We start from the raw sequence: 132,080 nt of genomic DNA on the forward strand, positions 1-132,080 counted from the left end.
AAATGTTCATTAGAAAGGAAGGGAAGAGGGTGTTTTTGTTTTTGCTTTTTTCTCTTTTCATGAGAGAAATACCATTCTCATTCTTTCAGCAGTGTAGAATTTTACAAGAAAAAAATCCAAGAAGCAGGAAGTAAGTGTAAATACTGTCAGGTGTACATCGGGGTGCATGTTTTTTTTCTCATGGTTGAGAAATGCACCTCAGACTTCTAAGGTGCACTTGATCACAAGCTAGCAATGCCATGATGCTGATGAGAGCCTTTCTTTATTGCTGTCTCTTTGCCAAAGGGAAAGTGCTGTTGTACAGGAGCACAGCCCAAATAGCTTTGCTTTTGCTGTCAGTCTAGAAGCTGAAGGAAGAACAGCAGAATGCTGAACATCATAGAAATAGGAGTGAAAAGGAACAAATAGACGTAAAGATAAGGAAAAAAAAAAGGTTTAAAGAGAGAGAAGTGGCATTAGGAATCAATGTGAAGTCCAACAAAACACTATTTTTAAAACCTTCATCTACTCCAATGCTTAGGCACTGGCATTGCGTCTACTTATAAAAAACTGTTGCTCAGTGTTAGTGTTATTCCTGCTTCCATTCCCTTTTTAATGTTTAGGACTTGTAGCAAGATATTCTGATAAGATATGTAATTGTGGGAAACAGCTCATGGAGCACAGAATAATAGATAAGCATTTGTATCTTAGAAGAGTATCATTGCATTAGTAATGAACTATATAATTTGATGCTGTCTTGATAGTAACAAAAGAGAATCATGGTAGCCCTAAGTTATTGCTGTTCTATTAAATCTTTGGACTGAAGATCCTCAAAGTTTCAAGGGCCCGAGGTGGGATTTTTCTCTCTCTCCCTTTCCTACTGTCCAACTAATCTGATCTCAGTGGTCTAGGATCATGGGTCAACTGTACCATATGGTGAAGGCTGCAGTTAGCAATGTTAGCATGCTGTGATGCCACATTCCTCCTACACTCTTTTCCTGCAATGTGGGCCCCTAAATGCCTTTTATCCACTGCCTTCTTAGGTTTTAGGACACCAGCTCACAGCTATTGTCTGCTTCAGCATTTGTGAGGGACATGGGGGAATACTGCAGGCTGAGGGAAATGGTATCTTTCAGGCATTTTACACCCTCACTTTGGGGAACTACAGAGGTAGAATCAACTCAGCTTTCAGAAGGAATAGCATTAGGAGGTCAAGGGACTGGAGGCAGATGAACAGTGCAAGACCAGGACATGCTATACAGAACAAAGAACAATATTCATGTTGTGTTTACTGTAATACTACAGTAGTAGCAGTGCCTAATAATTCTGTGCAATTCAGTATTGAGTCCTTTTAAAATTTCAGTGGTATCAGTTGTGTAGTGTGGTGGTACATGGTGATATTTTATCTACATTGATAAGGATATTGCTTTTTTGAGTAGCAAGGAAGAGAGAACTCCTTTTAGGTCATACATTCTCATTTACATTTACTTGCAGCTAGATGCAGCTAGATGCAGCATCATTCAGAGCCTGTGCTTTATTTTCAGATCTGAAATCCTTCAAAGCTGGCAAAAGCTGTTAATACCAAGCTGTTAATACTGACACTTGGTGACTCTGGAGTGGACTATATGAAATGTATTTCATGGCCGCCATTCTAGCTTCTATATTTGTCACAAATTGTCAGTGATATTGGTTAAAAACTATGTGTACTCAAAGACAAAATTATTCACATGTCTGCAGAACTGATGCTTCCAAAAATGGTTTGAAGAATGCTGGCAGAACTGTGGGGAAGTTTGCAATGGGAACTGATATGCTTATCCAGTAATGGAATGTGAGCTTGAAAGAATGAACAAGATGACCAAAAATGGTTTGAAAAAATATATAGGCAGTTGGAATCAGTTATAAGAGAGAAAAACTGAGCTAACTGTGAACATGAACAAAAAAAGAATATATAATAATGAACAGATTAAAAAATACTAAGAAAAAATTACAAGGAACAATTCACAGGAAAATGAATAATGAATGAGATCAAAAGGTGGAAAATCTCAAAATTACTAGATAATTAATTAATTTCTATTTACATTCCTGAGAGAAGGTCATTTTTAACTTTATTTTTCTCTAAGCTAGTTATTGACCGATCCTGTATATCTAAATGTCTTTTTTGCAATTCTATTGTTAAATAGCAAAATACATTTCAAATATATTTTAGCTGTTAAAAGGTGGTGTGTTTTTTTTCACTTTCTACTTATTATATAACAATCAAAAATGTATCTTTTCATGTAAACAAAAGCTAGTCTGCATATTTTTGAATCTAGTAATAGGGCAAAACAGATCCTACTATGGGACATTACTTTTTCCTTTATTAAAGATAGATGAAGTTTCATATTAAAAACAATTTTACATGTACTTAAACACACAAAATCAACAACGGTTTACTTACTTAGGGTAGGTTCAGTAAGATGACTTTTTGTGGTTTTATATACTAATTTTTCCAAGTTTCAATTTTTCCAGGTTTTTTCCTTCTCTCATTAGAAATTATTTTACAAAGTTTGTATCTCTTGAAAAGTGCCTTTAAGAACAATTGCATAATATTCTGGACAGGTACTGACACATCATGGGATTTTGCCATGGTGAATATTGAGATATCTATTGAATAAAATTCCTAACATTACAATCAAACACCACTGATTCCTTCATTCTTTTCCCCTTAGCTTGTAATATTTTCCAATTATTTCTAAACAGATTTCAAAATAATGTTAAACAGCAGGTGGGAACATTGGTGATTAACTGTGCAAGGCATATGAATAGGTCACAGTGAATAGACAGGCAATCATGATGGCTAATGTCTTTGGAACGTATGGAACACCATCAGAACCTTCATGCATAAAGAAGAGAATGGAGGTGAGTCCAGCCATTACTTCTACAGGATATTTTTCTGAAGTGCCTTCAGCTGGTGGGATAAGGCTATTTTTTGGACACGTCAGAACACAGAAGGCTATCTGCCTGGAAATCTAAATGGCACTAGCTTGGGCTCTAATCGTGTCGTCTTAGATGTGAAATGTATATATCCTTTACCATCTAGCAACCCTCCTTCTTTGCAGTCAGCCATTTTAATGTTGGTAAAACAGCCATGGGGGTATTTTAATAAGGACGGGTACTCTGATAAGTCAAAACAAGTCTGCATCATCCATAAAACCTGGAGTAAAGAAGACGAATTACAGTTTTTTGTCCCTATGTTATATAGTCATACATAGCTAATATTTGCCCTCTCTGCACTGGGCAAAAGACAACTACAAGTTCTCGTTGATTAGTTATGATCAATCCATTAACATTAATAAGTATCTGAAAAGGTCCATTGTACCATGACATTTTGAAGTTTCACCCTGCTCCACACAATGAAAAATGAAACTGTTCCCTGAGATAGATGATAATAGTGGTATAATTCCAGACCATATTCAAAAAGATCCACCTTATCTCATGCTTCCTTCTTTCACAAAAATTTTTGCTGTTTATACGGTGAAGGAAGGTGCTTCTACCCAAATTACAGAGTAATATTTATTTCATATGGTAGATATTTGTGGTGTTTGCACATCAGAAAGATGCTTACGCAGAGGTGATGGTTGGTGACCAGATATGGAGAGGCTTTCTAAATTCTCTCAGCAGACTGCAAAGCTGTTTCTTCATATGTCCTCTTAGATGTAAGGATCATGACCAAGTAAACACTGTGCTTTGTTTGGAAAGCAGATTTTGGTTGTGCATGTGTAATGTTGTGTATGAAATTATTGCAGACCAAGGTATCTACTTCGATTTTGTTAGTAAAATACGTTATTAGAGAGCTATGCAACTTAATGGCATTTTTCAGTTAAATGCAATTCTAAAGAGCAATAAAGCTTTATAGTTTTCATAGAATCATAGAATATCCCAAGTTGGAACGGACCCAGAAGGATCATCGAGTCCAACTCCTGGCACCACAGAAGTCTACCCAAAAATTCAGTCCATATGACTAAGAGCATAGTCCAAACACTTCTTAAACTCTTACAGGCTTGGTGCCACGACTACATCCCTAAGCTTTGATATATAACAACATAGAAACTGGAAAACAGAAGTAATGTGGGAATAGTCAATGTGCAGGATGGATGAATATTTGTACAACTGTGAACTACTACAATTTTTAGAGGGATTATAGGCATTCTTGTTGTGATTCATAGCATGAAGAGGATCTGTCTAGAGCAACTAGAAGAATTAAATTACTTTCAGTGGTCTGTGTTCTCAGGTGTTTTCAGGACAGGGTCAGATAGGCTGATACACTTTGATACACTTAACTATTGTCAATCAAAGTTCTTCACTGAGCTCACTTCTGCATCATATCCAGTATCCATCCCTGAATACAACTTTTCCTGTCTAGTCTTCATTTTCTTGACTATTTCTGGCATTTTGTTAGTTCTTGTCCCTTATTCTTCTCTTTTAATATGTCTTCTGTTGCTGTTCAGCTGCTGACTTGGAGGCGTAGCTGGGCTTGGTTAAAGCAACACAGTTCTCCTGCATCATTCACTTTCTCATCCCTTACAGATGTAACAAAATATTAACTACTGGTACCACTTTTTTCCCTTCATCTTGCGCAGTGCTTCGTGCTAAGAAATGGACATTTTGCATTCCTTTTCTTATGGTGTATTCTCCAGAAAGAAGAGTAGGATTTTAGGATTTAATTTTGTTTTGTTTTTCATTCTAGTATGCTTTCCCTACAGCGCAGTGTAACAATAGTCTTTCAGTGACTACAACACATCTTACTAAGTGGAGGCAAAGGATTCAAAAGCAGTAGGACTAGTAACTTCATTTCAACCCATCTAAGACAGGATGCTGTTACACTGAAGATAGTACCTGGCAGCAGACCTTCAGAATTAAAATGTACTCTGAATGAAAAAGGGAACACTGGAAAGATGTGCTGCAGTTGTACTGTTTAAGTGTTCTCTGCACATAGTGATCATGGGATGCACCATCAGAAAAACATTCTGTTAGTTCCTTTGTATCTTTTTCTAATTCTTCCTTCAAAGATCCTCGTTGTTCTTAGAACAAAGATTTAGTAAAGGCATAAAACCTGAGAGTTACCAATGAATGTTATACAGCATTTTCCTGCTTTTTGCAGGCAAGGATAATAACATAGGAGAGCAAGTCAGCAGGGACCAATGCATATGCGTGAATAGGCTCAAACAGATCTAGTTCACTGAGATATATTCAACCTTTTCCTCAGCCCAGGACTGCCAAAGATAAGCTGCCATTATCAGATTCTTCTGAACAGGAGGAAAAATACATTACACTAGAGAAATGCTCTTTCCTTTTATACAACACATAATTAAGATATAACTTGCAGTATTACTAATTGATTCTCTATGAACAAGATAACAGATATGTGAAGTTTCTTCATTTCTCCATCAGTATTCTGCCAGTGATACCAGATGTAGTTCATAAACAGGATAAGAAAATTTATCACCCAGTCCTTCTTATTATACAGGGGATAAAGGATTTAAATGGTCCTTGAAAACCCACTCTCTCTGAGATGCAGAATGATTAATTCCAGGAAGATATCATGGGAGCTAAATGTTTAAACTAGACCCCGACCAACATCTTGATCCCATGTGAGTATCAGTACAATGCATTTCTGCATATTTACTGTACTTAAAGTGTCTAGACAAATTTCTATCTACTGTTGTAATATCACTAATCAGCTGAAGTACATTATATCCCCACAGACAAATTTGCCTTTGCACATGATATAGTTTAAAAATGTATGAAAGGTCTTGTTAATTTGTACTCACCAGTAAAAGATGAAGTTCTGTCGTGGGAACTTAATTGGGCCAGGATATAGCCTGGATCCATTTGAAAACTTTGTGGATTATCTTTTATTTCATTTATGTATTTTTCAACAGCTTTTGTAAGACTCATTTTTTCTAGAGGTTAGAGGAATTTGCTAGCAATAGTTGCAGCTGCTCTTTTTTGAAATGTTGACCTTCTCTAGGATCTTTTTGATAAGGTGGGCTCTGACTATCATATTAGTCTTATGAATTGATTTACCATTTATCATTCTAAGCCTTCCTGTTCATAAATGAGACTATAAATACACATTTCATATTAATTAACAGTTAATTCACAATTTGAATAAGAAGTTTCAAGAGCAGCCTAAGTTTGCATTTCTTGGAATTGGTTTATCTCTTATCTTTATTACAACTACGGAAAGATATTTCTCAGACATTGTCCAGATGGATTAGTCAGGATGGAGAAGAGGGATATAGGGCAATATCACTTGTTCTTCTCTGAGAATTTGGGCTGAATTGATGACAACAGCAGTGGACATATAGTTAGCATGTCTCTGACATGTTCCAGTCCTTGAAGGATCTCTATTAATACTTTACAAAATAGTATTAATTAGATCTGGCTTCCAGGTCAGCTGCTCAGTTTGGCAGAACAGTATTTCAATACCCTTTCAACTATGATTCAAATATACTGTGACTGGCAGAGGACACCTGAAGAAGAAATGGATGTTACATATTCATATACCTTCAGGTTCCACTCACCTTATCTTTTTGAGGTGGAAGGTAGAGGGATCCTGGCCAGAATGTTAACAAGATCAAAAGGTTCTTGAAGTTGATAGAAAAGGGCTGAGACATTGGAAATACCATGACCTGCCTTTAGTGGCACTGCTTTCAAGTTAGGTGTAAATTCAGAGGGAAGGGCTGATAGGAGCACACAAAGCTTCTAATGGGAAATCTAGACAACAGCAGTTCTCTGGGGTATGAAGCTTCAACTACTCTCTTAACTCTGATATAATACTAGAGAAGAAACATCCTTTTTTTGCAAGATGGCGATGAACTAAGGGAAAGACTACCTACATAGCATATAACGAAGGCTCTAGATCTCTTTCTGTGAACTTTTCCTTTATACCACCATTTCCAAAGCAAAGCAAAATAGTAATATCTGTAGTAATTGTTTATTTATCATGAAGTGTATCCTGTCACAAATTTATGTGTTATTTACAAATGAATATTCATTGAAAAAAATTTTGTAGTCCTTGCTACGACAATATCTTACAGCATTTATGTGATTTTTAAAATAAACTTTTAAATTAACAGAATTTAACCTCAAGTGTGTAGTTTAATTTTATGTACAAGAAAATCTTATTATCTCTACAAGTTATGGGCAACAACACCAAATTTGTGACCTTATGTTAATTTTATACTGGTATATTTCTTGGACTATTCTTTTTTTCATTTAAAATATAGCCATGGTAGGTTCAAAGGCATTAATATTTATTTCTGAATGTTGTTACATTGCCAAGTAAAAAAATGAAGATCAGAGCAAATCAGAAAAGGAGGGAGAAGTAGTATATTTTAATTTACAGATCGGGGATTAAAATATGTAGTGGGGAAAAAAATGTTGCCACTTTTACTGCTCTGTTTTCATACTTGAGTAATACTGTGAATGGGCTACAGCATTAGAAAAAAAAACCCAAGGAGCTGTAGGATTTAAGGACATTGGGGTCCTGGATTATTTATCTTCTGTTCTGTCGTTATTTACAAAACATGGAGGTAGACCAGAAGAAAAGTTTTCAAATCCTTTTCAACAAGCAGTAATGGGAGACCTAGTTATTTTAAAGCACTTTGTACCAACAGGATTAGAGACTTTCCGCAGTACTGTCAATTGACTTTCTTATAGACTATCAAATGTTCATACTCTTAGTGGGTAGATAACAGGATGAAGACAGCCAAATGCAGACATTTCACTTGGTTGGACTCTGGTCACTTAAATGGTGTCAAAGGAATGTATGATTTATTGCAGGTCAAACCCAAAATACTCAATACTCATTGTGCTTCTGTGGTGACTGCCAGGTGAAAATCTGGTCCAGTGCAGTGCATGTGCAAATAGCCTGGTGCACTGAGAAAGGGTATTTTGTCTTTGATATTCTGTAGTTCTCCATGAGTTCTTTGACAAGGCCCCATAGGAATTTTTTGTTTGCTGTAATGTGCTAGAAAATACATAACACAAAGTAAATTACATGCCTCTTCTGCAAAGCGTGAAACAACAGCATCTTTTCATGGCTGTTGAGAAGCACGGGACTTATGCATTTAGCAGATTCACAGTTGATGACCTTGTCACAAGCTGGAATTACAAGCTGCCAATTTTGGATATATCTACATTTAAAAAGATGGGACTATGACTTAGGATGAAGGGGATCATAAAGCAGAAGAGAGCACACAGTTCCCTAAGCAAAGGAGACCAGATGTAGAGCAATGCAGTTTGGAATAATGGTAACAAGGACTATTTGAATTGATAATTAAAATAGTTACAACAACATAAATCATTATGAAATAAACCAATGCAGGACAGAATTTGACATAGGACAAAAATGATTGGTTTGTTCTATGAAAATCTTCAATGTATAGACAAAACCTGCATTTTGATAAAAGACTCCATTTGCTGAAATGTTTACTATTAACTTTGCAGAAAAAAATAACCCTCTAAGATTTTCACATAATCACATATATACGTATACATTTTGTGCGTAACAAACATTCAGTTTTCAATAAAACTTAACGTTTCAGTATAGTGATTCAATAGAAGCCAGCAGAAGCACTTCAACAACAACTTCAAAATGCTTTCTTAAATATGAAGAAACTAGCTATCAAAGAAGGTCAGCCAAAGCACTAACATAATTTTGTCAGTTCAAATCATAATCTAAATAGAAAATAATGTTTTACTTTAGAGCACTTTAAAATAGTTCTTTCTTCCTCACACTGCATATACTGTCTGATTAGTAGAAAACGTTAACAATACAGTTCTTTATTCCAGTAGTTAATCAAATAACATGAAAATTTTCAGCAATAAGTATCACTGTTGTTTGTTGTTTTTGTTGGTGTTACTGTTGTTGTTGTTGTTGTGGTTGCTTTTTTCTTTTTTAATAACTCAATATGGGCATCATCCAAAGCCCATGGCAACAGGAAGAAAAAGTAATGATATCTTCCTGAAACCCATCAGCTCATTATGCAATTAGTTTCCTTGGAGATGACATCTGAACCCCTCTCTACTGAAAGTTTTCTATTGCAAGCATGAAGTGAGGGTGATAATAAATATAGCTGTTAAAGAAATGTATCTGCTTTATCAAATGCAAGTTTGTTTATTTTTAATTAAAAAAGTTTTTCTGAAGAAAAAAAAAGTCTGTTTATTCTTTGTGCATCATCCAGTTTTTGTAATTTCTTAACTAACTCTTGTCATGCTAGCAGCTAAATGTTTAATTTCTAAGATTTTTTTCTCACTGCTGAAATTTCTGCAGGAAGGCATAGTAGCATATATTTTATTATGAAAGTTTGCCATGCCCAGACCTTGAGCTAACAGCAGAAACTACTGAAGTCCTTTTCAGTGACAATTTGCCCAGTACGTGCCTTGGAAAGCTTTTCAGAATTAGAAAAAGACCCACTGAAATATTATTGTTATTGTAAATCCATAGAATATACACAGTTCTTATTTTAAAATGGTTATTTAAATATTTAAATAACCATTCAATAATATATTTAAACATATTATTTAAAAATCTTCCAATTATGAACTGAACTAACAGTCAAATAAACAAGAATTCTTCTGCCTGTTTTAATAACTTTTCTTTTCTTCTTATTTTTTAGGTTATTGTTTTCCTGCTTCAGGACAGTTCTCCCCTACCCTTAATGTGCCAGAACTGCAGGGCTTAGTCATCCCTTCCCCTTCCTCTCCTCCTCCAGTGACAGAACTTTTCACTTACGCTTTCATTATTTCTAAAAGCTAAAGCAATATTCGTGTTCTGTTCATGATTTATCCCCTGAAGTTCAAGGAAAACTTGATCACAGTATTTTACAGAATATATGGGTAATAAAATGTGCCTCAGAAGAGCTCCTCAGGTTCCCAATTTAAAATTCTTGCTTTGCTCTTTCTGAAACTGCTGTTGTGGACAAGATCCTAAATAACATTTTAATGTTGATCACTGACTCCTGGTCTAGGAAAACAGGATTCTATTGGGAGCCCATTAACACTAAGTAGTTTCCCCGAAGAGTTACTACTGGGCAACATGGACACTTCTTCACCTGTAGGGATAAGCATTTGGCATCTGCATGCCCTTTCATCTTTAAATTGAGAAGCCTGAGAATGACATTGGTGCTAAGCCTTCATCGTGATAAGGCAAAGAAAATAATTAGTTTTAAACAGATTATTTTGGGGTTATGGGACCAACTTTTTTTTTCTTTTTCTTTTTCTTTTCTTTTTCTTTTTCTTTTTCTTTTTCTTTTTCTTTTTCTTTTTCTTTTTCTTTTTCTTTTTCTTTTTCTTTTTCTTTTTCTTTTTCTTTTTTTCTTTTTTCTTTTAAATGGCACGGGCATGGATGCAGGTAAAAGCAAATCACATAGTAGCTTGGAGATTATTATTTTTTTATTGAAAAATGTTACCAAACTAAAACTATTGACCCTATATTCTAGAATGCTGTTGCTCAGTTTAAGCATTGTTCTTGTGATGTCCAATCCAGATATGAACAGATGTCATTAAAACATAATGAATTAGAATTCACCAACCACCCTTTTAAAAACAGTAGATTGGTTTAACTAAGCTGCTTAGAATATTGTCAGAAAGGGAGGAATTTGGGATCTATGGTGTCTTCATTGGTATTGATGGAGGGGGATTGGAATTTGTATTATGGTCTGACAGGAAGTGGGTGCCTTAGGTATTTAAATCACTATTTTCCCACAAAATATAGCTGTTTTCCTTTGACAGTTACGTAATAATAAACATTCCTGTAGTACAAAGAGAGAATGTGGCAGAAATTCAGAACCTAGCTACAACAAAAAATAAATGCTCAAAACCAGACTGATTCCAACTAAGTACGCAGCGTATCACTGTTGACAGTGCAGATGTATTCTGTGGGGATGATGACCCGTGCTTCACATTGTCAGAGTCTTGCCTGGGCACTCAACAATTTCAGTTCTGCGACGTGCTCAGCAATTTTTGAAGTGCTTGTGGTTTTTGCTGACTTGCTTTGGGTCACCACATTCAGAGGAATAAACCCAGAGGGAGATACTGCACCCCTGCTAAAACTGGGACTGTGAAAGACAGATAATAAGAAAAAGTGATTGCTAAATAGGCTGTGGACAGGAACTGACAATGCTGTCTACTGTAGGAAATTATCTGGTTTACTTGGCATGTTTTATATTTAGTATGCATCCTGGTGTTTTTACTGCTTCCCTTTTATGGGTTGTATTCAGTTTGTAAGAGCATTGTTTACTCTTTTTGTATTTGGAAGCATATATGCCAGATGTTTCCAGATATGTGGAGGCTATAATTGATTAATATATTCTTTGGAGGATCAAATAATAATACATTGAATGTAGGAGTTTACAAAATATAGGCATTGTGGCACGCTATTGGATGCATCAGAAATAACTTCTAATGTTTTAAATTTGCATTTCACATATCTTGTCAGTTTGTGTTACTGGATGCATTGATTTTTCACAGCTTGATTTTGAAGTTATTTATGCTCATTGGCATATGTTAGTATATATTCTGCACAGTTCTTCTTTTCCAGAACTTTAACTTTGTTTCAAAAAACATTGTAGCTGGGTAGAAAAAAAAAAGTAATATATAAAACAAGAAAAATTATGCAGCAAGTCTACCTATGTTTGCAAAGTGAAGTTAAAAAAAGTTCTTAATTTTAAGCTTTGAGAATTATGAGTAACAGTTTACCTCTGCATTTAAGTACTAAACGTCTATCAGACAAAAAAAGGGAAACGAAGGAGTACAATCTGAAGGTTGCAAATAGTATCCTGAACAGCAGCTCACTGTTGGTACAGGTATTTGGATTTAGGAATTATTTCTGCTTTTTACTGTCACTCAGAAGAATGAAGTAAAGATGAGCAAACCATCTCACTCACACTGGGGAAAAGACAGACAAGTGTTATTTAACATAGAAGAGAGAACACAGATGCTCATAATTTAAGAATACCTTCTTCTGAAAGCATCAAGTTACTTTGGCTCCTCATGGATAAAGACTAGAAGAGTTGAGGTATTTTCCCCAAATTTCTTTGCTGATGCGAAAGTATTTTGAATTACACATGCTGGTGAAATTATCCCAGTAAATATGATGTGAAATCTATACATTAATGAAATGAGAAAAAATAAATAAAGTGAGTTATCTATTCAGATAGGAGCATTTGGCCTTTAATAATTTATTCTGACATATCCAGGACTTGGATAAAGGTCATTGGCAAAGGCAAAACCCTTGGATTTGTGGTGTTTGTTGTGCTGTGTGGAATAAGGCAAGTTTTCATTCTGTGATGGACCTGGACATGGCTCCTGCTATGCGGGCATGAATCTTTATGGCGTACCTGCCATAATACCTTAGGCCAACTAATACATACAAAGGATGAAGTGTGTTGATTAAAATGTGCTTTAGCCATTCTCAGAGTGATTTATAGTGAATGAAAACATTTTAAATGACTTAAATTAATTTCTGATAATTATCATGCAATAACAATTTAATGTGGCAAATATTTTGTCATTTGACTAGGGTAGTTGTTATTGCACAGTAGTTTGCTTGAGTTTTTGTATAACTTATCTTAGGCAACCTGCCAAGTATCCACATAGAAATTAGAATAATAAAATAAACTTATTGTTTATTTCTAACATCTTCAGTCAGTTTTGGCCTACCAAAGCAGTCAGTTTTCACAGGTGGTTTGTGTAACTGCATGCCTATATGACCCCACTACAGCAGGGATACATACAGCACAACAAATGGGATATTGGAAGGAGTTCTGTTCTAAAGAAAAGTAACATTTTTTTGCTTCAATCTCTCTAATGACTTTAATGAAGGCTTAATGAAAATTTTGTTCTTGTGCTTTTACTTCTCCTACTATCTTAATAATTCTGTCAATAAAGAATTAAGTTTTCAGTGGTCCTGCAAAAACCCAAGATACTGTCTCTTACAACTCCCTCACAAGTGGGAAATTTCCCTTACAATTTCCTCACCACCTCCAGGCTGAGTGGTGCAGTTGGTACACTAGAGGGAATGGATACCATCAAGATGGACATTCAGAGGCTTGAGGAGCAGGCCCACATGAACTTCATGAAGTTCAACCAGGCCATATGCAAGGTCCTGCATCTGGGTTGGGTCAGTCTCCGGTATTAGTACAGACTGGGTGGTGAACTGATTGAGAGCAGCCCTGCAGAGAAGGACCTGGGGATACTGGTTGATGAAAAAATGGTTATGAGCCAGCAGTAAATGCTTAAAAAAAAAAAAAACAACATGGCTAATGGTTAAGAGGAGTGAGTCTCCCAATCTGTCATGCTCTGGTGAGAGCCCACCGGGAGTACTACACCCATATCTGTGGTCCCCAGCACAAGCAAGACATGGACCTGTTAAATAGAGGGCTGGAATGCTTCACCTATTTAGCAAACTGGGGTTGTTCATCCTAGAGAGGAGGAGGCTCCAAGGAAACCTTATTGCAGCTTTTCAAAAGGGCGCTCATAAGAAAGATGAAGACTTTTTACCAGGACCTGTAGTGACAGGACAAGGGGCAATGGTTTTAAATTGAAAGATAGATTTAGATTGGGCATAAGAAAATGTTCAAGTTAAGGATGTTTAGATACTGGAACAGGTTGCCCAGTGTACTTGTGGATGCCCCATCATCGGAAATGTTCAGACCTGGGCTGGATGCGGCTTTGAGAAACTTGATCTAGTCAAAAGATGTCCCTGCTCATGGCAGGGGAGTTAATGACCTTTAAGGGCTCCTTCCAACCCAAACCTCATAGAATCTTATGATACTAAGATTCTATGAACTCTGGATTGTGACTTTTTCGTTAACTACTTCCAGCACTTGAACTTTGGTTCATGTTCAGTATAGGAAACCCCCAAGTGTTTTCTTCAGTATTACAGGTGAATACTATTCCTTCTTCACTTCTGTAGATAGCATGGAAAGTGTAGTGACTTACTTGGATTACCTTCTAAGAAGACCTGCCAAAAGTGGCTGCTCCATTTTGGGGTGTCAAGGAACAAATCTCTGCCAAAAGCAGCAGCATGATTCCTCCCTGTTCAGGCAGGAAGTAAGCTGGGAGTGGTAATTAAGCACCACAAAGTAGCAAATTGCTGGGTTTGCTCTTCCTTCCTCATTTACTTTTCCTCAACTGTCCACTATGTGTCAAAAATAACTGTCACTTTCAGACTAGTCTGTTATACCTCATTATTATTATTATCCAAACTGGCTAATTTGTGCCAATTTTCTTCCTTGCCTTCTTTTTCAGAACACTGAAAACATTCTATTTAATAATGACATAAATTTTCTGTCTTGCCCTTTTTGTGGCCAGAGGTTACCCTGGGCAAAGAGCATCTCTGGTGTTCTAAAGAAAATGTTTCTTTAGATCCTAGGGATGGGGAAGGAAAACAAGGAAGAGGACAGGGAAGGGGACACATAAATGAATTTGGGACTTTGAGGAGAACTGCCATGACAGAGTTCAGCTTTCTGCATTCAGAAAACCCTCAACAAATAGTCAGTCTGCAATACGATTTTATTTAAATGTCTGCTTTTCCTGCTGTAGAAATTAGTAGTGGCAAATGATATGATCGCAGTATGTATAGCACACTTATTAGGGATTCTTGTCTGCTTTCTTTCTGTCTTTCTGCTATAGATCTAGCACACCTGTTTGCATTGGAAGCATTTGGTCATGCTCACTTTGTAGTTTGTCTTCTACCATAGGTCTTCTGTAATTTCTTCAGTAGTAGTTCTCAGTGGTTCTAGTGGTTGGCTAAATGTTAGATTTTATCTTTTGTTCCTTAGGTGGTTGTATTTATTGGTGAATCTGATAAAACAGTGGTTTCACTCAGCTTTATAAATGTGCTTTAGCTATAGCAAATTGAAAATTTTATTAGAGGCTAGGAAGGCAGCTGTCTTACTTTGAATCATCTCTGTAGAAATATGGTGCAAAAATAATATAAGGTTTTATTATGAAAACAATATTTTCAGGGAAATAACAGCAACAAAAAATAGAGTGAAGTAAATAAACCTTCAGCTTGAGAGACAAAATACAAAAATTATAAAGCAGAAAATAGATCTTGCTTGACTTAAGGGTGCAGATTCGGGGAATATTTGTATAACTTTTCATACATGAATAGGAACATAATAGTCTAAAAATGACTAAAATGTGAAAGAAGGAGAAGGATTGGATTTTGTTCACAAATGCATATGTGGCTGCAAAGACATAAGATTAGTAAAAGAAGAACAGAGTTAAGTATCAATGAGGTCTTAGAGATACAGTGTGTAAGACTTCTGGAAGTGGCTGAAAATTCCCCATTTGGGGTCCTTTTAATTTAGGCTGGACAAAACTAAAAAAATATAGGTAATAGCCTTGTATTAACGCAGAGTTAATTGGACATTAACATTTTTTACTTTCAACATTAAATTGATTTATAGAAGTTAGAGATGGAGAAAATAATAATATTAAAGACAAAATAACAAAAGAGAATATGGTTCAAATGTCCATGGACAATGAGCACACACAAACAAAAGTGAAGTTGATATTAGATAGAAATGTAAAACCATTATTGCAATATCTTGTGGGGGTTAGGAAAATAAACATACTACATGGATATGTCAGCCGAGAAGAGCAAAAATCAGGAAAAAAACTACCACAAAAAGACAGTAAGACCAGTAAAACAACCTAAAGTACTCTGGTTGGCCAGCAGCACACCACTATAGAGAGTAAAGAAATTAGGCTTGTAAACATGAGCAAGCACATCTTGAGGATATATTGTTACATTGATGTTCCTTAGCAGATAATCCCTTTTTTTTTTCTCTAAAAATTTTTTTTGTACTAAAAACTACAAGTATGTATAATTTCAGCATGTGAAACTTGTCACTTAAATGTCTTAATTTTCAAGTCAAGCCTCCATATGGGACATTGATTTTGTGGACCTCAGACGTCTGCTGTTTGGGCTTCCATGACCTTCAACTTTTTAGGGTGCCTACCGTGAAATTTAGGACAGAAATTGATTGTATCTTTCAATTCATCTTGGATGCCAGACATCTTCACTGTTAACAAAATTCTCATTCTATCATTTCCAATTTTTACCAGATCTTGAGATACTATTCCAAAAATGTTTCTTTAACTCTTGGTCACATTTACTGATTGCTTTTTTGTGCCATCTGCCTTTTTTTAATGCTTTATTTTGTAATACAATCTGTCATTCTTATTTCAGATGTTAAAAGGGTGTGTTTTATTGTAATTTTTACTATATTATATCATGTTTTTAATAACATCCAGAATCTCTACATTTATCAGGGGAGTTCTCATTTGGCAGTTAAATTATTTTTATCATAAAGTGGATGTTATCAGATGCTTTGAGAGGAAGCATGAGACTGAAATAATGGGACAGAGATCAAAGCCAGTAGCTACACAAAGTTTCTTGAGAGCAATCCCTGACTGGAAAAGAGAAGCTGGCTGATGGCATTTTTTTCAACAACTAATGAAAATTTCCCAAGTGGTTAAACCCTCTAATAGTTTGGAAGAAGTAATAAAAAGTCATTTCAGACTAGCACAGAGTTCCCAGCAACTGTTTACATGTATTCAGTTTGCCCTTTGCTGCTGGTACTTTTTCACCACCTTAAGCTTTTCTCCTGAAAACATGTGCAGGATCAGTCCTGTTTATTTCAGTGATTATTCAAAGAGTAACTGTAAAATAGGGTCACACTGCTGATGATTTTTCTCTATCCATTGTATTAAGATGTTCTGATCTTTGCATCAGTATTTTTGTGTTTTATCAGTACTGAAATTTAATCTCAAACCCTTTGATAAACTTGATAGAATAACTACCTGTGAGTATACATATTGCTTTACCAAAATTCCTCTAGATAAATGTAATAATTTAAATTCTAGTAAATCAATAGAAGTGGTAAAATATCAGTACATTTTCGCCAAACTCCTTGATATCTCATTAGGAACTTTAATAAATTCTGACTTGTAATTAAGACCAAGTGTTTCATTCAATTATCTGAATTATACTCATTTAATATCTATTTTAACATTACTGCCTTTTCTATTATTTAAAATGGATTTTTTTTAAAGTCTTGAATGCAGATCATGGAATGCAAGAAGCAGAAAACAGTTGTGCAAGACAGACAGAAAAAGAATTGAAGATAACAGGAAAAAATGATAATGATAAAAGGGTTATTAATGTATCAAATGAAAAAGTATGAGAATTACACAATTTAGGTAATTTATTGAACATAGTGAGTCAAATTATCCAAAATATGACTCAGTAAGAAAAATTAATCTGCTTTCTGAGAAACTTAAAAAAAAAAATCCCCTTACAACAGCAACTAATTAGGTATAATGTTTATACAATGTGGTCTGTGGTTTGTTTGCTAATTTGTTATTTACTCACAAGGAAGAGCATCGTTCATTAAATCACTAGAAACATTTTGTGCAGTGTTATGGGTTTTCCTTACAGGACATCCATCAAAATAAAGAGGACTGCAATTATTAAGATCTGACAACTACACAATCCAAGTGATAAATTTAAAACCTGTTTAACTACCATTCTAACAGACTGTAACCTGCAATAATCTCTAAAAATATAAAGCACTTAAACATGTCCTGAATAGTCTGTTTTGAGTGCTTTTGGTTTTCAAAAATTGGTAGAGGCTTATCAGGAAAGTAAATATTACCCTGAAATCATATGATATGTTCCTGTTTCCTGTTTTTGTCAGGGCTCGGTGAGGGCTGGCTGCTCTGTAATGGAGGGGATAAAATGGGAAGAAATATAGCATCAAAAAATGGATTTTTCATTGTGATCAGTGAGATTTCCTCATGCATGCTGCAGCAGCGTGTAGACTTCAACACACCCAGTACTCTTTTCCCTCATTTACAGTAGAAAAGATCCTCTAAAAACTGACACGGTGCTGAAAATGTCTATTGCCTATCAGGTAGCATTAGCTGTTTTCTAACTAGTTTGACACCGGTGGTTTTGGTGATTTTTTTTATTATTATTGTTATTTTATCTTTTGTCAGTAAAGGTGTGCTCCATAGCCCTAAAAAATATGTGACCATGACCTCAGATTAAGTCACCATTTCCAGGACCAACCTTGTTCACTCATAAGCCAAGTGAAGTTTTCAGCACAGACAGACAGAAATGTTGAACAGCTAGCTGGATTGTAAGAAAACGATGTCAATTAACACTCATTTAGAGGTGCTGAGGAGTTCATTGTCATGTAAGACACACAAAATGTCTTACAGTAGCATTTCAGCTATCTTAGTTATCCAGTCTTTCCACCAGAATCAGGAACATCCTTTTCAAGGAGAGTTCTTACTGGAAGCTCCTTCTTGAAGGAAGATTCTCTTGTTTTCTTATCTCAAAACTGGGCTTTACTGGAGAACCATAATAGCAATTAATTAACTGATCTGAAACATTTGTTACTCATCAGGTTTGTCTGGAGAATAACATTAAATATTCTCTGTGATTGCCTCTGTTTACCCAAACCTGATAAGGCAAAGTATTTCCATGAAAGAGAATCATCCAGTTTCCCTCTCTAACTGAATTAGTTGCTTCCTGGAAAGGCAATCTTTTACTTCATGAAGACCACCCTCACCCCAGCCTGGACTGATTTGCTCTTGGTAATTCTCTGCTCTGATCTTAGAGTCAGGCAATGTGATTAGCCTTTGCTGTTGCTGTCATTGCTTAAGAGCTAATTTAAAGTATCCTTTGACCGGCCACGCGTTTTTAAGACAGAATGCTATCCTGGTGCTGTCATGCTTTTCTTTCCTTTATTTCTTTTTTATCCAAGACATTAGAAAAATATATAACTGTGAGTATACGTGGAGTGTTACTGAAATCCATCAGGATACTTAATTTATTACAGGTTTGGGTTTTTGTTTGTTTGTTGTTGTTAGCTTGTTTGGCAATGGGCCTAGCTAGACAAATATGTGAAGTGCTCCACTAGACAGTACTATAGTGCAGGTAACAAAGAACACAGGGAAAGACAGAAAGGGAACTTAATTTTTGTCCTGAAATATGAAAAATACGGAGCAGCAAATCGTTTTTTCAAGGCTGAAAGATTACTGTGTTTTTACTCTGGTAAAAGAGGTAAGGAAATATAGTTTATATGTCTAAAATAGCATCAAAAGTTAGTTTTTCATGTGAGAACTGTAATTCTAGAACTCAGCTATTATCATTGGGCCCAAGCATATAGGTGGCAGAAGTTAGTATAAGTTTTCCCCCAGTAATACGTGTGATACCATTAATCACTATTTCAGCTACTGCTGACATAGGAGAGACAAAATGCAGAGATGCTGATTTAGTCACTGTTGATAACGCAACATCAGATAACAACAAAAAAAAAAAAATACAGATAACACGACACTTTGTGGTTTTATAAAATCATGTATAAAAGTAGTAAAGCTGAATTAATTTCTACATAAATCTCAATAACTTTTAAAGAAAAGCTAAGAAGAAAAGTAGTTTTGCAGGAACAAGCTTTCTTCACCTTAATTGTCTACTAAAAACCGGTTGAGCATCTTTACTGAACTATTAGCATATTTTCCCTGCTATTTTTGTCTGAGAAGGCTCTGTTCTTCTCTAGGCTCAGATTTTAAGGAAAGTGTTTTGCTTTTGAATAATTTTGTAGTTGTGGTGGGTTGCTCCAGTGGCACGACCCACTTACTTAAATCACTATACTACTCTCCAGATTGGTAAAGAGTAATTTTATTCTGGTCTGTGATTCCATTATTCTTTCTTTGCTGAGATCTGTGCCGTGCATGTGGCAAAAATGGAGGGTATAATGAAGGAAAAAAAAAGACAAACTCCATTCAAATTTTCAAAGTATTACATTGTTTATGTCTCAGAAATGTCATTACAATTTTCTATTTGAGCTCAATATGGTTATTTAAGGTTGTCTTCTTTTCTTCAGGTTATTTTAGCAGAAGTAAATATATTGTTAAGATTGATTCTATGTTATAGTTGGCTTTAGTGCTTTGGCCTCTAAAAGATGTCATTTATTTGATAAGACATAGTGCTTTACATAAGTGAATATGAGTTGATATATCCATTATTTAAATACTGAAAAAGGTTATACACATTATATTTATTTATCAACAACAAAGCTGCCTGTATCAATGGCAAACAGAAGCAGTTTGATTTCATGCTCCAGATTGGAAAAACAACTTCAAAATGCTGATTATCCCAGAGCTACCTTTTCTGACACCCTGAAAGCAATTGTGTTGTTATCACCACCTGCCACTGCTGTTATAGATTTGTAGGTGAAGATGAAAACTGTTACCAGTAAATCTTGCCATATTCTAATGGAAAAAATAACTATCAAAATTATGCACTCCTGGAAAAAAAAAAAAAAAAAGAGGGAGAAAATGAAGGAGGTTTCTTTCTGGAGTGTGCCCAGATTTTGCTGGGTACAAAAAAAAAAAAAACAGTATCCATTAGGGAAGAGGTGAGACGTGCAAGCTTCCGGGGATTTTGCCCCATTTCTGCCTGAAACAACACAAAAGAAAGAGAATGGCTGAGAAAAACTTTTACAAAAGAAACACAAACCCCATTGACTGCTGTAGGTGAGACTGTATTGGACTGGAAAGTTGTGGGTAGACTTCAAGCTACTGGACCAAAAATCTTTCAAACTGCCCAGAAGGACTAATTTCCAAAGAGTTGCATTTTTGTCTGCTTATACTTGGATTGGCAGTTTGTTATGTACTAGTGTCTTTACTAAAGATGCTGGTACCACTCAAAGGCTGGCACAAAACAGGTGAACAAAACTAAGTCAGGCAGCCAGCTAAACTCTATTTTCTTTTTTTTTTAATTGTGGGGAAGATGCTTTTTCATCTGGTAGAATTTCAGTAACGAAAATCTGGGTTGTCCTGGCTGCCGTGCTTATATTTCCTTCCAGGCCGTCAAATACATTTTCTAAAAAGCCCATTCCCTGATACATGCATTCACCCCACTACGAATGGACATCTTTATCTCCTAACAGATTTTTTGTCTTTGAGGGCCTTTCCTCATTCCTACTGCCGTGCTCACTGTGGAGTGCCGATGTAATGCTGGAACCATATGCATAAGAACTATCAGACCTTCAGATTTAATTAACAGCTAATTAACAGCCCTTCTGGCCCTTGTAGTTAATACTGTGCTGAATTCAAGAAATAATTTGGATAGGTAATTATGAATGCTATCTGAAAATAATGAATTGAAGCATCTACAAGATTTTACCTTGCCAAAAAAAAAAAAAAGTGATTGCTAAAATTGTCACTGACTAATATGCATTTGGGAAGAGCAGGCAGCATTTCAAAAGAAAAAATACATTCCCATTGTCTACAAAAGCTCATTAGAAGTGAGAAAGAATTTCATAAGATCTCCAAAGAAAATGAAAGTGCAATAGATTAAAAAATAAAATAATAAAAAAGTAATTTCTTAGAAATCTTTTTGAATGGATGAAAATATGCAACATACAGTGCCAGTCACCAGGGACTGGGCTTTGCAACATGCTGGGTGTGATTATCTCACTGCAATTCATATTACAAGACTGGAGACCAAGTAGTCACTGTCATGCGCAATTCAATTTTTTAGCGTTTTTAATTCCATCTTTACAGCGTTGCAAAAGTTGTTATTTACAAAATCAAATTTATTCTTTGATAATATGGCTTTTCAGCCTGCTTTTCATTCACTTGTGCCCATAACTCACCATTTTCTCTTTATATTATAAGGTTACATGGAAGTCCTTAATGTAACAGTATTTGAAGCAAAACATTTATGAAAATAAATGGTTTCTATATATAATAGTAAACGTCTAAAGCACCTAGAGGGTGGTTTAAATACAGTCTAATTGCATACAATGCAAAGGGGTAAATCAGTCTCCTATTTTTGTTGCCTTTTAGGGAAAGCCTTAGGTTAGGGTAGCCACAGGGTTGTGTGGACTTTAGATGACCTCTAGTGGGTCTCCTGATGCTTTCTCTTCTAAAGCATGAGGTTTAGTTGTTTCCCCAAGAAATAAGACTTCTTGAATGGTTTCTCAGTTTAAGCTAGTGATGGCACGAATATTTGTTCAGATATTATACAACCTTTCCCAATGTTTAACCTAAATTTTCCCTTCTATGTGTTAAATGAGTTCCTCAGTTGTCTTTAATTAATCCAGAAAAATGGCCTACTTTATGAAATGCCTTTAATTACTTGTAGACAGTTCCTGTTATGTCATTTTCCTCGAGTTGGAATTTGCTTAACTCTTTAATCCCATGTAGATCTTGTTTCCCGAATATCTGAATTCCTTGGCTAGAGTGCATCTCTTTTAAACACTGTGTCCCTAGTCAGTGCTTTGTTCTTTTAATCAGTGTCGAGTACTGCATAACCATCTTGCTCAGTACTTGGGTTCAGTTTTTTCAGAGGGTATGAAAAATAATATCTGAGCCTAAAGAGGACACAACAAACAAGGAGAAGGGAAAGGACAATTTGAAGGCAAAGGAGTGATGTTAAGACAGACAGCAGCTGAGAGAGTTCTGAAATTCTCCTGGTTTACTGGTGGAAGTCAGGTGTAACTATGGACAAGAAAGAGATGATGTACTGATTAGCCCAGGAGTATGTACATTATCACCTTTCTTCTATACCAGTGTTCCTATGATCAGCTTAAATAATCCCTTTTGCCATAAATTCTTATGTATGAAATGCCAATATCTTAATACAGCAAAATAACAATTTTATCTCTTCTGCAGCAGTATGAACTATTAATGTAGCATCAATTTATATTGGATCCTGGGAAGAGAATTAAAGCTCATTGTACCTTTGCTTTGCATTTAATATATAGCAATCCCTCCTGCTCTAACAGATAGGTATTTTCTGAATCATTACTGTGGTTTTGTATTTTTATAACATATCTTGGTCTTTCATTATTTTCTAAAATTGTATTAAATTTTCATCTTAAACTGATTAAATAATGTAATCTTCATCCTGTGAATATTCCATAATTTAAATATTCTTTTAACTCTGAATCATAGTGAGCAACTGAAACAATACAAATATTTAATGGAGAAAATATTCTGAAACAGTTTAATTTGGACATAGCCAAATATTTGTTTTGAAATTTCAATCAAAACAAAATTGTAGCAATGTAGTTTAGAAGCCTGCTGTATTCATTTTCTTGTGGGATCACTCTCCACAGACATATTTCATAATAGTCTGTAGTCTATTGAGTTCTCTGATTGACCGTGATATTTGTTCAGAAGGAATCTCATGCTGTAGTGGAAATCAGACCTTGAGGGACTCTACCCTTCTGGGAAAATAAAGAAATCTTAATTATTGATCCCATGAGAAAGTCACTGGTTTGGAAAGTTACTCAGTTTTTGTATTTTATTGACTTGAAAAAGTTGACTTGAAAAAGAAAAAGTGATTTAAATGGAGTATTTTGCTTTGTTTTACTTATTCAAAATACATCCTCCCAGGACAAAATGCTTCAACTAGATTTTCCAACTGTAAATTCAGGATTTTTTTAGTGGAACATGTTAATTGAGAAGCAACCACGTCTATCAGTAACTTAGGATATCCAAATAGGCTGTTTATTAATGTTTCTGCTTATGTTTTGATCCTCTTCTGACTCTTTCTGATCACTCTACTTTATAAATCATCTATGAATCTGCTAATAGTATATCGAACAATTTTACACTGCAGTCTCAGAAATAGACCATTTGCATCTAATATTTGTATATTGCCAACATATTATGGCCACCATTATAATGCAGTAATTATTATGCAGCATGGCATTTGACACCAATACAAATATTCAGTATTAAACTTTTTTTAAACAAACGCATATCCATCTTACAGTACCATTAAAAAATATATATATAGTGTTCCATTATCTTCTCTATGCATTTCCAAAGTCAAATGAAATTTTCTTACTTTACTGAGCTGATCGTCTCATGGTATTTTCAGATTATCTCAGACTACTTTCAATCCAGCTCAAAAGTCATATTTTTCAACTAGCTGTCTAACTCAATTATTCGTTCTGCTGTGAATGACAGGTTTTGAAAACAATATATTTACAGGAAAACAATAGAACAAAGCAACTTTTATTTCATGCTTTCTTCTTCTACACAAAGATAGTCAATCCAATAAACCAGGTGTCTCCTTACTTCTGTTCAAGACCATATAACTGCTTCTGTTCTCCTCCAGAAAACATATACACTAACATTCATGTACATTCATTTCATGGTTCCCTGTTTGATTATCTGATAATAAGGAAGCAAAGATTCTATTCTACAGTCCTGAGGTAATATTCCAGTTTATGAATTTCTTCGTCAGGATTTTAACTCTATTTCGTTGCTTTGCCTTCTGATCACTCATTAAATTATATCTATTCATTCATCTTTGTTTTCTTTTTTAGTTAGTCAAAGTTAGAAAAACCATCATGGTCACAAAAATAAAATGTCTCTATGTACTTTTCCAAAATTTCTGTTTCTTTTAACAATTTCAAGAATCATTTACCTACCATAAATCAGATTATACTTTATAGTCATATGGATACTCCATACAGAAACTTTAAAGAGGCTTCAAACTAGATTGTATATGGGCAGTTTACAAATAGTTTCTTTCAGAAAACTGTATTTTCTTTCAGAAAACTATTTGTAGAAACCTAAAAAAAGTTACTTTTAGAAACTATTTTTGTATCAATTTGGGTTGCAGTCTCCTGACTTCTGGACTGTTTTAGTGAAATAAGCAAAATGGAAAGGCCTAAAACTTGTACTGTCTCAAGAACTCCCTTGTGCTGTCTTCTGCTTACAGATAAACTGTATTCACAAGTATTTCATGTTACAGGCTTGGGGCTGAGTGGCTGGAAAGCTGTGCAGAGGGAAAGGATCAGGAGTGTTGGTTAATGCTTGACTGAACATGAGCCAGCAGTGTGCCCAGGTGGCCAAGAAGGCCAACGGCATCCTGACTTGTATCAGGAACAGTGTAGCCAGCAGGACCACGGAGGTGATCATCCCCCTGTACTCTGCTCTGGTGAGGCCGCACCTCGAGTACTGTGTTCAGTTTTGGGCCCCTCACTACAAGAAGGACATCAAGGCCCTGGAGCATGCCCAGAGAAGGGCTATGAAGCTGGTGAAGGGCCTGGAACAACAGGTCCTGTGGGGAGAGGCCAAGGGAACTGGGATTGTTTAGACTGGAGAAAAGGAGGCTCGGGGGAGACCGTATTGCTCTCTGCAACTACCTGAAAGGAAGTTGTGGGGAGCTGGGGGGTCAGCCTCTTCTCCCAGATAACTAGCATTAGGACAAGAGGGAATGGCCTCAAGTTGTGCCAGGGGAGGTTTAGGTTGGAAATTAGGAGACATTTCTTCTCAGAAAGAGTGGTTAGGCATTGGAACAGGTTTCCTAGGGAAACCACTGTCATCGACCCTGGGGGTGTTTAAGAAAAGGTTGGATCTGGTGCTTAGGGACATGGTTTAGTGAGTAACATTGGTGGTTGGGGGACGGTTGGACCAGATGACCTTGGAGGTCTTTTCCAACCTTTATGATTCTATGATTCTATAACCACCATTGTCCCCAGGAATTGTTCAGCTCATTTCTTGACACCTTATCTAAAGGCAGGTTAAAGTGGTTTGTATTTATTCCTTCCTTTGGCACTCGGGTACTAATTAGTTCTCAGACTGTGAGAACCGGATGTGTCAACCTGTATGAACCAGACATCTCCATTCACGCATTCAAGTCTTATTCAGATCTTAGATGTCTTTGACTAATGCTTTTTCTTTTTTTTTTTTTTTTTTAATAGACCCATAAGAACATCCGGGGGGGGGGGGGGGGGGGGATTTTTATTTTTTTTAAAGATGTGTAGTCTGTTTGACAGTGAAATTCCTTCCCAAACCCCAGCAGCCTGCAGCATGAGCTCCTGCAGAGTTTCCAGCAGTTTCAGAAGATAGCCCCAGTTATCTCTTCGAGTATGGATCCTGCGGTAACTCCATGTACACACAACTTTACAACTTTGGATTTGCTATTTCCAAATAGACTGTATAGCCCAAATTGATCAGCTTCTTCGGACTTCTCTTCAACTCTGTACAAGTTTAAGAAAAAAAAATCAAAATGAAGATTTATTCTGAAAGATAGGATCTTGAGCTTCTAATTATGAGACTGGAAGTAAACGAAATATATAAAGACTATTCTGTTGTTAGTATAATAGCTAGATTTCTTTCCAGTTCTTAAGTTTTCTCCTCAAAGAAAGCAATCAGAAGGGTTTGTCCTATACAGCAAGATCCCATCCTCTGAGTGCTGACCCAGAGCTGAAAATAAAACCAGCTTGCAGGACTGGCAATAAATTCCCCAGGAGACTTTCCTGCTTAAAACAGCATTCTGTGAATTTGTGTCTTTGTGTTCAAAAGATGACAACTTCCTTTCTCTTCCTCACTTTAAACTTAAGTCCTTGCTTCTTACCCAAGCTAATACAGCTTCTTCATCTCTTTTCAGTTAGTACATTCCTTTTGCCCTGATCTATTACAGCACTATTAGAAGTTACAGTCTCTGTCAACTGTTAGGTACATATATTTTTCCAAGTGCAGTCTTTCTTGCAAGTTTAATTTTCTTTAAGGACCATGTGTCATACATAAGTCCAATAACAGACTTTTGCAACTCTTGCTTGCAGAAATCCCTCTCCCCTGCTTCCTTTCTCAACTGTATACTCAACCTTAGTTACAGGGTCTATTGGCATCTTATTTTGAAAGTATAACTTGCTACTAAAAATTTCTGATGATATTTTCTTATCTACTGGTTTCACAATATGATTTTCTTGCTCAGTAAACATACCTATGCAATTATTTACTTCAATATCTGAATATTATTATGCTCATGTGTACTTACAGTAAACTATGGTATGGAGTCAATCTGTTGGGTCCCTATTCAGGGAATTCAAAATCAATTAATGTGAATCTGAGAAAGGATTGTAAAAACAGTTCTCTTACATACTTTAAAATAATTTTATCTTGCTTTTTATTGAAGATCTCTTTCCTACTTACAAACAAGAATTAATTTTATCTTGTATCAGCAAAGCAGTTTAAATTAGCAAATACTTATATCTAGCAAAGAGTCAAGTTATAAGGCAGAACTTTTCAGAAAAAAAAAGTAGCACAAACTTTCAGAGAAATTATTTGAACAATCAGAATATAATATTGTTAAATTTTGCTTAAAAGAAGCTGCTTCGACTTAATTTCATGGAATAAACTTTATTACTAGAGGATAATTTTCTATGACTAAAAATTTTCAGTATGAATTTAACTAGATGTTTTTAACAATGAATTTTAAGTAGCAAACAAATTTCATCACTTTGTTCTAACAGATTTCATTTTCCCTGAAGATGTGTGTAACATTGTTTGTCAGTAGGAAAAGTAACAGCTAGAGGCCATTTTGCTGCAAATCTAAGTGTTTTTACTTATTCATTGAAGAGCAGTGTGGTGATACTGTTGGCTTGAGCCTGGGAAATATGGCATGTGAACAACTCTGTGGATGCGATAACTGTTTTCTTTATTTAATGTGGTCTTTTTTGCTATAGATGAATGATGATCCTTTTCCAGAAATAATCTAATATAATCTGATGACCCTAACACTCCAACTTCTGATATTACATTTGTATTAGGTGTTTCCGTTACTTTCATGTAGAGGTTACTTGGGTATAGATTCCATGGTCATCGATGTTTTTGCCTACAAGTGGTTTCCATAATGATTTCAAGGTGCGTATAGCTACAAAAACAAGCATAGGAAAGCAGATCTAGTTTTAGCCAGGAGTGGAGACTTCCTCAGTGCGCTACCCTGCTGGTCAGATATTTTTTGATTCATACAAATGTCACAATGGTAGGCTTCTCCCATGAGGCTAGTTAACAACTAGCCCTGGTCATCTTAAAATTCCTGAACACCCTCTTTTTTTTTCTTTCTTTTTTTTTTTTTTAACACACTCTAGTAGAGTCACTGCTGCTTATCCTAAAATGCTGCCAGGTTAGGAGGATAACAGGATAACATGGTACCCACCTTTCTCCATCTTTTAGGACCTACGAGTTTCCCTGCAGCATCACAACAGCTAAGAGAACCAGGCCCACAAATTGCCCACTGCAGAGGAAGCTTGCATTTAAATAATTCTAAAGCCATTCATAAAAAAGAACAGGTAATCTGACAGGATTGTCCCAGTGCTGTAAAAGAGAAAGCAAGCTGCTTAGCTCCCTACAGGAAAAATCACGGCCACCAGAGCAGCTCCTCATAGTAATCTACAGAGTGCATAAACAAAGTGTTGAAACATGTGCATGAAACAGTGCATGACCGTGATCAGCACATCAGCATACGTTGCTGATCATTTCAATGAAAAGCACAGTGAATTCATAAGAGGAGAAAAATATTTTTCTGATCTGATCAGATTCAACCATACTGTCACAGAGTTTGGCCTTTACATACATATCTAGGATTTTGGAGCTTTGAAAAGTGTTTGCCAGAACTCTTTAAATGGATCCCTACCCCTTCCACCGAGATCCCCAGTACTAAAATAGGTTATTAATCTGCCTTCAGGAAAAGACATTCACTGCACTTGTTGAAACACACAGTGGCCCAAGTAGCCCTCAAGCCGAAACTGCAGCCTCTCAACCCCATTTCTGCCCAACCTGTAATGTTCACAAGAAGGTTAACTGAAGAAATGGCCTGTTCATGGCAATGAGGGAGGCAACATTTTTCCCTATATAGTAACAGATCTCTGACAGAACAGACTGTGAAGTATCCTACCATACGTTCCTGACATGACAGAGGTAAATGGTCCAGCACTTCATTTATTTTTATCTTCACTTATTTGGACCTGTCAGCATCCGTGGTAGCCAAACTTCTCTTCAATTCCAAAACAAGAGCAGGGTGAGAGCACGAGGTATGTCTGTCTTTGGCTGGTGGCAGCACGCAGGTGCAGATATGTCTCACTCACCACTGACACAGCCATGACACCTACTCAGCTACAGGCAGCCAGACCTCAGAGAAAGAGCTGTCAGCTCAAAAGGAATCCAGGCACCATGAAGGTGAGAGTGGCAAAATGGGAGACGTACCTCATTCTGAAATTGTGCAGATCTTTCTTCTCAACATAGTCCAACAATCTGGGTTCATGTTTGCCTCCTCACCAAACTTCTACATTTCTAAAAATGCCCTTTATTTCACCATCTTGCCAGAAACCTTCATCCTTTCCTAGGATTTGCTGGTTGTTACACACTTCTTTCCTTCATGCAGAGCTGTTGTAGTCTGCAATATGTTACAATCAATGGAGGTAATGAAGTTTATGGCAGGTATAGAAAACGGCTGGCACTTCTACCACGCTCTGCCATCATCACATCGGGCTCACGCTGACATCCTTAACTTCTTCCTCCTCTGGCTCAGATTCCATTAAGGGATTGCTCCTAATTCAGAAAGCTGTTAATGGATCACATCCCATTTATAGTGAAAATCTGATTTCAATTTACAAACGCAGATCACACAATCCAGGACAAAGAGAGATGGAACTGTGCAGAAAGCCTTCTTAGCTGGAGAGCTAGAGAAGTGGTTCCAAGGTACCAGAAAAATTTAGACAAACTTGTAACCATCATTAGACATTTTAAGGAAATACTGCCAAGCTTTAAAAAGGCCTTGATGTCAGAACAAAAAATGGTGCCATTTAGACATGGTACTTTATCCTGCATTAACATGTTTTTAAACAATGGAAAAGAAATGTTTTGAAATGGTCATTTTCATACCTACGATCTAAATCTTTGGAATTCTACTCAGGAAACATTTCAAAATGTTTATGTTTTCTCCTGATTCAGGATGAAACTAAACTTTTGTATTCTGTTCAGTCTGTCTCCGTATGAACTATATCAAATCTACATAAACACCACACTGCATCTATAAGGTTTTATTGAAAAACGAGCTGTGAGAAAAAGCAGAGTCTCCAGTTAAAATCAAAATAACTTTCCAAACCTCTTCCTGCGATGCACTTTTGAGTTAACACTGAAGGTTCCCCGACATTAATTTGTCAGGGCTGGTTAACTAAACTCAGTTACGATATCGAAGCTTGCATTACTGCTTTAAGCAAACCTTTCAACTTTTAAATAGTCAACAGTTGCTATTAGTGATTTGTAGAAAAACCTACTCTGCTGTCTTTGCTCACACACGTAGTGCTGTGTTCGATGTCAGCTCCACGTTGCACCTCAGCGAGCCCAGCTGCCCTGCTATGAGCTGGTGAACTGGGTGGCTACGTGCCCACCTCCAAGGGGCTTTTTGTTGAGAGAGCGAGGCTGGGCTGCATGACCAATGCTGTTTATAACAAAGTGAGCCATTTATGAGTATGATCGTTTACTTTGTGAAAGGTTTGCTTTTGACAATTTCAGCCTAGCGGTGGTTTAAGACCTAATGAAAGCTCTGAGGGACAAACACGGGAAAGAGCCTCAGAGAGGGTTATTTTGGCGCACAAAGCTACCCATGCTTGAAGTTTTCTATAAACGCATGCAGTTGGGCGTGCAGAATGAAAGGGTGAGTGGATTACGTTGCCACATTCAGTCAATGCGATGTCTTGGAGAAATGTAGACAGTGGACTTGCCCTGCACGTGCGCTTCGAAAGCGCACCTTGGCAGCATACAAGGTCAGCAGCTTCCACATCGGTCGGCCGCGTGCTTCCTCTTGCACTGTACATTTCAGCACAGTGACTTTGCTGCGTACAGCTGTGCCTGGACAGTGACACTCTTAATTTTTCTCCGACTTTCTAATTAAGCTTTGTATTTCACAGGCTATGGCAAAGCCATCTCTCCTTGAGGCTTGGTGTCTCCAAAGCCAGGGGAGTCACCTCACCTGCTGGCAGCTCCAATAGCTCTGCTGGGAGCAGAGCTAAGGCAGGTTCCACCTGCCTTAGGAACCGTAGCCACCGGATCACTTTGCCTGCCGGGACGGAGTCAAATTTTTTGACTTGGCAAAACGTTTCATCTGGCCCCAACGGGCTGAACTTGCCTGATAATGTGCTCAGCCACCAAGTGTCTCGCTTCCTCGGGGAAGCAGAGTGAGAGATAAGAGCCACCATGGGCGACCAAAAGTGCGGCTCCGTCCTCTGACATTTCCCGAAGTTAAATTGGAGGGGCGTTCTCTTCTGCGCTCCGTGCCCTTTATTAGGCAGCGCGGCGGCTGCTTAATGGGATGCACTTACTCAAGTAAACAGTCCTGTGGGATGCTTATTTGTTCCTATTACCGCACGAATCCCAGCCCTGCTAAGATTTATTTAGATGCTGGTGTTAAAAAAAAAAAAAAAAAAAAAAAAGACCAAAAAAAAGCGTTTTGCCGGGGGAGCAGCGGGAGGTGCCCGCGGGCCGGCGGCGGGGACGGAGCTCCGCGGCGGCTCCCCCGGTCCCCGGGGGGATGAAGGCGGGGGGCGAGCTCCGGGTCCGCCCGCGCGGGTGGGCGCGGAGCATCCGCCGGCTCCGCATATCCATAGTAACGGCGGGGGCCGGGGGGAGGCGCCGCAGCAGCTCCCCGCCCGCCGCAGCCCTGCGCGGCGCCGGGACCGCACCGAGCCGCGGTGAGCGCGCGCGCGCCCCCGCCCCCGCGCCCGCGCAAGGTTGGGAGCGGGGGGGAGCGGCGGGGGCGCGCGCGGCGGCGGCGGCTGCTGCTGGACGGGGAGGGCGGCGGGGGCTCCGGTGTGCGCGGCTCCGCGGCGCTCTCCCTGCCTGACTCACCGCGGGGCGCGGGGAGGATGCTGAGCGCCGAGGGGTAGCGGCTGCGAGCACACGCCGGGGCCCCCCCTCGCCCCCCTCTCCCCTCCCTCCATCCCTCCCCGCCCCCGCCGGGCTCGGCAGCTGAGCCCCGCCGCCGCCGCCGCCGTTCCTAGGTGAGACCGGGGGGCAGGGGAGGGCCGGGCGAGCCCCGGGCGCGCACAACGGGGGGGGGCGGCCACGGGGCCACCGGGCGCCGCCCCCGCCCCGCCGTGCGGCCCGGAGGGACGGGGACGGGGACGCGGCGCCTATCCCCCCTCTCCCCGGGGGGCGGCGGAGCGCCGGCAGCGGACCCCCGGGTGTGGGGGCGGGAGGCTGCGGCTGCCGGTTTCGCAGGATTATGTCAGCCCCGGCCTCGCCGGTGCCCCCTCCGCCGGCGCCGGGGCGGGCGGCGGCGGTGGCGGCTCCCGGCCGGCGGCGCTGCGGGGCTCCGCGCTCCCGGGGCGGGCGGCGGGGCCGGCGGAGTTTCGGCCTCCCGCTGGTGCTCGGGGCCGGGGACGGAGGCAGCCCCGGTGGGCTCCCTCCTCCCGAGCCGCGCTCAGCGCCGGTGGGCGGCGGGGGGGGGGCCGGAGGGCGGCGAGGGGGGTCCGGGGAGTGGGGTGAAGGGGGCAGGGGGGCGCGTCGGGACCGCCCGGTGCTCCGGGGCTCTGCAACTCGCCCGCGCCCCGCCGTCCGAAACTTGTCCCGGGCGAGGTGTGGGCTTCACAGCACCGCGGCCGGTCCTGCGGGCTGGCTGAGGGGCCGGAGCGGAGCGGAGTGCTGCGGTCGGCCAACATAAAATACAAATAAAAGGAGAATAAGTGGGGGATGCAAAGCAGAAGTGTGCGGGGTCGTGGTTCGCGCGGCGGTGTCTCGGGAGGCTCGCGTTGGAGCAGCGCATCTTTGCGGACAGTTGTTGGACCGTATGGCGAGAAGGCGCCGCCGGTATTAGGAGAGGCAGAAGCGGTACCTGACAGTTTCGTTTGGCACGCAATTTACCGCACACGTGCAGGAAGGCTTTTCGACAGGCTTTTTAACATGTGGGCTAAGGCGTGTTGCCATGTGCCTTGCAAAATGCCTCCCGCTCTCGCTGGGATCAGTGGCGGTGTGTGCCCACATGCACGAAATCAAGGTGTGCTCTAGGCCGTCCTCGGCAGCACCGGCGGTAATGAGGAAAACTCCGGTGTCCGTCTGCAGCGGGATCACTGGCGTGGTGTATCGCAGCGATTCCTTAGAGAGCATCTTAACTTCTTCCCCTAGTGAGCCACAGAGTAGTGGTGAAGCAGACCCCGACGTGAAGGATAGTAACTTGTTCAAATAGGCATTAAGAATCAAGCTGTCATCTTCTGTACATGCCAAAATGTAAAATATAATAACCTGCTTAAAAAAAAAAAAAAGAAAGAAAAAGTCAATGGAATAAGATCCAATTGCATGATAATAGGGGCTTTATCATAAATAAGTACGAATACAGGTTATAAGTATTCATGTAAAGTTGATACTTGTTTGCCAGGTAGGAAATCTTGATCCTGCAGCTTGGTAATTACTGTGATGGGCTAAAACTCCGTTCCGATAGCATCCTAAAAATCTCCATAATACAATGAAAACCATGGAGAGTAAGGGATTTTAACTGATGAATTTTGGTCTAGCAACACTTGTTCGCTAAGAGCTCTGTTCTTTTATTAATATGTGTATATAAGTAATAGCAGCTGTGCTCATGTGGTCACTCAGAGACCCTTCTGACCTTGCACACCTGAGAAGTTCTATTTCAAGGATTTGTGCAAGTGGTTGACAGGTTAAAATTGCAAGAATTCGCTGATATATTCAAAGTAAACTCTGCTTTTTGTAGTAAAGGTGAACTTCTTTATTTTATTCTTCAGAGAAAGATGTGAGAGGTGGGTAGGGAGAAATGTATCTAGTAAGAAGGCAAATTAAAATACACTATGCTTATTCATTCTATTTAGAAGGCTTTTAAACGCAGTACCCTGAAATAAATTTACAAAGCTAAGGGCTCGATGCTTTTTCTTTTAGAACATTTTTCTGCAGAGGGGAAAACAACATATCTATGTGGAATTGGGCACATGGAGTTAAAAAAGGAGGGTAGAAGATGGGAAAATTAGGAACAGAGCTGTCAATGAAGATACTGTCTGTGAAGGCTGCAGCGAACTTAGCAGAAACTAAGGCAGATTGACTCTCGGTAAGAGTTTCACTACTGAGGAACTTGAAGGAGCCGTGACCCAGGTCAGACGTTATTTGCCTTGCGTTTTGAGAATAAGTTATATTTTAAAGTAGAAGTGGTCAGAATTCCATGTTGGCAATGCTTATTCTAATTTATTTCCAATAACTGGGAGGATACAGATTTACAGATTTTGCTTTCTTGTTGAATGAACGTCTGGTGTTTTGGTAAGGATCTTTGTATTTATTCATTAAGTGTTAGTGATGAGCATAATGAACAATAGGAGACTTTCTCCTTGCATTGAGTAGACTGAGAAACTGCCAAGCGTTGGATTTAAGATTTCTTGGCCCTTGGTCCTGAGTTTTTACTCTACATGCAGACTGGAAGTTAAAACAGAAATGAGTGAATGTCATAATTCTTGGTCCAGTCTGTATTTGTTTGTCAGATGCTAAGCAAGACAATGTTACGTTCATAGGACTGGACCTTTTTCCTGGCGATCCTATTATCACAATGCTTTGCTTGCTGAATGTTGAAAATTTATATTAGTCTTCCAAATCAGCAATGGTCTTGATGAACTGGCCAATTTTTACGCAGAGAGGTATGATTTGCAATTGTTTGCACATTTGGGAAAATGTTGGTTTACGCTAGTTCACATTTTCAATGTTATTTTCACAGTTATATGAGCTACAAGCTTATTTTTAAGAAATCACAGTCAAATTCTAGAGAATAACACCTTCAGAAAATTGTACCAGCCTGGCACTCTTTACAATCCAATGTATGTTTTTTTTCCTTTTGTGCAGGCAATAGCAGAGGGCTGCTTGTGTTTGATCTTTTAGTCTATGTGCCAACTATGCCAGCTTGTCTCCAAGACAGTAGTCTTGGTTCCTAGTATGAAAGGGTCATGATCTAGATAAACCTGGCTTTGACAAGGTAATCAAGCTAGGAAAAACATTTCTGTCATAGTTTGACTGCAGTCTCTATCCGTAGACTTTCAGTATATTTTTTTCCTTCGAGGAGAGAAGCTAGGAAATGTGATAATATCTGTAGCGTTTGAGCATGTTAACAAGTATCGTGAACACTGAGATTCAAAAATCTTCATGTATTCAAAATCTTCACATACCTTATTCTCAACAGTTTATTTGTATAAACTATGCATCTGCTCCTTTATTTGAACCTTGACCTCTCGGAGGTCATTTTGGTTTATGGATTACATGCAGAGATTATGCAGAGTTGCTGGGGGAATTTCAGTGGTCATGTTGCTTTTGCATAGGGCCAGATATTTCTCTGGGAGAAGATGAGGAGATACCTGTTTTTTTTCCTGCCATTCTGTTTACATACTCTGGAGCAATGCATTTTTTCTGAAGGTCCTTCAACTAGGAAATGTTTTTTCCTCTCCAAAGATTTTTTTTTTTTCAAAAAAAAAAAAAATACAATAATTTGTGTTTGATTCATTCTCATCAGCTTGAGCATAGTGTAAAAGAAAGGAAACAATCTCATTGACATTCATCACCCCCCACGAGCTTCTCTAAAGTGAAGTGTCTTGCAATATTGCAGTGGGTATGTGTGCCCAAATTCATGTTAGCTGCAGATAACAATTATTGTGCCTAGCGTAAGGGAATGATGATGCTAGTGTTAACCAATAATTAGCCAAAAGTAAAGTGCTTGAGAGCTAGCCTCTCTTCCTTGGAAAAAGAACAGTGATTCTGAGATGAGAAGTTCTCTCAGACCTCATGGACCAGGGAGTGGAAGCTGTTCTTATTGTCAGAATTGGAAGTATTCTAAGCACAAAGGGAAAAACCAGGACCACCTCTGGTGTTCCTCCATTCCTTAGTTACCACCGTCAGCCTCCTAGTAGTGGGTTATTTCTAACTCAGTTGACTGAGGAGCATCTTGAAGAGCTCTGCAATGTCATTCTTAAAGTCAACCAATGTCTTCATAGTCCTTGTCTGCCCCATTCCTGTGGGTTTTCACAATGGACTGTCTTTGTGATACCTCTAGAGAAATTGCTGGAACATTCAGGCTGCTGTGTTACAGTGAAATGATACCTGGGCCTTTGTCTCCTTTTCAGTAGGACTCAGATGCCAATATATGAGAACTGAGATCAAGTTAAAGTCAAATGGCTGAAACACAGCTTGATTCAGGAAAGAGGTAATGAGCAAGGACAGTAGCTCTGAAGATCTTCTAAAGTCTCTGGCTTGTCTGTTGCTTGATGGCTCTTGTTCAATATTATAAATTGGTGTTGAACGCTGGGGCATTTTCACTTCATAGATGGTTCAGATTTGGAGTTTTTTCCCCATGTAGACATTTGACTCATTTTCAAGGCTTGTGTGTTCCCTTGCTAAACTACCAAAACATGCGGTTTTCCTTTGGGAAAACCAATTTCAGCTAGTTGAGAACTAAGTACTTACAACCATCCTGGTTCTTCTAAATGTACTACACATGCTATGTGATTACGACCAATGCCAGAAATATGCATCTGGTGGGCAAAGAAGGCCTTACAAAGCTTGAGGGGGAAATTTTCTCCTAGACCTTTACCTTTGGAGTTTGCTCTTATTAGAAACATATGAAAACATGAACTGGGACATGTTAAGATATGATGTACCTCTTTGCTTATGTTCTTACAGCTTTTTGGTGTAGGAAATCCAAGATGATATGTATGAGGTTTGTTACATGTAATTGGTTTGTTCTTCTTTCTGTCCCTAGTTCCTGCAGTCAGCAAAGATCCAAATAGGTTTTATTGTTGTTTAGAACACTTTAAGTTTTGCTAATGTAAAAAGGGTAAATTTAATGGTAGCTGCAGTAATAACAAATGAAGTCAGCAGGGAGTTTTACCTTTTTGACAGCAGATTTTAGCCCATTGTTTAATTTCTGAAGTACTTTTTCCGGAAAGTGCTTCTCTGCAGCAGGGAATAAGCATTTAGTTGTTTAGTACATTTAAATGTAGTAAAATTTGAAGGTGATAAATACTTTTTCTGCTTGTCTGACTGTGGATGATCATGGAACGTCTTCATTTAGTTGACTGGTCTTCTTGACTGCACTGTGGAGTCAGACCTTCAATGCTGGTAGGTGTTTGCATGTATGCCTTACCCACATATGAGGTTCCTTATACATTGAAGGCAATGTGTAATTGCCAAAAATCTTTGGCAAAGATTTCAGTGAGAATATATGGCTTTTGTACAAGGCTATACTGAAACTCATTTATTTCTTTATCATGTATCTGTGCAGTGAAGAACACCATATTACACTTAATACCTTTTTATTTTTGAGTATCGTGAATGACTCTAAAACCACTGGTAAATTGGTAAGCCACAAAAATGGTTGGATGTAATTATTCCTGATATAGGAAAATGCAAAGTCAATTCCAGTGTTCATCAAGATTTATTATATAACACTAAAATGTATGTGGATATAAGGAATAACTATAAATATACACATCTTACGGCTATAATGTATGTTCATCTGACTGTTTTTAGGCTTTGTCTTGCCCAAATGAAATTGGTATGAAAGCTCTCACTTTAAATAGATTCATAAAAAGTGCTTGTAGAAATAATATAGCAATTTCATACTGTTATATAAAGTTTTAGATAATGTCACTTATTGCATAAATAAATATATTGGGTATTTGTCAGTTTGCAAATTGTTGATGTACTTAAAATTCAAGGTAACTGAAGACTGTCCAAGTATCTACTTGAAGATCCCATAATCAGAGAGCTGTTATACTATTGTCATGCTTTGTAATGCTTTTATTTGTCAGGTATGATATATATATGATATAACTCTAAAATCTGGAAAAAGTGTTACTTTGTTAATCATGCAGTCACCTGGCAAACTCATTATTAGTGAGTACCCAATTGGTTTGTGAAACACCTGCATTATTATTATATGATAAAAATACATAGAACTAAAACATTCTGTACTAATATTTATAAACCACCACTGAGGTAAGTGGGTATTGGAGCGAATTGTCACACAGAAAAATACTGTATCAAAACCTAGGGGATGTATTGCATGACTCATTTGTATTTTTACTGAAGCCGTTACAAAACTGAATGCAAGTTATTATTTTTATTTAAAAACTGAACATGGTGTCGTTCCTGCTCTTAGCACTAGCAAGAAACAAGATATCAAGGTTTTTCATAGACCTTTGCAAGTACGTCTCAGTCCTAATCTGTGTTATGCTCAGCTCAGGTATCTTGGAAGCAAAGATTGGCTCTACAGAAGACACATTATAAAGAGACTTCTGAACCTTATCTTTTTTTTTTTTTTTTAAACCTCACAGTTAAAATACTAAGTGTAACAGGTACTCACAGGTTTGAAAATATGTGGTGCTCACATTTTTCTAGGGGTTTACCCAATGTTTATTAATTTAATTAATTGACTGTCCATATGAGTTTTACATTCCCACGCAAAATGGCAATAAATCTTTGATATTGTCTAAATACCGCAGCATTGCACTTTAAGCATGAAAGCATAGAAAGAGTACTAAATATGACAACTATAATTTTCCACCTGGATTCTGCTGATAATATTTTTGGGTTGTTTTTTTTGAGTACTTCTAAACTGTTGTCTGCAGCCAACCATCTCAGCACCAAACAGCTCCACACTTGTCCATCAAATACTTTGCACATGCATTAGTCGCAGTCACAACACAGTACTTGTGTGGTGGTGTCCGCATCATGTTCATTTCGTAAGCATTACTTACCACCACCACCCTCCAGCTGCCACAGGATGCCATTTTGGGTTGACCTGAATTAAATACACCCATTCCAGCTCTAGCGTTTGCTGTGCCCATTCCTGCTCCCTCTCTAAGGCTTGCTGTAGCCATTTTTATTCTTTACAGAGCTGTCCGGGACTAAGTGGTAGTTGTGCAGTGATGATATGTACAAGGGTACATAGGGCAGGAGAGGAAAGCATCATCTACCCCAAAGAGTTGCACTCAGAGTTTACAAACAAGGTTCTCAGCAGACGTAAAGTGTCATAGCGCTGTTGATTTCATTGAGTATGCAGGCTGAAGACTGTATCCCATGTACTTTGTCAGGAGTAATCCTCCTGAATACTGGGAAGAAGGACAAGCAATAACATTTTTAAAAAGAGTAGGTTTGGTTACCACTGCAGTAAAGCAGTGTTTGGGGAGCTCCTGAAATGCTGCTCTGAAAGTAGTGAGCATCCCCCTATTGCTATCTCTAGTATGGGAGCACTAACACTGATAGAAGCCCTATAGATTCTTTCTAGAGATGCCTCTTTTGGTGTGATTGTATTTAGTTCTTGATTCATTTGCATTGTCCAGTTAATTGGCTAGAGTTTCTGAGAAGATGAAATGTTGAACAGGAAAGCTCAAGACCAGTATTTTTAATCTTTGTTGCCTAAAAATTAGGCTTTAAACTTCATAATTCAATATGTGATTTTCAAAGGGAGAGATGCTTTTAGAGAAAGCATTATTATAGTTGATATTCATCTCTGTAAATGCTGGTTGTAGAAATAGGAAACTGAATTTACGCAATCCTAATTTGGAAAGCTGGGCTGTAGAGTGTTGATTTTCCCTTTTGAACTATCTTTCATTAAATATGCCTTGTTCTACTATATCTACAAGCAAGTGACCTTCCTAGGTTGAAAATTTTGTTGAAATCCTTTGGTCTTGATATTTAAGGATAGTACTGCAGGACAATGCTTCTGCAATCAGAATATTGGTAACATTCATTAAAAAATAAAGACAATTTAAAGCATAAGGTAAAGAGCAAGTCATAGCCCCCCAAATAATCATTTTTCCCATTTAAATAATACTTGACTGAATTTAGGTGATATTTTCTTTGTTATTGTATATACCAAAGACTGCTCTAGTTGACAGAAAATTGTGAAGCTTCTGTATTTCTAATGAAATAGTTTCCTAATTATTCTCATAAGTAAGGAAAAGCTACCCTTTCTGCTGACTCTTGATGTGGTGCAGCATCATACATGTGTTGTACCCTAGGGCTTGCTAATGCCTTGTTGGAGTCAACCCACAGTAGCTGAGGGTAGTGGCTTGTTTGACCAAGAAGAGATTCCCCAGCCTGCTGCTTTTTGGTGTCTGAGGCTGGTTAATCTGTGCTGGGATTTTGCAAAATAACAGCCCCTTTTTATCTGCAGAGCATAGCACAGAATATTTTTAGAAAATGTCTTTCTTACTGTATGGTATAAGAACTTTGTGTAAGAAAAATTATTTTGCTAAAGGTAGTTAGAACAGAATTACTGTAAAAGAAACAATCTGAATTAAAGTAGTCAATATATACAAAACAGCAGTCATCTTTCCATTTTCCTGCATTGACATGCATCCTATTTTGAGTTATGTAACACAAGTAATGGGATTGTTATTTGACCTTCATAATCTCATTATTGCTCTGGAGGTACAATCCTTACTTTTAGTTATCTATATATGATGCTGATTTTATAGTTTAATGCAAAACTGTTGATTCATGGAAGTAATCCTGTGTTCATGCATTATACAGAAGCTATATCTGCTGTTTCTCCTATTGCTAGGGGGCTGATGCGTCACATTTATAAAAATCTTTTCTTTAGAGTATCTTACTTCAGCCACCACAACCAGTTCTGGTTAAAACCCTGTTATGTTGATCCTAATACTGTGATGACGTAACCAAGAGGGTGAGGGAGCCAGTTAAAAACTAGTAATATTCTTGAAGCATTACTTGCATTTATTAGGAATGTAGTAGTCCTTACAAGTCAGATTCTCTGGGAGAGGTGATAATAGCAAGTAAACATGTCTGCCATTTCCAAAGACTGAGTCCTAAGCTTTTGCCATGGTGCCTTTGCACTTCTCTGTGGGTGAAGGAGAGGTGGAGCTACCTTACTGGAGTGTGCGAAGAGTATCCCTGCAGCTGATGATCTCCAAGGCAGATCTCACCATCCAGCTTCCTGTTGTTCCTCCCATTCCTTCTCTCCCCATCTCAGCATAGGACCCTTCTGAAGAGGATGAGACAATGGTCTGGATCTCCATGCTTGTGGGAGGGAGTGGGTGGTTGAAGCTTAGCTCAGCCCTGAGGCATCTCCACGTCCTACAGACTCGAACTGAGGATTAGGGGATCATAACTATGAAGAAGTGACTTCAGATCGCTTTTTGTCACACATTACTGCAGTGATCAGAGGATCTCGTCCAGCAGTATGAGAACTGGCATAGCCAAGTTCACGCTAAAGGTTTCCATGTTGCTGCGTTCACACATAGAGCAGTCTGAGTTTGGCTCACAAACTTAAATGATATTTGTGAATCTGTGTAATCAAATTTGGAGGTATTTACATAATTACTGAATTATCAGAAGTATTAAGAGAGCTGTCATGCATTATTATGCTATAAAACCTGATATCTTTTGTAGACTATGACACATGGAGTGTTTTTGTTTATGCTTTTGACACATAACAAAAGATTGTGTGATGCATTCAGAAATTACATTGACACCATAGCAATCTCTGTCTCCCTTCTCTACACAGCAGTTCCTCAAAAAGAAAAATGTCAATTGTGGTTTTCTGTAATCTGAAAAGCGATAAAAGTTGAGGTAGTTCATCAAAATAAAATAATAAAATGTTTGTACAGGTTTTTCTACTTCTTGAAGCTCTGAAAAAGTGGACTCCCTTCTAACTTGTCAGTACATTTTCAGGCAGTGAAACTTGGACGCTAGGGACAGAAAGCTCATTAAATTGCAGACATAAGTAGTTGAAAAGAGGCAGTTTTATTGTTGTCTGTTTGAATTCTGGAAAAACTAGTGATGGCAGAAGGGAATAGAAACTTCAGGCCTGCAGGAGAGATTCTAGATATTCCAGTAATTGGACTGTAATCAAGGTTTAAAATGATTACAATATTTATTTGAGTTCTGGTATCTTCTTCCACAGACAAGAATCCAGTAGGCATATGTTAGTTTAGATTTTAGTAAGGCTGCTCTGAAACATCATATTACCTGTTAATACTGCGATGGGGTTGTTTTACTTCTTGGGAAACAAGACTCACAGAGCTCCACTTGTGAGCATTCTGCAAAGATATTGTTTTCTGTTATGCTGAAGGTTTGGGCTGGGGAACTTATCTGGATTGCTTTACAGTCCAAGGACTCTGAATGGAGGTGTAGTCCACCTGCTGTAATGCATCTGGAAGGTATATTTATACCTATGTGTGTTCAAGATGAATATGTAAGATGCATCTACTTAACAGAAAGTATGCGTGTCAGAGCAAAGGGTGAATTAGTTTTGTCAGAAAGCATCCTTCCTGTCTGACATCAATTTGAAATGGAATATTCTTATTCTTTAACTGATTATCCAAAACATTTCTGGAGCTTCTATGTTTTGTACTGCATACACACCTGTAGCACTACAGCACTTAGTTGATGAGAACATTCTGGTAGATGGCATTTTGTAGAAGACTTTAACCCAAATGGCACAAAGTTTGAGTGGCTGAAGACAAGTAACAAACATAGCCCATCACTAGTCCTGCGCTGCCACAAAAGACATTGCAAAGCCCTACCTGTCTTTTTAATGGTAGGGAGTGAGAGAGCAGGGTCTCTGAGATGTCTGTTCAACTAAAGCAAATGCTCCTGTGTAAGGTCACTCCATTTGTTCTTATTCCCAGGTTTCTACAGAAGATTAGAAAAGATTATGCTAGTCTGCTACAAATAGCCACAGTATCAGTCCATGAGTTTTGATTTTCTTGTAGTAGTGATTCAAATACTTCTGCTCGCTGTAGTGAATCATCCATCTGAGGCAAGGATGTTTTCTACCAACCAAACCAAGACTCCATCAGTGATAGGTTTGATTGCTCCTTCAAAGTATAACAAATCCTACTGGAAAGCAAGAATACTTTTACCAGGAATGCTTGGTCCATGATGAAAGTGGAAATGATTTTCTGGATGAAGTAGATAAGAAATTGATTGAGGCTAATTTCAAACACTTTCATCCTAAACTATTGACCTCTTTTTAAGTAGTCTTGAATTTCTGTCAGCTCAGTAAAAGCCCGGGACTTTCATCTGTCTGTTTAGGATAATACTATGTGTGTGATTATTCTACAGTTAAGAAGTTTTTGAGGGATTTATTCCCTGTGTTTGCTCTGCTGCCTGAACCATACCTATCCTAGGAGTTGATTGCAGTATTTATCAAAGCTATGGAGCCCCGTTTGAGCCATCTGTAGGTAGTGGTTGTGCCATCTGTCACTGAAGACTGCGTTCCAGAGAGAGAGAGAATATGCACAGACTTCACCATACAAAGCCTGTAGGGTATGATGTTTGCTTTATCCTTGTAGGATGTATAGGTTGTAGTGTTTTCCTAACTTCTAAAATTTTTATTGAAAGAAGCTTTTGAATGCCACGTTAACCAATAAATCATCCTCACCCATGTGTATGTATTTTGCTCTTTACTGAAACCCACTCATTGCTATATGTTCCATATTCGTTAAAAGGCTGTAAGAATGTTCAAAAATGGGCAAAACCAAGCTGCAGAAGACTTTGAACTAGTATTTAACACTTGGAGATAATGGTAAGGGCCACACAAAATGAGGAGCCTTTGGGTGCAAGCATATTATCATTTTCTGTATATTCTTGGTATGAATTAGCAAGGATTACAGCAGCAGCAGATGTTCAAGACAGCATGATATAGGTAGTGTATAGTTTTGTCTTATGATTAACTAATCCAATATCCTTGTGTTGTAAGAGATAGGTGACTTTAAAAAGTTTCAAGAGGACTTTAACAACATTCTTTCAGGAACACTTTTACTACATAAGCTGCTAGCAGGAGCAGCATTCAAAGCTTTGCATGGTATCACTATTTGTGTTTAATGTAATTTGATGTAATGATCGACAATGATGTAATTTTTCATTACCTGTAATAACGTGTGATTGGCTCCTACCTCTGAAGTGAAATTTAGGAAAACCGTCCTGCATTGTCTTCAGATGTATTTTGCATTGGATTTGTAGGCAGTGTAATGACTTAGACAGTATTGAATGCAAAAACAGTTACCTTCTAATGAAACTGTGGGCCTTCAGGACAGCAATTTTCATGGCTTCATATTCTCCCTACTTCACAAGCTTATTGGCAGTCCTTGTTGTAGTGAAGGGTATGTCTTCATACTGTGTGGTCATGGGGCCATGAATCCTTCTGCATTTTTCAGCTCAGGGTAGAGCGTGGGCCAGACACACACAGAGGGTTCAGAGGCTGCTGCAGAATCTGCATGTTGCCCAGAACAAGTAGCTCATCCACACAAGTAGGACTCCTGAGCTCTCATTTTTCATTTTTGACCAAGGTAGTGTTGGCGATCTGTCAGAAACTGACGTGAAATATAAAGCAATGAAGTGATGAGGTTTGTAGTACGTATGGTTGCGTGCTTTTCTTTTTGTATGAAACACAAGGACAAATTTGTACAAATGACAGAATCCTAAAAAGAGACATTGCATCAGTCAAAGGTAATACTGTGCATTGCTGTGTTAAACAGGAAAGGAACTGATTTAGCATAAGCAAGCAGACTTTAAAGAAAGCCCTGTGATAGCTGTTCCTCTTCTAATACAGATCAGATGTAGCATAAAGTGTATGCCATGACTTATATATGTAATGTCTGTGTACATATATATGCACTAATAAAATATTCCAAGAAATGCATAGCAAGAACATTGTATTGTCAGTGATATGTAATGCATGTTTAATCTAGACCCAGCACCCAGCTTCTGAGGATACTTAGGGAATGCAGAGGATCAAATATTTTATTTAAATATTGAATTTCAGGGCATTTAAGTGGATTATTCTTTGTTCTTTATGAATGTTCTCTCAACGTGAAACCAAGAGGATATATAAATACATATATTTCTTTTTTTTTTTCCCTTTTTTTTTTTTTTGCAGTGTAGCAGCGACTTGCTCAGTTGCTAGGTAACAAGGTATCGCTTTATTTGCAGGAGCAGTAGCAGAGTTGATAGTAGAGGCAATGATTTATACAAAATGTATTAATATATACTGTAGCAGTAATAATGGTTATTGAAATTGCCAATTTTTATGTGCTCTGTGCCATGGAAAAATATAGTCGATACATTAGAATATTTCCTTCTGCTCTGTGTAGAAAAGCTGCTTAATTACTGAGAATGTCCAGTTATTTAGTGAAGCATCAGAATCAGCACTATTTATTTAGTAGTCTTAAAATGAGTTATTTTAACAATTAAAAAAAAAAAAAAAGAGGAAGTAAAGTGTTAATGAAAAAGGGGGATTTATAAGGAGAAGTTATTTCCCTAAATTGTCCATTCATACTTTTTTTTGGCCTTTCACAGACGGGCTTACTTTTCCAGCAACAATACGTTTTCCTCCAGGGATCAAGACCAAACCTGTCAGTCACCAGGGCAGAAGTTGGCTCAGTCCCAGTGGCAGGCTGCCATCTCGCTTCTGCCTCCAAGAAGACCAGCAGGTGGTCTGCAGGCCACTCTACCTCCTCCTTCCTCACACAAGTCTGGAAATTCAGAATGGTCAGAGTTGCCTTCAGGGCAAATGCTAATGCCACCTGCTTCCACTTCTGGCACAGTGACTGGCTAGGTGGTGCTGGATGCTTTGTCATCCGTGGCCAAAGATGTCACTGCAGTTCATTTTTTTCCAGTTTTGCTGGTGTTTGGGAGAGGGAAGCATATACAGTCCAGGTGGATTCCTCATCATCTTGATGCACCTCTTCGGTCAGGTTATTCTTACTCAGTCCAGCCAGGTAATACCTTCACCCTGCTCTTCAAACCTCCTGTCTTTTACATAAGATGCATTAACCAGGTCTTGCTGCAGTTCGTGGATCCTGGAAGACTGTGCTTGAATGCAGGGAGCAGGATTTCTGCAGTTCATTAAAGAGGAACAGTTGTTCTTTCCAGATGATGGGAGCCAGTGACTTAAGAGAAGAAAGTTTTCTTTGGCATTAGCCAAGTTACTGCATACAGAATAACTGAGCATAGTTTTAGTTTTAGATTTGTTCAAATCTATCTTGCCTGAATATTTGCCCCAACTTTCCTCCTCACAAAGACTTGATATTTAATAATACATCACATGTATAGTTCTGCTATTTTTAGAGCAAACATTGACCTTTTCCCCACATTGATCGTTTTTAACCCGTAAGCTCACCTGTTGGGGTATGAACTTGTTTCTCAGACATTCACACAGAGCTCCAAAAGGCTACAGTTCACCTCCTCTAAGGGGTTATTCCTCATGCTGATTTTCTTATCCTGGCGGATTTACTTTTCAAAAGTCTATTATGTGTAGTCCTGATCATTCAGGTTTGGTGGTGCTTTTGTTGTGTTTTTTTGTTTGTTTGTTTTTGTTTTTGTTTTTGTTTTTGTTTTTTTTTCCAAAGCAAGATCCATCTTTATTTAAACAGAATTTAAGTGGTGTTTATCAACGTGTGATGGAGAGAAAGGTTAGCCTAGAAGCCATGGGTGATAGGCAGACAAAAACAGGGCAGTGCATATGGCAAAGTTGATCTCTGTGGTGCCTCAACACCTGTGCTAACAGGGATTTGCAGCTGTGGATAGTGTATTACACTGCTGCTTGAAAACCAGCAGTTATTTCCAGTTTTTATATTATAACCTACATGACATTTTCCCTTAGACCTCTAATGACTTCTAACACAGTCATTCATATAATCAGTTCATAAGTAAATAGCTGCAGGCTTGGGCAGTATCTTAACTAAAGTATTCCTGCTCCCTTGGTTTTCATTTCAGTGGAATAAATGGGCAGATTAAATAAAAGGAGGCAAAAAGACACTTTCACAGTGTTTGGATTCCTGAAAAGTCACAGAAAAGAAAGAAGAGCGACAGCACAAGAGAGTTAAAAGAGAATAAAAGTTAGAAAGCTATATCTATAAATTTAGAAGATTAAAACAAATAAAAGGAAAGCAAAGGACAGATGAGACAAAATGGGTGCAGCAATAAAAAAAAAAGTAATTAGGCTTCAGCATGAGTCAAAAGGACACATGAGGATGGCACTCTTCTGTGAATCATGAAAAGGGGAAGGTATTTGGAACCATTGCAGGATAAAGTTTTCAGAATATACAATGGTATCTGGTTCCTATTGTCTTCAATTTATAGGATTTTTTAAAATTTTTGAAGTTTTAAAGTTTCATGTACTGTGAAGTGAAATTGGTATATCAAGGAAGCTTGTGCATCCAGAGTTGGTCGCTACCTGTTTACCCTCATCTTCACTTCCATAAGTTTCACCTCACATGCCAGAGCAAAGTTGCAGCTGGTGGGTCCTCGGTGTGCAGCTGTCCTGGATGCTTTATCTCAGCAGTGGGAGCATCTAAAGAGTTATTGGATCATTATCATCACATAAAGGCATCCTAACCTGGACTATAGGACTCCTTTAACTCCTAAGATTTAGTAAGCTTTGTGTAATTCATTTCACTGCTACTTAAAATTCCCCGTTAAAATTAAATTAAAATAATGAGCTTCCCTGACAGAGGACATTTGCCTTCCTGATGTTTTTGTTATTTGAACAGTCAGGTTCACTACTTGGTTCTTCCCTGAATGGTAGATTTTCTGTATGGCTATTTTGATAAAAATTATTATTTCTAATTTTGCAATGCTTTAATATGATTATATTGGTACGTTTTAAACTTTGACCAACCTGATGCTTGCTAGTCCTAAGCAGCAGATCTCTCCTTCCAATCTCAGTCAAATGAGTAGTGTGTGGGAATTGGGGTTGTGCATACTCAGGTAAGAGAAATCACTTAGGATCGTTGCTTAATTAATCACTTCTCTGTCATAAGCGTAGAATGACATTCATTCCACATGAATGTCATGTCATTCTGTAGACACGAAGCACAGCCTAGGTTTGTTTCACTGCTTTGTGTTTATCATTACTGAAGTACTGAACTGAGTCTAAATTTGGGGTGCTTTATCTTTTCTGGTTTTAGAAAGCAAAACAGTATTAAGAGTATCATATCCCTTTTATTCTTATTTTTTTAAGGTGAAATTTGATTAAATAGCTGTGGTTATTCTGTATGCAGTTATGTAAGAAAGAAGATTTGAAGTTCTTGCTCTGGGCTATAATGATTATTAAAACCCATGTATTTTGTAATTTTTCATCACTGATTTACTCATCTAAACTTTCATTTGGGGGAATGCTTTTTAACTTAAGGAAGTAATTTTTTGCATTTGTGCTGTCAGCCTTTTGAACTTCTGAACCAGTAGGCCATTTAACTGGAAGAATGGTTGATTTCAAAAGTATTAATTTCTCCAACTCCCATGTGGGGTAGAGAGAACCCTTTTAAAATCCTCCTCACAGTGCTGGGGTTGAGAAAAACTGGAGGTAAGGAGCAGTAAAGCCATGGTGGGATGCTGAAATTACTATAAGGATTAGGGAAGCTGGAGATAATACGGAGGAGGAAGGTACAGAGTTGTGGTCTGGGGCAAGGGAAGGATTGTGTAGATATTCATTGCAAATCCATCCACACTGCACCATTGCTTATGTTCCTGGTGGAACATGTCAGTCACCAGGTGCCTCTTCAAAGTAAGCCACTGTACGATGAGTGGCTCAAGTAAAAGCACTAGCACAGTTGCATATAGCTTCTCGTAGCGTGCTCCTCGCAGCAGTAAGTGCTTTCCAGTAGCGCGATGTGACTGATGAGGGTCACAAGTGCCTGGCACTCGTGGTTTCTCCCTGGGGGAAAAGCCTATGCTGCAGAACAGAGTGTTACAGTTTGTGGAAAAGGGCTCCTCAGTGTATGAATTGCTGTTTAGTAGGTGGGGAAAGCAGTCAGATAAATACAGCTTCCGCCCATAATAGAAAGAGACAGAGTGGAGCAATATGTACAAATGATTACCTTGAAAATTACTTTTGCTCTTTTTTCTCTTTCTAATCAAATATTTTACTGTTTAACAAGGATTAGGGTTTGATAATCCTTGACTGAGCAAAGAGTACATATTCTTATAAAGGTGGTGTTTTTTTTCCCTTGTAGTCAGCAAGTGCAATGTGACTTAGTTAGTTATGATCGTGTTTCTCTTAAAGTATTGGTCCATGAGAAAGAGTGTTATGATTTTCTTAAGTATCATAGTTTATGAGAACAAAGACCTGTATAAGAAAACAGTGCAAAATATCTGTTTTTTAAAGTGGCAGAGAGTGAAAACTGTGAACCAAATCTAATAGTGGCTGGCCAAACTGCACCCAGGGTGGACATTTCTTATGGCTCTTACTTATTTCTTCCACTCTGATTGTAGGGATACAGCATGGAAGGCCAGAGTGATTTTGTGAATGGAATTAGGACTTTGGAGATGTGGTTTCACTCCTGTTAGTATTTCAGGTTTCATCCATAGCCATAATTATCAGTTAATCCACACGTTTCAGGTTTTCCTTTGTTAAGAAGAAAATATGGAAGAGAAATCTGTTTTTTTTCTCCTGTGCAGCTGTAGAAACAAGTGCCAGTGCTGTTCAATGACTCAAGGGCCATGCTCTATCAGCATTACAGAATGAAGTGAGCACATTGCAACAGAGAAAGTTGACTCTATATAAAATTAAAATCAATACATTAAAAAAAATAGGTTTATAATCTGATGTTTATACTATGGTAAGACTCACTAGAGTATAATAAAGCTTGATCATATGCAATGTAGTATAGCAGATTAAATTTCATAATTGCTAATAATAAGTAATCCTTCTGTCTCCAGGGTATATAGAAGGTTGAAAGGCAGCCAAACCACTGCATTTTCATTGTGTCAGTCTCCTTGGCAGTTCTTAGTGGAAGCATGCTGACGGGATGGGAGGGAGGATAGGAAGAGCCTGTAGGTAGGTATGGCATTGCTGTCAGGTTCATAAGTTACACAGGTTCACTGAAAAGTGGGTGCACAGTAGCACAGATTTTATATCCTCCCGCAGCACTCCAGCATGACATTCTTCTAGCTCAAGGGATTCAGTTATTCACTGCTCTCTCCCTCTCTTAATTTCATTTGTGAGATCATTTCACAGGAGTCTATCCTACTTTTAATGCTTCTACATAATTTTCTTGAATACTGGAAGTATGTAAAAGCAGTAAGAGGAGAATAGACCCCCAAGATTGGACTGTGTTTCCACTGTGCTAAATTCCTGTTTTACCATTCATAAGCTTTCACTCTACGAAACCTGTGCTGCTGCTCTAAGGTAGAATGTGTAGGTCTAGATTTCATTTTTTCTAAGATGGATAATAGGCATAGAAGTGGTGCATACAGGGGCATATCAGAGTGGTTCTGTTATATTACTGTATGTGAAAGTAAAGCTAAAAGAGCAAGTCTTTTACTCTTCTTCACATTTCTTTAATCATTTTTTACCATGCTGTGAAATAAAACATACTGTGTCATATAATTTTCTTTTTAAATCACATTGCTAAACTCAATACTTATTTATCTAGTGAAGCAGGAGGCCACATCTGAGCACATGTATTTTGGAGCCAGAGCAAGCAGGGATCAAACTCATTTGACGTTCAGTTTACAGCCCCTTTGCTTTTCATCTTGCTGGGCTGTGTCTTCTCTCATACTTTGCCATAGAGCAACAGAAATCCTGGATGCCTGAGATGCAAGGACAAATCTTACAAAATTGGGTATACCCAACTCCCGTCGTTCCTGCTGTAGTAAAACGTGTGTGTTTACAAAACAGGCTAGAGGTAGGGAGTTGACAATATTACAGGATCAAGAGTGGCTTTTAGTAAAAGTAGCTATCATCTTTGTCCTATACTACTATATGACTAATGTCATGACTGGGGTGAGTTGATCTGTGGCTCTTGCTAACCACTGATCCCAAGAGCCAAGGAGAGGTTCCTGTAGGGTCTAGAGGAAGGAGAGATATTAAAACTGCAGGTCACCCTCAGCTTGTCTCAAGTCTGCCTCAGTTTTGCACAACACATCAGTGGGCGAGGAGGAGAGAATTAATGCCAACAACAGTGTCCTTTACAGGTGAGTCTCAGCAGTCCTTCATGGAGTACAGCCAGGGAGAAATATTGCCACACAACTTCTCTCATTCAGTTTTGCATGAGGTTTTTGCTTTTAGTGGTTTGATTACACTTGAGTTGTGTCCAACGTTTTTTCCATCCCTGAGAGATTATAAATTCCGTCTTCCTAAGTGAAAGTCAGAACCCAGTGCTGTGAAACATTGACAATTTATTGAAGGGTAGCAAAGTGGCATATTCGTTTTGTCTTAGAGAGCACAAGGTAAAAGTCTTCAAGTTTGAAAATAAAAGGTTTCTCTTAGGTACAGCAGGCATACTGACTGCAAGTCTAAGCTGGTATCTGAAAGACCATCTTTCTCTTTTACATAATATTAAAGTTTCTGTGAGCAGTATTTTCAGTAGGGGTGCTCCAGCTTGTGGCAGATTGTTACTGTAAGTAGAATTTTAAAATTCATCTGTCTCTTACAATTTTATAAATGATTAGAAGCTAGTCAAAGTCAGGGCTTCAGATATCACAGAAAAATTAGGATGTGTCGGGTTTTTTGCTTCTCTTTCCTTCTCCTGTATGATAATTAAAAGCTTCTTCTGCAGTTATGGAATTTTCTTCCCCAATTAATATTGCTGATATTCAAGAGGTTGTGGCTTTGAGAGGTAGATAGACTTTGGTGAGACTAACGATGAAATCACAGGAGTGCGAAACAGTATAATCCAGATCTGCTTGTTCTAACCATAATGTGCATCTCTGAAATTGAAATGAAATTAAGTATGCTATAAGTACATAGCTAGAAGTATAAGCAGCTATATGACTGAATGTGTTTGTAGGGTAGGATTGTTGAATAAGAAAATAGTATTTTTACACAGTCAGCTTTCATTCTAGCATTAATTTTAACTGTACACATCTTTTCAGTTCTGCAAAGCACTGTAATCCTTATTTTATTGGAATACAGCATCTCTAAATGAGACACTGTCTTCATTGCAGTTGGTGGTATTTTGCCATTAGCATCAAGAAAACCAGGATGTCACCTTTGTTAACAACAGGAAACATTTGACAGAGACTTTTAGTGGCATTAGATCTTTGCGGGCAGGTAATTTATAACCTTGTGCAAAATATTTTAGATACTGTCAAAGTCCTAACATAAGTATTCTTGATAATTTATTAAACTGTGTTAAGCTGATATTCAGTGTACATTCAGAAATTAAAGCAAAGCAAGGCATATCTTAGCCTTTGGGAGCAAGGAGCCTTGGCCTGAGAACAAATGTGCAAATCTAGCTAAAAGGTAAAGTGTTAGGTGGGAACCAAACACAATTTCAATGGGCAACATAAGTTGTGCAGCCCCAGATTTCTTGCACTGTGGTACTTTTGGCATGCTGGGAAGGTTTCTCAGTGGGTTCTGCTGCCCTGAACAAGTACATAGGTCCACAGGCAAAAAAAAAATATAATAATAATTATTCTGCTTGGATGATTTTGTTGTTTAATATTAAAGTTAATGAAATGGCTGACCTATTGAATTATTTTCCTAACCATTTATCCGACTTTAAAATGCATGAAAAATTCAATACTAACAGCAAAAATGATTTAAATGTGTGTTCAGTGAGCGCATAATAATCTGCAATGCACAGATAACTTTTCAGTTTGCAGCACAGAGATTTAGCTGTGTAACTCTGAGCTAAGTTAAAATAATGATGTACGTTTTCCTGTTTAATTTTAGATTCTATTTTTCTGTATATGGGTCAGCTCCTTAACTCACTCCTGCATTAGTCTTGTTGCACAAAACAGTTTTCGAACTACGATCAGGTCTTCCATGTTTTCATTTCTTTAAAATACTGAACTGTAAATGAGGTTTAGTTTCTATCTAGAAATACAGAGGTTTCCAATGACAGTTATTGTCTTGTAATCTGCACAACAAAAGTTATGTTTACTCTCTGAAACTAATTATTTTTATTAGTGACTCTTCTACTGGTAAATCTCTGTTTTGTTGTTGTTGTTGTTGGTTGTTTTTTTTTAACCTTTCAGGAATTATAGAGTTTAAAGAGAAAAAACAGTTGCTTTTTTCCCATCCTATTCCATTGTAAAGTTTAATAGGTTTTTCTATCATTCACTTGTCCGTGTATCTTCTGTACTGTTGTGAGGAAATTTTTAGCACACTTGCTTGTGTCTACATTTTCACTAAGTGGGGGAAGGTGGGAAGGGGAGGGAATAACCTGTCTTATTTTGAACTTGCTATAGACCATATGAGCTTCTGTGAGCAAATCTGAATGAGTAATTCTTCAGTTAAGCATCTCAGAAATATGAGACTCTGCTCCCAGTTTTCTCTAGTATGGAGTAGTTTGATGCTGATCAAGTCCTGGCCTTGGCAGTCACTGTCTTTTCAGACGTGTTGTGATTTTCTGCAGCGGTGTAAGGGCTCCCTTGCACATTTTTATTTCCTGCTTTCTATTCACATGTGCATGGATGAACAGAATAAATATGTCACACATCTTTATATAAAGGTATGTGTGTGTTTAAACTCCACTTACACGTTTCCGTACACTTGCATGCCAAGTATTTGGAATCAAGTCAATGGATTATGCCCATTCAGGTTACTCTATGCTCTCTGTTTTATGCCATAGCACTACATCTTCCTGAGGACAGCAGTTTGGATCTCTCAGCAGAGTTCACTGGATGGTACTGCTGAGGGATACCAGCCCAGGTCTTGTCCATAGAGCTCTCCGTATTTAGTTCACTTGTACTATTCATACATGGAAATTCCAATTGCCCTCAGTTTATGTTTGATATAGGTGTTCTTAATGCATACTTTATTATTAAACACATGGAATAAAAATGTGGTTGTAATTACAAGAATGAGTGTCATCACATGAATAGAAACTGTATTCTGTGGATATATCACCTGGCCTTTAATTTTAACAGGTGTTATAAAGTGGTGAGCTGCTAAGTAAATATTACTTTTTTCCCTTCTCTGATTTTAGGTGATGAATGTAGGGAAAAAAAATGGCTAGTGTTGGCTTTTGGCTTTTTAGTGTCTATTGAAAAATAATTTCATGCAGATCTTACAGTAGACACACTTCATTGTGCTTGTCAATTGTTTCACAGCTTTACACATATTTTAAATGAGATAGCTGGACTATGCAGCTTTAGCATTTAAATGAAGCCAAATTAGTATTCTGTCAGCAAGCAGAAGGGGTTTTTATACTAGAAAGGTGTAGGAGGGAGATGGATAATGACGGGTAAAACTTGCTGATACAAACACATGCCATGTTTTCTAAAAAAAAAAATTTAAATGTAAAATTCTGAACCACTGAAGCTCATACATTGATAAAGCTGACCCTGGATGATTTTAACATATATGGCAATTCCTGGGGGCTTAGAAAATTTGTTAGCAAAATAATAATGTACAGAAGTAAATTTTGATATTTGCTAAGTATTTTTTACATCATGACACCATAATAATTTGCAATTTAGACAATACAAAAATTGTATCCTAGGGTTCTAGTGAAGAGATTTCATAAGATTTTAAGTAGCTAAAAATTTAAACTTTAGCAATTTAAAAAATAAAATAAACGACAATTTAAAAAATAAAATAAAATCCTCAGCAGGAGCCAAAATTTTGAGCATGTGCACAACACTTATTTCTTTGAAACATTCTCAAACAGCCGTTCTGCAAAATGTTTCATGTTGGTAAAACATTTTCTCTATATAGCTCATCTCAGCAGAGAATTAAGCAATCATTTTGTGCCAGGTAGTGCTCTAAGTCATCACAGGCTGCAGCTGGGGAGGGGAACTGGTTGCAGTGGTCCCAGCAGCACCACTTGTGCAGAAGATGCACTGTACACACTACGAAAGAATAGAAATGTATGTGGGTGTTTGTTCTCTTCATTTCAACGGTATCCTAGAGGTGCAAAATAAGGACAGAGACTGCTGAAGAATGAGGCTGTCTCTTGCTGCAAGCTGAACCACTTGGGTGGTTATACCATAAATGACATATAACATGGAAATTAAACATACATTCAAAATGTTTATTACATGGTTATTTCACTGCTTGGAGTGAAGAGCAGATGCCTTTAAATCACATCTGATTTTACAGCTTCCTTTTCATTTTTCCCCAGGCTCTTTACTCCTTGGTCAGCAGGTTTTGCTTGTTCCTTTGTTGCTGTTTCTCCCTGTTGCCTCCATAGTAGTCAGTAGATGAGGTGGTGGTGTGGTTGCAAATGCAGATTAAATTGCTGAGCTGGGTGGGAGTCAGTAAATAAATAAAGGGGACTTGGAACAAAGCTGCAAGGGGAAAAGGAACTTGGAGAAGGAACTGTTGAGCTAAAAATAAGATGTGAAGAGAGATAGGGAGAAGGATGACAGGTGAGAGAGAAGGAAGTGGAATTTGCTAAGGAAGAGGATAGGAAAAGTGTCTGAACAGCCAGAGCAAACAAAATAAATATACTCTGGTTTATCAGAAATGCCTTGTGGATGTCACCTATTGGTATCTTTCGAATAGCTACCTTTTAATTTTATTGTAAAATGTAAGTCCTTCCATTAGCTATTTCTCATCTGATTAGTATAATGACCCATTTTTTAGTCTCCCTATTCTTCTCCTGTGTTATTCAGCCTCTTCAAATTTCTGCTGCTCATTTTGTCTCTCATAGGTTCCAAATTCCCATTTTACCTTATTATTTCAGGAGCTTGCGTTGGTTGTCTCTGCAGTTAAGAAAAGGATTAATAAAACTTAACATTTGCATTTTAAGTTCTCAGCAGATACAACTGCTTGTACAGTCACAGCTTGGTTCTAGCTTGTGCCTTCCCTTGCCATCCTTTTGCTTATGGTTTGCACATGGCTTTCTTTTTTTTTTTTTTTTTCCTGCTTTCCCCTCACTCCCCAACCATGGATACGGAGGAATCCCATGCCTGCGTGAGGTTACTTACACTGAATCTCATCTCACATTGGTCTGTAAGACAAGTGCGGGCTGCAACATTATACAGGCATAGCTCTCTGGCAGTACTCATTGCTGTCTGCACGTCCTGGTGCCGAGGTGTGTGGAGATGCGCTCAGCATCACCCCGGGCAGAGTCCTACGTCCCAGGTTGCTCTCGGCAGCCAAACATGGGACGGCTGCGGGACAGCTCGGAGCAGGGACGACACTGAGTGGATGGCATGGAAAAGTGCATGTGAAAGCATCCCACTGTGTTCCATAGCCCTCTCTGCCTGGCAGCATCACAGCATGCTGCTTTAGAACCGGCTCCATGACAATGCCCAGAGGGCTATGCCAGCAGAGAACGATTTTCAGGAGCAAATTTGAAACTTTCAGGGTTCACCATGCTCTCTGTTTTCTGAACTGGAATACAGCTTATATCTCCTGGGCAGGTGATGTGCCAGAATCTCATGTTTTCTTTGAAAATATTTTGTTAACTTTACATACAGTTCTGAACCTTGAAGTTCAGAATCTGAAGAATTATCTTGAAGGAATCTAGAGAATTATCCCTAAACCAGCTGTGCTGTACTTGCACGGGAAAACTTTGCTGCGCTGCTGCAAAGGTGGTTCTGTCGTTTTGGCTGACAGCAAGGCAGGTGCCTGTGCCCTGGGAGTGCCCTTCCTGACAGTAGGAGCGTTAGCACTTGGTAGATGACTTATGAAAGATATTACTTCAGAAAACATCAGCTGCACCCATCTCTGACCAAGTTAAGGTAAAACACAGGCGTTCCTGAAAATTAAGAAATTGTCCCTAGCTGAGTAAGCCTTTTATGTGTGATACAGCAGCATAACAAAAAACTTCAAAAGTATGTCTTAACCTTTTAACTAACGTATTTTTCATCCTACTACTAAAGTAGCGCGGTCATTTACTTTTCCTTCTGTGCAGAAATTTGGTTTACTTATGCTGTTGAGTATCTGTAACAAATTTATTTGAGAAGAAAATATTTTATGATTCAAAGGTTAATAATGCAGCAGAAGCAGATAAGTATAAATGTCAGGGCTCTTAAAGTAAGAAAAGCCCTATATTTTTCTAAATCCAGATTATCACAAATACAAAAAAGAAAGAAACCAACATATAAACAAGATGTGTACAAGAATAGAAAAGTTTTTAAAACTATACTTAACTGACAACGATTAAATTTAGGCTTATTTTTTCATTTGAAAAGCCCCAAATTCTGTAGTACAACTCAGAAGTACATTCTAAGTCTAAATAAGTCACGTGAAGACATCCCAAGTAGCTACATATTGGAACACAGCAAATACGTAAGTTACATTGTCATCTAATTGTCCATAATAAGCTTTTTTTTTTTCCTCTTTGCTTGTTATTCATATAAATCTACTCTTCTGATTCATCATTAATCATAGTTCATGTAGTGATTTGGTATAAAATGTTCATGACAGGATTTCTTATGTTACAGTGAGTTAATGTGATCTGTACTGTAGTGCATATTTCTGACAAGATCATGTAGAAATGTGGCTTCACAGTAGTAACACGGATTACTATACCTAATGCTATAAGTTAATACATATAAATAAATATACATATAAACTAATGCATTTTCTTTCAGGTTTAAAATTTCAAGCTCCAGCAAAATTAAAGGTCCCAAATAAATTGTCCCAAATAAATGTGGATTTTCATGGCATTTCTGATCTGAAGGGTGATTATTTAATGGTGTAGCAGCATTCATAAAATAGGATTAAAATAGAGTATGATCTTTTTAATGCATAAATGGGCTGAATCAGTTATATAAGATTTAATTGAAGAAATGTGCAAGTGATTTATTTTGGAAGTACAGATCAGATCACATGAAAGAATGTAACAAGCTCTGAGTATATTACTGAGCAGCAGTACTGGGGGAATAATTTGGGCAGGAGTAGAGCTGCTGGATATTAAACCGATCATCAGTCAGTAGCATAACACAGAAAAAGACAGTGATGTATGGGTGTTGTGCATACTAACAAGGAGAGCATGTATAAAACCTTGTAGACGTCTGCTCCTTTGTACGGTTTACAAATTTAGGCATGTGTGATATTCTTGGAGAAAAGTTTTGTGAAATTGCATGTATGTTATGATAAATGACTTGCCAAAAAAAGGAAAGCTCTTCTTTTATCTCTTCTGTTTTATATTATTTATTTTAAAGGTAAACATTTTATGTATATATTTATATTGCTTTTTAGATGAGGGGAGGAGGATAGTTGTCTTTTTTTCTGCTCATGTTGTACTTTAGAAATTATGGCTGTGTCTCAACTGGAAAACTTGACCAGACACATAGTATAATAAGCATGTTCCTTTTAGAGAGAATGAGATTGAGAGCATATGTAACTTTCCGCCAACATGTGAGTGGATGTTACAAAGGAGATAATGATTAATTATTTTCATAAATCAGTGAGGACAGAACAAGAGCTAGAGAAGAGACAATTTAAGTTAAATATTAATGATAACATAATTCAAGAATCAGAACAGTTAATCATTGGATCAAGGGTATTTGCTATATTGCAATATTTAGAATTATAGAAAGGTATGACTAGACATTGTGGAGACTCCTAACAAAATTAGGAGCTGTTTGGGAATTGTTATAGATGTGATTCAAGGCCTTTGACTTCTTGCAATGTGGGGTTGCTGTCCTGTGGTTAGCTGTGTGCACAGGACCACTAAGTCATTTTGGTTTCCTGTAGATCCAAGAATCTTCTCTGCAAAATGAGGACTGATGGTGTTACACTACTGATGGGGAAAGTGGAGAATGAACTCCTTGAACTCTTTCCTTCTTTTGACTCTATCATGTGGGTGGATGGGCCTAAGGTAAAGAACAAGAAAGTCAAAGTCTGAGCCGTGCAGATGAGGCTTATCTCCTTTTTGACACTCCCTCTGAAGAGAGCTTTCTCTGTTCAGGAACTTTTGATAAGGATGAAGAAAAAATAGAGAAAGAGCAGAGGTGAAGAAAACATGCTACACGACCAACCCCTCTCAGTGCGAAAATTCAAATGGAATTTATAGCGAGAAAGACTCCCATGATAATCCATTCACTTGTGGGTTTTGCCAGGGTGCTTCATTAATAATGTAGCTGCCAAAACCGGTGGAATTCTAAAAGATACACACTTATATTCTTTTTAATTTAAGAAGTAACTTCAAGGAAAACAAGTTCAATATGACCAAACTCTGCTTTTTGATGTTGTATAAAGTTAACTGAAGTGAAGAATCAGCCTCCTTTTGGAGAGTTCTTCAGTACAGTTTGCCCACTTTCTTTGTTCTGAATTAGTTATGTACAAAAATTTCTCTTCCTTAAGCCAGACTAATGTTGAATGTTTAATGAAGGGATCTGCATAAGAATATGTGTATGATCTGAATGGCCTTGCAGTTTTAATTTATCTCAAATCATGCAGACAATCTTTCATGCTGAAATTTGTCATGTTGCTCAAAGCCACAAGGGAAGAACTCACTTGAGCTATTGATGGCTGAATATTTTTGCCACTTTATTTGTATCCTTTTGTAACCCCACTTTTTGATGGTGTTCCTTCCTGCTCTTACCTCAAGGCATGAAAGAAAAAGATATTTTGAGAAATGCTTGCGCTGTCCCCTTGCTGCCCCTGGCAGAGTTAATCCAGCCATCCTGCTGTGCTCGTAGAGCCTGTTCTCTCCCACCCACGGTGCTTCCTCCTCACAGATTAAGAGTCAAAGTACAGCGTGATGCCAGCACTGCCTGTGATGTATGATTCTGGTCTGCCATGGTGGCCATTGCCTTTTTAAAGGCAGTAATAGTGTTGCTACAGTTGTGATGGTCTAGAGATTATAAACGAAGGAAGAATCTAAGGGAGAACTAATGGCTTTTTTTTTCAAGCTATATAATGTATCTGGAAAATGGACAAGATGATGTGTTCAGGTGTTCAGTTGACAGGTAATATCACAGTCCAAATCAAACAAAGATTAGACAAAATTGCTCTTAATTTATTTCAGTTATGCTAATCAATTAGACTACCTGAAAGAAAGCAATAGATTATAACAGCTGCAGTTGAGATGAGCTAGTGGCTTGTACATTTGTAGCTTCTTCCAGTTGGTGCTGGAGGATGAGGCTGATGAAGGTTGAGGAGGGTGTGAAGCCTAGGAAGGGGTGCTACTACAATTTATTTAAAGCTATGAGTTTCTTTCAGAATCTGTAATAATTGTTTTAATGAGCTTATACAAAGATTGCAAACCAAAGAAGTATAAGGCAACTGGGAAAATAGTTTGGTGGAGGTTCTTTTTAAATATTGTTATAGTAAGGTTGTATGTCATGCCATAACCTGTACTAAGGTTATAGGTCATTCAAAATTTATTCTTTTCGGGATTGTCCTTACTGAAAGTAACATGGTGAAATGATCATCTAGCTGTTGCTACAGAACTAGTAGAGCAATAATTGAGGTTCTTCTTTACATCATGTCTTATATGTGTAGCTGCATATTTCCTGTGAAGTAATGAAATGGTAAAGATCTTGATAGAAGAGATATCCCTGGACAGCATAACCCAAAACAGAGTCAATGGTGCCTATACTAGCACATGACAAAATGTGTTTTATTTCATCCAGTGTGCCAAATGCTGTCAAAGAAAACTGTATGGCCAAGGCTAAACAGCCACTCTGCAGCGGAGTGAATCTGCACTGATTACTGATAAGACAGAAACAGTTAGGAGAAGAAAAACAATTTTCATGAAATGGCTACCCTTTTTGTGACAGTTTTGTTCCAGTCCTCGGAGGGAAAATGACAGACACATCTGACAAACAAACTAGAAAAATAAAGGTAGTAACAGCTGAATACTGAAAAGAATAGGCTCATGGACCATGGTTTCTGTTAAAACATTGGCTTTAGGGTTCTTTGTTTGTGCTAGCTGGCCACATCTTTCAGGTGGTCCAGTGTGAGAGAAGGTGTGATTTCATTGTAGTGGATGCATCTCATGTCTGACATGCACTTCTGTAAGCATTAAATTTCCACCCCATTTCTCTTTCCCTTATCATCAATCCTCAGTGTGAGCTCTTCTGTGGTCAAGCAAGGAAACATATAAGGAGCTGGCTTTACAGTGGACTGCTCTTCACCTGTCTCCCAGGTTTGTTTCAGCGAGGTTGGCTCCCTGGGGTGCAGTCCTGGGAGCTTGCTCTGCCATGGTGTGTTTCTGCTCTGCAGAGGAGCACCCGTCCCATCCATCTGGTATTTTTCCCAGCCCTGGTACTTTCTTCTGCAGATCTTCTTTCTTTTCAAGTGTCAGCTCCATGTAGATTTCCTGAAACTTACAGGACATATCACCTGCACTTTGGCAATGTATTGGGGTGGGTTGTGTCCTGACCATCATGCTCTCAGTTTATAATAGTAGAGTATTGACGTTGCCAGTGATGCGTCTTGTATCAGAGGTTATAAATGCTTTTTATATTGAATGTTTAATACTTTAGGGGATAAGTGTATTTTAGGTTGCTGTGTGTGCTGTTCTGTGCAAATCACTCCACAAAGCAGCCTAAATGTAAGCCATAGATAGCCTCTTCACATCAATTTTGCTTGAACTAGTTATTCAGGGGTGGAGGCCATGCTTTTAATGTAAATGTTTTACTATATGCAAAAATAATTTAATAAATTGAAAATACCTTAATACAATAATACTTAGGTCTTCAAGCATCCAATGGTAACTTGCAAACATAACAGGATTTTGAATGCTTTTGGAATAACCTGTCTCAACATTTGTTCTAATGCTTGGTCCAGGTTCTCCTGTCCAGTGTTTGGCTTTTCTGTATGTATGTTGAAATCAATCTTTTTTTTTTCTTTTTTTTTTAAAAAAAAAAATCTTTTTATTTAGCAGATGAATGTCCCATTCTTTAAGAGCTTGAATGTTTTGATTTTGGTTTAGGGTTGTTTATTTTTTTTCCTTTTACTTGGAATTAAGTCCATGATGAAAATGAATCAAGATCAGAAAAAGGATCAACTAACTTTACAGCTGTTAGCATTTTCTGCAGAGATTTGTATTTTATCTCCAGTTTCTCGTTATATGAGCTATATTTCAGCCTTGTGTACAAATTAATGTGTTTGGCTGATAATTGCATATTAAACATAGATAAGTAAACGATTAGCTCATTATGAAATGTGTTGTAGTACCAGTAACATTAATTAAAACGTATCCACTATGTAAGTAATCCTGCAAAATATAATAAGATAACATATTGGTGTTGCAATTGCTCTCTCATCGTCCTGTATGATTAACATTGAGGACCTCAAGGAGGTTGGCCAGGAACAATACTGCTGGTCTCTTTGATTGCACATTTTCCAAATCTGATCTGAGCCAGCAACTAGACCCGCTATTAGTTCAGCACAGAAGTAAAAAGGCAAGTCAGTACTGGAGAGAACAGTCTAAGAATACTCTTCTAGTATTCAATTTGGGAATTTATTCCACCTTTCAAGCTGTCCAATATTTTTTCCACTTAGTGCCTGTGAAAATAGAAGGAATTTATTTCACTCTATATACAGACCTGCTTAGTGCTTGCTGTTTTTCACATAAAGAATATTTTCAGTCTTGCCTCTTAGAATCATTATTGTAATAGTCTATGCGTTTGTATGAATAATACACTTCTAGGATTTCTGAGTTATGTTTTTGAGCCTCATGTGTTAAAAAAAAAAAAAAAAAAGAATGCACATATGTAATATTTGTCATTAAATCTGAGGCTTCCAAAAATATTAAATTGTGACATTTTTAAAGATCATGGATTTAACTTCTTTGTAATTAAAAAATAAAAAATAAAAATAAAATTAAAATGCATGTTAAAAGTGGTTCATTCAGCACATAGCCTGAGACACATCCTCAGGAGATAAAATGCCCAGGTCTCATTTTTGTTCAGGTTTCATTGTATTTTCTTGATTTTTATTAATGAAAATTTAAAATAATATTTTTCCACTGAAATAATGAGAGTTATCAATTGCAAGCACAAAATCATTATTTTGTTTTTATCCTTAATGGAGCAAATGTACCAGCACCTGATATATTCAGACAGCCAATTCTTAAACTAATGAGAAATTTGAAAACAATTTAATGACAAAAATGTCCAGTGAAGTCAAGGCAAAAATTCCCATGGCCTCCACAGTACCAAAGGCTATCCTGAGCACTTCTGCAAAAAAAAAATTGTAAATCCTCATGCACCTGAGTCTGAGGTGGGATGGCAGGGGCTGAGCAGGACTGCAGCACCGCTGATCTGCAGCAAGCTAACTGGCAGCAGTGCAGCTCGGATGGGAATAAGTACCTGTGATTCAAAATTGCTTTTTCCTTGAGAAGGTTCTTGCTCTTTGGCTGGCTACTCAGTACCATTAAACTGCAGATTTGCAACTATTTTTTTCCCTTTTTTTGGGGGGGTGGGGAGCAACATCAGTTCTTCATGATCAACATATAGAAACAGGACTTGTTAGGCAGCCATCTGTCTCTGAAATGCTATCACCAAGACAACTGACATCTGTTTCCAGTTGGGTGATTAATTCAGGGGGATAATGACACATATTTTGTATCATTATGATATGAAATCATAAGTCTCTTGCAAGTCTTTTCATATACATAAAAAAATGATTGCTTCCATTGTAATTGTGGAAAGCAGAGGTGTCTTACTCTGGGCAGAATTGCAGCAAGGATGCTTGGGAGCCTCTCTCTTGCTATGTGCCTGCACTTTGCTGTGCTTTTGGGGTGCTACCAGAGAATCCCTGCACTGTTTAAAAACGAACAAGGGTTTGTGATAATTTGGGGTCATGACTGTAGGGCTGGAAGGAACTAGCAGCTACAGCATGAGGATCAGCATGAGAAAGATAATAAGGTATTGCTATGTGAAAAATGCAATGGAAGTTTAATATGGTTTGGGTGTGTCTGGTGCCGATAAGCCACCAGGCATTCAATATTGCAGCTACCTTACATAGCTTTTGCTTTCTTCTGCCTGCACGTCTCATGTTCCTGCACGTGAGATGGGAAGAAAGGAGGTGGGAGGGATGCAGGATCTTGCCTTTCCCCACAGCTCTCAGTCACTTCAGGTCTAGGGCTGATCCCATGGGAGCTCGCCCTTGTGGTGGAGATTAACGAGCCCGCTTGGTAAATGGGACTCCTGGGTCTCCGACATCCCACAACAGCTTTAGCTGAGCTGGGAGATTGGGGCATGGGGTCATTTATCAGCTCTGCCATGTAGTGACTGTCATAATTTTTTATGAAAGTATAATGACTCAGCCATATTATCTTTCAAATTATGCCATTATTACACTGTGGAATTTTGGTTGGTGTGTGTTTGTTTGTTTGTTTGTTTGATGTTGTTTTGTGTGTGTGTGTGTGTGTGTGTGTGGGTATGTGTTTATTTTTTGGGGTGATGGTGAACTGTTGGTCAGAGATATCAGTTAGATGAGTAGGAGTTTTCAAACTTTGAGTAAAAGTGTCCTCCATCCTGGCCATTTATATAGTAATGCATTTAATCCATTTTCAAATTTTCAGTTATACCAAGCATGATGATCAGGTGAGCTGTGCTGGATGACCTAAGCTAGCTTCATGAGTATTCTGGGCATTATCATGTCTTAGGATTAGTCCCGTGGTGTGATATTGTGGCAGAAAAATGGTAATAATCAATATATTCTTCACCCACAATTCCAGAATAGCCTGGAGTTTATTGCAGCATGATCAGCAGTACAACAGTTTAATAAAATTGAATTTAGCTAGCTTTTTAGGTTGGTTGCTTGCAGAAATAGAAGAACCATGCCTTATTGGTTTGTATTTAAATTTTTTTCTTCTTAGCTCTAAATGTTAAGGTTGTTTACTAATTAAATGAAGCTTAAATTCTGAAGTGTCTGATGCTGCCACTAGAGAATTACCAGTACTGTTCTGATCACTCTCTGCTTTTCCACATTGAAGCTAGCTCCTAGTGTCTGATCGCTGTTGCTGTTTTAGACCAGACTGCTTGCACTACCGCAGTATTAATTTTGCACCATACAGTAACTTTTCAGATTATTCCAAAAGGAAGGGAATTGATGTCTTGAATTTCAGTAATCTTTATAATGCCAATTAAAAAAAATAAATAAAAGTAGAATAATTATAAAAATGCGATGTTCATTCCTATTATTCAATCAGAAGAAAAGATCAGGCAGAAGTTTGTTGCAGAAATAATGCTCAGTTTTAGATGGAGTAACTTGTTAATTCCAGCATCTGCACATATACAGCTATCAGGGAGTTGCTGGGCTACATGTGTTTGTTTTTTAAACATCTGTCAGCTAAGTCAGAAATCTAAATGTTGAATGTTGCATTGGTTATATTTCTGGATTTCTTACATTTCCTAGTGGAATTTTATTTTGTATACTAATCATTGGAGAAGATAGAGATAAAAACAGGATTGTGTTTGTGTGCATATACAATTTCTTTGGACAAATTATTTGGGCCATTCTCCTTAATTATATTACAAATACAAGCAAATATATTAGATGGAGTTGCATTATTTTTGTCTTAGGTATTGTACTGTTGGTGTGGATCGCCATTGTACCATTGTGCTTTTCCTGTCCTAGTAATGAAATACAGGCTGTGCAGTGCCTTAAGCTACACTCACAGTTTGATGACATCTTCTAGCTGATTACTGCAGCCACGCTGCAAAACTTATTTCATTGTCATGTATGAAGTAGGCTCCAGTTCACTTGACAAAATGTCTTGCTGCATAGCCCTTGAGTGCGTGGTATTGGTTTCACTGTTACATGGTACAAAGAAGACATTCATTCACCAGCAACTAACTTGTGGGCTAAATATGTGCAAGACTTTTAATGGTGTTTTGATATAAAACCTTAAGGTGTTCCTAAGGTATTGCATTAGGCAACTTTACTATTACACATCATTGGCCTATATTTGTGATATTTGACAGTTGTGATAAACACTGTCAAGGATAATCCATCATAGAACAACTTTTTGGCATTTCAGGGTGTTTGTCTCAGAACTCAAATATAGAAGTGCCTCAGAAAACAGTATTTTACATTCATTAGTCAAGTATCAGGCTTTACAAATCCGTTTCAAGAAGAAAACAAGTGTCTTCATTTGACAATATGTAGTTCAGATGAGTAAATAGATCTATTAGCTGAGGATGATATGTTTGTGTAGATTGCATCTTTAAATCCCTACTACTACCACTTCTCTCTTGGGTTGACCACCTTTTTAGTGGAATAACAAAATATGGAATAAACTTAGAAGTGTCTATGGTGTTTAAAGATCTGTATTGTTTTGAATATGAGCACACTTTTTGAAATAGGTTAACCATTTAGACCTGTATCCTGATCTCTGATGTGGGAAGTCCCACAAGACTCCTCTCCTGTTCAGCAGCTGTATGAAGTCACAGAGAATTAGTTTGTGTGGATTTCTTTGCCTGGTTTGATATGGCTAATAAGGCATTCAAAGCACTGAGGACCTCAACATGACCCACGAACTGTAGATTGACTTAAAAATCTCTGGGTAGATGCTCTTGATGATGGGGAAGCATTATGAAAGAAACAAGTTCACTGAAGTGCATTACCTGAGTAATGCTTAAAGCAGCTGTAGTTCTTTCACGTGTTTCATACAGTTAAATACTGAGATAAACTGTGCACCCTTGTGTTTAACATTCAATGTAAACTGAATACATAAGTCTCCCGAATGCCTCTGGCATTTCAGTATGCTGTGCTGTCTGAAGCTGTGCTTTATGAGTGCTTCTGCAAATTTAGACTAACGTGAGAGAGAACATAACAGGCCTGTGGGACTCCACAGCTTGGGTCTGCTGCTGGGCTTCAAGGTCTCAACAACCCTCTTCAGCTGCCTCTCATGTCATAGCCCATCATTTTATAGTTACAGGCAAACAGGATGTTCTTGATGTTCAATGATGTCAGATAGTGCAGTAAAATTTGACAAAGTGTGAGTGAATTCACTTGCCTATGGATAGGAGGTCACCCACCAGAATGACGGCTGTGTTGCTGTACCATAACCTGAGATACTGGATCTAAGAGCTGCCTTTGGAAAGTTGTTGCACTTTCTTTGTTGTTGTTTGCTGTTTTGTTTGTTTGTTTGTTTGTTGTTGTTTTGGTTTTTTTTGTTTTTCATGAATGTTAGTTCTTAATATTACTGCTTAAACTGAGGTAGTTGTTCCCTGAAGAGGTACCATTTTCAGGGTTTTTGTGGGTACTATTACTTTCTCTAGGATGAGTGAGAAATTCCTTTCGACTGAAGGGTGTTGACATGCGGTGGTCCTAAATATAGTGGGAAGTACTGTCTTCTGGGAGTGAATGGAGGCAGCTCTGGAGTATGAAACCATACACAGTCTGCAAGAGTTATGTGAGGATACCTCTGAGGACAGAGGCTTGCTTCCGCAGTTATGGCTGCTTTACACTTTGAAGCAATTGTAGCCATTAAAGAATAGCATCAAAATATGTGTTTGTTTTTGTTTTTGCCAATAATGCTTAAGTTTCCTACTTTCTGCTTCTTCTCTTCTGTTCTTCCGTTGCCCCAAGATCAGTGGTTTTTTTGTATGTGGTAGGGACATGGAGAGGTACAGGTGGGGAGTAGTTGGAGTAAATTTGGAACACTTTTTCAGCAGTGTTTTTGGAGTTTAGACAAGCAGAAGGCATTTGAACCTGTCCACTGATGGTCAGGTTTGTGTGCAATAGAGATTTTTCATTGCATATGATAAAAGTAGTAGACCACCAGGACAAGGTTGGGGAGAATGTTCGTCCTGGTTTTCTTACATGAGGATGATTCTCCAAGATAAATGCAAACTCTGCATGTCATTCAGAGATTACCTGCAAAAGGCATGGTGAATAGATTTAAAAGTAATACTATTTGATCATTGTGCAGTTCATTTTCTCCCTTGTCGCTGTCTCAAAGTATTTCCTGGCTGTTCCTCACTCTCTGGTCCTTAATATCCGCATATTTCCCATACCTATGAATCCCTTTCATTCACTTTTTGCCTCCATCTCTACGTTTCCAGTCTCTCCCTCCCCTTCCCTTGTTTTTGCTCCTGCTTTGCTGACTCTCTTCCTGTGTCATTTTTCTCTCCTCCTTACTCATCTGTGAGCCTATTTCTCATTTTCTGCATCCATACCTACTTTGGTATCTTACTCCATTTTACAGGATTTTTCCTCTGATCTCACTTCTCATTTTCTCTGTCTTTTGTTGCCTTGCACTGTTCTGTGTCTCCTTAACCTGCGTGGTAGACTAACTTGTTAAAATGTTTAAAGTGAGAATGGTCTCAGTCCGAATGGATCTTTATTTAATGATTACAATGTGTTCTTTTTAATGAGATCTTTTTGTTACTTTTTCAGGTCTTAAAAATTAGCTTGATTGGCCACCGGAAGCGTGTTCTGGCATCTTTGGGAGACAGGCTGCACGAAGATCCTCCTCAGAAACCACCTCGGTCGATAACCCTCAGGGTGAGTCCCCATGAAAATTTGTTTGCATTTCTTTAAAAGTCAGCAAACATTTCATAATATTCACATGAAATCAATGGCTGCTTTGAGTGGGATTCAGCTTAATGTCTCTTTGGCAGTTTACAGTGTGGATGTCTTAGGCTGACCTCATCAGCCACACCTGGTCTTATAGCCATTGGAGAAAATTTGACATTTTTACTGGGTGATTCATCTGACCTGGTTCAGAAGTCTACGTTAGGATGAGATAAGTAGTGTCTTAGAAGTGCCAGCTTATCCTCTCAGCTGAAGAAGTTAGCTCAGGATCAGACGTCTACAAGCTGCATGCCTACATCAGCCCTTAGGAGTCCCAGCCCAAGTGATCAATATTGCAGAACAAGAGTTACTGTTTTCCGTTCATGTTTTGAAAATGCTTTCACTTACTTTTCAGAGGAATGCTTTATACTTTCTTTAAAGATTGCCTCTTGAAATTGTTGAGATAAAAATGCCATCAAGGTGTTACTGTGTATAAAAAATTTATTTGCATTTTTATTTTTTATTTGTATTCCCACCTTCAGAAGCCTTGTTGCAGTGTCCCTGGTTTTTTTTTCACACTTGCCCAGTTTTAGTCTCCTCTCATTACACCAAATTCTCTCGGTTTCTTTGGTCCAGCGTCTTTGCTGTCTGTTACCCTTACCAAGTTATGGTCTGATGACCCATTCCTACTGTGTTCTCTGCAAAGGACTTCATATTCATCAACACTTTTTATTTTGGTATTTTAGGTCACATCTCCTGCATTTGATTGGTTTTGATTATTGTCATGGGGCTGAATTTGTGACTGGAATCTCATTTGGGACTAAATTTCCAAATGTCAGAGAGTGGCCTGTGCTCCCAAGTTAAATTTCCTGGTGTAAAGAGAAATAGAGAAAGACAGAATGAGGGCTCCTGATTTCTGTGACCAGCCTGTTTTCAGCCTGCTTAATCTCAAATGCCACATATAGACATCTTAAATCCAAATTCAACCTATTCCTAATGCCATGTCAAAAAAAGTGTCACAAGCCTATGGTGTCCTGCTCTAAGGCATATAGCACAAATGTGTGGATATTTTTCTAGTATCTTGTATTTGTTGTATTATGTGAATAATTTCCTGATGCATGGCAGGTGTTAAAACACTCCCAGGAAAGAGGAAACATGGGCCAGCATTTGAAAGTCACACATTTTTCCTCAGTACTGTCAGTGCCTTGGACTGGGGAATTAGTTCCTCTTCAGCAGGTGGGAACGTTTCCACAGCCTATGTTACTGGTTAGAATTGTGTATTCTCAGTTAATAGTGAAGATAAAGCTGGATGTCCTCCATCTGTAGTCAAAATGATAAAAAGTAGTCTGCTGCTCCACAGCTAGAGCTACTGATGCGGGCAAATGCTAAAAGTCATTCATCACTTCATAGTATTGGAGTCTTCACAAAGAATCTTAAAGTAAAGGACATGAGTTTGGAGTACGATTTCTTTCACATCAACCATGCCACTTCACCCAAAACAAAGACATAGCATTTGGTCTGTAGTTTGCAATAATTTTAGCTTGAAAATTGGTTTAAATAAAATATCTGCTGCTATTAGATTGATTTATATCTAATAGAAAAGATTGTTCCTTATTAAAAGAGTCTCTCTTTAAGGTCCCAAGGTCAACCTAATTATTGCTAGCACTTTATCTTTTTTTTTTTTTTAACTCTTTTCATATTAGTTTTTAAGGTATTTTATATATTTAAAGGAAAAAAAAAAGTTAAATATTTAGAATAGGAACAAATAGACTAATTTCCAGAAAACACATTATTTCCACATTAACTGTGTAATAAGGGAACATTATTTTGATTTCTAAGTCATATACTCAAAAGTTAGAAAATGCTGAATCTCAGGTTACCTGTGCAGTCTTACTTTCCTTTCTTGAGTGCATTATAATGTAATATTTAATTACATGACCAGTTTCACTGTTTTTCATGGAACCCCACCCTCACCCAGTCAGCCTTGGAGGTCAGAATTTAAACTAGGTATGACAATTTAGAGTGAAATGTTGAAGAAGTGTTAACATTAGTAATGATAGTTTAACACAAAATTCAATGCACTAGAAAGAATTCCTTTTTTTTGGAGCTGACTAGACAAACATCAGTGAGGCATCAGGGATGCCAGGGTGGCCTGGAGAAGGATCTCCTGAAGATCACTTTCCAGCCCTGAACTGCGTGGTTCCAGCTTGTGGTGGGTCTGAGAGGTGGGGACAAAGGAGGTTTCAATAGTGAAATGTATTGTCAAGCATCCCTGCGTTCACAGTGGGGTGGAAACATGGTAATGAATACACAGTAACTAGCAACAGCACAGTACTGAATACGTGATAGCACGCTGCATGGCCGTCCAAGCCTGATCTGCAGCTCTGTGAAGGAAATGAGAAAGTGGGTATGGAGTGAAGAAGAGTAATGAAGGAAGAATGAGAGAGAGCTTCATGATTAAAAGAATAGCTGTAGCTATGAGAATACAGATTCACACCTGCTTTTGCCACAAAGCTCTTGGATAATTCTTGGCAAGTTATTTAAGTAATTGCCTCATAAACAGTCACTAATTGTATGTTACAGACATTCTGCGTATTTGACTGGAGTCTGGAGTCTGATTTATACAAGTGCTAAGCACACAGTACTGCAAATTAGATCAATAGAAGCAGGGTTTCGAATACAAGCACTTGGAAAATCAGGCAATAGATACTGTAATTGGGCATCCAGAGTGGCTGATATTTATTAGCCTTTGTCTGTGTGTCTCAGTTCCCTCGCACTGAAGTGGTGATTATAAAATGCCAGAAGTCACAGGGTGTGGTGAAAATAAATTGACTGAAGTTTGTAAAGCACTTACAAGCATCATGAAAAAGACAATATTAATCATTCTATCTTCAGAGCAGGATCTGAATAGAATTTAGGGAAGAGGTTTGGGGCCATGAAATGAGGTGAGAATAAAATACTGATTACACAATAACTAATGGTAACATGGTGCTGAGTATATGACAACATGCTGCACAATTGAGGATCCATCTGTGCTGTGAAGGACTTCTCTGAGAAAATAGCATGAAATCATACAGTTAAATAGTGTACCGTAATGCAGAGGCACCGTTATTCTTTTATTTCTTGCCTTTGTAATTCTTGCCTTTATAGCAATCTTCCAATATTGATTTTTGGGTGAATTTCTTCTTTATATGCAGTTTGATAAAATATGAAAAACTTGTGGAACCTTGATAACCATTGCAAACTCTTCTGACACTGAGAGCCACTGATGGCCATGTCAGTCGATTGGTGCTAGCACTGGGTGAATTGTGGTTAGGGTAAGAAAGAGGTTACATACCTCGCTGGAACAGCAGGTAGCAGCAATTAGAAAGGAAGTCATTTGGTGCCCCTGTACTCAGATTATTTTCAGCAGAGGGCTGTGTGCACCATTGTGTCAGTGCTAGGCCTGTGGAAGAACCAGGAACAGGCTTTAGGGATGATGCCTCACCAAATCTTCTGAGTGTATGCAAACTCTAGATTTTCAGAAGACTTTAACTGGGCCAAATGTAGGTGGATTTGCATGAAGGAGGAAAAGACTATTCCTGAGAGGAAAACATTCCTTTCTTTGCCCTGGGAAATGTCAAGTACTTGTCTCAGATCACAGGCAAGCTAGAGAATTAAAATAAAAATAATAATAATGGAAAAAAAAACCTCAGTGAATTAAAAGTTGTAAACAACTACCCTGATTTTAGTCAACCAATGTGGAAAACACTAACCTGTTATTGTGACTGTGAGCAATAATGTCACGTAGACTCCTACAATTCAAATGTTAACATCAGATATTACTATTACTTGAGCACAGAAAGAGATTTGCAACTTTTCTTTCCATTTGGAAGAGATTACAACTCTGTTTTCTTTCACTATATCTTGTTTCTTAACAGCATGGAGTAAAGTAGCTTAATGCTTTGGAGAATTAGGTTTGGTTCAATGTAATCAGGCATGAAATATCCACTTTAATTCTTTATTTAAATGAAAAAGCACTTTTTTTTTTTTTTAACCTCCATGCACACTGGAACAGTTTTTTGCTGCTTCTCATTGTGGGGCATGTTCAGGTCCCTTCTTGCTTTTCAGTATTAAAATACAGTATTACAGCAATAGGTAATTCAGACACTGCAAACACACTCCTGGGTATGTTCTTTGCTCCAGAGAGCTTACTGCCAGAGGAACCGCTTGTGTCAGAGAAGTTGAGCATTGTGGGAGAGGAACTTTTACACCCTTCCAGTCACTACAGCAGTGTTTTACTGTCCATGCTGGATGGTGTGTCCACTGACTGAACAGCAAGGCGTAGCTCTGATGATGATGATTGCAGTCACCAAGGCAGTGCTGAGCAGTGGACTTGGGCACTGGTGTTTGTAATTTGTGTTTGAGCAAGTGATGGGGTGTGCAAGAGAACAGGTGTTTCCCAAGGTACGTGCGGTGGCTGTCTGTCACCAGTGTGGTGGCAGATCCTGGTAAAATGTGTGATCAAGAGGATGTGTTTAGCTGTTAATCAGATAGAGGTCATGTATCAATTTGCGTGGTATTTGCACATTGACTGATACAAGGTCACAGTTCAGCACAGGAAAAGCCTGGTGAAATGTTTGTACTCTGATGCTTTCCATCATTCTAGGAATTGTTATTTGGCTTGTTTCTGATGTCCAGTACCTCAAGTTAAAGTATGTTCTGCAAGACCTATAAAAATTGTAAACAAATTATCTATATTTTGTAAATGTTCATGCATTTATTTTTTCAGGCAAGGGATGTTGCTAGAGTTCAAATCACTTTCAAATCACTTTTGCTTCTCAGAGTGGCTTGAAAGGTGGTGAAAATGTATTTCATCTTACAAACAACTAGTCCTAAATCACAACTTCATTTGGGCCTTGACAAGAAGTAACTCACTGTTTATCTCTCTGTCAGTCCTAGTAAGGGACTGCTATATTATACAAGGAAGTTTTGGGGAAGGAATTTGCCACTTGCTCAGACCAGTAATGAAGTATTCTTCCCTCCATGTGGGCTCTGCACCTTTGGTAGCACATTTTTGGGCAAAGAGCCAGTTTTCTGAGTGCAGTCTGTCACCTCCCTAGCCACATGCACAGGAAGAAGAGAATCGTCTCCTAGAACCTGCCTTCCTCCTGGTCATGTACAAGGGAGATGGAGAGGTTCTGAGGAAAGAAAATGACTGCTTGCTCTGTGCCTATTTTTTTTTTTTTTAAGTATTATATGAAATACACTTTAAAATGTGAAGTTTGAACAATATGCTGCTCTTGTTATGCTGTATTTTTGTCCTCTCTGTTCAGGAACCCAGCGGTAACCACACTCCTCCTCAGTTGTCTCCATCACTTAGCCAAAGCACTTTCACTACTGGTGGCTCCCTGGACGTTCCCCACATTATCATGCAGGGCGATGCAAGGAGGAGAAGAAATGAGAACTATTTTGATGATATTCCTCGGTCAAAGCTGGAGAGGCAGATGGCACAGGTAGGATTACAACTATGCCATTAAAATGCTGCACTTTGCTGCAGTTGGTTACAGAGCTAATTCTAACCGTAGTTATGGGTCATGCATATATTAAGGCTGAATTGTAAACCACAAAGATTGACATTTTTTCCAAGCTGGGTGTTCCAGTTCTATTTCAAATACTGTAAGTTGGTGTGCCGTTTCTCTTGAGAGGAAGAGTTTTGGGGGTGTTTAGGTGCCTGCAGGCTGAGATGAAGGTGCCTGCTGCATACCAGAACATGCAGACTCCCACTGGCACTGCCTCTGCCCCTAGTTTCTGTAAGAAGGTGCAGATTCCTCAGTTTCTGAGCAACTTAGATAAAAATGAGCTGGCAAAAAATCAGAGGACTGGTGGGTGCGGTGATGAGGGTCAGCAATCTGCTAAACTTTGATCTGGGGATACATCTGAGTGTTTAATAAAAGATTTAACTGTATAACAGCTCATTTTAGCATCACAGCAGCACTACATCCGCATGGACATTAAATCAAGCTGTTCATGAAAGACTAAAGTAACCTCCATCTCTAAAAATCTTCACCCAACCAAAATATGGGTACTGATAATTTTAAATCAAGCACGTGTTGACCAGAGTAATATCCTGTACCGCTCCAAAGGTCAGTAAAGTTGAGCTTTGGCATCTTGTCAGCAAAAATGCCTTAGGATGAACTGAGCTGTGTTTTGGTGGCACATACTATGCAAGACAGCCATGCTTTGCAATGCATGCTGGGGACACGCCTTCGATTTGCCATTGGAAGCAGCCGGGCAGCCCGTGCAGTTCACAGCGTGGCTCATCCCAGCACATAGCAGGATGCTGCCTTCAGCCTTGCCTGATACTTCCCAGTGGTTGTCAGGCATAGCCCAAAATAGAGTCTCTACCCAAAATCCAGCCTCGAAATGGAAATAGCTATGCAAATAACTATATTATGGTTAACATAATGAACAAAAGGCTGCAGTCTCTGAGCTAATTGCATGAACAAGAAGAAGTAATTAAATAAACAAGCAAAACAAGGTGCTGCTGTTACCTGGGAACACAGAAACAAATTGAATTTGATCTGTTCAGAGGACATTTCTAGGCAAGTGAAATTGCATTTGTTAGGGCGGGGCTGTTTCCTTGACTTTTTAAATCACCTCATTTTCTGCTGTATTTTCTGCTGTGTAATGTTATTGTACAGAATTAAGGGGAAAGTTGCCTGGTGAATGAGCTTGTTTTCCAGTCAAAGTCTGCTGGGCTTTCGGGGCAAGAACAAGGCTGAGCTGAAGTCCAGCAAGGAAAAACCTACTTCTTACTGTGAAAATATTTCTTTGAAGGTCATGAAACTTAGTAGTGTGAAAATTAAGTGCGCACTTGCTCATGGCTGAGTAGACTGGTTCATCTGCTTAGTTTATCACATCACTTGGTTTACAAATCCCCATTCTCACTTCCTCTTTTAGTCTTTTAGTCACTAACATTGGAGAAGAAAAAAGCCATAGTAGCAATTCTTCCTCTCTACTTTTCACTCTTTTCTCTTCCTCCTTGAAGTCCTGATATTCCCTTGAGGTGTGACACACTCGTACCTCAGAGATTTTCTTCAGGCAGTTGAGATTGCTTTTCGAGAGACTGTAATATGTTGCATAGGCAAAGAGAGAACTGAGTAGTCAGTACTTAGGCCACTCCAAACCACTTAAAACCAATTATATGATCTTTTATTTATTTATTTATTTATTTATTGAAGTGGAGGAGGTGGGAAAGGCAGCAGTTTATACCTAGTTTGTACCCACTGCATGACTTCAGTGCCTTCTAACTTTCACTGTGGAATATAACAGTTATCCTTTGGGACTCCAAAGGGGAAAATGGGTTCAGTGAAATCTGTAAGACAGTATTTTCTGTTAGTCCCTGAACTCCAGTCTGTTTGGAGTCTTTCTCAGCTCTGCCCCCAAATTCTGCATTGCTGATGTATGCAAAATTCCCTTTGACTTTAATGGGAAAGTCAGTGACTCCCTCTGGTGATCATTCTCACTAAATTGGACTCACCCCATTAAGAGGCTAATCAGGGATTTCTTCAACCATTCTGGCCCAAAAATAGATTTTTAAATTTACCTTTTGCAATATGTGAAGTGGCACTTTGTGAAAATAAACCGTATTTCCATCAATTTTTTTTCCCCTAAAGCCCCTTTGAAACTAAAGGTGTGATAATTATTTCTGGAAAATAAAGGATATCCATTTGATTAACATGAGCCTTCTGCTCCATGTTTTATCTAACAACTTCCTCCTTGCAGTTTTCAGGCTCCTTTGGCTTATGTCAGATCAACACAACTTCTGAGGCTGATACCAATCCTGCTTTCCAGCTAGAATATTTCTCACAAACAAAATAATCTAGAGTGATTATTGGAAGAACCGTATTATTTATCTTAACCATTTCTTTGCTAAGCTGTTTGCACGCTGCTGTATGAATCCGCATGTTTACTGGATGCCATGGTAAACAGATGTGCATAACAATGTCTTTGTTGTGATTTTTTGAAAGGATTGTAGGTATACTGTTCACAATGAAATTAATGGGTATTTTATGGCCTTGAAGAGAGAGGCAAACACAGGAATGAGAGCTTTTTCATGGTATTGCTTTCATGAACTTGATTAGACTATGCTAGGATAAGGCTGTTTGTAGCCTCAATTTAAAATTTAAAATCTGAAGGGGATATTTTGAGAAAATCACAAGATCTAAAGTTGCCATCCTTACTATGGCCTGTGTTTTCACTGACATTTTACATGGGAATCATCAAGAATGTTGATCTTTGCATCAGATATCAACCAGTGTTTGTTGAAACAATGAGCACATCAGTTTAAATCTGTTTTCCTTCGATCTGCTAAATGGGCTTACACAATTCTCTAAATCATAATCAAATCTGCTTGTAAGTAATACAAGACTGTTTCCTGGAGGAAACACTGATTTAAATTTACTTAATGTGGGTGGTTTTGTCTCAAGGCCAGCATGTACCTTCATTCACAGTTCCCTAGCAGACTGTTTGCGACCTAAGAGGAAAAATCCGAATATAAACAATGAGTCTAACCAATTTACGTTCCCCACTGGAGTAGGTTTGGTCATCCAGCTCTCCAGTTCACATCCAAACTGTTAACTGTGGAACTCTTCAGCGTCTGGTTGGATAAATCACAACTGCCAAGAAGGTAGTACAGAAGATTGTGAGATAGTTTGTTTTCAGAAAAAGGAAGAAGAAAAAAATTCAGAAAGGCTTGAGTAGTCTGAGTCATCTCTGACTGTGGATGTTGAGTTCTGTGCCTGCAAGCTGCACATTAATACGATCAAATTAAAGTAGTTTAAAATAGCTGAGATTGCTCTTAAGATTGCCTAGACCTTTAAAATAGAAGTGAAGTCATAGAGGCAAAGCCTAAGAAATCAGAAGGAGGAGCCCATGGAAGGCAGTGGGCTCTTAATTCACCCTAGACATTGCAGGGAAAAAAAAAAAAAAAAAAACGTGGGCAAGAGCTTGGGGGGTTGACACACTGAAAACGCCCTCCCCATGGCAAGCAGGCAGGGAGGTGTGGGGAGTGCTGGTGGCAGGAGCAGGGCTGGCACGTGCTCTCCCCACAAATGAAGGCACCGTGTGCCCAGAGGTGCCGGAATTCTGTTGTTTTGGGAAGGGGCACGTGGGTGGGAGCCTCTTCTGGGCTCTCAGGAGAGCTCTGGGCTGTCACTGACTTTGGTAAAACAGGTAGTGAGTCAGGTTAAGCTTTCTGGTAGGATCGTCATGGTCCGTATGGGGGGCACCCCAGTGGGATTTGATGGGAGGTACGGAATCACATAGATCTGAGAGTTGGAAAAAATATTCACAAATCCTAGCAAGAGTAGTTCTTTCCCAGAAATGCTAACCCCAAACTTAATTCTGAAAGCCCTTCTAGGTGCTTTGATTCCCATTGGCTGAGGGATTCTATTGTTCTCTTCCCTAAAGCACAAGCTAACCAAACTGTAGTAAGTTTGAAATAAAGCTTCCCCCAACTAGTGGGATACTGCTTTGTAACATTGTTTTGTGAGATATAGTAATTCACTGAAGGAAGGGTTACGATTGATGTCTTGGAGGTCTTTTCCAACCTAAATGATTCTATGATTCTGTATGTAGAAGCTGGTTATTTAAATGGATTTAGCAGCTGAGATCCTTTTTCTACAGTAGAGGAAAAGAGTAATAAAAAGAAGAGACAGAAATAAAGAAGACCTGTTTGTAGGAAAATAGTTGTGATTTTTTTTCTCTCTGAAATTTTATCTTCAACTCAATAATATCTTCCAAATACTTCACAGATCTTAATGAATTCATTTTTCCAGTGCACTGTGGTTTAAAACTATGGCTACGTAGTTTAAAATTGTTTTCCATTTTACAGCTAAGAAAATGAAGATATAAGGATTTTGCAAGTTGGCTAAGATAACACTGAAATTTTCTAGAAACCAAAAATAGAACTCCTGTACGATAGGACCCATTTTTAGGTGGTGGCTGCAGTGTTGTGGGGTTTTTTGTTGTTGTTTTGTTTTGTTTTAACTTTTAACCATAGTATAGCATTTTTACTTGCTTGTTTCCTGCATGCTTTTCTGTCTCCTTCTCTGCTTTAGAAGGATTTAAAGATTATGGTGAGTGAAGGAAAATATGCCCAGGAGAAAATCAGTGTGTAAAATGAGATTATCTAAGAAGCAACGAAGAATGGATTTTATGAATGGTGGAAATTACTGGTGAAATAACAGAATTCTTTATAGTGGATTTAAGAAACAGTAAATACAAAAGTATGGATGTCCAGTTTATTTCATTCTGTTCTTTTTTTCTAAGATTTTCTTAATTCTGTTTTTCAAATAAGCAAAAAATAGTGTACGGTCTGGGGATGAACAAAAGCCATTTTAAAGAAAAGTATATAAAATCGAAACAAGATGTTCTATGGTTCATATTTTGAGGTTCATCTTATTTTTAAATATGGAAAGATGACTTATCTATGATGACCTTCAATTTAACATCAAAAGAAAAATGCTTTCTAAATCTATTTTTATTGCATTATATAGGTGTTACTGGATTTTGTCTTTTTAATTCAGATACATATTAATGCCAAAAATTACTATGTCTTGAAGCGTAAATTTTAACAAACCCTAGAGTATTTTTTATTCAGTGGACAAGTAAACTGATAAAGACATGAAAAATCTAGGCAATTTCTGTCTAAATAAAAAGGTGCATATTTTCATGAAGGCTACAGAAGCTAACATTTTAGAAATAAAGCTGTGGGATGTGGATCATACCTACATGCTGCTTCATCATATGGAATTAAGGAAGTTGTTTCTATATTTGGTACTAATGGTCCAAACAAATGCCATAAATACTACACCAAGATGGGGACAGATGTTCTTTCAAGATGGGGACAGATGTTCTTTATTAATTTACTGTTTTTTCACACTCAGCCTTGTGAGCTAGAAGCTCTGTATTGGAAAGATCATATGAAAAATGGAGGAGGATTATATGAAAAATGGAAAAGGCTGGGTAGCTTTTACTGACAAAGAGACTATATTCTTAATGAAAGGCTGAATATTTCAGAGTCAAAGCTGAATTTCAGTATCTAACGTCTACATGTTTGAGCTCCTGGGAAATAACTTGTACTGAGAGTCTGGGGTGCTCTTCTGAAAGAGCTGGGGTTGTTGCATTTTGGTTTTGTTTTGCTAAAATGTCAGTACCTGTGCCTAATGTTGAGGACTGAAGCCACAAATTTTATTTTTATGGGTGGTATTTGTCCAGAAGTTTCTCTCCTATATGCAAGACTAAACGGCTAGGGAGCACTTGTAACTGGCAGCACCAGCAGAAAGGGGAGTCATCAATTGGCAAAGGTTTGGCAGCTCACCACACATCACTGGGCCAGTGCTGCAGCTGTAAAAGTGCACCTCCAGAAGCCAGGCACGGCAGCGGCAGCCTTAGCAAACTGGTGGGAAGACCCTCAATCAGTCCTCCCCACCAGGAGCCCAAATCCTGGGTTCCTGGATGGAAATCAAATGAAAACTGACTCCATCATGTGAGGGAGGGTGTCAGCTGGCTGAGAGGGAAACCCAGGTATGTTAACAGTCAATTCTCATTAGAGAAAAATTTTCCAGGCATGTCCCTGTGTGCAGCAGGCACCTAGAGGCAAAGCAGCGTGGGACCTCAAGCCCTGCCCCTGGCTGGGGGGACAGCCCTTGCAGGCTCACGGTGGTCCTGGGCCTGTCGTCTGCCTTCCCGTGGTGTGCTGGGGCACACTCCTGCTTGTGAAAGCTGCCTGAGGGTGCTTGTTTCTTATTCTAATAAGAATTGTTATTTCTGATCTTGGCTCTATCTATAAAAGAACTCATTTCAGATTTCACTCTCCATCTCTGAAGATCTTTTTTCCACTGGAGGATGTGTGATTATTCCTGTTGGTAAGACAGGCTCTCCCCAGAGCTTGGGGAACATTCAGGGAAGCAACATCTATTGAGATTGCACAACTGCTCTCCCACAGTCCTGAAACATTTGGAGTGATGAATACAAAAGGGGCCAGCCAGCCCCATTCATCCCATTTCATTTGTTTCTTTCAGCTGTTGCACCTTTAAAGATTGTTTGCTGTGCCACAAGTGATTTTCTGGGATTTGATCCAAAATTCTCCTCATTTCTGGAACGAGACTGAATTATAGTCAGCGAGTTACTGCTAGATAATTTGCATCAGAGAGAGTGGGGGTTGCTGTTGTTTCTTTGCTTCCCTTCTGTGCCTTACTGGAGCTTAAGTGCCAGGATGTGGGAGCAGTTTCCTGAGGCTCAGCCCTGTGGTGGGACACACAGTAGAGGCGGTGGGGAGATCAGGTTCGTGGCTCCTCTTCTTGCACCAGATCTGCAAGGTGGACATGCAGGCCTTGCAGAGTAGAGATGGAAGCCAACAGAAGAAAGAGCTCTCTAAACATGATCAGAAGCCATCAACTCCCTCTTCTCAGGCTTGCTCAGGACTGATCAGACCATTTGGGGCCGATGTTTTCCTAACTATGGCCATGCCTTGGTGTTTTCTAGACTTGTTGTTCTCTCCTGGATTCCCTTTGTTTGCCTCCATCCTCCTTGAAGTGCAGTGTCTAACACTGGACTCTGCCCCCAGATGATGCCTCACTGGTGGCTGTGCATGGCACAGAAATTCCTCCCCATGCATTACTATATTCTACTTGTATTAAATACTTTCTTTTTTATTTAGGAGAGGGGAGTTCCATGAAGGGCCACCAAGACAGTTGGGGGCTGGATCCAGCATTTGTCCTGTGAGGAGAGGCTGAGTGAGCAGGGCTGGCTGGAGAAGAGATGGCTTTGGGTACAAAAATGGAAAGAAGAAAGGCTGAGACTGGATGTCAAGAGAAACTTCCTCCCCACAAGGAGAGGCAAGCAGTGGGACAGGTTGCTCATAGAGGCTGAGCAATCTCTGTCCTTGGAGGTTTTCAGGACCTGACTGGATGAAACCCTGAGCAAGCAGGTCACATCTCACAGCTGCTCAAGCTTTGAGCTGGGGTTGTAAAGAAAGTTTCCTCAGCTCCCTTCCAACCTGAATTATCCTGTGATTTGTTTGCTTATTCATTTGCAAAACCTCTGTATTTCACTTGTAGTATACTGAAACTTCCAGATCTGTGTGACCTCCCTGTTAAAACACTCTGTTAATCTATTTGATATTTTATTTGTATATTTAATCTTACTTTACCAAGGCATACTCTTACCATACTGAATATCATCTGACCAATTTCTGCAGTTCATCAAATCCATTCTCAGTTTTTACCCCATTCTGAAAAGTCCCTGAGTTCTGGATCCTCCCCAGAGGGTCTGCATGGAGCAGGTCATTACAGATTCTCTCGACATGTTCCAGTCCAGTTCTGCTTAAATACTGATAATTATTCTCTAAATGTGTATTTCAACTTCTTGTGCAAATGCTGCATTTTGATTCAGGCTAGTTTGTGTACAGAGAACATCACATGACATTGCATCAGAAGTTGCATAATCAGTGTCCACGTCCTGCTGTGCTTCTCCTTGCTGATGATGATTTAGTAGGCCCGTTTTCCAACAAAGGAAGGAAATTTGGTCTGAGATGATTCATGCTGAACAACCTCATTATAAACATCTTGAATTTTTCTTGGCCCATAAATGTTCTGGTGGGTAACACATTGCAGCAAGATCACACTTTTTCATTAGGCTCAATTTTGTATGTGTGCATAGAGGGAGAGAGGGAGGTACATGCACATTTATTTATTGATACATGAGCATTTATTTCACATGGCCAAGAGCAATGTCAGGAGATTCCAAAGGCCACAAGGACCAGGGGATGGTGACTGGATTTTTAAATGATTTTGCTAGAAACTTGCTGGTCCCTGCAGTTTGGCTGGCTATAAATTCCCAAACCTTTCTTTACTCCCATCTTAAATATTCTTTTAGCCCTTCTTTGGTCCTTTTATTATCTTCCATGACTTTTTGAGGATAATTACTCCTACTTTAAGTAAATCTTTGACATCTCCTTAAGTGCCACGAAGTTGACCTGTGTTGAATACATCAGGACTGCTTTCTACCGAGCTCCTATTCCTTCTGCATATGTTGCCCACATATTCTTTCTGTTGTTTTCCTTCTTTCTTCTCCTTAAAAAGGGTATCATTTCCATGATCAATCCTATTGGTGTGTGATCACCTTTGGTAAAACTACTTTCTGTCTTCAGATTATCAAGTCATCCCTGTCAACAGGGATGGAGCTTACACTAAATTTTCAGGTAATTTTGTTCACCTTACAAAGCACTAAGTTATCTCTGACACAGCCTGCCACATTGAAGACCAACATATGTCCTGTCCTACATTTTTTCAAGTAAATATATGAGTAACTAGAAAGAGTTGAAGCAGATGGGAATGTGGAAACACTTTGTAACATGATTGGCTACTAACTTCACTGCAGGTGTCTGAAATAATTACACCCTGTTGACTTCTATCACAGATGAAGTTAGCAAGAGCAGTAAGAAATATTATTTTTTATGTGAGTATGTTTTCTGGAAATCACAGAGGTTAAGTTAGATAAACAGGAGAACTGAAAATGTCCGTAAAACAACTCTTTTAAAAGGCAATCATGAAGTGATTAGGAGGCTATGTCAGAACTGACTGCTGGGAAAGGAAGGGAGATGGCTGAGTGGAGAGCAGGTGGCACAGAGCCTCACCTCCCTCCCTCTGGCACTGTTAACCAGCCATCTATATCATCAGTAGCACATGGTAGGAGCTGTGCAGTGCAGGCTACTCCCTTTCCCTCTTCCTTCACCCCTCCTGTCTGTCAGAGTTGTGTTCCATGGTGACGACTGGGAAGTCTTTCATGCATGGGACATCTATAGCTTTTATATCAGGATATCAGATTCTTGTTGGAACATTGTTCTTCCCAAAAGATAAATGCATACCAATAAGATAAGTGCATGACTGATGCTAATCAGACAATAGCTGGTGCTATTTTTATTATTTTTAGCTATGTTCCTTAAGAAAAAAAAATGTTTGTGAAACTCTCTTTTTCACAGAACCTTCTACATCAGTGGTATTAAATGCCCAAGTGTATTTCTGTTTATTACTGTGGAAGTGCATGCACAGATTTAGTTCTTTTCCTTCTTTTTGAGGGCATATGGTTTGGGAACTGAAAATTGGGCATGTTTGAAGTCTAATACCAACTCTCCCTCCTACTGCCTACTGATTTTCTGGCCTCAGATGCTCACTTAACCTTTTTCCTTTCCTTGGTTCCTTCCACTTCAGCGCAAGGGTATGCAACCTTAAGTACTTCTCACAGGGATTTCATAATTCATTAAAAAAATTCAGCACTTTGAAGATATAAAATATGTATATAATAAATGCTAAATATTTTTACAGTGGTCCAAAGAAAAGGTTGGCTTCTGAATTTCAATTCATTACCTTCCGTAAAATTAATGTTCCTTCTGTACTGCATGTCAGTACCTTAGTCATTCAAACATTAATGAGTACAGAACTGAGTAATGAGTTTTGCATGGCTGTACTTCCCACTGGCCATTGATGCAGTCATGAGACATTCTCAGTCGCTGCTGGTCCTCTTTAATAAATCTAGTCACCTGTACTTAAAGGTAATTCAGCTTAATTCTAGACCCTCTAAACCATTAATCCTGGAGGTAGGGAGCAGGGACCTGGACCCAGAGCTCATCTCTCGCAGATGAGTGCTTCAAACATCTGCTTCCCTTCATTTATAAAAGGGATTGAAGACAGCCTATCTTCTGCTGCTTTAACCCGTAAGAGAGGAAGGTGAAATACGTAAGTGTGAATTCCCTCAGTCAGAGAAAGGCATCAGATTCAGAGCTCCCAGCTCTTGGAGTGAGTGGACTAACCCACAAGGTTCTTTCTGGGGACGGAGGGACAGGGTGGGCAGCATTGACATGTGTAAGAAAGGATTGATTTCCTGCCCATTTTTAAAAGCTTAAAACTTGTTTATGCAGTTACTGCAGTGTTGTGTTACCTGTTCCCAAGTAAGTTAGCACCTAAGCAGCCGTAGATGGACCTGGTGTATTCATACATTTCCTGCCACATCAGTGTAGGGCTGTTATCACAGAACGGCTATGCCAGGGCCACAGCTGCTTGCAGGAGGCACCAGGCACCACTGCTTGAGGGCAAGTCCTCAGGAGGGGCAGGACTGAAGGATAACCTTTGTCTCCAGAATATCAAGGTGGTGAGAACCAGCTGTACGATCAGACAGCATCACGGCAACCTTGTGCCAGCACCCTTAGTGCTGGAGAGAAATTAAACGTCTGTTAGCATGCAGTGCCATGCTAATTTATCTTATTCCTTTCAGGACCTCAGCAAGTGTGTCCAAATAGCACTGCAATATGTTTTCTTGACTGCCAGATGCTTGGGGATGCTGCACCTGGCATGGAAGTGCCTTCACTTTTACGCTTTTCTTGAAAAGCTGAGGCACAGCCTCTGGTAGGCATCACAGTGATGGGCATGGCTGGAGCGTCCAGAAATCAGTTTTCTAGACATACAGATAAGGAGGAAAAAAAAAAAAAAAAGTAACTACTGCTAGGTAGTTCAGCAGGAGTCACTGGAGTGGTGCTTGCTGCTGGCCTTACACTGAGAGCCCTCTGCATCACTAAGGAAACACAAATAATTTTGAAAACAAGATAGAGAAGAAATTAACTGGATATGGGAAAATTTAAAAATAGCTGAAGCTGGGGGAAGGGATGTGTGTGCATGCACTTCAAATTATGAAGGAAATAAGGGACAATTAACAACATTAGGCAGCCACCAGCCTGTCTGGCAGCGCGCGGTAGTCAGTACAGAGGGTGCCAGCCTGCCCTGACAGTAACCAGAGCTGATAACCTAGTCTGTCGCCAGCCAGGCAGCCAGGTTTCAAGCTGCTGAAGGTAAGAGCAAGAGCCATATTTCTGAGAAGAGCTGTGATTTTGGGGTTATCTGTTTTGAGCATCGATGCTGAATTCCTGCTGCTGCTGCTAAGAACCAGCAATGCACACTCTGCTGCTGTTAAATTACTGATACTTTAATTGCTAGATACTCTGGATGCTGCAGTTGCATTTTTCATGTGTGTTTGGTGCTTTTTGTTGCTGCCTGCCTAAGATACTGTGGGCAGCTCCTATGTCTGATGCTTTGTTTTAGTTGCTTGGCTACTGTAAAATGTTATCTTAGCTTTTGCTAAGGTGTCAGGATGCTTTCTTGATGATTGTCCAAACAAGGAAATATGTAGCGGATGCTGGTGAATGCTGTGCTCGTCTAGCTCTGTTGCTTTTGCTAGAGATGCTACAGTATGCTTACTTTGCTTTGCCTACTACACACTATCTACAAAATAACGTAGAATGCTGAAAGAAACCTTTTTAATTGCTAAGTGGGGGCATGGTCAATACCAAAGGTAATATTGTCTGTAACTTTATATGCAAAGAAACTGTTGGTGGAAGGAGATGGTGGCTGGCTGCTTCACTTAATTACAGTGCATTCTTTCCTGGTAATTGTTGCAAAGAGAACTGATCTTTCCTGTTGACTATATTGCCAGATTTTTCCCTCTCTCTATCCCTGTGAAAATCTCCAGCAGAGTGAGATTCAAATCTCAAAACTTAATTGGGGGTGTTGACTTCAAACTTCTTTCCTGCCAAAAACTGAAAATAACCAATTCTTCTGCTCTCTGCGTTTTCTGTTTATGCCTGCATAACTTTCTCTCTTTACATCACCAGCACTTCTGACTAAATTGTTTTCTTGTACTCACAGTTTGAAGCCTCTTCTAACATCTCTGAATAAGCTATGTTTCCTTCCAGTCAGTCCAAAAATATTTTGTCAGCAAATAAATAAAAAATTACTTTTAACAGCTGTTTTTCTCCATTCTTTAATGTTATTGCAAGCCTTTTCTTAATTATTCTTGCCTTTTGGCAGTTGCGGTGCATTAATATTTACAAGATGAGATGTAGTTTTCTGTTTATATTAGCAGTCCTCTGTCTGTGAGATCTGGACCAACCAGAATGCAGGATATCCTTTCTCATCGATTCATCAGGTTCATAATGTAAGATACAGTGATAAATGGCTATGTTGTCACTCTATGGATGTACAGTCTGTTGCCATGCTGTTATCTACGGGTGTCATGTTGTTGAAATTACAAAAAAAAAAAAAGTTTGTAACTTGTCCTCCCTCTTTTGGGACTATGTGTGCGCGCATCCGTGTATCGTGCCATGTGGTTCGCGTATGTTGGCTGTATGATGCGCATACAGGATGCGGGGGGATTGCCAGCAGCAGTCTTGCTCGGTGGGAGCTTTGATTTCTGTTCCTGGTGTTGTTGTTTGCTCACTTCTTCAAAGCACGAAACAGTGTAAACAGCGCAGTTTGCACTGTTTCACCCCCACACTGTGTTGTTGCTGCCCTTTCTGTCTTAATCTATAGGCTTCGCCTAGCCAAGGAACGTGTTGTGTTTGCAAAGGCAGTAAGGCACTTTTGCGGAATTAGCTAGCATCAGTAGTGCTCTGAATTTTCATAACTTCTGTGACAAATCCACATGGGCTGTACAAGTGAGAGCAAAACCAGTTATCTGTATTGCAGTGTGGTAAGAACAAGTCAGAGGTTCAAACTTCACCGAGCACAGTCGTTCAAAGGGTCTGTAAACGTCTCCTGGTTTCTACCATTTAACTGCCTTCTTGCACTATTTCTGGCAGAGAGGGGCCATTTTGGCTACCAGGTTTTAGAGTCTTTTAAAAGGTAGGTACACCACACGCCCATCTCTATTATTTCAAATATATATATATTTATATATATATATATATATATATAAGGAACTAATAATAAGGAAATAATTAGGATTTGGCTGGCCCGCAGAACATTTAAAATTCTTACAGAGAGAAAATTATTAATTTTTCAGCGAAAAGCAATGTATCTATGTGTGCTCCAATTTATTGTTGTCATGGCAACTAATGCACGTTACCATAACTAGGCATGAGGCTTTAACAGGTGAAGAGTTAGAAGCTGTAGGCCTTGTTAAAAATGAATACATTCATGCCAATCAAAACTAGGCCTAATTTTTTCTATAGCATGGAGGTTTTTTGACTTGACATTTTAATAAAAAGATGAGGCAGATGTTAGATTTTATAGAAGTTGTAGTCAGATGACTTCTTACCTGTGACTACTACTGCATCCAGGTGCCTTTAATGAGTCAAATATGGTTCTTGGAGAATTGGATGAATTAGAATAACCTGTGCTACAACAGTAGAAATTACCTAATAGCAGTAGTCTGCTTCAGCAGTTCATTTGACATCAAGTATGTGAGCCCTGAGAAGTGCACATCTGCCTGTTTTCAGGCCTATGAAGCACTGCAAAGGCATGAGAAATTGGTCTTTAAGGCCATGACCTTTATGGTTAAAAATTGTCACTGTAAAAGCATTGAATCTCATCCATTCTGGCACCTTACTTGAGATGGCTTTGGTATGTAAATTATTTATCTGCAAAATGTGGAACAAAAAATCTTTTTTGTCAAGGTGACTGAGGCCAGTGAGAAGAAAGATGCTGGCTAGAGACATGGAACACCAGACCACAGGCAGCACAGTGAAAACCACGTGAGAAGTTGCACAGCTGCCTGATGAGATGCAAAATGAGACGAGGAATAAATTCTCTCTTCCCTTTCTACTTCATCAGATAGATTAAAATCTCCATACGTATATAGTCTCATAAAAAATACATAAGCTTAAATGTTTGATTATTTCTTGCAAATATATATTGCAAATTAAATATTCAAATAAGAAAATTCTTATCTTACGATATGTATTTTTAAAAACTAAATCAAATATTATAGTTGGTCCGGTACAACAATTTCTGAACATTTCTATAGTGCTTGAAAGTGTTCTAGGTGCTTATTAAAGACCTGAATCTCCATACGTCAACACTGAGTTGTTCCACACCAATTCCTCAGATTTACAATTCATATTTTTCTACCCCAGACTTAACTGTCATCCCAACTCTTCTCCTGGTCAAAGATGTTTCTGCACCTTTGCATTTAAACTGGAGTTAATTGCCATCATGACACAATCATAATCATCCTAAATCTCAGAATTTTAGAATCTGCCTGGTGTAAGTCAGCTGAAGAACTTCTCCTTCCTGTAGAGGTTTTTAAGCCCAAATTTATGAAAGTATTTTAGCTGCCTTAATGCAGTTTAAAGGCTTTCTTCCCCTTCAATTAAAAAAAAAAAAAAATTTAGATGCGGAGTATGTGATAGGAATTACATTTTTAAGCATATACATGGATCTGGTCTTTGGAGAGTACCTTGCTGTAACTCAGTCTGAGTAGATAATGAATAATAGCCGTAGTATGGTTTAAAAATCTAAGGACTTTGGTAAGAAACAAATAAAAGGAAATGAGACCAGAAAACTGAATATAAAAGCACTTATTATACAGTTACAAAAGAATTTTTTATGACTATGTATAACTCTTCTTCTCCTTCATCATAATAATATATTACCTATGATGTTTAATTTTATGCTGCTTTTCTTAGTATCTGCTCCCTCTGCGAGAAACACCAGAGTACATGAAAGGTCTTCAGCTGCAGTTGTCTGTCAGGAACAGCAGAAATTCCCCCTCTCTACCTTCCCTTAATCTGAGTTATATTGTGAATTTAGATCATCCTAGGGACATGTATAGCAATCTTATTGCTTCTGTTTTGTCTAATTTAAAAGGATGAGATACTTGGATGACTGTATGTATTTATAGAGTAATTGATGGATACGAATCAACAGTCTCCTCACAGTCCCTCTCTAAGTTTCTTATACACTACTTTTATTAGCCTGATTGAAGATTATTTCTGATTTCCTTATTATTATTGCTTCCTAGCTCCTTTATAAAATTGAACCAATATGAGAGGTAATCACTGTTTCTCTTGTCACCACTCTTCATTTAAAGGCAGAAGGGATGCAGTTCTCCATGCATTGACTCCCTTTTGCATGAAAGATATTAAATCTGTAAAATGTTGTATTCATTTTAGTCCTTAAGTACCCTTCTTACTTTGCCAGTAACATCCATTTTCTGTATTCAAGACCAGTGCAACAAAAGGGTTTGGAGCACTACCCAATGTCACTTATTCTGTAGAAATACTGCTCCTCCCTGACTGCCATCCCTGGGCTTCCTCGGTGGAAAGACAGATGGTCAAAGGATGTACTTTTATAGCTTCTGTATTCTGAATTTACTCCTGTTCCATCGTAATAACCTTTTGCTAAATGGTTAGGATATATCTCCTGAGATCTGTTTCCTTACAGGGAAGATGCAGGAGTATATCTTTGTTAGAAGAAAGGACTGTTTCAGGCGTTCCATTAGTTACGGCCTTGAACACTTCATGACAGACAGCTGAGCATGCTGTGGAAATTTCTGAGGGATGCAGTCCATCTTCTTTTGTAGTCAAATACAAACTGTATTAGTAAGGATACAGTTTCTTACCCCTTGTAATATGATTGAAACCATATTTTATAAGAAGAACTGATTCTTAAATCAAATTCTCACTGCAGATTAAATATAATGAAGGGTTTTATAAATTAGTGGTCAGAAGGATTAATTTCCGTGGATAAAGAATGCTAAAAACGTGAGCAATTGCTGATGTTTCCCTTTCAAAATTTAAGGTTCAAGTCAGATCCCATAGCATATAGACAACTTAAGTAGGCAAAACAGAAATTACAATGCTGTATAATTTGTAGATGTACTAATAGCGTCAACATAAAGTAGGTTCGACTTGTTTTACGATGTTCACTTGCTTGAAGTTACCATATTGGCAGGGTAATGTTGCTGTTTCCAGATTTATCTCTTGCTTTTCATTGCAGAGTTGTGCAAATGTGTGTCATTTCATTATTTTGTGACACATGAAAATGATGTACTTGTTTTGTTTACTCTGTCCTGATTTAATTAGTAGGATGTGATAGTTTGCCAGACTTCTGAATGTCTTCAATAAGAATTTTCATGTGTTTTCGATGCTTAACTACTTCTTACTTTAAAAGTCTTAACTTCTAGCCATATTTTGTGTGAAATGGTGATGCCTTGCTAGTTTCAACACACATTTTAGCAATATTACATACACAGAACATTCACAAGATATGCGCAGTTAAAGAAAGTGGTAGCGTAGTCCAAATTGAAAGACTCATATAGAAGAGGATAAAATAGTTTGAGAAAGAACAACTAAGGGAGGAAGAAGGATCAGGAAGGAGAGATCTGATCCCAAAAGTCAGAGAAAGAAGGGGAGCGGAATTCAGAGAGACCAGACCAGATAGGCTAAGGGATGAGTGGGATCGGTGACAGAGGAGAGGTTGGGAAGAGGAGAAAGACGCCATCTATGGGTGGAAGGAGCCTCAAAGGCTTCAAAGGGCCCAAATGTCAGTCCAGGTCCAGTAAAGCCATGTCCAAAATATGTGGTGCCAGATGAAACCCAGACCAGCATTCCTGTGCTGTGGGGATTCCTGTACAGATGCCTGCACTGGCTCTTTTTGAAAGGGAGAAGAGTGCCATGTGAAGGGGTTTGGCAACAAGCTGCAGTCCTGCCCTTGTTCCTTGAGGAAAGAGGGGAGATGACAGCTCTAGGAAGACGATTGTTTATCAGTGAGAATGATGCACATGGAAGGGCAATGTTAGTAATTCTGCAATGAGACATTGAGAGAAGGTGATCAAAGTAAATATTCATAAAGAGATTAAAGAATACCTCATATGTTTGAAGAATGTATAATATGTCTTCAGATAAAAGCAAAGTCTCAGTTATTTAGCCATTTAGGAAAGTTAGTTATCAGTTATATATGCTGGATAATGGAAGACTTATTAGCTGTGTAGAAAAGCTTGCAAAACACATAGCGGAATTTGTGAATGGCACTTTTGTGCATCTCATGATTTTTTTCAAGTGCTCTCATCCTCATACATATATTGTAAACAGTTATTTTTAAGGAAGATTTCTGGTGCCTAATGATTTTATTCTAAAGGTAAATAGATTTGATTAAAGCATCATTAAACACTACAGTAGATGAGTTTGGATTACAAATTAAGTCATGAAAAATGCTGTAAATAAAATAAGTGAGTACAACTTCTACATGGCTCTATATGTAGAAAATATGTCACTGTTAATTGATCACAATTATGGAAGGCTACTTTATAGTGGATTTCTGCAACTTTTTTTTATATCTTGAGCATCTGATTTTCAGACAGGAGACTGGGGAGAGCCTTCAATTACCTTGCGACCTCCAAATGAAGCTACAGCATCAACACCTGTACAATATTGGCAACATCATCCAGAGAAACTCATCTTCCAGTCTTGCGATTATAAAGCATTTGTAAGTGTTTATAAATTCAGTGGTTTGATTTGGAGTAAATATATTAATGTTAGATTTTGATAACTTTTTTTTCAATTTATAATATTTTGTCAATCACTTCTAATGAAACAAACCACTTCCTCTGCAATACTGTAATTATAATAAATGAGAAACAAGCATGCACAGTAATTTTTGCTATGAATTTTCTGATATATTGCAGCCCATGTAGCAATAGCGTTAGGGAAATGACACTATGAATAAGTGGCTAAGTGTTGTAGAAATGACAGTGAGAGAAAACACTCCTACAACTCATCCTTCAAAAATGCCTGTCTAGTGTTTATAGGACAAATAATAAAACAACGTAATATTGAGATCCTTATACCTACCATAATGTTTAGTGCACATTATTTAAAGTGAGTATTGCCTTGCCTGAATTTTTTACACTTATTTTGGGGAACTGAAGTTGGGGAAGTTAGAGGTCATGGTCTGAAGCAGCATTTTCCATCTGTGAGATGAGGGCACATTCAAACCTCCCCTAAATTGATGATGACTTAAAGTACCAGTAGCAGTCAGTTCCTTCAGGGCAGGGAGTATTTATTTTTACCTCCCAGTAGCTGTAACTCATTCCCACTTCCATTTCTGGAGAAATGGAACTTCTTTCTACAGCTAAGGATGATTGGTGTTCTTTAGCTGTTATGCATGCTTGTGAAGGAGGGGAAGGTCTCCTGAAGTATAAAAAAAAAAAAACACATATTGAGAGACTTTTAAATGAAAAACACGTTTCTGAAGCCTTGAGTTTGCTGTGTCAATGGAGGGCAGTTCGTTCTTCTGCAGATCTCAAGAGGTGCCTCAGCCTACCTATTTAAACTGCTACGTTTCCCCTTTTGGCTTTACTGGACAGCACTGGTAAAGTTGCTGAAGATGCTTCCATCTACTTGGGATCCACACAGCTGCATCCTCTTTAGAAGAGGGCACCTAATGAAGCAGGACTGATATTTTTAAAAGGAAAGGGGCTAAATATTTTTTGTGCCTTTAGCATAACAGCTGGAGGTTAACCACTTGCCCAGGATATGGGTTTTATATCCTCTTCACCTGATGGGACTTGGATCCAGAGTGCTTTTTAGGATAATGCTCTGTTCACCAAGCACTAGGGTATTTTTGTGGAGAGCTGGGGGCTACTGAACCTGATTTAAAACATAATTCAGAAAGGTAGAAATAAGGAACTAACTAAGCACAAGTGAGAGCCTGGATCCCACTGAGGAGGGGCAGAAGGGTTGTTACAGGCCTGGCTCACTAAAGTGTATCTGTATCTTCCATAAGACCTTCATGCTGTAGAAATTACCACAAATGGAGTAACTGTCCCTGGTCAGTAACAGGAACCTCCCAACTTCCTCAGCAAGACATGGTCAAAGTCCACCTCACCTGTTCTTGGGCCTTCTCTCCCTGTGCAGCACCTGAAATTCAATAGGCAGCTTAATGACTTCGAGTTTTCTTAATGTTTTTGGTATAGTGAATGGGTTTATCTGAAGAGGGCCTCTTAACTCATTCCTTGATCCAGCAATAAATTCATAATTGGATGTAATCTTAGCACTAGATTGATAGGTATAATTAAGTTGGGATTAAAAGGAAAAAGGGACTATCAAAATATCCAAGTTAGCAGTGGTGAAGGAGACATCTTTCTTCCCGAAGGACCATGCATCAATGAACTGTCTTAGCTCCCTGAGCTGTAATGACCTCAGCTTTAGAGAGTAAAACACTGGCTTGGAAGTTAGTAATGAGGGTAACTTTCATTGTATCTCACTTCACTCTGTTGAACTGATATCCTCTACTTTGCTCCCACATGTTCTGGGTCTTTGAGAAGGAACGTTTCTGAAAGCAAAGCAAGTCAAAGGAAAGCAAAATTCTTTCAAAGAATTTCAGAGTCTTCTGACATCTACCTGGACAGTAGCTTTGTGATTTGTTTGTCAGTTCTTCAGTCCAACCTGGGAAGCATTTTTGAATGCCTGCAGCCGAGTCTTTTTGCCACTGTGCAGATGGTACCAGAGCTGCCCAGGTCTTCTCTTCCTTCTTCTTCTGCTGTGAGCTCAAAAGCAGTTTAGTGTGTTTTTTGTTTTTTTTTGTTTTTTGCATGATGCCTGCCCAACTGGTAGCTTTCAAGCTTTTCAAGCAATCCCAAATCATTGTGCCATAGCGCATTTGATAAATAAATAAATAAAATTGAAGAACTAAATTGCATCCTTCTCAGAGAAAGCTAAGGATTCCAAAGGTCAGACAGCAAAGGACTCAGAGAAAAATACAGTTCAACTCCACAGGATTTTGTTTAATTTTCTAATTTCTGAACTTGCTCTAAATCAGTTGCTTGTTTGTAAGGGTGATATCAAGCCATCCCATCAAATTAATGCCCAAAGCCCTGTTCATGTCACCATCAAGCCCCCAGCTGGACTCACAGCTGCTAGACCTACAAATCTTTCACATCTGTGGTCCTGTAGGAATGCCCTTCACTTGTTCCTCTCTGCCTGCACTTATCTGATAGCAGTGGTGTTGCTCACCCTTCCATTTATAATGCTCTGTAAAGTGTTACTCACTAATTACCATCTTGGCTACTGTCTACATTGAAATATTTATGCATTTTCTTGCAGGTCAGAGACTCCTGTGGTACACAATGTGAACTGAAGGCTTTAAAGAAAACATCTCAGTCTATGTCAAGAGACCAGAGAGTTGAGCCAGTACACTTTCTGTTCTGTTTGCAGTTTACATTTATCTGTAAATGAAGTTATATTTTGATCAGTTCTTGTTTGAGGTGAAGCTGGTTCACTCTCTGGTTTGGTTAGGTTATAGAATCGTAGGAGCATTTAGAGTAGCGAAGACCTTCAAGTCAAGATCAAAAGATCATCAAGTCCACCCATCAACCTGACCTACCAAGTCCCATCAATAAACCATGTGCCTTACTGCCTTTTAACTTAAACCACCTTAGGGTATTCCCAAGGGAAGTCAGTGTGGCAGAATGAAATGGGCCAGGCAGCAGTGGTGGGCTGCAGTATCCTCTGGGAAGAGGCTCCTGCCTATGGTGCTGGGTTTCCTCCTGGAGCTCACCTAGCCTGTTCTCGCCAGTGGTATGACTACTCTTCAACTTACTTAGTAGCTTACTTAGGATGGAAGACTTAAGAGAAGCCGTGGCGTTGAAGTGCAGTGGGAATGCAAAGAGACATCTCTGTGCCTGGGAAGGAGAAGATAAGGGGCAGCCTGCTGTCCTCTTTCTCTTTCCTTGATTAAGCCAAACCTGCATGTGACACTATATAGAAATACAGAAACATCCATGTGCACAGAGCTATACAAAACACATGCACATCAACAAATCTGCATACCTCTAGTGTATAGAGGAGAAATGCAGCCTATGGCCCTTGCACAACCCTGTTGACAGTAACAGGACCACTCTCTAACAGGCAAGAACAGCAGCGAGGACGTAGCCAACTTCATCCCTGGGGAACCAGTGCAACTCACACTTTGTTGAGAAAGTACTGAGTCCCCAGATCTACAAATCCAGAGGAGTGGAGCCTGCTGTTAGGGTGCAGAAGGGAGAGCTCAAAGTGCCCTCACCAGCAAGTCATGCGGTGAGGAAGATGCAGGTAGGATGTGCATGCCCTCAGAGGTGAGCAGGCTGATTGTGGAGGAAGGTGGCTTTCAGCGAGCTGAGCCAGGACCCAGCACTCACTGCCACCCTGTTCAGGTCCAATAACAGCCTTGAAATAATAGTTCAGGGTCAGTCTTTTCTTAGGAAGAAATAATGGTTTAAGCTAGTTTGCAGCTCAGATCTGTTTTCTGTTTGCTGACATCAGGCTCTGTTTGCTGTTTACACATAAAGTAGTTACAGATTGAGTACAGACAGGTTAACATCTCTGCTGCCCTTCATGTCCACAGGATTGTACACATAGCAATACAAGTTTGGCAGATGGCAACTAAAAAAAGCAAACTCTCCATTTTTTAATCAAATGGTATTTTTCAGATGGAATCTGTAGTATGTGATTGTTGCTTGAGTGACTAAGGTTATAAGCTAGAATACTTTCACGTGCTGTTTCAAAGGGCTCCATCTGGTTTAATACACTTGCTGTGCATTCCTGTTTCATAGTTTGATTAACATAATTTTAAATGATCTATCAGAGAACGGCAGGGTGGAAAAACTCTAAAACCATACAATATTAAATTGTCTGGTAGAACTATGGTTTTCGAGGCATTTTTAGTGCATTTCTGAAAATGTTTTTCTGTTCTTAAATATTAGCTACATGAAGTTTAATGGGTTTTTATTTTAGTATTTAGGTTCTATGCTGGTAAAAGAGTTAAGAGGCACAGAGTCAACACAGGATGCATGTGCAAAGATGAGGGTAAGTTAGTAAATTAACATGCTTCTGTAATCTTCATAATATTAAATAATAATAGCTGATGATTACTTGTACTATACCTTTTTTGGTTTTATAATGTTTTGTTACCTGTTTGTTTCTGGTGCCCTCACATTTACATTGGCATTCAGTAAGAGGCCTGCTCTGCCTTTTAACTTAACACCAAAATTTGGAGGTAGACTTTATTTTGCATGTTGTCTAAGAAAAGCAAATGCATACATTATATCCTTTGTTTCCTCTTGAATCTTTGAGACTGTTTCAAAGTACTTTTCACACACTTAAATGTGCTATATTGGTTTCTTTTTCTAAACAGAATTGATCTATAACATATACAATAATATATGATTATATATATTATATATGATAATAGAGATTGAATTTACTATATAAAACATGTACTAGTAAGTATGTTAACGTTACCAAAGTCATTGTTTTTTACGTATGTGATGTCTACAATCACATAATCATGCATGTGCCTTTACTCACATGAGTATTACCATGTATCATGAGTCATATATTACTTACCCATTTAATGACCAAAGGATGAAAAGGATACCTATTCAGGTTCATCTGTTAGTGGAAAAGCAGTTAGGCTTCCATCCATTTGGTAAGAATATATTATACTGTAGCTCTTTGGGTTGATGCTGGTTTGTAGAAAATTACTGTGAGGGTCAGTCTATCTACAACAAATATAATGTTGCCAGAAACTCAAAACACCAGGCCAGCTACCTGATACATTCCCAATTGTAGTGGAGTAAAAACACTCCTGGTTATAGAGATGGCAAACATATGTCTGGCATGATGAAATAATGAAGAATATAATTGTTTCATGATCTACTGAAGATGTAAAAATGTATAGACGAGGGAGTGAAAAACTTCATTTTATGGATCATAAATCTTTTAGACAAGATGCCTCTGAACACTAGATGTAGCATGTGGATCAATTATAAAGCTAGAAGACATGTAAAATTCATGCAATCAGACAACCATTTACTATTGGTTACCTATCTACAGAACACAGACTTCTGCACAAGCTATTTAAGCTAAGGGCTGGCAGTAATTCATGCTTACTGGATTGCTTGAAGATCCGTGGCTAATTACATGCTAATCATTCCTTACCTGGGCTTAAACTCCTCTTTAAAAAACCAACAACTTGACAGAGAGAGGATCTGTAGTCATATACACGTGTTCTGGGGAGATTAACTGAGGCTGGAAGTGTACCATCTTCCAACTCAGTTTTCAAACTGTCTAATGTAGCACTTCAATTTTTAAGGAATATCCTTATACAGATCTTAGGGTGGAATTTGACACCATAGTAGCATATGACACCTTCAGTAAGTTATTTGACTGAACTAGGAAGCTAAACATCAAAAAAGCCACTGTTAATAATTTATAACATTTTTAAGATTTTTTTTTTTGGAAATATGCTCTAAACTTGGCAAATTCAAATTACACACCAGAAAAACTGTTTGAAAACAAATGTAATATAAATTATAATTTTTCCATAAAAATAATGGAGTTATACGAACAGTCTGTAGCACCATATGGGGCACTTATATAAACGCTATTGCTGTACTGTTTATATATATTTTTATATTCTATTTTGAAACCATTATGCTGTGAGAATGTTTATTTTGCAGTTTAAGGGACTTTTTTTGTTTTATTTTTATTGCAGAGAGATTTGAATGAAACAGTTCTTAATCAAGATTTTATCTATCCTTTCAAGGTAGTCTATTTTATCATACTCCTATTCAAGTCAGAACCAAAAAAAAAAAAAAAAACACATTGACTTAGTGAGAACAAATTATTATCTTAGAGTAAGTTTGCCAGTGAGAAAAACGTATCTTTTTCCAAAATTTCTGCCCCAGTTGTATTCTAAATGTTGGTGTCTTTGAATTGGTCGTTCAGGTTGTCCTAAGCCATGCTGAAGTATTGATGTGATGTTGTCGTTGAAAATATGGATTATTTTATAATTCCATTTTACTTTAAATATACTGAAAGGGACATTTCACTTACTAAGAAGAGGTTAAAAGTTAGATACGTTATCTGACTGCTTCTCAGGTACTGAATTTTGTCCACTTGTTCAGTCTCTTATGTATACTCTTATTAATAAGTAAGGTTGTACACAAGGCTATACTAATGTGATACAGCACCGTTTAATTTTAGTATTTGTTTTATTTTACTACTTCTGTATTTCAAATACACAACATGTTGAACTTCATGCTGTAGTCTGAAACAGGCTGGGGGCGAAATACATTACGTGTAACTTTGTATCATGTTGGGGTCCATTCCAACAAATTTTTAATCTTTCTGGAGTCTGCCAGATAATGTTTTTTATCAGAAGGTATGAAAATTAGGTATCTAGTATTTCTGTCAATGTGATTTTTGCTTCTTCTTCAACCTAATGCTGTTCAAAATAGTGTTGGTATTCACTGGACGTTTTCCTGTCAGCAAGTGCACACAAGGATGAAAGCCTATCAGTGGGAAAAAATAATCTTGATCTTCCTTAATCATTCATATATAAAGAAAAGCAACAAAAATTACAACTTGCTGACTGCTAATCCCTCCCTGGTAGTTGTGGAGGCTTCCTGAACTTTCAGTTATTGCTATTTATGGTTTGGGTTCTTCAAAAGAAGCGTAATGAGGATATCCCTTGCTTCTCTCCACAGACAGGCTTACAGCAGCCTATTCCTCTTATAATACTCTTATAGTTTAAGAGAGAAGGGAGATCCTAAATCTACTATAATGTCTAAGAAAAAAAAAAAAAAGAGACAGATGTTCATAGCTGTCTTAATAACTCTTCTTGGCCATCCACTGTGCTTCTCAGCATTGTACAGCTGTATGCTCCAGCAGGGCAGATGATGGGTTTGTTTGGGGAAAATCATGCAGATATATTAGATTGAGTTCTATACAATGGTAGGGTTATATACGTTTATTGTTCCCACCCAAATTGCAGACTCTTGCAGCCATTCAAAATTACAGATATTTGGCAAGAACTGTGCCTATTAGAGGAATTATACTTTATTTTTCCAGTCACATATTTGCGCTCCAAGGATGGATTTATATTTTATGATTTCCTATTTGTTTCCAGCTATTTTCTCTCATAAACTCCCTTTGCAGTCGACAGTACTGTCTCCTTATCTCCTTTCCTCACCTGCTGTAAACTGACCTTTGCTTCTTGGAGATTAAATCTTGCTGTCCTGACCAGGAGAGATTTATTAATTATATTTGAGAGATGCCTTCAAGAACTTAGGAGCTTTCATCTTTCTCAGCATGGAATGGGAAATATTATAAGTTGTGTTTTCAGTCAGATTACTGCCTTCACTTCAAATCTCCATAGGAACAAGAAGAGAATAAATTGTGTTTACATCAAAATAAGGAAAAGGAATAAAGTTTAATTGCAGCTGGGAAAAGACTTGTTTTCTACAGTAGACTCCATCTGGCATTTACACATCTGAATTCCTTGACCTTGTAGAAAGGGAATGGTTTCGTGCTTACCAGCACAAGTGCAGCAGCAATGTAGACTCTTTCCTTGATGTGATGTTAAATCACTCATGTTGCATACACCAAATTGCACAATCTGAACCAATCAGCCCCCTCCCAAGAGAGAGCTGAGATTCTGTTCTTGGATCCTGCTACCTTCCCGAACATTGCATATTTTTCTTAGAAGTTTTCCTTATTAGAAAAGAGGTTCTTAAATTTCAAGTCAAAGTTCTGGGGAACCAGCAATGCAATTCTATTCAAAAAGCATGTTCTGACTTGAGAACAAAATGTCAAAGTTGGAATTGTTACAAAATCTGCTTCCCTTATCTCTGGAGAGGAAGATGAAGCAGTGAAGAGGTGACTCTCTGATAACAGAACAGTGAGATAGGGTCTAAGGCATTCCTTCCTTACTCCTTCCTACATAAAGAAGAAGTTGGATATAAATGACCTTCTCCTTGTTTCTGCTAATCCCTTTCTGCTTCTCAATCCCCATTTCTCCCCCAGAAGTAGAAGGGAGAACTACTGCCTGTCACAGGCCTCCTAGTGAAACTAGCCGGTAAAACACCACATCAGGATCAAATACCGCATTTGAGAATGAACAGATTCTCTGATCTCTGTGCTCTCAAGTGGGACCTGTAGCTCTCTATCTCTTGTGTCACCACTGCTTTGGGAGCAGTGAGGTCCTGCAGTGAAACAGGCGCATGGATTTTATTCAAAAGGGAAAAAGAAGAGGTGGGAAGTCTTAAAGACATTTGGTCCTTATGCATGTCTACATCATGCCATCCCATGTTCTTCAGAAGACTGTACATCTTTGAACTCTCTGGCTGACAGGAATCCAAGGTGCAGGAGGGCTGCAATGCCCTGTCAGCAGCAGATGAGTGTGTACAGATATTGCAAAAACAAGGAGCTCTCATTCCCAAGTAGATGAGTTGCAGGTGCATCCCCAGTGCAATGTTCATATTAATGATGTAGCTTGGAGGCATCCACTAATTGTAGAGAAGTAAACAGTTTTGTACCACAGAGATTACAGATGCTATCATATTCCAAGAGGTATTAAATTATGTCAGTGAAGCATTTTTAAGCCTTTTGGACTGTGAGAAGTTAGTAAATATTTGTTACAAGGCAGACTGCATTTTCAAAATTGGCTTCAAAACTACCAGGCCAAAAGCGAACTTTGTCTTTTTATTTCATCTCATGCATGCTGTTGCCAAAGTGATTCACTCAAAAGGAAATGCTTAACAAGGCTTCATAAGCCTTACATAAGGAACAGACTTACGGATCTGATAGTAGGTGGTATACCAACACATATTTTGAAGTGTGCAGTTTGATTCCATTTAGAATTAAGAGCAGCTACCAGTATGGGAAAGTGTTCAGACACTCTGAGTGAAGTCGATTCCAGTACGTTATGGAATAGTAAAATTACTAGCTGCAGTCTTCAGATAGCTATTAAAAAGTAGTATAAGACGGAATTAGGAGATTTGTTTGCAAAAGTAAAAAGCCAAGATGAAATTTTAAGATTTTACAGGCTCATAAACTTGCATGCAAAATTTATTTATGAAGTTGTTAGTGAGTTGGCATAGTTGAATAATGTCTTTTCACTGTGTATTTGCAAGATCAAGTATAATTACATATGCAGTAAAACCTAAAAGTGAACGTGGTTTCATTTTGGTCACTGTAGGAAAGCGGAGTAATCCAGTTATAAATGTACTTCTATGTACATATAAGTACATGAAAGTGGTCAAGGTGGCAAAGTAGAAGTACCATTGTATCTTGATTCCTTTTGTCAGAAAATAAATAGATGTGGTGAAAGCATTTTGAGAGTGGGCTGGATTACACCATATGCTACAATATATCAAGTGAACGTGTGAACACCTTTCTTAGACACCATTCTGTGTGCTTCTTAATTTCTTCTTCAGCTGCTTTGTGTGCATGTATGTGCATAGAGATACCATGTTTTGTATACCGCAGGCGTATTCAGAAGAGCTGGATTAATGCTTTCAGTTCTGCACAGAACAAGGTATTGCTGTGCAATCCTGTCTTGAAAGGATTAAAAGCCCTTTAGTATTTTATGTTATGTATATGCATGTATTTCCTTTTTAAAAGCAAACAGCTAGTTTATATTTCTGTATTCACAGAAAAAAAAATCCTCTGCCTCTTAAGTCATCATTGACTAATTTGATTTGGTAGGTACAATGGCTGGGTGGATCTCAAATTAAATTATCTGGAGCTTAGTTTGTATTCTAAATAAACATCTGGCAGTTCTGCACAGCCTTTAGCTCAAAATCAAAATACAGGTAGAAATGCTTCACTCTGGAGAGTTTGTAGTACTATAAAAATCTATTTAGAGTCTACTTGTGAGTAGTAGTTTTGCTTTTTTTCAGTGAAACTACAGAAAATTCATAAACAGGATTGGAAGTAACAGCTAGAACCCCAGACTGCTCTTTTTCTTCCAGGAAATGCATTCAGAGTTGAACTTGCTGTCTCCCTGTCTGGCCCCCTGCTAGACATGGGTTTGTCACTGTCCTGCATAGTGGCAGCAATGGGTTCAGATGCAGACTGAGAAAGGTGTAAATCCCAGCCTTTACTGTAAAAGTAAGCACCGTAATAACCAGGCAATTATGCAGAAAAGCAGTAGCTCACTTAGAAGGTCAGATGTGCTTGCAGTGTGGCCGGTGCCCTCCACAGACTTCACAGGCGCCGTGAATTCCAGCAGATGCCAGATCCCTCACTCTGAGGCTGCAGCAGGGCAAGTTCTGAGGGGCACTGAAGCCCTAAGGTCAATTTAAACCCAGACACTAACCTGTAAGAATTACCGTGTTGTTGTCCATAGATAGCTTATTTATTTCTCCACTGTGACCACTCACTCTTCTTGTTCTTTTCAGAGATATTCTTTTTCTTCAGAAAAGTCTATTAGCAAAAGAAGCTTTGGCACAGCAGCAGTGCATCAAAATAAAGGAGAGGCTTCTATTCCAAATGGTATTGATTCATAAGAAAATGGGGCTCCATGTCTTTTAGGGGGGTCTACGGAAGCTGAACAAATGTCACATTAGATTTAGGATGGCAGTGCTTTCCTCCATCTTCCCATATCTGTAGTCAAGCCTGTTTTATGGCACTTGTGTTTCACATGGTGTACTTCCACACTGTCATCTACCTATCCTATAGGAAGTATTTCAGAACTGGGACCAAATTTCACTGTATGGCATACAGACTCTCTGCAGAATTAAGACTCCTCACTGCAGGAGCAGTGCACTTGAGGAGACAGGACATGCACATCTGTCCCTGTGTGGATGACCAGCTGATCCTCTGGCGATGGCAGAGACAGGCAATGGCAATAAGCCTAGAATATGCTTGCTGTTCATCCAGATGATTCTCCTAAAGTTGTATATTAAAATAAAGAGCCAAAGTTACAGTCACCATGGAGTTCATAGTAACTGACCAGTTCCAGGCTAGTGAGCACTTGCCCAAAGACAGGGTCCTGTCACTACGATTACTTCTACATGAGATAAAATCTAGTCCTGCTACTCTGGTATGAACATGCCTTGCAGCATTAGACCATATGCCAACATACACATGACATTCTATGCCAGTCTTCAGCTGTGGGTCCTATAACCTTGGCTCAGGTCCATATGCTTTCCACAGAGTCAACAGATGGATGAAAATATTGTCACCTCATTATGTCCTCAACAGAATTGATATGGTGGTTAGCACCTGAAAAGCATGAGGAAAGGAAGTACTGATGCCTGTGTCCCTCCTTCTCAAATTCTGGTCACAGGCATGGGCAGAGATGCCCACTTGGCCTGCACAGAGGACCGAAAGAGCTGACCAAGAAAGCTGCGGGATGTCTGTCAACATCCTAGAGTCTAGAGCCAAAGCAGTTACAGTGCCTGAGCGAATGATGTTTATATTGTATCTCTGAAAACTCGCATTACACTTCCTGGCTGCCACCCTCTCCATTAAAAAAGGAATGAACAAACAAATAGTATGAGCTCACCATGGCAACTCAAAACTCTTGAGTAATTTTATGTGGACTTCAGTTAATCTGTCACTAGGAGTGGAGTGAGGGAAAGAGAGCTGTGTGTTTTTCACAATAGCACTTTACCAAGGATATTACCCCACTGCCCAACTGTTGCAACAGGCATATAAGCATAGAATTGTTTCCCGAAATCATGTTTGTATGCTGGATTGCAATCTTCCAGAACACCTTTGCACGAATCCTGGTTTTTGTTTGGTTTGCAAGTTGATAAGGAATGTCCACTGCTCCTTACCAGCTGAGATGGTTTGGCATAATAAATTGCAAATGTCAATCAGCATCTGATTCATTTCCTAATTTGCCTCGTACAGATTAATGTCATCTTGATGATCTATCTCACTCAGATACTGTCTTCTGTCTCTTCACAACCCTCAATAAATATGAAAGACCAGGTGTGCCCTAGACAAAGCAAGGTGAATGTAGAACAGATAAAGAAGATGATTAAAGTACAAAGTACTGGTCTAGATGAAGGAGGACTCTCAGGGGGCTGGTACAACAAAGCCAACAGGAGGCTTCACCTTTATGGCAAGTGGCAGATAGTACAAATTAGACCAAAAAGCTAAAATAAGTGAACTAAGTAGCTGTGTTTGTATAGTGTATGGGAGGAGAAGAGGAATTTTGCTGCTAAGGAGACGAGGAAGGAGATAATTACAATAATCAAAGTGGGAGACAAAGAGCTCCTGAATGTAGCTGTCGGGATAGAAAGAAGGGACAAAAGTTGGATGATTGCTGCATTGCCAGATAATTAAAGTGATGTTGTCATATTTGCGAATGTTTTGCCTAGATATGAGCATATGTGGGGTATATTGCTTGTTATTCTGATGGATGTATGTACTGCAGCTTCTGTGCAGTCACTGTCATGCTTTGTGTGCATTGAAATTGTATTTTATGAAGAGAGTCGGTTGAGATCTATTGTAGAGACACGCAGGTATGTGCTTTGCTCTCCTTTTGGCAGGGATGCCATTTCGTTTTCCACTCAGAGACATGCAAATCAGATTAGTGTCTTCCTTCAGACTTCGTAAGATTTTTCAGAATGTTTTATCATTTAAGCTTTCATTTTTAAAAAGTGTCTAGGCTCCTCGTAAAAGAAGCTTTCTCCAGGATAAATTGACACTTGACATCGTCTTGAGTCTCTTGTCATTTGATACTGAGAGATGCAATATTCCTCTCTGTTGTATGGATGGGTGGGGCTCTCTTCAAAACTTAATTAGAGGTTTTAGCCTTCACAGTACGGGACACTAATTGCAGAATGTGGTTGGATCTGTAGCTTTGAATGTTATGTTGGCAAAATGGAGCCTTGTTTGATTCAGGAAGAAATGAGATCTGATAAAGGGACTCACAGTTTTTTTCTTTTAAGCTATTATTTGTTTGCTGTCTAGCGTTACCATCACCTTTTTTTTTTTTTCCAGATACAGTCTGTGTTTTCAAGCTTAAATCTCTTTCTTTTAATTTCCTTTCAAGAATACAAAACCACTGCTGCTGCTTTTTTTTCAACTGCTCTCGTGATCTTTTTGGATGGCATTTCTAGACCTTTTGATGTGCTTGCACCCTCATTCTATGTGCTGGTATTTCTTCATATTTAACTGTATCTGAACTTAGGTTTTCCTCTCAAGAACATGTTTGATTGATCTCTATGATCATTGGCAGAAATTATCATGAGTGAGCGTTCTCTGAACTTCATCTACATTATTTATCTACAGTTGTTTTGTATATAATAGTTTTCTCTGTAATTGCCTCCCACCTTAAAAGAATTCAAATCAGCTCTAAGCTACGCCATACTTATTTTTCTTCCTCTCTCTCTTTTTTTTTTTTAGTAAATTTAGTCTGTAAACTAATCAATAGGCTTTCTGCAGAGAATTTACATCTATCCCAAATATTTGCCCAATCATTCGGCAAGAAATATCTTAGCTGCATGTCTCACGTTGAAGGCACACAAAGGTAGAATAGCATAAAAGAAAAATAGCTTTATACAAAGGTATAAACTGTAGGTAAGAGAACCTGGCACTAAGGGAATGCAGAATAAACCTCAGTGCTAATTCATGTGTAAAGCAGATTGCAGTAGAAACCACGCTGGAGGAAGTGCAGACAGTTAGACTTTGCAAGATACAACATCGGACTAACAGATTGACTGGCAGGCCTGGAGGGCTGCAGGGATATCTCATGTCACTAATATAACAGCAAGAAGGTAAGAGAGAGAGTGAAATATTCCTAAATAACAACTAATTGCAGCAAAGAAGTAGTTCTACAAAAAAAACACTGCATTGTAAATTTTTACAGCTGGGAAGGACAGGGAGAGGTGAGGCGGAGCTGAATGGGGCACATCAGATGGATGTGTTAAACATGAATATTTTGGGAAATCCTTGACTGGTCACTTTAAATATAGCAAACTTACTTCATTCTCTTCCCATGGTACTAAGAAAAAAGAAAGTTTTTATCATTCTTGCAATAAACTGCAGGACTCTGCAGTTCTTGCATCCTTGCAATAAACTGTGGAATTTTGTAACTTCAAAGCAGCTATTTCAAAAGCCCAGAACACAGTCAGCTCAAGAAAAAGTCAAATACTTGGACAAGTACCTATTGTTTAACTGAAGCATTTTGTCAGAAGAAGAAAAGATCGCTGTTCTTGCAATGCAATGTAACTTCACCTGCATCTTCATTTTCGTTTCAGAAGTCTACAGAACAAATGAAGAAAGTGCCAACCATTGTCCTGTCTGTCTCATACAAAGGAGTCAAATTTATTGATGCAACAAATAAGGTATGTGCAATCATTGAATATCAGCCTTTTGTCCTCACAAATAGGAATACTTATGAGGCTGGCTCTGTAAGAACACCAGGCCAGAGAGGGGACAGATATGCACTTTGTGTTTCCTTTCTTTTTCTCTTCTCTTCTCTCCAAAATGAAAGTAATCTTATTGTCACTCTCCAGAAACACTGTCTGGAGGACAAGTGAGGCACACTTAATGGCTCAGTTGGAGAACATTGTGTCCAGCCTTCTGCTGTTAAAGGGCAAGCTCACCACAACAGACATTTGGCAAGGGGCCTCCACAGAATCCTTAACTGTGTTCTTCTCTATGCAATTCCTTAAATACACAGAAAATATATACATATTTGTTGGTCTATATAATTTTTGTCTAAAAATACGAATGTAAAGATGTTTCAATAAACAATGAAGATGCAAGGTTTTATCCAGGGCCAGCCATTGTAAGAATAAGAAACATGAGCCGTGAGTGTACTTTTCAAATGTTAGAGCCTCTCTGACAGCTATGTTCCTAGTAGTAGCCATTTGACTCACTGAACGCCAGCAGCTTCTTCACAGTTATAATTCCATATTTTGTTCATCTTTCTATGTGGCAATGCTCCTGTGCTTTGCTTCTTACATTTCAAAATACAGACAACATATCTCCCCTCCCCTTTAAAAAAAAAAAAAAGGACAGAAATTGATAGATTGGGGAACTCAGTGATGGACAGAACAATGGGTTATTGTTTAGCCAAAGTAAAATGTAAAATCCCTGTAAGCAGGAGTAAAATAATGCATGGATTTCTCTTCTGATGTCTAAGTTGGCAAGAAAATGCAATTCATACTGATGCTTGCATATGAATAGAAATGATTATTTTTTTCCTGTTGTGTGACTAAAATGCACTACACAATATAAAAAGTAAGTCAGGCAACCCAGCTTCCTGACCAGATTAATAATATATATAACTGCTTTGTGTTGCTGAGCATTCAGATCACACCATACATCTAACCCAGTATCCTTCAAACTTGACAAAGCAGTCAGTTTTTAAAGGTGTGTAACTAGAACTGGGTTTTAAGTGAGGGGACAAAAGCAGGTTTGTGATCTTCTGCTACAGTTTGGAAGCCACATGCAGGGTTAGAAGACAGCATGAAAGAAAAACAGAGATGAAATTAGTATTATGTCAGGTATGGCATATTGGCTAGAGCAGAGAGGCCAGGGAATCCTGTCAGTTTCTTTTTCTCCCATTGCATCAAAATGGAGCTTCTGCAACCCTCATATCCTTTATGTTCTCTAATGTGCAGGGCATAAATCAGGACATTGTAATGCTATTAACTACAACTTGGATAAGGCTGTATTCAGCTCTTAAATCTCCTCTATAGTGTAAGGGACATTACTGCAATGTCCTTAGGTTAAACAAAATTAAAAAAATCAAGAGAACACAAGGAGCTTCCAGTGTCTCTTTGTACAGTGCATCTCGTCTTATGTATGAAGGAAATTTGAAGTAAGTTGGGCAAATTGTATTAGGTGCCTCTAGTTCGATCCCACTGAAAATTATGCCAGTAGTGCAATAGATGTACTTGATCAAGATAAATAATGCCACAGTCCTGTGTGTTTGCTCAAGTGGTAGAATGCTTTCTCTTCAGTTCAAAATCTGCACTGCCTTTCCCTTCTGTAAAAACCAGGTAATAGCCTGCAACCCTCCCAGGAGCATTGTTATCAGCCTTGTCCACAGTGTGCTGTACCCAATTCCTTCAAGACCCAAAACAGATTAGCACTAAGGTGAGATCCTATTCAGACTTGTACTGCTTCTGTATGAGCTTATAGTTGACAGCGCTGGGCACCACTTAGCAATAAATGCATACTTTTAAATGACAAAAATAGCTAGCAGTTATGTGCTTGAAAACTCAGTTCTCATGGCTGTTCATCCTTTTACTTTATGCCACCAAGCTAAGAATTTGTATTCTGAGTTACAGCAGGCAAAGCTTCAGGTAACAAAGGGGCTCTGACCTCATTCCACTAAAGCTATTTCAGTGACGCCTTGAAGCTTGGCATGACACCACTTTGACATGACACCATTTCTTTGCAAGTGAGGCCAGAAAGAAATTGCTGCTTAGAAAAAAGCAGACTTTCAGAAATTTCTCGTGGATCAGAGCTAACCCTAACTTCAGGATAATTTCTGCAAAGAGAGGGATTGCCTGACACAAGGTAGGCAAGCAAGGGGAATGTTGCTTATCAAAAACTTGATCTCTCAGGGGTATTTCCTTGGCAGAAGCAGAACTGACTTTCAACTTCCCTTCTTTTTTCAGAAGCTCTGAAGGTTGCTCTCAACAAACTGAGTAACAATTTTAGAACAACAATTTTTCATTGTCGGTCAGTGCCAGAGGAGTGCACCCAGAAGAGCAAACTGGTTCATAACCTTACAATTTCTATAGTCTAAGACTATAGGTCTACTGGAGTAGTGACCCTAGGAAACAGTAAACGCATGCACCGAAAACATTGTTAACTTGGAAAGGAGATCACAGCATAATCCTGTAGAAGCTAGGGAAAAGCCTATTTCACTACTAATGTTCATCCTCAAGATTTATTTTAGGCACACCTTATTTTATTCAAAACAAAGTTGATAATGGCTATGTTTCCAAACTTCACTTGGTTTAACGTTAAAATAAGCTCTAAAGCACAAACCCGTGTCAACCCCAGGTCACCTAGGAAAAGTTTCAGCATGGCAGAGCTCTTTTCGTCTGGTTGCTCTGTGAGTTGTGATTTAACATAAATATTTCACACGATTTTAACACCTTCCAAGCGTTAATTCTTTCTGCTTATTAAACTACAATGTTGACACTACAACGTCAATGACAATATATTACAGCTATATCTGTAATCTTAAAGGGATATCTAAATCCCTGGTTTTGGTATAATTATAATTCTCATCAAAATCTTTACTGAGGGTAAAAGTTATCAATTTAAGAACAAAGTAACTAAAATGTTTAAAGTAACATAAAAAGCCAATGGTCGTTAAGCAGAGATTATACGTGTCATTATAAACTGGCATATATTGAAACATAAGTAATGTTTTTGTCATTTTTATGAATAATGCATTAAACAGAAATAATCAAGTATGTTGCAACAATTTAAGATTAAGAGGATTATTTTGTGTCTTCAGTAAGCATTTCCTTATCATGTTTTTTCTGTAATTTGAAATCTGGAATGCTTTTTATTAAGATTTTTCCCAACCCATTATTTCTTCAATTAGATATATTAATACATCTTTTAGAAAACTTGACACCTACATACAAGAGGGAAAGTTGCCACTTAGCAAATGAAAGAAGATATGGCAAAGCATCCTAAGTAACTTAGTTGTATATATTTCCTGTACTTAAAAAAAAAAAAAAAAGGAGGAGGAGGGGAGTTGGAAAGGAAAAGAGGAAAAGACAAGGGTGAGGGAAAAACAGAGATGCTCAGAGATTGTTTTAACTTGAACAGATGCCACTAAGGCAACAGTGAAATGTAGAGCTGTGAGGGACTGTGACACTACAGATGTCATGTGTTCTTTGGTGCAATAGAGATGTCATACTGCAGCAGGCTTGTTCTCTTTCTTTGTTATTTTTTTGTTTGTTTGCTTTGTGGAAAAGCCGTAGCTACAGTCAGGAGGGCCACAATTCAGAAGATCATATAAACTAACCTCTAAGGAAATTCCTATTTGATGAGTCGTTCTTCTGTTAAATTATTTGAAATGTGTTTGTCGAAGAAGCAAGGCCTAATCATAAGCCACTATGCAGTATCTTCTTCTCTGGCTTCATGGTTCCTTTGGCCTGAACACAATAATTACATATCAGTAATTTATGTAATGAATATTCATAATTTTCTTCAAAGCTTTAGACAGCTTTTTATTTATTTATTTATTTCATCAGACAGCCACACCCCACCTCTATCTCAGTCATATGCTGTAGCTTACATTGGCTGTTGCAAGTAGTGTTGCTCAGTGCATGAACAGTTTAATATTTCTAAATCTCTTACAGGATGCTGTTGTTGCTAAGTGGAGAAAAGTTGCCAGATCCTTCTATAGTTAAACTTCTTGCTAAGCAGAAACCTTTCAAGAGCTCAGGGTTTTAATTAGAAATGATGATGCTTTGTTTTGTTTTCTTGAAACAATGTATCTGAATTTTATCAAACACCACATGCAAAAAAAAAAAAAAGAAATGGATATTGAGCCTGTTGGGTTTCAACGGATCCTGTCTTGAAAACCATGTAGCCTGAAAGAGTGTGAGGTAGTGACCATCAGACAGAAAACCAGCAGCACTGGAAAATGCTTGTATAGTGCTCTGAAACTGTATTTACAGCCCTATGCCAGAAAGATGTCTTTTTGTCAAAAATACTGCATAAACTGTATAAAACCCAAGCAAAATCATAGGGAAGACCGTAGAATGCACTTGTTGCCTACCAGCTTATTGACAGTTTTAGTTATTGTTGGAGAGGATCAAAACTGAAATGAAATGTATAAGCTCACACATGGAGCGTATTAAATCTCTTCTTAGTAAGAAACTTCTGAAATACTTCAGCACAGTAGGTGAATGTAAATACAAATCTAAAAGCAAGCTTTTTGCAGCTTTTACATGTAATTCCTAAATTGATTGATTTTTTTTTGAACAGAATATTATTGCTGAACATGAAATCCGTAACATTTCCTGTGCTGCACAAGACCCTGAAGACCTTTCTACATTTGCGTACATCACTAAAGACTTGAAGACTAATCACCACTACTGCCATGTATTCACTGCGTTTGATGTGGTCAGTTTATAGAAGATACTTCCTTTAATAATGCTTTGTAATAGTTATAGTTCTTTAATTCTGTTAAATCATTTTCAGGCTATATAGTGATTAATAGAAGGTATTGTTCATTTACCACATGAAAATACTAATCTATTATGAGGTAGTAAACGAACATTTTTGGAGAAAAGCAAAGATTTTCTTTGATACTACCTTATTTCACATCTGAAATAATTCACCTCTGTAATTACAGATTTTTACTGTAACTTTAGTGAGTAGCACAAGAGAAATTTGAAATGCTATTGAAACAAAAATTATTCAAAAACATTAATATAGTATAACATGTATGAATTCTTGAAACATGTTTACAAGTGAGTCTTGACACACAAGTCTTCTAATCTCCACTATAGCTTTCCAAGAAGTTCACAAAAAGCACTTTTGACCACCCAGTCTGAAATTTCAGCACGTAGCACATAAATCAGAAATGGATCAATATTCGTTACATTCAGTGCTTAGTCCTGCTGAAAGGCTGACTCAAGAGGTAGCTTAAACTAAGTTTGCATTTTGGACTATGTTCCACCGCCTGCAAAGTCAAGGAAGGACTGGTTTGGTGACTTCCAGCTTTTTGGCTTTTACCCTCATCAGTCTCTCCAAACCAACCAACAAAGGGTGAGAGGGAAAAACACTTTATTGTGGAGGCCTTTGGAAACATCCCATGTTCATGATGTGGATGTGGTCTGCTTTTTGGACAGAGATCAGATGTTATCTCAGTAAGTGATTTCTTTGGATTTCTTAGCCCAGCTGCTCCATGGGTTTCAGTGTTTAGCTGGATCAGTCCCAATAACACAAACATCTTTCTAAGTATTCCTTAAACCTTTTGGTATTGTATTGAATAACCTGGAAAACTGAAACTTCTGCAAACATATAGGGAAAATATGAAAAGTTTTATTCTTACTTTAAACAGACAACCAAAAAAAAAAAAAAACTTAGATCTGAGAAAGAGGAGACCACACAGAGAGCTAACTACATATCTCAGGAGGTCCTAGGAATATTTGGCTACCACACTAAATCTCATAGATTTGAAACATCTGTGATAACAGAGATCTGGGCAGAACACTGTCCTTTTTATGTTGCTGTGTAAAAAGTTACACCTGTAACCATCATCAGATTATTATTACTAGATGGCCACTCTGTTCTCTTCTGCTCTCTGTCACGGCAGTGGGAGTTTTAGCTTAACAAATAATCCAGATATGGAGTTTGGGGAAAATATTTGGAAATAAGTCTCAAAACTCTTATTTCTGTTAAAAAACAAATAGTTTCCAAATACCATGTCTTCATTTATAGGTCTAATAATCAAGCACAAACACAGACCCAGGTAAAATTCATTTTCCCTTGCTTGGCAAGGAAAGAATAGTGATCAAGGAATAATTCTAACATTTTGCTCACTTCCCATACCTTAGGAGGAGCATTTAATACCCCAAGCACTTTGAAGTTTCTGTATTGCTTAAAATAGCCATTTAATGTCTAACTGTCATAGTTTTTTCCTGCTACATAATCCTCAGTTGGGTGTTATCTACTCAAATATTCCTTTTGTGTGTGTGTGTGTTGTTTTATGTTTCAGGATCTAACATTTCTTATGGAAGTACAAGCTCCATGAAAAAAAATCTAGATACTCAGAACATAAGCACAGAGTAAATTAAATTTTCTATTTAAGTCTAGCATTTATGGAGCCTGATCTTACAGTTTGCTAATAGAAACAGTCCTGTCATTTTTTTAGTAGATAGAAATCCAACCATGATAAGAAAAGTAAAGTTCAAAATGGTAAAATCCACAATAAAGTATAAAAAAGATACATCTTAAATCATATATATTATGGTAATATAATGTACACTATTAGATGATTTTTTCACTCTCTTATGTCCTTCAATTCCTCAGGAAATGTGGGAAATAGCTTTTTTTTTTTTTTTTTTTTTTTTGAGTAGGAAAGTATTTTAGTATAACATGTCAACTACCAGCGTTACTGATACTTACAATTTAGAAGTGACTTTACATTCAACTTCTCTACTCAGAGTTATAATGCTATAATCAAAATTGGGAAAAACATCAGACTTGCTTGAAGAATATTGAAGGAGACAAGGCTTGGGGGGAGAAGAGGATTTATTGAGCAATATTTGAAACCCACTTCACTCATTCACTTAGAAAAAGCAGCCCTAAAACTACCAGTGAGGGATTCCTACTGGAGAAAAAGCCATCATAACAGTCCCTGTTCCAAAGTTCAGTTCATATATGGGAGATATCCAAAGTAATTTCAGTCAGGTATTCTTTCATTGTGCAACACACCAATTAATAGAAGACAATCTGCATAAACTGGAGCGGTATCTGCTTTTGTTCATACAAAGGGCCAGACTAGTACTCTGCATAAACCCAAAGACTTTCCTTTTCTGTATTCTTCTGTCCTTCATTGCACAGATTAAGCTGGATAAGCATTGGAAACAGCTAGTATATATATATAGCAGAGATGAAAAAACATGTTTTCAGGTCTCAAAGTTCTCTTTATTGCCTTCTTCCAGTGGATTTGGAGACTGAAATTTGTTTTGGAAGTTGTTCTCTGTTCACGTGACCATCCAGGTACAATCAATATAGCATCTGCATGTCCTCAGAACGAAATATTTCTTTCCTTTCCTAAACCCAGAGAGAGCATGCCCAGATGCTATCCTCTCAGGGGCAAATTAGGCAGAATGTGTGAAAGCGTTTTAATTCCTCCTCACAACCTTCTTGAGATGGAGCACACTCAGGCACAGAGAGCTTTCAGCTCATGAGCAAATGAGTCTCTCCTCTTTGTCTAGTCTACATAGATGGCTTTTGCAGCAGCCTGAAAAGCACATTTTGAAAGCCTGTTTCCATCTTTGCATTGCATACAATATCTCTCTGTGTCACAATAAAAGAGAGGGAAGGATTCAAAAGAGTTTGACACCCATCATTGCTTTAAATCCGCAATGAGAAAGGATCTAGAATTTGAGTTGCATGAGTGCCTGTTCATGAAAACCTCGTGCAGCCCAGGAGTCCACAGCTGTTAAAGGCAAATGCCAGGTGTGCTTCTCTTGTCATACCAGCTTCGGTGAGCTGAGCTTTCTTCCTCTTGAATGCACAAAGGCTGACGCATTAGAGTGCAGACAAATGTACGTCCTTTCATGTGCCCCCAAATGTAAATGTTTTGTGGTCTGGAGGGTAAAGCATCTGTACAGTCAACAGTGTAAACATACATGTATAGCAGCTCTACACCCAAAGAACTCAATTTACTAATAAATAATCTTCCATATTTGTCAGGTTTTTATAGTAGAAATCCTTGACATCAGGCCTTGAAGACTCCATCATGACTAAGAATTGGGCAAATGATTACATCCCAGGGAATGGAAATTTTGAACTGGGATAGAATTTTCAGATTTTTCAAGTTAAGATTTCATATATTGTGTTTGGTTTGGTTTTACCTACTGGGATTTTAAGTTCAGTACATTGCAGAGAGGGTCTCCTAATCGACATTACTACACAGCCAATGAGGTGGGTAGCTCATACCAATTATCTGTGAGATATCAAAGGAAGCTTCTCCAGTAAATTCAGTCTAAAGACCAATTATAACATTGATCATAAAGGGGAAAAATTTTTTTGCATAAAAGCAGAAACCCATCAAATCCTCATTATATCCAGTGTTTTTCCAAAAGGGCAAAATGTTACTTTTTCAAAAAAAAAAAAAAATCCCTTGCAAAATCCCTCGCAAGTGACATTTTAAGTTTTTGTAGATCAAAAGACAGAAATTAGCAATCTTGCTCTCATTCTTAAAGTAATCCTGAAGCCTCAACATAGCTTTATGGAAGCATGAAAATACAGTGAAGAAACAGTGCCTGCTGCAACTTATGCAGGAAAAAAAAAAAAAAAAAAAGTAAGCTAAACTGTAGCAAAACAATTAGCTGTTGTAATTGGTTGGCTGAATTAAAGTGGTTGAAGAATAGACTCAGACTTGCACTAAGAAATTGAAATATAACATTACACTGGAAACAAGGCAGTTGACCTCAGTTTCTCATAACACACAAATTGTTGCTTAAAGGCATTAGCTTACTCACTTTCCTTCTCTGCCATGCTGAGCAGAGAATGGGATTGTAGCAGCACTCAGAATCACCATGGTCCTAAAAAATTTACCTCCTTTCCAAGGAGCTTGATGGGGTGACGTAAAGGTCAATGTCTTCCACAGCGACCACAGGGTCTACAACTTTTGTTCTAAGCATCTCTTGGGTAGACAGACCTGTTTACTTCCTTTTGTGTCATATGTTAAAAAAAAAAAAAAAATCAAATGGTCTGATCAGTCTATCAGAAGGATTTCCATTATGGTTTTTACAGTTGTTGTCTTCCTCCCATATCCTCAAGAGAATCCTGCTCTTACCTCTCCGGTAATAGCCCATCCAAGAATATATGCTAACTCTCATCTTCATATTCCTCTTCTAGTACTACAAGTGAGAAATTTCTCAAACCAAACCTATTTACTTCTGTTGTGTGTTTTGCTTTTTTCAATGATAATTTTGCAGATACTTCGTTTTAAATTTTAAAAGGTAAAATTCTAAAGCCCTCCATTATATCCAAGTGAAGTGCATGCTTCACTTCTTCAAAGCTCTGTCACAGTACACCATGTGTGACATTTATGCACAAGTTATGGTTCGGTTTATGTTTAGAATATTGAACAGAACAGTACACACTTTGTATTGTTTGTCATATTTCAAATATGTATTAACTATAGAAACAGCTACATGTCTGCATGCTCCAGGCAGGCCTATTTTTTTCATTTTACACACTATACAAGAAAACAAACCATAGTGGCTTACGACAAGATGCAGGACCCAGACTAGATTTCCCATGTCTCTGCATGGCAGACTCTCTGCTTTTCTCTACTCTGATCTCAGAACTGTTCAGTCTGTCTCTCAGGGACCTTTATGTATACCTCCCTGGATAGTGCATTCTCCCAGTCCCAATAGTATTACAGTCTGCTTTTTCTCCAAGCCTTTATTACACCCTGTTCTGTTGATGTATTCCTTTATCAATAATAATATTCAGTGTAGATAATCCCATGGTGACATAGTACACTGCTTTAGTGTCACAAAAGCGGATTAAGATGTTGTTAGAATAATATCCTCGTGCTACTAATGTGTGCAGTCTATTTCAAATAATATTATTCTGTACCTTTTTAACGATTATACTCAATTGGTCTTAATTCTATAACTAGTGTCCTGCTAAAAGGCAGATCACTTTATAATAGTCTCTTTAGCCTTTCATTTATGACTCCACTGGCAAACTGTAACCTCAGTATTTCTCAGTCCTGGCCAGTTTCCTTAAATTAAGCGTGAGACAATTTGGAGACTATTGCTATCAAATCAGACAAACGTTTTTACTCGGGAAACTATGCAACTTTGGCTAGCTTGCTGTTGTTAATGCAGTCATAACAGCTGAGAGGATGTCCCCGTGGAGGAGTATAATTGTTTTCTCTCTGACCTAACAAAGGCCAGAGTTGGCACCTTTATAAGAAGCTGTTGTAATGAGCCAAATAGGCTGAATTTAGCCTACGCTTTTTCTACAGAGTATAAAGACTCTCATTACAGAGAAAGTGTAGGTTATGAAGTACATCACTCAGTGTAGTGCGATAACAAAGGGATAGAATTTCTTCATGACTGCAGTGAAACTGTAGTATATGGCATGAAATAAGACACAGTCTTTTAACTATTTAATGACTGAAGGGCAGATAGTGTATTTCTGTGTGTCTTGCACTGCTTTCTCACTTATTACAAACCCAACAGTTAGACTTGACAAGCTAAAAAGATGCATCATGTAAAATTACTACATCTGAAATTACATCAAAAGCATGTAGGTGTTTTAAGGGCTCACCTAATTTCAAAGCAATACAGGAATGCACCCAGCTATGGGCTACAGATGTTCAGGAAGGAGAGAGTAACTTCTGAATTAAATCCAAGATGTATGAATTACTCTAAGGAGAATGCAGGACATAAGAAAGTAAGCCTGCAGGCTTGTGTTTGCTCTGCAGGTGTTCAAAATATTATTGGAAAGTTTGTAGGAGCCTAGAAATAAATATACCAAAACAACCCCACAAACCTGGAGGAAAAAAAAAAAAAAGACTTTCACTTGCAGTTTGGATTATGGTCAGCCAGCTCTGGAGAAGGAGAGGTCAGCAAAGGAGGTCTGAAGTAGAGGAAGGTGGAATGTCAGATACCCACAGCAGTGCAAGATGGGTGGGGTCTTGAGAACGGCAGATACGGGGTGAGGTGGGAAGAGGTGGGGGGGTTAATGACTTGTTCGAAGAAGAGGTGACACCTATCCACCCACCCCTTTTCTCATGTTTAGTGAGATAATGTTTTCAAAGTTTTTTAAAGTAGTTATTTTCACTACAGTAGATTACATAGAGATTGTCTGTAATCAATGAGAAATCAAATAACAGATGTAAATATTGCAGATATTGTTTTTAATTATTTTCATTACAATGCATTCTGTAAACAGTACTACGCCACTTCTTATATCTAACAATAACTCCACCTAACTCCAATTTTAAATGTTTTTCTTTTGTTCCAGAATTTAGCTTATGAAATTATTCTTACATTAGGACAAGCATTTGAGGTGGCCTATCAGCTTGCACTACAAGCACGAAAAGGGGGCCATTCTTCAACCCTCCCAGAAAGCTTTGAAAATAAACCCTCCAAACCTATTCCAAAACCACGTGTTAGTATTCGGAAGTCAGTGGTAAGTAGAAAGGAGTGGTGCATGCAAAAAAAGAAAAATAACAATAATAATAATAGTAAGCTATACAGTAAGAATTGATGCATGTGTAGAAGCTGTGTAAGTTAATACACCTGTTGAGTCAGAAATTCTCCACGTCTCAGCTGTGCCACCTCTGCTCATCACCTGGTAGGGTTATGTCACTGCAGTGCAGGAAGCCACTCAGAACTGCCCAATTTGTGTTCCTCCAGTTTAGAAAGTTGCTTGACTAGTGTTGAACATATCTCTTTTCTAGTTATTCCAAAGTTTTAATTGATTCAGCCTAATTCCAATGTATTGTCCTTTTTTAAGTGTTGTGTATCACAGCCAATGCATACATCTAAAACTGTTTAGTTCCATGGACTTCCCGGAGCTCGCGTCAAGAAATAAAATCAGCACTAAACCTATCATTGGTACACAATCACTGCATGTGCAAATCAGTATCTCAAAAATTTTGATGTTTGATTTGGGTATGATTGCCAGATGATGAAACCTAATCAAATTGCAAATCCAAATCAATCTACAATGATCTTCTTGTCACACCAAACAACTTCTTTTCTTACCTTTTTTTATTCTTTTTTGACCCTCTATGGAACCTCCTGTTTCAGAACAGCATTTCAATACACCTTTTCAATATCTTCTTTAGAATCCCAAATTCCTAAAAATCCTAGGTCATCAGAGCAACATATTGATTTTCTTTATTTAAAGTGTCATCCTAGAGTGCACAGCTGACAGGGAAACACGCTTTTACGATACAGCTTTTCAAAAATTACGAAAATAATTTTAAATCAAGTGAGCATAGTGTGATCGTGTAGTTGACTACATAGCGTATCATATTCACTGGCTATAAAGAAGAACCATACTCTGCAATATTTAATTCTGGGATGAGAGGAAGGCGATATGTATACATGAACATGTACGTATGACCATACACTTTCTTGTTCATCACCATAGGATTTTAAGAAAGAACATTTCCTGATGCTATCATCTGTCTCAGTACTGAAAGGACTTTGCAGGATCAAGTGTTGCTTTAAATGTAGCGTTAACAAGCTTTGATGTGCTACAACTTGGGGATCAGCACAGCTCTGATCTAAACTGTAAATCAGGGCAACCATCAGCAGGTAGATGGGAATGCAGACCACTGCAGACTACTGCTGTAGATGTTAGAACAGGACTTTGTTGATAAAGGTTTTGTGGTGTGTTCTAGTATTTTATTTTATTTTTAAGAAAAAAACTTCTACTAGAAATGCTGTGTGCAGAGATGGTAACCCATCTGTTTATTTGCATTTGTTTTAAAGCAAATAGATCCATCTGAACAAAAGACTCTTGCGAATCTACCATGGATTGTTGAACCTGGACAAGAAGCCAAAAGAGGCATTAATACCAAGTATGAAACTACAATTTTCTGATACAAAACTGTCCCCCTGTTCCTTGTTGTGCCTTGCACTCCAAGCAGTCACAGCACAGCCTTTCCTTTATGGCAACGTTTCAATCCAGCAGAGAGGAAGACTGCACTGTATGAGTGGCCTTGTAACTAACGAAAAAGGCTGATAGTCATTTCTGGTGATCTTCTTCCTGCAGCACTGACAGAAGAATGACACTATATGAAGACTTTTAAAATTACAGTCCACAAGAGGAGTGAGAAACATTATTTTTCACACAGTTCTCCCTTGTGACTTTGCCACAGTGCTTTCTTTGATTTCTTATTTTAGAATTCTACTTTTTAAAAAAAACAAAAGGTCTCCTAACTAACACTAATGCTGCCTACAAGTAGGATATTTGATTGGTTTTTTATTTAAATCTTGGCAGTTTTTAATTGAAATAGAACCAGAATTAATAAATAGAGTATTTGTGAAACCACTGAATTCATTAATAATTGCTGTGTTGAATAAAGAACTCATTAAAGTGACAAGAAATTAGGTACCCTGATTTCTGTGTGCGCTGGTTTTATATGTAATCCTTGGTGTCCTTTGATCCTCTACAGAAATAGGAACTTCTTGAATTGTAACAAAGGATCAAAGTTTTATGAATGGTTAGAAAAAAAGTATTAATAATGCACAGAAAACATTTATTAGATATTTTTATGGAAGAGAAGAACTATAGGAAAGCATATGAGTATTTATGGAAAAGAAGCCAGATTAATTATGACAAATATTGTTTATTTTAAAGTTGATTAAACCATTGCTATTGCAGCATTATGAAAATTATAAAAGTTGTAGCATCAGTGCACTGGATGTTCCGTGTGATCAGTCTGGAATGCAAGTGGAATGAATGGTCATTCTACTACACCTACATAATAGTTTATGCAGTTTGACATTGCTATAGCCATGAATTCTACCAGTATTTTTAAAAATAATCTCAGTGGTTCTAAAACAAAATCAAAACTCTGGATTTTGCTATCAAGATTTCTGTCACAGAAAACTTGTTTGGAAGATTGTTGATAAAATTATACTGCAAAACATTTTCTAAATAAAATGGTGAGAAAAAGAAAAAAATTCCAAAGTAATAAAAATGTTTTCATGGAACAAAATGGTTAAGCATTTGCTTAATATTTGATTAAATAATATTTACTTACATTTTCTTTAAAGTGTTTTAATTTTTTTAATGTCTGTGGAGTATTTGTATAATACCATGATGTATATTTATGTAGAACTGAAATTATAACAGTACAAATATCACTATAGGAGAAAAATGGCATTTTAACGTATATTGTTCTATCCAGTCAAATTGTGAATCATTTTGAAGTTCATTATAGAGATATTGATAAATCGTGTGGTTGTCTTAACGTTTTTTTAATTATTATTTCATATCCAGCTGAGATTTTCAGTTAGAATGGTCAGTTGGTAAATTCCAAAAATGGATAACTGAACTTGGTTTAAACCTGATAATTGTATATGGTTTAGTTAAACCTAATCATAGCGCTGAGTGATGACATACTTTTAATACAGTATTCAATTTACTTGAACAAAATAGTTCCTTGTACATATTTTGCCTATTCACTGTTGATATGTACGTAGTCAACTGACAGTAAAAAACTAACACTAAAAATATGGTACCAAAAGGAAAATTGTATAGGAGAACAGTAAATAGTAGCCTCACTGCAACAAGACTTATGTAAATATGCTTGGGCTTCCAGTTATAAATTTTGTAATTTTGTCATTTATTTATATCCTATAAAAGCACACAAAATAAAATGAAGTTGTACAGTCACAGGGCTTTGTGCGTCATTTTATCATTGCTAAATGAAACAAGGGGCTGAGCCAAGGGATACTGAAGTCAGGGAAATGTCCTCCCTCCCCTTCCCCCGATTTCACTGGGCTTTGGATCTTGTCCCACGCAAACTCAGGCATTGCTGTGGAGACAGCTTTATTTTAGAATACAGATTTTGTTTACAGATGGTAAACACCTTATACTTTAAAGCCCTTAATTAACTGTTTTTTCAGTGCACTATTCAATTGCTGACTTTCCATATTTAATCGCATACTCTTAAGAGTTGCAGGAGGAATTATGTTAAAATGCATACACCTCAGACACCAAAAGTATAAAAATGTCCAGATTTTCAGGCTATAAAACTGGGTAGCTGAGTGACCCCTAAAATTAAAGGAAAAGGCAGGAGCTGTAACACAACCCTAAGATACAAGGGAAGTGAAGCAACAGGAAGGATGGCAACTTGCAGGAGAAATTTGATCCAGGTTTATCAAAGAGATGCCAAACAGGTATGGTGGCACAGCGAGCAGCTGGACTTGTTTGGGAGAGATAATAAGAGGTAAAATCAACTGAGGATGGCTAGCAAGACTGGTGAAAGATGAGACGGATGAAAGACTGCTAGGACAGGGAATGAGTATGAAGAGAATAGTTTGGGGGGACAGTGAGTCAGCAAATGACTGGAGCCCCCACAGCAGACGTAAATTGAAACTGGAAGGAAAGATAAGAGTTAATGGGTATAAGGTACTTCTGTGTTTGCAGAAACCTGGGATTTTAGAGGAAAACATTTCCTGCACTAACTGATTTTATATAAGCCCACCGGAGGCAAATTGATGGGGTCCCCTCTGTCATGGGACAATGGCTCAGCATTCCTTTCTTCAGAGCCAAAGAGACTTCTCTGAATACAGGACACAAATCTGCACTAACCCAAAGCAGTTACCACTTGATCATTAGTCCTTTTGGTGAACAGCTGACTTTTTTTTTTTTTTTTTTTTTTAAGTCTGTAGGATGTTGGCATTTTATAGGAAGTAAGGAGACAATGGTCAATCTTAAAAGTGAAGGTAGAGAAAAAGCCAGACACCTCCAAAAGATCAGGAAGTGAGGAAGATTGCTTTTCGTGCTGTCTACTCAAGGTAAGAGGGAAGCAGAGGCAGTCAAGGAGAGTACATGAGGAAACTGGAGCATCTGCATGTTGTGAGCACAGGAGTTAATTGCAACAACTGCCTTACAGTGGAAGGGTGGAGTACTGGCAAAAGATGAGAGATGATAAAAAGATTGCATTTGACATGAGATGATAAGGAAATTGGAATCAAAGTGAGGTAAGCGTGGGTGTCAAAGGATTGTGAACATTATTTGGGTAGTGAAATCTCTATTATACAAGGCAAGAAGCTGCTGGGAGAATTCATAAGGACTGGAGGAACTCACGAGGTGACAAGGGGGGAAGCCTGTGTCGTGGAGCTGGAAGGTTTTCTGAAGCAGCTGTTGCTTTTGAGACTGGACATGGTGGTAATTCCAACCTGGCCTGGCATTTATTAAACGCCAGAGGAGCTACTGCTCACCGTGGACATGAGGGGCCATACAGCAAATCTGGTTCTGGTAGTCTGCCAGCACATATAAGAGAGGCTGCTTCTCCTGCAGAACCCCAGCACTATACACGGCTTTTAGTTTCTACCCATCTCAGCATCAAAAACTGGCATAGCCATAAGATGGTGACCACTTGGAAGAAAATTAGATGGTCATGAAAAAGGTTGTGTCAGTCCTTTGCAAAAGACAACAGCATGATAGACAGCTAATAAGCTTTCATGTCCAAAGATGAAATAGTTTATAGTTTCCATTCTAGAATAAAATTTTCTGCCATGTGCAGGCTCTGATCTAATTTTGCCCTAGATTTCTTTCAATGTATTCTGTTCATCTATCCTTTTTCACACTTCACTGTAGGATGATGTCTAAGATGTCAACAAGACAACAGTCTAGAAATAGTAACTTCAACTGTCTCCAAACCATAAGCCCAAACAATTGACTCCACACTGTGTGGTAGTGACAAACTAAGTGAAAGACAAAGCATAAGGATCAGAGACAATATTTAAATGAGGGCATGTACCTAAGAAAAGGTATATCCATTATCTCATGTAAAAAGACCACATGAAGAAAGTGAAAGAATGTATATAAGGAAAGGGAAAATTCAGGAAGAATGGAAGAAGAAAGGACTCCAAACCAGGGGAGCACAGGGGAATATTGTTCAGGCTGAACCGTTTCTCTGAAAGAGTTTAGAGCTCTGTAACTTCTTTGCTAAAGCAGCATAGTTAATGTTCCTGGCCGTATCGCTATCCATTCCACCTTTGAATACCCTGGTTCTAGTTAGCTTTCATACCTGTGAGCTCATAACCCAGCTAGATGGAGGCTGTGGTCTACGGTTCTTGCCATGAAGGAAGGATGCGTCCCAAATGCTGGAAGGGGAAGCTGCACCTCCATGACTGACTCCCTCTCCTGTACAATACCACAAGCAAATTTGTCATCAGTCCAATTAACATGCATATGTATTCACTACTGCCACATCACTCCTGCTATGGAAGTCAGTTACCCAGCTGTCTTTGAGAATGTGAGTGTGGGTTACGTTGCAACAAATGGACAGAAAAAGATGTGATCAATATGTAAACCAAAGTTCTCACTCTCTCCTGTCCTTGTTCTTGCCACCAAGTGTGTGGAAAAGAAAACTATTCTTTCTATCAGTCAGAAAAATCTGAATTCAAAACACTTTCTGTTTAGGGAGTAACTGAGGGCCTTAGACTACTTTCTCACATACAGGAAACATGTTAGAGATCATAGAATCACAAAATGGTTTGTGTTGGAAGGGACTCTAAGTATCACCTAGTTCCAACCCCCTGCCATGGGCAGGGACACCTCCCACCAGACCAGGTTGCCCAAAGCCCCATCCAGCCTGGTCTTGAACACTTCCAGGAATGGGGCATCCACAGCTTCTCTGGGCAGCCTGTGCCAGTGCCTCTCCACCCTTGTAGAAAATAATTTCTTCCTGATACCTAAAATAATCCAGCCTTTTTTAGTTTAAAGCCATTACTCCTTGTCCTATCACTATACTCCCTGATAAAGAGTCCATCCACAGATTTCTTGTAGCAAAGACCACTATAAGTTATCCTCAGATAACCTCTTCTCCAGGCTGAGCAACCTTAACACCCTCAGCCTGGATATTTAACATAATAAACACATTTAATTAGAAGCTACATGCCTTTTTGTCATTTTTTATATATAACTACCTTCAAATCATTAGAACTGCTTAGATTCTCCAGATCCTTTTCCAAAGCTAAATTTATTCCAATAATAAATCCATTTAAAAAAGAAAATATATATATTCATGCACAATGTTAAGGGTGGTCAATGACAGAGAGAACACGTCCACATTTCAAGGCAATATATTTGTTATCATCTCCCCTAAACAAGTATTAGAAAGACCAGAAATCCAGTGAGACAGGGGAAATCAAAGCATTTTCCAATATGGAGGATACCCAAGGAACATTAAATTTATCCTATAGTGACACCATGAGGAAAAAAGAAGTAGACTACACTGATTTTAAAGATATAGTAGATGCAATGCAATCTTCAGTCTTTTGCCTGTGATTATTAGATAATGATAATTGCTAGGCTGCAGAATTAAGGGCTTGGGCACGTCCTAAGCAAAGATATCCTAACGTATATAATTGAGGCTAGCACTACTTATTCCTTGAGCTTATGTTGAAAAAAATAAATAAATAAATAAAATAATAGTAATATACTGTTATCTGCTGTCTTGAAGATAGAGTTACAGATTATCTGAACAATTTTGCATTAGAATTGAATTAAATCTACTGATGCATCCAGGTATCTGGAAATGATGTATAGGATTAGAAGTTAATTTTAAAAGATGCTAGATCAGTCACTATGACCATCCTTGTATCACAACCATTATGTTTCACGCAGCTATACTTAAACAAAACTTCAGAAATGACCTAGGCCAAAAGCCTCAATCATAGAAAATTAAACTGATAGCTACAAGAAGTAAAGATATGAGAGACTATTAATATGCCACCATTGTCCCCTGCTTTTGATATGGCAGGAAAGCACTTCAGTAAGAAGTTCCTAAGTAATTGCAGCTGCTAATGCACATGTTCTGTTCCCTGTGCTACAGAAAAAGATGGGAAAAAATACCCCTGCCAACCTGCTTTTGGGGAAAACTGGTTCCCAGCCAGAAGTCTTAAATGGTGATCTGCAAGGAAACTACACCAACAGAAAAAAAAAAAGAACAACTATTGCACCTGAAGGCATGGCTCAACTGTGTGAAATACTGCACTTACTAAAGCAGCCTAAATCAAAGGAAGGTAAGAGGTTAAGAAGCAAAATTATACATTGCAAGAAATAAAATTTTCCTGACCCACAGATGATCAACAGAAGCTCTAAGTCTCAGTATTTCATTACAATCACTGTTCTAGCACAGACTACACAGAACTGAGGCAAGGAACATGATCAGATGGTCTCAGGTTCATCTGTGCACCTATTTCTGGGTGAGACATGCAAAGCAAGGCAATAAAGATCTTAGCTTTATAATAATCCATAACTTTAGAAGCAGAATCCATAGCTACAGAACAGATGGGAGCATATAAGTAGAAACTGAATGTTTTACTGAGACTTTTGTTTAGATTCAGTTTCGTGTAGAGAAGCAGAAACTAAGATCTTAATTCCCTTGCTTTACATGACTTTACAAGTTCTTATTCTTTCTTTCTTTCTTTCTTTCTTTCTTTTTTTTCCTTCCATCCGCTAGACCTCGTTATTCTTTTGTCTGCAAACCTGAAATGTCCTGCCTCTCTCACATGCCTCACTAACAGGTCAGTTCTCAGCCTTTTCTCCAATTCAACTAAATAGATTCAGCTCTTAAACTTTGCATTGCAAGACTTTTCCCCAACCCATGGATTACTTTTTGCAGTCCTCTTCTAAATTTTGGTTGAAGCCAGTTCATGCCTGAAATATAAATATCAGAGCTTCATACACTCTTCCAGCTGATGAATTATTAATGAAGCACATAGATCACTTCCTTACTCCATCAAGATCGATCTTTTTTATGTACTTGCTTACATACCAATGCAAACACTTTGGAAATTATATGGATGACCTCATCAAGTTTCATTTCCACACCACCATTTTCAAGATAGTCTCACTGGTATTCTTGACTCCATTATGTATGACATAACAATACCTTATTCATAACATAACAAAAAAACAGGTTGTTGAATGTGTCCACATTATGTAGTGATAACTACTTATTCTTGCTGTTTACTTTTAACCAATTTATATCATCTGCAGTTTTATCATAAGAGGTTTTCTAGGTCATGGACAAAAGCACTAAATAACATTGTAACAATGAAGTGGCCCATGTTTTAATCCATCTAATATGTTTTCTACCAATGCTATAAAATAGAAGCACTTCAAAATGCTGTGAAAGAATGAATCAAATTTCCTGAAGAAATCCAAAGTTCATGTATTGACATTGATGGGGTAAATAAAAATAAAAATAAAAAACACAAGATAAACAACGAGATATCTGCCAGTAATGTCTGACAAAACCAATCTCTCATAAAACCATAACAATCAGAAATACATAGAAAATTTCTGCAATGTTCAGGCTAGATTCCACTTTTTCATATAGCCCTAAATTTGCCATTCCACTATTTTACTCAGGACTGAATTGAAATCAATAGTTCCCTTGGTCTCCTTATTTCAAACACTAGAATTGTCATGATTCACGATCCTTTAGTAATTTGTCATTTTTTCAAGACACGATGAATTTTACCAGGAGTGGTTCAAAAGACTCTTCATCTTACATGTCTCAGACATTTGGCTATTTAGTGTTTGGATTTGCTGATTGAATATTCTTTAGTTTGAACAAATCATCCTTGCCACCTGTTAAGACTATAAACTTCCTGTTCCTGTGATTAAAATTACATGGAATAGATACATCTTGCCATTTATTTCCAAATATTCTCTCTCCAACATCGTATTTCACAACTGTATCACTGTGATCGATGGACTAAGCTGTATTTTGCTAACTGCAGCGTTTTAATACTAAATGACCTCTTGTTTACTTTGCTTATTGATATTTCACTGACTGGTATACAAACCCTAATCATTTGCTCCTATACTTTACTTTGTAATTTATACTTTAATGTACCATAAACATCTTTTAATGTATTTGTCTATGTTTTACTGCAGTTTCTACACCTCTTTTTGAGGCGATATATAATATCATAAGATAGCATCTCATTCAGTAGGTTAGATGTTTTTTCCACATCTGTGGAACTGTGGCTCTGTGGACCCCTTTCAGTGATTCCCAGCTCTAACACGTCCTACATTAATTACATCTATGTTCCCACCTATGCCAAAATTAGCTTTTCTGGAAAGATTCCAAACATGTAATTCCCTGCTCAAGGTGATATCCTGTTATACAAGGAAAATGCAAGCAGAGTACAATCACTGACACCTGGAAAACTGCTAATTTTTACACCTTGTATTTGATTTCGTAATTTTGTTATATAATAAAGATTTCTTAAAGGTTTGCTTTTCAAGAATGTCTTGGCTGATCCAGAGCCAACTGTGTGGGTGTTCTTCATCTCACTATAGTTGATTTAACTTGTAAAATGGAGACATAACTTCCTCTCTATATTTTCTTTCAATTATATAAACATTCCTGTGAACAAGTCAGTAAGAAATTATGACAGATTTAGAGCTGCCTGGTGATAATTTATGAGTACTTTGGCCTGATTACCAAAATGTTTGTTTTATGGCTTCACTTGTTTAACACAGTAAGAATCTCTCGTGAATAAACAACTCTGAAAGAGAAGAATAACTCAAGGTACCTAGTTTTCCATTTCTTGTGAGTTGTTAGGGAAAATGCCAGAATTGCTTGAATAACCTATTCAAAATAGCCTACAAAACTTAGATGTAGAAAAAAAAAAAATCCCCAAAATACATAAGAGCTAAATTTGTCTTTCAAATGGAAAACAAAAGTTCTTAACTGTTAAATAAAGAAAAAACAACTGTCACTGTACAAAAATTACCACCACAATTACACCTTGACCTTTAACATGCCACAATTACTGGATTATCTGTGCTAATTTTGTCTTTACTTGCTCTGGGGAATAGCTTTTACAGTCCTCTCACTTTGACCAAGTCCTTGGGTTACAATACCAAATTCAGCTGTTCTTGCCTTTAAGTATTGACTGTGCGTAGGTACTTCTGATTTTTCCTTCTAATGAATCCTACCAGCCATGAACACTCACCTTAGAAATTGGAACAAAATACCTCAGTGTAGTCATTTCAATAGGGAAAACCAATTTGTTAGAACTTAAACTTTGTGCAAAACACACAAGTTTCTAAACAGAAGACACCTAGGCTCAAAGCCCTGTACTATTTGTCATAATTATCAATTCCAAATGAGAAAACCAAACTTCATTTTTGTGAGAAAGGAGAATATATTAAAGTTAAGAAATCTTGTCTTTGCTGCTAACTACTTGAAGTATTCACTGCATCAAGTTCTCATTTTCTGGATGGATTCCTGCTTAACAAGAAGAAGAAAAAGATGTACTACATAGGTAAGTAGATATCCTAAAATAATTTCTAACAGAACTCAAGCAAAATGAGTATGGCAAAATGGAGGTAAAAAGCTGCATGCTGGAGGCACTGTGGTATAGCTTTTGAAAAGCAGGAAGTTTAATTTGCATGCAAACTAAAAATACAGATAGGGAAAGGATTATCATTAATAGAGAAGGTGATCTTAATTGCCTAGATTCATACTTTAGTGACAAAAGCATCCTGATACTCCTATCTAACCATCTGTTAAGGGTCATTCTTTTTTTCAGTAATACAAGGTGAAAAAAGAGATGCGGAGCACACACTGAGAAAATGTCCTATTCCACACTTTGTGATAAAAGAAAGGATAGTAAAGTCCAACCTTGCTTCCAGCAAATCTTCTTCAGCAAATATTACCAATACTAGAACCTAGAACAGTGGAAACTCCTATCTGAAAGCAGGTTAACAGTTACTGAGGGCTAAATATGATACGTAATGACAGATAAAGCATCTTGTGAAACTGCAAAGTGTAAGGAACTGCACAGCTGGTAGAAATTTAAAAGAAAAAAAAGACCATAACTTCAAGGGATAGACTTTTTTCCCATGTCTATCATAAAGAAAAGTTTAATCATTTCAACAGATATTTCTAGAAAAAGGTGATAAAACAATCAAATTGGCAGACTTTTAGCTTATTCTGATCTACTTTATTTAATTCTTTAACCGATCTTTAATGCTCAGGATATGCTATGAAGAGAATTCCAGGTCATGTTTAGTTCAATTGAACTGTACCTGTCTCTTGCAGGTTTTCACTGATACCAGCATGAAAAACAAACAATTCTTCCACAGATTCAGTTTGGCCATTTACCACTCTTCTTTTTGAACGAATGTGTACCCGGGGAATTGACCTCAAACCCAGTTCTCCAGACTGATGAAAAACAAACTGCTGAGTCAGAAGAGCAATCTTATAGCTGAATCCTTGATACTGCAGAAAAAGAGAAGAATTACTATCTGCTCTACAATTTTTAGACGGGACAAAAACACAACTGCTTGGCTTTGAGAAATATGAAAGTGCAGAATCTGAAAGATGTTTAAAATATTTCTGTAACTGCTTTGAAATTTCAAATGCACTGAGGTAACAATTTTTTTGTGTGCTTTTGTTAAACATATACTCAACTAGAAATAAGATTTTACCAGCATTTAAACCATTTAAAGTCTTTGAAAAATTGTTCCTCTTCACATTTCCCAATTCTTGAAATTGTCACAAATACTGATAAGACCCCTTCGACATAGTTCCTCAATCTCTCATTTGTAAAGCTGTTAATATAAAATGCATAATTGTTATTCTGTACTGAATATAAACTCCACAGCACATTTTAAGAATTCATACAAATACACTGAAAAATTTTGGCTCTACCAACCTGCATAAGTGTACCTTACTTTATTATCTAATATGATGAGTACTCAACCATCAAGGCATGACTATCAGTTTCAGATTAGATCCTTTAAAGTAAAATGCATGATCTGTATTTAGAGACAAATTTCCACTGGCCAATACCTATTTCTCTTCATTCATTTATTCTCTTTCTTAAAAAAATAAATAAATAAAGTTAAAAAGACAAAACTCCAAGCATTTCCAAACCTCACATTAAAAATGTCAGGCCTCTCATGCATTATTGCAGTGGTTTTTAACTAAAAGTATATTTTTCAGTGTTTCCTTTTTTTTTTTTTCCTCAACACTTCTGCCAATGGCCTTATCTACAACAGCTAACACTGCTCATAATATTAAAAGATGACGTTAAGTGGTTCTAACCAGGAAGTGCAGAAAGAAAAGAAACATATCTGTCATTGTATCTCTGGGATCTAAAAACATTCTCTGATGACAAGACTGAAATTTCTTAGTATTGGAGTAAGGGTTTGCATCAGCACACTATAAAGTCTTAGCGTACGTAAACCTGAAGCACTATCTCATCTTGTTTTTTTTCCTCTGGAAACCCAGCAAGTCTCTGGTGACCAGCAATAGGACCTGAGGAAATGGCATGAGGCTGCATCAGGGGAGGTTCAGCCTGGATGCTGAGAAAAGGTTCTTCATGACGCAAAAGGTCAGGCACTAGAAGAGGCTCCCTAGGGAAATGGTCACAGCACCAAGCTTGCTGGAGTTTAAGGAGTGTTTAGCCAACGCTCTCAGACACATGGTCTGATTTTTGGGTGGTCCTATGTGGAGCCAGGAGTTTGACTCAATGATTCCTGTGGGTCCTTTTCAACTCAGGATATACTGTGATTCTGTGAATATTGACTCTAGTGAAGAAGAGAAGCGTGGACCTGTTCTTACTATGTTTGGAGACAATAACAGAAAAAATAACGTGATTTTCAGAACTGCATGAGTAAGGAAATCCCTGCTCTCATCTGCTAGAAAGTACTGATTATCTATGGGAATGAAATTACTTACACAATTGCAGAGAACAATTAAAATAGCCTATTGCTTCAGAAGCATGACTAATAGAAAATACCATTTTTAAAATATTAAACATTAAGTATACTTTAAATGCATTTGTGCATTAGAAATAATACATGTATTGCCTAAATAGCATCATATTTACGTTTACACAGCTGAACTGGGTAAATTTGTCTTTGCCTCATTTAGAGTCATTTTAGGCATCGTAGTTTTCAAAATTCATCTGAGTTTAGGCAGTATTAGAGAAAGCTGAAAAAAAATCACAGAGACACAAAGAAAGTGTAATGAAGTAAATATAAGAAGAAATTAAAAATACCACATAAGTATACAGTTTAATTGTGGCACCCTAAATAGCCACACAGATGATCCCTCTTGAGCACAGAACAAGAATCCTCTCTAGCCTGAAGGACCAGGATCTATAATTGTCCTCAGAGCCCCAGTTACACATACAATATATGGCTTGTTACATGGAAACAAGCACAGGAAGATGATATGTTTTGTAGATCAGGCCCCAGTCAGTCAGGCCCCAAGAGGCCTACTGAAACACTTATGAGATACTTCACCTTTCTCATCTTTCTAAATGAACACACACCTCATTTAAATAGTCCAACTATCACACAGTTGTGCTGCATCCGCCAAGTGTCACAGTAGGAGATGGTATAGGAAGTACTGAAGTTGTCAATAATACAAGCAGACTAAAAATCTTACTCCTTTACACTCACTGGATCTTTTCGGTTGCACTCTGACACCCCAGCTTAGGCCTCTATCAGACCTAGCCTTTGGAGGACCGGCATGAGTTACTTTGAAAAAAAGATAAACATGCAAGGTAGGTAGCAGCACACAGCATGGTAGCTTTGTACATGCTGAAAAATATTGGTCAGCCTACTTCAGAGTTCATGCCACAAACGAGCCTAGTCTGTTTAACAGCTTACTGCATATTGGCAGAGCCAGTAACTGTGTCCCATTCTTAGCTGGAAAGAGCAAAGTGAAATTGGGCATGAAAATCACACAAAGAGTTTTGAGTAGCCGGTACGCTATCCTCTCTCCAAACAGGAAGGTTTATTTGGCTTCTGCTCTTTTTGAAATCACAACAGAAATAAGGTGCCTCAAGTCCTCAGAGATCTTGTTTCATCATCACCACCTCTGAGACCATATAAATTTGTAGTAGACAGAAG

At 38.2% G+C, this 132,080-nt stretch overlaps 1 protein-coding gene across 4 annotated transcripts; it reads left to right on the plus strand.

Moving 5' to 3' along the window:
* Window positions 1-31,502: 31,502 nt before the first annotated feature.
* On the plus strand, window positions 31,503-120,848 carry LOC121069879 (ankyrin repeat and sterile alpha motif domain-containing protein 1B-like). 4 transcript variants are annotated; one of them, XM_040556413.1, is made up of 10 exons: window positions 31,503-31,553; window positions 68,027-68,134; window positions 73,459-73,638; window positions 86,099-86,173; window positions 91,315-91,443; window positions 95,730-95,801; window positions 105,998-106,084; window positions 110,715-110,852; window positions 117,456-117,623; window positions 118,937-120,848. In XM_040556413.1, exons 3-10 carry the CDS (start codon window positions 73,555-73,557, stop codon window positions 119,045-119,047), a joined length of 864 nt encoding a protein of 287 aa, XP_040412347.1. In that variant the 5' UTR covers window positions 31,503-31,553; window positions 68,027-68,134; window positions 73,459-73,554; the 3' UTR covers window positions 119,048-120,848. The 4 variants fall into 4 exon arrangements, with proteins under 4 accessions (XP_040412347.1, XP_040412350.1, XP_040412344.1 ...); XM_040556416.1 differs by lacking the exon at window positions 86,099-86,173; XM_040556410.1 differs by lacking the exon at window positions 31,503-31,553 and having other exon boundaries at window positions 67,742-68,134; window positions 106,001-106,084.
* The last annotated feature ends 11,232 nt before the right edge of the window (window positions 120,849-132,080 follow it).

This window comes from Cygnus olor, chromosome 1, assembly GCF_009769625.2.
Source record: "Cygnus olor isolate bCygOlo1 chromosome 1, bCygOlo1.pri.v2, whole genome shotgun sequence".
In the NCBI taxonomy this organism is placed as follows: domain Eukaryota; kingdom Metazoa; phylum Chordata; class Aves; order Anseriformes; family Anatidae; genus Cygnus; species Cygnus olor.

What these genes read in the sequence shown, in the direction of transcription:
- LOC121069879 (XM_040556413.1), top strand. Translation starts at nt 73,555, where the DNA reads ATGCAGGGCGATGCAAGGAGGAGAAGAAATGAGAACTATTTTGATGAT. An exon ending in CTTGCGATTATAAAGCATTT is followed by an intron (nt 91,444 to 95,729) that starts GTAAGTGTTTAT and finishes TTTTTATTTTAG; the next exon opens with TATTTAGGTTCTATGCTGGT. An exon ending in TATTCACTGCGTTTGATGTG is followed by an intron (nt 110,853 to 117,455) that starts GTCAGTTTATAG and finishes CTTTTGTTCCAG; the next exon opens with AATTTAGCTTATGAAATTAT.